At 43.7% G+C, this 123240-nt stretch overlaps 1 protein-coding gene across 1 annotated transcript; it reads left to right on the forward strand.

Moving 5' to 3' along the window:
* Window positions 1-16854: 16854 nt before the first annotated feature.
* Window positions 16855-121538, forward strand: MOB3B (MOB kinase activator 3B; the record flags this gene model as incomplete). Its single annotated transcript, XM_079706702.1, has 3 exons — window positions 16855-17272; window positions 116710-116912; window positions 121509-121538. The coding sequence occupies 3 exons, from the start codon at window positions 16855-16857 to the stop codon at window positions 121536-121538; spliced, it is 651 nt and encodes a 216-aa protein (XP_079562828.1).
* Window positions 121539-123240: the final 1702 nt, after the last annotated feature.

Here is a 123240-nt window from a genome sequence, read left to right on the forward strand (position 1 = left end):
TTGTTTTCAAGAAGAGTGGTGTCACCCTCACTTGTCATTAAAGAATAGTGTGGGAAAAATAAATAAACCTACCCAAAAAATAAAACAGGAAGAACAAAAACCACTCCCCTAAATGAATGAAAAAATTTATACCTGTCACCCTTTTGTGGGGTAACTGTTTCCATGCAAGTTGGTTTAGAAACTTCAAGACGATTTTTTTCTTTTAATTTTTTTTTTGGGTTGTCTTCTATTTTTATATTGTTGGCAAGTCTACACATCATGGTTACATAAGAAAGTCAGAATTAAGATACTTGGTATTGAAACAGCACCCCTGGACTCAGGATGAGTTTTTCTGGTACTGCCCTGAGAGAGTTCGAATTCCTATCATAATAGGCATAAATGTCCAATCAACACAGGCTTTCTGGCCGCTTTCTCCATGTGGTCCCTGGAGAAGCCTCCTGAACAGGGCTCCTGCCCTCCTGAAAGGCTCCTGTGCCTAGTGAGTGGAAGGAGATGTCAGAGCATCAGACCTGAGGAGGAAGTTCCTGCTGTTCCTCGCTTCCAGAACTGGTCAAGGTGGGTCAGCCTTTTCAATAGCCACTGCCATTACTGAGTGCCTACGGTGTGCTAGACCCACTTCAGACATCTTTTCACCTCCTGTCTTATTCCATTACCACCACGATCCTTCGAGGTGTAATCTAGTAAGAGTGTGTTTATAAGAGAAGGAAGGTGGAAAGCCTATGGAGTTTGCTGTCCAGAAGTGGGGACACATGTCTATATGAATAAGGTCAAGAAAGCGTTATGTTAATGATAAGAATTAAAAGCTAGTGCTTATTACAGACTTACCCTGTGCCTGGTGCTGGGTCAAATGCTTTCTTTGGATAATGTCATTTAGCTCTCATAACAACACTAGATAGAAAATAGATAATAGATATAATAGAATATATATATATATAATAAGAAATAGATAATTTTATGAAACTAAAGTTTAGCAATGTTATATAATAAGCTCAAGAGCCCAAAGCTCTGAAAATGATAGCCCTGGGAGTCAAACCCAGCAGTCTGATCTCAGAGTCACTGACTTCACCACCAGTCTGTACCATACGGGGGCCCATAGACACAGAACACAGGAGGTGGTGAATCTGAGCAGGCTCGCCATCAGTGGTATAGCTGGTGGACCAGTCAGGGGGAGAGCCGCGCTCTCCGTGCTCAGTGTGATTTCAGCTAGCCCTCCTTTCCCCTAAGGACGTTTTCTGTCGCTCTTATTGCTGGACCTTCAGTGCTTCAGGTGACCACATTTCTGTCCTACCCATTCTCCTCAATAAATGGCTGTTGACCCATGTGGACTCCATGGTAAGCCAGGCCTAGTGTGTGAAACTCCCCAGCTCAGGGAGTTCTCAAACACTGAAGTGCATCAGTCAGTATATGCAAAGTGAGGGGTGGGACCCGAGGGTCTGCATTTTAAACAAGCGCCCAGGGTTATCTTGGTCTTCCTGTTCATTTCTGAGGGTGCCCAGGAGGCCCAGAGAGAACTGAAGAGTCAGTGGACAGATGGTTCTGGGCAAGTAGGGGTCATATTTTCTTCTTCAGCAGTCACCCACCTCTACCAGAGTCCCCAGGGCTCAAGAGGGGAAAAATGAAAGAGAAAAAGAACAAATGGGAGGCAGTGCAGGGGAACAGTGGAGAACACAGAAAAGCCAGTCAAATCCATAAACGTTGGTTGAGAATCAAGTGTCCAAAATGAGCGCAATAGAGGGGGAGGGGCAATACAGGGGGAGGGGAGTAAGAGGTATAAACTATTAGGTATAAAATAAGCTATAAGGATATATTGTACCACATGGGGAATATAGCCAATATTTTATAATAACTATAAATGGAGTATAACCCTTAAAAATTGTGAATCACTATATTATACATCTGTAACTTATGTAATATTGTACAGCAACTGTACTTCAATAAAAATAAATACATAAACAAAGGGAAAAAAATTCCCACAGCCAAAAAAATAGGATGAGCAGAAACAAAAGTCAGATCTGGGAAGGGTCAGGAGAGGAGGCAAAGGGGTGGGCTGAGCCTTCCGTGGCGTGGCCGCTTGGGTTTGAAACTTGTCTTGATGAACCTGCAGGGGCTGCCAGATGGGTGGGTGGGCCCTCATGGTAGATGGGCGGGGAGGTGGGGGTGAGGTGTGAGAATAACGAATGGTCCAGACTGTTTGGCACAGAGCAACAGTTACACATTCAAAGCTTTGGGAGCAAAGGAGTAACAAGAGTCAGTTCTAACAGCGTAGTCAGGAGAGGCTGCTCGGAGGGGTGACAGATGTCCGGGCCTTGCAGGCTGAAGGCTGACTGCAGGTGGGCAAGCCTAGGAGAGGACTGGGGCAGAAATTTAGTCCCTGACAAGTGCGGTGGGCATTAGGGGTCAGGTGAGTCATCGGATTCATAGAGCCACACCTGAAGGTCCTTCAGGGCTTGTTGAGGGTGGGTAGACTAAGAGTGAGGGTTCTTTTCCCAGCTTCAACTGAAGAAGAGAGAATTTTTCTCTATTTTTATATAATTGTGTCCTGCATAAGACTTCATGTGGGGAAAAAAGTCTTTGTTGCTAAAAAAAAAAAAAAGACTTAATAACTACCAGGGGAGTTAAAAAAACTATATGTATAATATATACATACACATGTATATATTATATATACACACATGTATATATACTATCTATACATAAAAACATATACATGTGTATGGGTATATATGTATATATATATTATGTGTGTGAATATATATATATGTATATATATATATATATATGGTTTGTGTTGTAGTGTTGAAAGAGATAGTTATTGTGAACTTGGGGGCAGTTTGGAAGGGCAGCTAGGTGTCAGGTCTGCATAAACATTTAAGAGATTCCTGCCTTAGTGGAAAGAACACTGGCACCGAAGTTGAGGCTTTGTTTCAGTTCCAGTCTGTCCTAGGTGTGGGCCTCTCCTCACTTTTCTGGGCATTAGGTGTGTTTGTTTCTGTTTTTGTGTTTAATACATTAAGAGGTTGAATTGAATTAAGTGATTTTCGAGACTTCTTCCTGCTGTGAAACCACCCAGCAGTGATCTCGCTCGCAGGCCTCCCCAGCATATGCGTGGGGTGGGTGGCAGGGTCATGGCTTGAGGAGCATGAGTTTAAGGTATTGTGCAGGATGATCTAAGGAGACAGTTGAGGGGCCAGGATGCCTGCTGCCACGTCCCGTTGTGAAGGGCAGCAAAGGGTGGATGCAGCAGAGGCAGAAGCTTGGGGATGGTCACCAAAGTCACAGAAGTAGAGTTGGCACTAAAGGAGGTGGTGCGATACGTTTTCTTCTTATATTTAAAAAAAAAAAAAACTCCGCAAGCTGCTTGCCCTCCTGTCTTCCCCATTATTTTTCCTTTGAGGTATATTTTTTAAACTTTGTTTTTAAACAAAGCACACAGGTAAAGGCCTTTGCAGCACCACGTGAAGATGGTTACAGAGATCGACAACGAGTTTTGAAACATTCTTTTAAGGCTGGGCATCCTTCCAAAGGAGCTGACTTTTCGGTGGCTGCTGGAAAATGAAAACGTGGGCACAGTTTAGATTGGCCTGGGGAACTGCACATCTAGTAGCTGCTATTGATCTTTGAATGAAGTATCTGTTTTCTGAAAAGGTTTCTCTTGTCGATCATCCTCTCATCATGATTCTGGGAGCGTGGCCCTCTCACCTGGAGAAGGAACTGTTGTATCTGTGCACCATTTGATTAGCGATAATTTAGACACACAGTTCAACCACACAACTTACTGAGTTTCTGTTTGTGCCCCGTCCTGCGCTAGGTCCTCGTGCTGTGATGAAGTCTAGGGTGAGATCCTAGCCCTCCCAGACCGATGGAAGGGCCATATGTGTGAGCACAGGGATGCAGTGTAGTGTGAGGTTACCGTGTGAGTGTGAGAGAGAGGTGGGTACAAGATGCAGAAGTCACAGGACAGAGATGGTGAGCCACCCCTTTCTTCCTTCCTCTCTACCTCTTTCCCTTTACTATACCAGAGGTTGAGGCCCTGAGGCTGGGCAAGGGAGAAGCCTTATCTGGGTGGAGATGTTTAGATTCCCCATGGAGAAGGCTGGCCATATACTGTTCCTGGATGGTAGCCACCTTCAACCTGGGGCTGTCACGCCCGGTACTCACTGACTGTTGTGGAAAGTTTAGGAACACCTCACAGATGAGAGGTTCCTCTGTTAGCATTCTCACTGTCCATGGCTGTGGCTGCACAGTATGTGGGAGAGATGATCCCTGTGATGGGTGGTCTCTCTTGTCTGAGTCAACCCTTGAGGAGACTGATGGCTGGTGTGCAGACACAGACCGTCTGCAGATAAATAAGGTATGTCTTAAACAGGGCCGTCCTTGAATTGATGTCGTACTGCAGCTCTACTAAAAAACAGCTACGTTTGCATAGGCAAGCTTGTGGGCACAACATGACATTGGGATCTCCATAAGGGCCCTCGAAACAAATAATACCAGTTTTCTCTAAATGACTTCTGCAGAAATTGATTGAAGCAACAACAGATCGGCCTTACTGCTTATAGGGCGTAGCTGTAGGTCTGTTAGTGAAATGTGTTTGCTTACATCAAAACCCTAGATTTCCCCCCCTTTTCCCATGCAGCACTGGAGACAAGGGGCTTTGGGGAAGCAGCAAATAGCACACTGCCCGAGGGCAGGCATCTCTCAGGAGGGAAGGCTGAGCCAGCTGAGCATGTGGCCAGTTGATTCTTCTCAAATTCACCAGTTACATGAGTTAGTACCTCCACTTCCCCTGGGGTAACGTTGGTACAAGAACAGAGAAAGGCCAGTTGTATGCTTAGGGGAAATTCTTCCTGATAAAAACCAAGAATGGGGAAATGGATCTCTCCTTCAAACTTTCCAAGATTTTATACAGTTTTGAAGGTCATGTCTTATGGAGAAGATGTCAAAGAACAGTCCAGGTTATGCGTGGGACCCCTATTGATCATGAAGCCACTTGAACTCCAATACTATGAGAAATCTGGGTTAATAAATGTAACATTTGAAATTTGTCTATCTTTACTCACACTGTCTCACTTATCCCCCAAACACGCTGTGATATTGCCTTAGTACCCTCATTTAACCAAACAAGAAATTGAAGCACAAAGAGGGAGGGTTTATCCCAGGAGAGTAGCTCGTTAAGGGGCAGAGTCTGGACTCAAGCCCACGTCTTTGTGACTCTAAAGGTAGGGCTCTGTGCAGTCCTCCAGGTGGCCACATCGTTTACAATTACTTGTTTGATTCAGTTTTATTTCAAGCCTCTTTTTTAGTTGTGGATGTGTTCAAGAACTTCGAGAGGATAGCATCATTAATTATTTGTCTCAGTTTTATTGCAGCATTATCCTCCTGTCCATCTGTTTCCCCTCTCGAGTTGAAAAGCTCCCAGGTAGATGTTTGTCTTTTCTCTCTAGAGAGTTTCTGGGGATGCAGCCTAAATCCTCCAGCTGGAACACTGTTTGATAACAGGAGTAAGGTTCTAATCAGTTGAGAAAGTTATTCTGTTACCAACACACAGAGATCATAGCTGGGTTAAAACCAAACGTACTGTATTCAATGTAAAGCATTTAAAAATTTTTAATGAGAAACTTTTATATTCCATTCAAAACAAGTGTTTGAGAGATTAATGGGAGGGTATGCAGCATGTAATTTGCCCTGGTATATCAAAATTCATGAAATAATATTGCACTAGATTTTATTACATGCAGAAATACTAGAACTTCTTCACAATATTAAGCTAAGTGTGTTATAAGTATTAGGGAATCTTTTTTTTAAATGTTTTATTTGTTTTATTTTTGGCTGCGTTGGGTCTTCCTAGCTGTGCGCGGGCTTGCTTCTAGTTGCGGCGAGCGGGGACTGACCTTCGTTGCGGTGCGCAGGCTTCTCATTGCAGTAGCTTTTCTTGTTGCAGAGCACGGTCTCTAGGTGAGTGGGCTTCAGTAGTTGTGGCTCGGGGGCTCTAGAGCGCAGGCTCAGTAGTTGTGGTGCATGGGCTTAGTTGCTCCGTGGCACGCGGGATCTTCCCGGACCAGGGCTCGAACCTGAGACCCCTGCACTGGCGGATTCTTAACCACTGTGCCCTCAGGGAAGTGCAATATTGAGGAATCTTGACTCATTATCAAATCACTTAGATTAATATTATTTCCTTTTTTCCTGAGAATTAGAAGTCCATCCGTATGAAGCAAGAAGGAAGCATTTGATTTCTTTCCTCATATGCAGGGCTCCCATTGCCACCCCTTCCCCTGACTCATAAACACACACTTGCATCGAACTGAATCATTTTCCATTGCTCATATCATTTCCTGTTGTTACGTCAAAAGTCACCATGTCAGTAACGATATAATGGTTTTCTACTAATGAAGTGCTTCCACAGGAGATATCTCTTTTAATTCTCACAGTAACCTTGAGAGGTAAGCACCAGGTGCTTACCTTTATTTTTTTAAATTTATTTTATTTATTTACTTTTGGCTGCGTTGGGTCTTCGTTGCTGTGCGCCGGCTTTCTTTAGTTGCCATGAGCGGGGGCTACTCTTTGTTGCGGTGCGCGGGCTTCTCATTGTGGTGGCTTCTCTTGTTGCGGAGAACGGGCTGTAGGCATGCGGGCTTCAGTAGGTGCGGCGTGTGGGCTCAGTAGTTGTGGTTTGAGGGCTCTAGAGCGCAGGATCAGTAGTTGTGGTGCACGGGCTTAGTTGCTTTGTGGCATGTGGGATGTTCCCAGACCAGGGCTCGAACCCATGTCCGCTGTATTGGCAGGCGGATTCTTAACCACTGCGCCACCAGGGAAGCCCTTACCTTTATTTTTAAAGAAAACAAAACTGAGGCTTATAAAGGGTGTCTTGTCCAAAGATGTAGCCAGTCAGAGTCATTGCCAGGACCTGACTCCAGACCACAAAAGTTCAAGAAATATGTATCATTGGGGGGTGGCACATGACCGTGTACATAGGGCTAGGTCTGTGTTTCTCCCATCCTCTTCCCTAACCCCCTTAGATGTGCCCTAGAAGTTCCTCTGGTCTTTTTTGTGAGCTACCTGTCTAGAGAGGCAGCCTAAATTAGGGTTGAGAGTTTTGGAGTCAGCTTGGCTACTTACTGTTTCTATGACCTGGGACGAGTTTTACTCTCACTGTATCTCAAGTTTCCCTGAGTATAAAATGGGGACAATAATACCTAACTCATAATTTTCTGTTTAAATAAATTGCAAGATAAATAAATGTTAGTTATTGTTACTATTACGTAATTAGGTTGAGTAGACTTTTAACCATTCTAACATTCTAATTGGCTGTTTGCTATCTCAGGAATCTGAGTCTCTGTTAAAACTTGAGTCATAACAGGATTCAAAGGATGATGACGATGATAGCAGCAGCCACGTTACTTAGTGCCTGCTGTGTTCCAAACATTTAACCAATATGCCCTCTGGAATTCCCACAGCAACCCTGCAGATGCTGTGTTCTTAGCTACTGGGCTATATTGCCTCCAGATTTTGCCTGCAGTTGGTGTTAGTTTTACCCATCCCACCAAGCTTAAAATAGTATTCTTTTGAAAATTAGAAATGTATTTTCCAATTTCCAGTCTTCTAGTGCATTTTGTGTTCTCTAACCCCCTTCAAAGATCTCTTGCAGTGGTTCCAGATGTCATACATAAATTTCCATAGTGCCAGGGATAAAAATTTTCCAGACCCTGAGACTCAAATTCACTTAGAGTGTCTAAAAGTAAATAAGTCTGTTGATAGTTACAGGAACCAACTTCCTTGAATTTGAATGTTTTCCCTTTAAAGCAAGACTTTTCCAAGAAAGAATTGGCATATCCTGTCTCAAAGAGAAAGAAGGAAATGGTAATTGACAATGACCTTTATCCCAGTATCCGATGGAGGTTCTGAGTGACATCACACCAGCTGGTATACACCTTTGCTTTAAAAAGTAAAAATACATTTTTTATCTGCCTTAGTTTTTTAATTTCAGCAATTAAATTAGCTCTACCTGTAGTTACCTCCTCATCCTCCATTTCTCTACTGCCACCTGCCTAAGTATTATGGTCTCAAATCATAAGGATTTTTTTCTAACCACAAAAATATTCTCTAGGTAGGCGAAAGATTTGGAAATAATAGAGAGCAAGTGGTTACTAACTTGGAGAAGTTTTTTTCTTTTAAAAATTATTAAAATAATTAGGATGCCTTTCATGAATATTAAATGGGTCAACTGAGCATTTATCTTGCAATAATTTTGCTTTCACTATTTATTTTTAAAACTGTGGTAAGATTGAATCAACCCTATGCAAGGTAGAACCAAAGATTTGCCATCTCCCCCATTACTGGGAATCTAAGCCAGTCTCTACTGGGCTCAGGAAGGACTTTATTTAAGAAACCTTTATTCTCTTTAAGAAAATATATTTTTAAAAGTCTGTCTTTTCTTCAGCACAGTGTGAGTATATGGTAAATTTAACCACACCAAGTAAATCCCACCCTTTTCTTCTCTTCCTTTTTTTTTTCTTTTTTAGAAATTTATGTATTTATTTATTTTTGGCTGTGTTGGGTCTTCATTGCTGTGCACAGCCTTTCTCTAGTTGCAGCGAGTGGAGAATAATCTTTGTTGCAGTGCGCGGGCTTCTTATTGTGGTGGCTTCTCCTGTTGCAGAGCGCGGGCTCTAGGTACGCAAGCTTCAGTAGTTGTGGCGCGCAGGCTCAGTAGTTGTGGCACGCAGGCCCTAGAGAGCAGGCTCAGTAGTTGTGGCCACGGGCTTAGTTGCTCCTCAGCATGTGGGATGTTCCCGGACCAGGGCTCGATCCCATGTTCGCTGCTTTGGCAGGCAAATGCTTAACCACTGCGCCACCGGGGAAGTCCCTAAATCCCACCCTTTTCTATCCTTCCACTCTTTTTACTCTTTCTTACCACCAAGTGTCCTCTTCTGAATGGTGATGTTTCTTTCTTACCACCAAGTGTCCTCTTCTGAATGGTGATGTTTCTGAGTCTGTGAAATGAAGAATCATTGTGGGTCTCTGCTGTAAACACCTGTGCATTGATCAATCACTGCTATTGCTGCCACTGCAGTATACCAGCTTGCATGCAATATTTTCCTCTTTGGAATATTTACTCCTATTTTTAATGCTAGACTGTCCACACTGGTGACTAAAATATACAAATGAAACAATGAAAATGCAACTTGAATGGATATTGAAGAGTTAGAAATTGATGGGGAGTGATGGTTATGCAACAGACTTCTGTAAGGCTGCACCTGTTTGTACTGATTTCATCTGTGTTCAGAAATAACCTGGGCATTTTAAAGCTCTGAAATCATACATGCCTTTGAAGATTAAAATGAGGCAGCACTGTCTCTCCCAACTGGTCTAAAACGCAACGGTACAGCAGCTCAAAGTTGAGGAAGTAGATTAGTTGGGCCAAAAAAAAGAAAAAGGCAAGATGGCTTCTCAGGCAGGAATCTCTCCAATTTTTGGATTGTTTTGTGAGCAAAGACAGTACCTAATGACTAGGCAGGAGTAAAACACTACAGAAAGGTTGATAGAGTCACTTTTTAGGCACAATCCTTTTGTTGGAGCCTGAGAAGGTTAGATGATGTTGAATTTATTCTCACACACACACACACACACACACACACACACACACACACACTCTCCTCTAAAATAAAAACCTAATGTACTTTTATTCAATATTTGGAGTGTGAGAGGAGGGTTCCATGGACTATTCTAGCCATAAAGCGAAAAAAATAGTGGGAAGATAATAAATCAGGTGAGTTATTCTTTAATTCTGAAGAGCTGGAATTTTAGGTAACACATGGGAAAGAACAGCCCATTTGAGAGAGAAGTTGGACAGATGTCTTGACTTTTCAGGACAGCCCAGCAGTTGGAAATATCTGACCTCAGTGCGTAGGCAGTGAACTTAGAGTTTGAGGTGGAGTCCCCAAATAATGAAAGGTAGGAGGTCCAATTTGGTTTCACTTTTGTCGTTCCACTTTGATGCAAAGGGTTCTTCATTCACTGTCATTTATTCATTCATTCAGCCAACATTCAGTGAAGTCGGCTCTGTTCCAGGCACCATCCTAGCTCCTGGGACCCCAGCAATGAAAATGGCATGGACTCCCTCATGTGGGGTCCTTCTGGGGCCCCCATTTTCCTCATGGCCTTCCTGTAGTGGATTGCCCTGCCAGCTGGTCTTGCCAGGAGGAGTGCTTCATCCCACAGAGGAGACATTAAACCTCCTTTCCCCAACTAATATCTCTCTGGTCCCTCTACTTTCTGTCCTGCCTGCCCTTCTGTACCTCCAGCGTCTCTCGAGGTGGTCACAGCTAAAGAGGACGCATCTCAGGAGTGGATGGGAGAGCTGTTTCATTTCTTCCTTATCCTTGGTGAGGAGTCTTTGATTTTTCAACTAATAAGTCAGCAGACATCAGTAGGAAAAGAAAAATAAGAACTTTTCTTGCCAGTGTTGCTTAGTTACCTTGTCAACATTCCCTTGCAGCCCAGCTGAATGCTCTCTGCATATTTTTATGGTGCACATGTTTTATTGCTATAATTGATCTATTTAGCAGAAAATATGGAGAACACATGGAGCGCCTGTCAATTTTATGCTGTTTATTTGAATAAATGTATGCTGTTTACTTGAAATTGAAGAGAATTTTTCTCTTCACTGTCTTTTTCATTCCTAACCTGAGTAATACCGTGAAGGAACCCCATCATGATCCATGTTGGGGCATTTAATTGTGTAGCTAAAAAAGCAAAAGCCAACGAACTGACCTCAGAACTAGACAGCAAGCTGTGGACTTTTCAAAGGCAGGGCCCAAGTTTTAATTAACTTTGTGTCCTTGGTGCCTAGCCCTTTAGTGAAGGTTTATTGGTTGAATGAGCAGTTAGCTTCAAACATTTCTTAAGAACCAGGATTGTAGTGGGTGTTATTCATAACATAGAATTTGCCATAGTTTTTAGCCACAGAGCAAAGCTGGTGACTTGTTCTTTTCTTTCTGGAGACTGGACAAAGACAGAGAATAACGACAGTGTCGTTGCTAGTCCCACATTTTATTTAGTCAAAGCAGCTTTGTGCCTGAGGCTGCCATGGCAGTAGCAGCAGCCATAGTCCATCTGGCATTTATGACAAAGTCTTCGCTGGGAACGTCCTGAGTTCTGGGGCTGTGCTATCCAAATCAATGCAGATCAAGAGACCTGGTCATTGTCACTATCTGTCAAGGCAATTGTATTCAAAACACTGAGTCTCTCATTCTTTTTCTCACATACACACACTCAGCTGATAACTAGGTTTATGAAGCAAACTGTTGACAAAACAACGAAGGGAAGTTTATTTAGTCATCCCCTTTCCCAGCCAGTAGGGCAGCCCACTAACCCAGTACTCCTTAAAACATATACTTCTGAGATTTTGTTGAAATTCAGGCTCAGATTTACTAGGTCTGGGGAGAGGCCTGAGAGTCTGCATTTCTGGCAAGCTCTCTTAGTTAGATCAGGCCTTGATACTTAAAGTGTCATCCGTGGGCCAGTAGATTTGGCATCACTTGGGAACTTGTTAGGCCTGCAGACTCTTAGGCGCCACCCCAGACCTACTGGACCAGAACCTGCATTTTAACAAGATCCCATGTTCACATTTGAGAAGCACTGCTCTAACCATGTAATAAGCCTACAGTGTCAATTATGGGCAAGGGTCCTGCTGGGGCTCTGGGTTGAAAGTAAGGTTAGATGGATTTCTTTTTTTTTTTTTAAACATCTTTATTGGAATATAATTGCTTTACAATGTTGTGTTAGTTTCTGCTGTATGACAAAGTGAATCAGCTATATGTATACATATATCCCCATGTAGATGGATTTCTTGTTGCCTTTTTACTTCAAAACTCTTTTGGGTACCTGCCTCAGTAGAGCATCTGACGCTCAGATAAAGACACGGACAGATGCCTCTTTGTTCAGTCATTCAGTGGTGTGATGAATTTTATCCATCCTGGAGTGCCATTGTCTTTAAACACAGGGGCCCACTGACCAACCTATCCCTTCTCCAGAAAACTTTATTCTAGACAGAAAAGTTTGAACGGGAGAGACATGTCTGAGCATGTTAGAATGACGAACACATTTGCAACAGCATTAGGAGATGGAAGTTTCTGTTTTCTCATCTGTAAAATGCAGATAATAATACCACCTGTTCTAGCTTCCTTTATAGGCTTGTGAGGAGCTTTGACATCTACCTGTGAAGGGGCTTTGAAAACATAAGGATGTTCCTGAGATTTTAAAGCAACTTTAGTGAGAAAAAAATCATATATATTTCAGCACTGGAGAGGTCTGGATTCAAAACTTAGCCTTACCATCTACTAATTTTGTGATTTCTGCAAAATTATTTCATATGATTGAGCCTCAATTTCTTTTTATATAAAATGGTCATAAAATCCTCCATCATGCAAGGTTGTAGTGAGGATTAAAATGTTAATAATAGGGCTTCCCTGGTGGCGCAGTGGTTGAGAGTCCGCCTGCCGATGCAGGGGATACGGGTTTGTGCCCCTGTCTGGGAAGATCCCACATGCCGCGGAGAGGCTGGGCCCGTGAGCCATGGCCGCTGGACCTGTGCGTCCGGAGCCTGTGCTCCGCAATGGAGGAGGCCACAACAGAGAGAGGCCCGCGTACAGCAAAAAAAAAAAAAAAGAAATGTTAATAATATACATAAAAATCTGGTGCATAGTAGAGTTTAATAAATGGTAGCCAAGAGCAGCACATTAAGGGACTTGGTTGAGAAATAATCTTACAAAGATGACTGTTCCCTCACGTAAGCCTGTTACACTGGAGCAAAAAGGAAGAGTGACTTTAAAGCTGGTTAAACGTTGGAATAAACACCCATCCATTTCAAGAGATTGATGTCTTGAAGTTTGTTTTCTAAGTATGTCTGGAAGAAAAGTTCCCAAACCTCAGACAAGGTTTTTTTTTTATTTAAATATTAGTGAGTACCAGCCACTGGCGGGTTTTGTGATTAGGAGGATTTGCAATGATTATCAGTCTCATTCACACACTCTCAACCGAGGTGCCAGAGGGACTTGGTAGTGTCCATGAGAGCCTGGCACTGGTACGGAGGAAGGTTTCCACATTGGTGTCCGTGCACCCAGACATGCCAGGCCCTGGGGAAACAGCAGAATTAATGATAACGAGGGTCATGTAAGGTGATGAGATTGCTCTGAGGACCGTGGGAATTGATTGATGGTACCCTCATTATCAGAATAACAGAACAGCAAGGTACCCTCATTATCAGAATAACAGAACAGCAAGTCTTATTTACTGGAGACATGAGGGGGCAGCTGTTGGGCTATTGCTGCTTTACTGTCAGCAATTAAACATTTGCGATACAGAGGGACTTGTCTCTTTTTAAGAGAAAATAAATGTCCTTGTCCTCCTTTCCCTATCTTCCCAAGCTCTAGCTCATATTTTTATTTTGGAAATGCTCTTTGAAGGCCCTCGGCTTTCTAAAGTCTCTTTTCAGGCAGGCTAAGCCTTTGGGGTGGTATTCTTTTGAAGAAGAGATTGCTACAGTGTGCAGAATTTGTGTGGTGATAACCTTCCTGGTGATATATATATATATAAATATATATATTTTTTTGCGGTATGTGGGCCTCTCACTGTTGTGGCCTCTCCCGTTGCGGAGCACAGGCTCCGGACGCGCAGGCTCAGCGGCCATGGCTCACGTGCCCAGCCGCTCCGTGGCATGTGGGATCTTCCCGGACCGGGGCACGAACCTGTGTCCCCTGCATCGGCAGGCAGACTCTCAACCACTGCGCCACCAGGGAAGCCCCCTGGTGATCTTCTGAAGTACTGTGAATGTGATTTCACAGACAGCCAAAGGCAGGGTGTCACATGATCCGCTTTTCTGCATGGATCTCTTTGAGAGGGTGTGTACACTCGAGGCCAGGTGACGAGGGACAAGAACACCTCACTGACAATATGGCCTTGCAGTGAAAACCTAATAGGAAGAGGGTGGGCTTAAGAGGGAGGGAGTGAGCCGACCAAGGCTGCAGGGAGGCTGCAGGGAGTGGCCAGAAGAGGCATTCAGCTGAATAATCAGCAGTTCTGAGTGAAGCGCAGAGCCTGTGAGAGGCAGTCGGAATGTCTTAGATGGTTTTTGTTTTTGTTTTGTTGGAATACCTTAAGGTTGAATGCATCACTGAACCGTGTTTGAGTGTGGCATAGCAGAGGAGTGGATCAGTGGATCCTGCTTCAAGTCCATTTTAACTGATGCCATGATGGACTCTTCTGACTCTGGCCACAGCTGTTGGCTCATTTTGCTAGGGTTTGACCCATGAATGGATCAGTGATCTCCTCTCTGTTTCCAGGCCACAGGACATCTTCTTCACTTCCAGCCAGTCGATACTTGTGGTCTTTGGGGAATACATGGACGGAAGCTCTAGGTAAAGGGGCTTCATGAACCAGCAGGAAGGACAGGTTGAAGAGCATCACTTTTTAGAATGTAAGGCTACGTGGAAAGAGCATTTGCTAGCAATCAAAAACTGAATTTCGATCCTAGCCATGTCCCTACTCACTATGGGACCTTGTTCAGCAAGTAATTTTTTTTTTTTTTTTTTTTTTTTTTTGTGGTATGCGGGCCTCTCACTGTTGTGGCCTCTCCCGTTGTGGAGCACAACAGGCTCTGCGGCATGTGGGGTCTTCCCGGAACAGGGCACGAACCCGTGTCCCCTGCATCGGCAGGTGGGCTCTCAACCACTGCGCCACCAGGGAAGCCCTCAGCAAGTAATTTTATCTCTTGGAGACCCAGGGATATTGATACCTACTACAAATCTACTGCACCTATTCTAAATCTGCTATAAATCACACCAGAATTTTAAAAGGGTCAAATGAGGTGATGGAGAAGAGAGCACTGAAGACTTCAGAGCTGCCCTGTCCAGTATGGTAGCCACTAGCTGCATGTGGCTTTTTGGATTATTAATTAATTAATTAAGTCAATCAATTATTTAATTAATTAGAATGAAATAAAATGAAAAATTCAGTTTCTCAGTCACACTAGCCACCTTTTAAGTGCTCAGTAGCCACATGTGGCTAGTGGGTACCATTACTGGACAAAAAAGATACAGAACATTTGCGTTATCACAGAAAGTTTTATTAGGTAGTGCTTCAAAGCACTATTTAGGATGTAAAGGATGGCATGTTGTAAGGGTGATAAATTTTGTCCTAGTTAGGGGTTCTTAGAAAGAAACAACCCACTCAAGTTAGCTGGAGTAAAATGAGATATTTGACTAATTCAAGAAAAATGTATGTGTACCAAGGGTTGGAAACACAACTAGGCTTCAAGAGGAAATGGAACCAGTCCCTAGAAGACTATCAAGAACAAAAGAAGCTCCTCTCTCCCCACTGTCTCTCTTTCTCTTGTCTTCCTCTGCCTGTGGTCACTTGTGCCCTTGTCTCTGTTTCTCTGTCTGTGCATATGGCTTCTTTCTTTCTCTCCTCTTCCTCCTTCACTTCTTCCTCCTCTTCTTCTCAACCCCTCCCCCTTTCCTCCCTCCCCTCTCTGCAGACCAGCTTTCTCAACTGTACTACACATGGTCCAAATAGGGCTCAAGCAGACCCAATTTTGTAAAAAAATTGTTTAAGTATCATTGATTTACAATGTTGTATTAGTTTCTGGTGTACAGCAAAGTGATTCAGTTACACATATATAATAGTTTGCATTTGTTAATCCCAAACTCCCAATCCCATCCCTCCTCCCCCTTGGCAACCACAAGTCTGCTGTCTATGTCTGTGAGTCTGTTTCTGTTTTGTAAATAAGTTCATTTGTGTCATATTTTAGATTCCACATATAAGTGTTATCATATGGTATTTGTCTTTCTCTGTCTGACTGACTTCAGTTGGTACAATAAACTCCAGGTCCATCCATGTTGCTGCAAATGGCATTATTTCATTCTTTTTTATGGCTGAGTAGTATTCCATTGTATATATATGTGTGTGTGTGTGTGTGTGTGTGTGTGTGTGTGTGTGTGTGTGTGTGTGTGTGTGTGTGTGTGTGTGTGTGTGTATATATATATATATATATATCACATTTTCTTTATCCATTCATCTGTCGATAGACATTTAGGTTGTTTCCATGTCTCCATGTCTTGGCTATTGCAAATAGCATCAAGCAGACCCAGTTTTCATCACTTCTCAGGGATAATGCCTAACAAAGGCTGGATCCTGATTCCAAATTCCTAGGGAAGCCAGCTGGGTGTGACAGCCACCCTGCTCCAATCAGCTGTATCCAGGTGGATGGGGGTAGTGTCCTTATGCTTACTCAATAGGGGCAAGTTGGGGGGTGGGGCAGATGCTCTAAAAAGGAGCATATGGGGATGTGTCATTGACTAACATGCTCATCCATAACACCTTGGAGCAGTCCATTGAAACTATGATCACACAGGGAAAAGTTCCAGAGATTTGATCAAGGCCATGAAGAAAAAGGGTGTGATACTTTTCCTCCTTTGGCTATTTGGTCATATGATTTGATCACCAATCCAGATTCTCAGGGGTTTGGCTTATCTTCCATGTCCTTATACATGGATGAAAGTGGGCACAGCCAGAAGTGAGATGGAAGTCAGGTCTAAGCCTTTGTCATTTCTTAAATGCAAACAGGACACTAATGAGACCCTTTTCTCTCCTGCCTTTAGGAAGAAACATGAGGTTCCCCTGGAAATCATTCAAGAGGAAGATGGAAGGGGCTGTCTAAAAAGAGATTGAAAGCTGCAGACCGCAAGACTGGGGCCAGAGGGCTGGCAGTGGAAAACCCTGTTGGGTTGTGATCTCTCTTTGAAAAGTCCCAGTTGCCTTTTTGCTTCCTGCAGGAGGAAGCAAGAGAAGGAGAAGACTATGTCCATAGCCTTGAAGCAGGTGTTCAACAAGGACAAGACGTTCCGGCCGAAGAGGAAATTTGAACCTGGCACACAGAGGTTCGAACTCCACAAACGGGCTCAGGCATCCCTCAACTCAGGCGTGGACCTGAGGGCAGCTGTGCAGCTGCCCAGCGGGGAGGACCAGAACGACTGGGTGGCGGTGCACGTGGTGGACTTCTTCAATCGGATCAACCTCATCTACGGTACCATCTGTGAGTTCTGCACTGAGCGGACCTGCCCTGTGATGTCAGGGGGCCCCAAATACGAGTATCGGTGGCAGGATGACCTCAAGTACAAGAAGCCGACTGCACTGCCAGCCCCCCAGTACATGAACCTTCTCATGGATTGGATTGAAGTCCAGATCAACAATGAGGACATATTTCCAACGTGTGTGGGTAAGTCCATGACCAGCTTCCTGGTTATTTTGTCACCTTCCACCCAAGCTTGGAGGGTTTGCAGAGGCTTCTTCTGGGATGGCCTTTGAATGCTGGATAGCACGTATATCAGTGTTTCCCTAAATTCCATCACTCACATATTAGCAATTTCTTTTTCTGGATCTAAGGACCTTATTGAAAAAACAATCATTTGTAGACCACTTAGAATTATTTTGTAGACCTAAATAGTGGGAAACACTGGCTTGATGAAAAGTTGGATTTGATCTTATTGGCTTCCTTAGGATTAGACTCCAAACCCACCCAGAGCTCCTGGTAAAATTTTTAATTTGGAGCTAATTAACTAGTTAGTTACATTAACTCTGGTGCAATTATTGGTACTCGTCTCTCAGGGTAAGAAATCCCAGTGTGAGAATCCGTGGATTTGTTTGGGAATCAAGCAGACAGGCAGTTGGCATTTTGGAGAAATAAGATCCTGGCATTCTCTTCTTCCCTCTCCTGATCATAGGTATTAATTTCAGTCTGTACTATTAACTCTGGACCCTTGTGTAGCTGCTAGACCAACCCGGACACCTGAAATGCAAATGCTTTTGTTTGCTTTGTGCTCTGAGCCATAAAACTCTTCAAGGGGAGAGACCAGACCTTTCCTATCTCTTATATTTCTTTATGCTGCTGATTATTGAATCTGCATGCCTGGCAGGTTGAATTCAGAATTCAGTTTTTAGGGCCTTAGGTTCAGTAAAGATGAGCATTCTCTTCTTTCCACTGTTACACCTGTGATACCTAGCTTGGTGCCCTGGAACCTTTTAGGCACTCGGGAACTATTTGTGGAATGGTTGAAAAAACACTTATGCTGCTGGAAAATATTATTGAAAAGCTCTGAGACAGTTGGAGTATTAAAAAAAAAAAAAGCGTTTGAAACACATTGCTAAAATCACCTTTAGATGATTTAGATGGGGCATGTGTGTCCCCATGTGGCATATGGAAAGTTGAAGTGGGGTGTATGGAAGTAATTATGTTTATACCAGAAAAAAAATGTATATAAATTGATTAGGGCAGTATGTCCATCTTGAAATATTCAGCACACAAACCAATCTGCTCAGAATCCTCGTGTTGCCTTGACTTGTCCAGTTTTCTCACATACTTTCTCTCTGCTGTCCCTTGTTAGGGCAGGAAGTGGGGGGTATGGCAGCACAACCCCCCTTGGTTGGCTCACCAGCATAGGAGGAAGAAGGCAGGTTTCAGAAACTCCCCTGGCTGTATAATTGGCGCCTTGGAGGAGTAGCAGTTTCCTAGGTTCATGTCTTTTTTGCACTTTCATTGACTGTCAAAGGCTTCCTTTTGGAGCTGGGGGGAATTTGTCTTTCCAAAAGCATTACAAGCAACTGCCAATGACTGTGCAGAACATACAACAGCAGTAAAGGTAAATAAATGTGGGCAGGGATCCCTCCTTGCTGCCCTTCCCCTTCTGTTTCTTTGATGCTTTGAACTCTGGGCACTTCTGTTCTCTCTGGCAGTTGTGGTTACCACATAGAGCTGCTGACCAGAAATAACATCACAGAGCCTGGTGTGTTACTTAAGAGGGAGGAAGCTTCTGGCCATCTCCCTGGAAAATAGAACATCATAGGTGATTTTAGACTTTGCTTGGAGGAAATCACTGGATGCCGCCAGATCCCCCAGAGCAAATGACTTTGCTTTCTTTTTCTAGATGGTTTCCTTAGCCATTCAGTGTGCTTGGGGAACACTCACCTGATCAGAATCCTCTATTTCAGCTCTTCCCAATCTGTGCCGCACAGTACAAAAGTGTTTTGGGAGCTCTTAATAGGTGCACTGTGATTTTTTTTTTTTCTCCCATGGAAAAATAAGTTTGGGAAATGTGGAGTGAAATTGATTTCTTTACTGCAGGACTTTAAATATACTAATGTGCATTATACATCTCCAAGAAAAGAATACGTTAGTAAGTAGTGTATCCTAATTTGAACCTGGTACCTTCTTTTGTTTTTTGTTTTTTTTAATGGAACACTATTAGCATCTTTTGGGAAATGTTCATCTATATAGAGTTGTCAAACTTTCCTTTGTATCAGAATTACTTGGACCTTCTTCTCAAAATGCAGATTCCTTGGTCCTCCCCCTCAACAACTAAATCAGAATCTCTTAGGTGAGGCCTAAGAATCTGTACTTTTGGTAAGCTCCTCCCACCCCTCTTGTTCATTGTAACCACCCAGAATGCTTTTTATCCTCCCCAGGAACAGTTTGTTTCTTACCTCTCTGGTTTTAACCATGTCATTCTCTCCTTTGGAATCCCCTTCTAGTGAATTCTTTTGCATCCTTTATACCATCTCAGGCTTCCCTGGTGGTCCAGTGGTTAAGACTCCTCCATGCTTCAATGCAGGAGGCGTGAGTTTGATCCCTGGTTGGGGAACTAAGATCCCACATGCTGTGTGGCGTGACCAAAAATTTTTTTTAAAAAAATGAACTTTAGGGGCTTCCCTGGTGGCGCAGTGGTTGAGAGTCCGCCTGCTGATGCAGGGGACATGGGTTCGTGCCCCGGTCCGGGAGGATCCCACATGCCACGGAGCGGCTGGGCCCGTGAGCCATGGCCGCTGAGCCTGCGCGTCCGGAGCCTGTGCTCCGCAACGGGAGAGGCCACAACAGTGAGAGGCCCGCATACCGCAAAAAAAAAAAAGAAGAACTTTATACCATCTCCTCTGTGAAGACTCTCATCTTTTAGAATATAAGCCCCTTCAAGTTATAGAATATGTCTTATGCATTTGAATATCCCAGCACTAAGTCCAGTCCTGGTGCCTTATAAGTTGTTGGATGGATGGATGGATGGATGGATGGATGGATGGATGGAAAGATAATCTTTATAAAGTTCCAGCATGTGTATGGTGCTGGTGATCAAAGTGAAGTTAAACAAATGTCTCTGAATCTCTTTATCACCATTGCTGGGTATTTCCCGTACCTTGCCTTCCACAGGGTTTAATTATGTCTGTTTAACTTTTCCAAGGTTAAAATGTTAGGGGTCAGTAAAAACCACCACCATCCACCATCACCCTGAGGGTCTTCATTAGTATCCTTCTCACCTCTGCTGTTTGTCCTCAGACAATACTGTTGCTGTCTTTGCAAGAACTTGTCTTTTAGGAGCCGCTTTCTCTATGAGAATTCATTTCCTCCTCTTCTTCCTCCCCCTGATTCCAGCCTACTTTCCTTCTTTTTGATCTTGGTGCTGCCATGAGTCATTATCATGGAAATGATCAAGATGTCTGTCAGGATAAAGTAAAAGAGGAATTCCCAGCCAACAGCAGACCCTGGGTGGATGAGAAATTTGGGAGTTCTGCTTCACATTACGTCTTTGAATCCTGGGCATATTTCTGTCTTCTGGCCTGGGAATTGGGAGGGTTTGAAACTTCCCCTCCTCCCCACTGTGATCCGAGGAACTAGAACCGGAAAATACAGACAGATGTGAAGGCTTCACCCTTAGTTAGGTATTAAAGGATATAAACAGCTGTTGATCTCTACCATTGAGACATGGAGGAAAGAAAAGCTTTCATCTGTTTCTGGATTCTGGTTTAACTTGGATACCCGGGCTATTTCAGAAGTCGAGCCTTCTCAGTTGGGAGAATACCAAACAGATGTGGCTGCCTCGTGAACCAGAGTCTCCTCCAGTCTCCCTTGATCCTTCCCAGCTTCCTTTGTTGAAAAGCCAGCAGATGTTCCTGCAAAAGCTCCCAAGACAGCAGTAACTTCAGAAGCAAGGGCCACCTCCTCTTTGATTGTATCTCTTTAGCCACTTTTAGAGGTAACGTTTGAAAAGTAGAAAGCACAGCCACCCACTTTTTAAAATTCCATTGCCTGTCTAATTACAATAATTTTTATGTTCTAGCCCCCAGTTTCCCTGTTTTTCTGTTATATAATAGGACTTAAATCTCAGATCTGCCACTCAGAAAAAAAGGAGTGGAAAACTTAGCACTCCTCCAACTCATGTTTTTAAAAAGTCTTTGAGCAGGAGGAATTTAAAAAATAATGACATGATCTCACCTACCTCTATGGTTTGAGAATAAATGGGTGTCAGGGAAGGGGAGAGCAAGGAAAGGAAGCAAAGGAAGGGAGAGAAGCCAGGAGGGAGCTCACATGTATTGAGTTTGCTAAGTGCCAGGCACTATACTTGCTACTGTTAATCTTTCTTAATGCTTATAATAACTGAATGAATTAAATACGCCATTTTACCAGTTAGGAAGCTGACATTTAAACAAGCAAAGGGTTTCCCAAGGTTGTACAGCTAATCAGTCATTTAGAAGTCAGGGTTTGAACTCAAGAGTGGCCAAAAATCTGTGCCCTTGTCACCCACTACCATTTACAGCATGAATCGTTATTCTGCAAACTTCCTTCACATGGTGAAAGACTTCTCAATCATGGTTTTAAGAGGTTGTCTAGGGTGGGAAAAAATTCAGAAAGGCTGAATTTTGGTATAAATTTTAAAGAAATGATTATTTTCTTTGTTTCTGTTTGTCCCTATTTTATTATTTTTTTAAAAATAAGATTCTTTTTAAAAATAACTTTATTTATTTATTTATTTTTGGCTGTGTTGGGTCTTCATTGCTGTACGCGGGCTTTCTCTAGTTGCGGTGAGCGGGGGCTACTCTTCGTTGCGGTACGCACGCTTCTCATTGCAGTGGCTTCTCTTGTTGTGGAGCACAGGCTCTAGGGGCGTGGACTTCAGTAGTTGTGGCTCGTGGGCTCTAGAGTGCAGGCTCAGTAGTTGTGGAGCACGGGCTTAGTTGCTCTGTAGCATGTAGGATCTTCCCGGACCAGGGCTTGAACCCTTGTCCCCTGCATTGGCAGGCGGATTCTTAACCACTGTGCCACCAGGGAAGCCCTGCCCCCTATTTTAAAAAATCACCCCTGAAATGCCTGAGGAGTGTGTCCATGAGACTGCAGCTGAGTTTCATCCTCTCTCAAAATATTGTGGCAGGAAACATAAGGCTATAAAAATGTCCATAGGGATGAGCTTTTCAGACATGGCATGTTGGGGAACTGAGTTTATAATTAGCCTTTAAATTTTAACTTTTTATTTTCTGTTGTCTCCCTCCTGGTTTTTTATTTTTATGTAAATCTATGTAACACTGGTAAGACAGCATGTATGTCAACAAAATATATTTACAGTGTGGTAGGACTAGCACTGGGCTTGTAGACAGAGACTAGCTCTGCTATTACAAGATGCTGTGTGACATTGGTAAACACATAACCTCTGAGCTTGCGTTTCTCTGTGTAAAGATTCTGATCTTACAGGACTGTTGTAAAGATTAAATGAGTCAGTGTGAGTAAAAACACCCAGCCCAGAGCCATAAGCCCCTATAAGAGGTGCTAAAAAACAAATGTGTGTCAGCTGCCTCTCTCTCTGCATGCGTTTCTACTTAACTGTCAACCAAAACTCTTGGAGCCCACTAGATGATTTCTGAATGGTATCCCCAGAAAAAAGCAAGACACATTGTAAGAGAATCAGCATGATTTTTAAAAAATCGTTGCTGAATTGCTCTGTGATGGGCGTCATAAATACCTTCCAAGACTCTGGGAAATTTCAGTGTTTCTCTAGAAGCTAGACCAACTCCTGGTGTCAGGGATGAACACTTAACCCTTTAGACAGAAAGCTACTAGGAAGGATCGTTTTGCTTGGTTTTCAGAAGACTGAGTACTGAATGTGCCCACGTCCAGTGTCAGTCCGGCAAACCTCAGCAGAGACTGGGTGCAGGTTAGCTGGGGAAGAGGGGAGATAGCTTACTAGTCACATCTGGCACAAGCCATTCATTAAAATCAGTGCTGGGTGAGCTGCCCTGGATTTGACCTCTCAAGAGGATGGGGAAAGAGTTCTCAGTGCCCAGGAATGAAGCCTCCAAGATTGCCTTTTGAACTGGCAAGTTTTTCTAAGACTCTGGAAACATGTTTTGCCTTTGGGATCTGATAAACTGGTTCCCTAAGAATTTACTCGTTGGGAAGGCATCATAATAAAGCTACAATTTTCTGAATACATACTACCCTCCACGCTTTACCTGCATCATATCGTTTAATCTGTAAAATAACCCCATAAGGCAGGTATTATGAGGTCCATTTCGCAGATGAAAAAGATGAAGTAACTTGCCCAGGGTTACACAGGCAGAGCTAGGGTTCAGACCCAAAGTAGCCCAACTCTGCAGGCTGTGCTCTCAGCTACTCCGACATCTCGTGTCTGTGATGTTCTTAGCCCAGAATCAACATTACCCTTGATTTACCCCTACCTGTTGCATCACATGTTAAATCCTCTTTAGGAAATGTCCTACGATAAACCCAGCATTCACAGGGAAGGATGTGAAAACAGACAGGGCGGTGCATCCGATGCAAATTGTACTGGGTCCTTACTGATGGCAACTCTTAAAGTTCTGCTCGCTGTAGGAACTTGCCTTCTCTAGATTCTGATGCTACCCTAGTTTATTCAGTTGTCTATTCAGGGAAACCATGCAGAAACAGCTGACTCCACTCTTCCTCACCCCTGCTGGCTGCCGGCGAATTGATGGTCTTGTGGAGGGACACAGTTCCCTACTTCCACCTTGTTAACCCAATACTGCAGTGACTTGGTGGCTGAGTTAATAAGAACAGTGGTAAATAACGACCCCACTCAACAAATCCCAAGGCATACCTGTGGAAAATGGTGAGGGCCACCAGTGTGCTAAGAAGCAGCAGGGAAAAGGAGTGGAGAGGGGAGCCCAGAGGGCCTAGAGACTGCCCTGTAAGTTAAGGCTAGTTACCTGCTGTCCCCACCTGCACTGAGGTCTCCATTACTCGTGCTGTGTAATTTTAATGAGCCATATCTCAAATGACAAGTTGTTACATCTCAGCATCAGCTGGGAAGGGAACTGGGCTATATGATACTCAGTGGAAAACAGAGATGAAAAATAAAGGCTGTAATGGGGGTTGGGGGGTATATGCTGCTTTCTCTCGGTTGGTGCTTGTGGACATGGGTGCCCTACCTTAGTCAACGAAGGCTGCCTTGTGGAGGTCAGTGCTGCGTGGATAGGCAAGCCGGGTCAGCACCTAAGCCTTAGGGGTTGTGGAAATGCATCTGGAAATGCAGTGGGATGGAGAAAAATGAGTTAACCAGAGCTCTTGCCCGGAACAGACATGGAGTTGGAAGGAGCAGTTGCATAAGCCACTTGAAGTGAGGATGAGATCCCCAAGAGCATGCCGGATTATCACTGACGTGCCAGCTGACTTTTAAAAAGCACCGGTTTTTTGTTTATCTGAGTAGGGCGTATCAGCAGGGCCCTGACACCAGAGGTCTTCTCTCTCTGCCCTCCCCACCAGTCTCTGCCTCCCCTCTAGATAGAGAAGGTACCCTTAAACAGTGTCATTTGGAAGAGAGGTTGAGTTTTTGTCCTGCCCTAGATCTCCTTGTGTGGAGAGTGAGTCTCAAGCTTTTCTTTTCTTTTTTTTTGCGTTACGCGGGCCTCTCACTGTTGTGGCCTCTCCCGTTGTGGAGCACAGGCTCCGGACGCGCAGGCCCAGCGGCCATGGCTCACGGGACCAGCCGCTCCGTGGCATGTGGGATCTTCCCGGTCCAGGGCACGAACCCATGTCCCCTGCATCGGCAGGCAGACTCTCAACCACTGCGCCACCAGGGAAGGCCCTCAAGCTTTTCTTTTAAAAGACCTTTGTAGGTTTCAGGACATGTAGTATCTGTTAAGACCTCTGCATATAAGAACTTTTTGGTGTTTCATCTTAAAAAAACTCATGCAAAATTCATATTCTAAATGATAATTCTATCCATGTTTTCCTTCATGTAATCATGTCTTTCTCCTAAGTCTTCTGGTGAAATGGATGCTGTGGGAAGATGAGCCAGTTTGGGAAGGTGGGGTGTTGGTAAAAAGGAACAAAAGCATTAGTCTCTGTTAGAGCTGAGTTTGAATCCCAGTTATCAACTTTTAGTAGAAAATTTTCACTCTCTGGGCCTGTTTCCTCATCTGTAAAATGCATAGAAAAGGATCTACTTCATAGGACTGTTGATATAATTAAATAACATGCTCATGCTACATTTAAAATACTTAGCACAGTGTTAAGACATAGGCTAGGTATGCTTTCGATGTTATCCCCTCAATATCACATGGTATCAGTGTGATGAATTAGACTTGGCAGGTGAATTAAGGTCAGAAAGGAGAGAAGGTAGGATGAAAATCCATACTTCTTTCAAGTATTTGGCTGTGGAGTCGATCCACATTCCCTTCATCTTCTGCTATATCTTATGGAACCTTTAGAAGAAATAGTAAACATTCATGGGATGTTTAGCTTGGCCTTGACGGCTGGAACCAGGTGGGTCCCTGATGGAACTTGAGAAGATGTTCACATGAATAGCATATGAGGCCTGCACAAAGCCAATCCCACCTTCTTGTTTCTGCTACAGGGTGCAGCACCCAGCATAACGCTCTGCATCAAGTAGACACATGGTGAACTGATTACTACTATGTAAGTGTAAATTGATTGACTCATGCTGTATAGTTCATATAACAGAACAGAAAATTCCTGAAAATTGTGAGGCAGTTGAATTTCTGTCATTTGGCTGATATTTTCATTTTTCAGAGAGAATTTTAAAGAAAGCTTGGCAAAGAATCCTTTTAGTGTGTGTGAATACCTCCTTAGTGATATGTCTAATTGATCTTTAGAGCAGGCCTTTGGAAGTTAAAATGTTTGTCTTCATGGAGAGACAAACTGGAGTTGTTAGTTCTCTCTCAGGGAAAGGAAACATTCTTCAAATTAGGCAATAGGTTTTCAGTGTTTCTATATTGTCTGGCCCAGGATCCTAGGACTGGAGAGCAGTGATGAATTAAGGGAGAATCTTCAGCTGATAGTCAAGCGTTCATTCTGCTGTCACCCCCGGGACTCTGCCAGCAACAGCTGGCTCCTGCCTGGCTTCTGGGCCAGCTGAAGTGAGAGAGCCCTAATGCCTGGTGTGGCAGTACAATGGAACCTCAACATCTCAGGACCACCAAGAATTACTTGTGGGTGACTTCCTTCAACATTTCTTCTTGGTTGCCTGGCCCAGCCAGGGAATCCTACCATGGCCTCCAGGAACAGAGGGAAGAAAGTTGTTGAACATTGGGGATTTACCTGTTTCAGCCTTCAGATAAACCATTCATATTTCACCATCCCAAAGTGGGGAGTGGGGGGAAGCCTACAGCTGAGGGCATCTGTCTTTCTGTGTCTTTGAAGAGAAATGTGAGCAAATATGTTAATGATATGTACCAAAGTCCCTGTGAGCAGTAACTGTCATAACACATGGATTGTGTTATGATGGCTTTATTTTGTTTTCTAAAAATAGTATACAGGGCTTCCCTGGTGGCGCAGTGGTTGAGAGTCCGCCTGCTGATACAGGGGACACGGATTTGTGCCCCGGTCTGGGAAGATCCCACATGCCGCGGAGCGGCTGGGCCCGTGAGCCATGGCCGCTGAGCCTGCGGATCCGGAGCCTGTGCTTCGCAACGGGAGAGGCCACAACAGTGAGAGGCCTGCGTACTGCAAAAAAAAAAAAATAATAATAATAATAACAATAATAAAAATAAAAATAGTATACAGGTAAGATTTCATCATCAGCCTGGGTTCAAATCTGTTCCTCTCATGGCTTTGGGGCTTTGGGAAGCCCTGACCCTCTCTGAGCCTGTCTCCTCATGTGGAAAGTAGGGGTATTAATAATTACACCCACTTTGTAAGGTTATGAGAATTAAGTGTCATAATGCACACAGGGCTCTTAGTGAGTTCCTGGTAGAGAATTAAGTGCTGAATACATTTGGGCTTTATTACTTTTCATGGTGATATAAAAAGGGAAGACCACTGATTTATTGCAGTTTGTAATGCTTAATGACATAGGAGAATTTTTCCTGCAGTATTCGCTGTAAATTTCTTTTCCAACTGGAATAAAAATTGCGAAAAGCTATTGATCATGTCATAATTACAGTAGTTATCTTGGAAAAAGAATAATCTTTCACATCCATTAGAATGCCAGTTAATAATCAAGACTTGAATACCTCACTGAAATCAATAGATTCCATATTTTATGTCAGGCAGTAATTCCAAAGTTTAAAGTACAGTAATAATAATAACATTAGCTAACATTTATTGCCTATTCTGGGCCCAACAGCATGTGAGGTCCTTTATGAGTTTTTTTTTGGCCGCACTGTGCAGCTTGTGGGATCTTAGTTCCCCGACCAGGGACTGAATCTGGGCCCTGGAAGTGAAAGTACCGATTCCTAACCACTGGACTCTGAGGGAATTCCCTGTGTGTATTTTATTTCTAATCCTCAAAGCAGCCCCAGTCGACATTATCATTTTCCCTATTTTCAAATGAAGAAACTGAGGTAAGTTCCTTTCCCCAAAGTGTGGGGAGAGCTGAAATGTCAAAATGGGATGGTGAGGTACCAGTGTAATCACAAGAGCTGCAAGTTCCTACTCCCTAGGATTGGACAGACCAAGTGAGGGGAGGGGATGACTAGCATCTGGGGCTGGGGCTGTGCCGCAGGAGCTGGGAGCACGGCCTGTTCAGCAGAATTGGAACCAAGGAGAAGATGCAGCACCGCTGGAGGCCAAGGAGGACCATGGGAGAAATACCTGGGTGTCTGCTTCCCTCCTCCAGTCTCCTGCTGGGGTAAAGGGGCCTGGGAAACCTATGTAGGGAATGGATCTGAGAGCAAATAAGTGAATGACTGGCATATGGAGAAAGCAGATAAATAACAAATAAACGTATGAAATAATTTTAGGTAGTGATGAGTTCTGTAAAGACAACGTTGGGAAAGGGAATTGGGATGCTGTAAGATTTAAGTAAGATAGATGTAGAATAGTGGCCTCACATTTTTTTGGTCTTTGAACTCCTTCATACTCTTAAAAATTATTGAAAATCCTAAAGATCTTTTGTTTTATGTGGGTTATAGCTATCAATTGTTATCATATTAGAAATTAAAACTAGGGAAGTTTTAAAATATTTATTTATTAATTCATTAAAAAATGATAAATGCACCACATATTAACATAAATAACATTTTAATGAGAAATAGCTGTTTCCCAAAACAAACCAAAAATGAGTAAGAAGAGTGACATTGTTTTACTTTTTGCAAATCTCTTTATTTATTTATTTTTAAAATTAATTTGTTGTTTTGGCTGTGTTGGGCCTTCGTTGCTGCGTGCGGGCTTTCTCTAGTTGTGGTGAGCGGGGACTGCTCTTCGTTGCGGTGCGAGAGCTTCTCATCACGGTGGCTTCTGTTGTTGCAGAGCACAGGCTCTAGGCACGTGGGCTTCAGTAGTTGTGGCACGTGGGCTCAGTGGTTGTGGCATATGGGCTTAGTTGCTCCGCGGCACGTGGGGTCTTCCCAGACCAGGGCTCGAACCCGTGTCCCCTGCACTGGCAGGTGGATTCTTAACCACTGTGCCGCCAGGGAAGTCCCTGCAAATCTCTTTAAAGTCTGAGTTCATAGAAAACAATTGGGCTCTCATATCTGCTTCTGCATTTCAATCTATGGTTCAAGTCCAGCTTTGCACAGATATGTAGTTGGGAAGGGGAGGACTTTGTGTACCTGTGAAAGGACCCCCCAGGGATGCATACAATCCTTTGAGAACCCGGGTTACTACCATTTACTGAGTATCTATAATATGTTAGGTGCATTACAACCACTTTAGAAAGGTGTTTTTTACCTCTTTTCCAAATGAGGAAACTGAGTCTCAGAGAGGCCCAGGTCATATAGCTTATAAAGACTTGTAGCAAGTCTTTCTGACTCCACTGTGTTTTTTCCCTACACCAGGGACCTCTGAGATATCACATTCTAGGCATGTGCATGCATGTCTTTGCATAAACACAAAGACAGAAATATATTCAAAGACTGTTGTAGATAAAGCAATGAGGAGGCCAGTCCTTTGCACCTAGTAGGCATTTGATGATTTTCGTTGAATGAACACAAATTAAGATTGCATTGAGGGTTTCACAGTGTCCCTTGTAATAAATGGTAGTAGTGAGGACTGATTGTGTGTGTGTGTGTGTGTGTGTGCGCGCACGCGCCCAAGGTGAAAATCTCACTGGTTAGGAAGAAAAGAAGGAAAAAATAAAAGAATATGAGGGTATGCCTGCTAGCTACCTATAATGCTGTATGGTTCCACATTGAGGAAATGAGCAGAGCAATGTAATTGTCTTCAACTTTTACCTTTCAGTCCAGTGTGCAGTCCCTCTGACCCCTTTCACTGCCTTCCCTTTCTACTCCTTGGTCTGTTAACCCTATTTCTCTCCTGTAACACCACGAGACCTAGGTCATAAGGTTGCTGTGAGGACTTAATAATACATGGGGCTCGGCATGTCAAAAACGTTTGATAAATATCAGCTAACATGATTACTAACAATATTGTCAATACTGTATTTCTGCATAGTAGTTACTCTGTTTTTTCTCCCATATGAGAAGGCGCACATACCAGTAAGTGGTTGAGGCTCTCAGAAATTAGGACCCTGGAGGCCCTGAGCCCTCGACAGGCAGGGTCAGAGGCAGGTTTCTGTACTTGCTGCAGGGGTGGACTTTTCAGCCATGGTTTCTCTGCCGTCCCTCACACAGTTGACACTTTGGGGCCCATGAAATTTTTTGAGCTGTAAAACATGTTGACTCTTAAAATAGTCATGGAATCCGGCTGCCCTTATCAGTCTGTGATGACTCACAGGGTCGACTGGGCTCAGTGTTGTTTTCAGGTGCCACAGGTGTACATTTCACCTCTTCCTTGCCGTGCTCCCCAGCAGCTGGCCTTTGAGGAAGGCCCATGGGGCACTGTCGGCTCACGAGAAATACGGCCAAATGTGGGGCTCAAGTTTTTCAGATAAAACAGTGTCACCTTTTCCAGGACAGTTTGAAAAGGGGGTGTTATCAAAGTGAACCTTTTTAATGACCCAGTAAATAGATCCATAAGGATGAGTTTCTTGAAAAAGCTACGTTTCAGAACTAAGTTCGGGGTTTTAATTCACTAACTATTTATTAAGCATCTGCCTATTCCAAGTACTGTATTAAGGGGTGGGATACAAAGACTGGTCTGCCTGCCCCTTGGGGGCCCCTCCACACCCCTCAGGGTGCTGTGTTCCCACAGCTGGAGCATTTAACCCCATCCACAGGCTCGGACCCACCAGAGGCTCTGACCTTCTTCACAGGTTTTAGTGGCAAGATGGACTCTCCCAGTATTATTTATTGGGCCAACCCCATACCCCAAATTCCAAGACTGGGAAGTGGACTCTTGCCTAGGGCTCTACCTGGTATCCCAAGCTTTGTAAACTGGTGTCCCACCCTGTCACCCAGTTGTGCCATATTAGAGTCTTACTTCTGGTGTTCAGACCAGGAACAGGGTCCCCACTGTTTGATCCTGGCCCCTTCCGTGCAGACCATTTGCCAGCCCCCAATTCCTCTTCCAGTCCCCCCTCTTGCCCCAGCACCCTGCCATCTGCCAGGGCTCCCTGGGTTACCTCCTCCTGAGTTTGCCTCAAGCACCTGCCTCGTCTCCGTGGCTCTGTCAGTGGTCCTCAACCTCCTGCCACTGAAGAGGGCCTCCTCCCACCAACTTGGCAGCAGAAGTTCTGCAGCTGCAGCCTCCGGCTGGGAGGCTTTTAGCAGGGAGCAAGCGAGGGCTCCCAGACTCCAGCAGGAACAGGGCTTTGAATCCCATTCCCTTCTAGCCGCTAATGCCCTGCTTACTGCTTAGGTGTTTTCTTAAGTTTAATGGTCTGCTCCTTTGCCCAAGCTGAAGCGGCGTCAAAAGGCGGAGGGGCTAAGAGTTGGTGCAGCGCCTTCCTTAAAAGAATTTTCAGTGCTCTTGGCTATGTATAGGGTTACTGCTAACTGCTGTCTATGGATGTGGCTTCTAAAAGGTAAACTGACTTGCATTACAATGTCTTAATGGTGTTGCAACTAAATAAGAAAAGGAGAATTCATCTGGCATATCTTTCATCTTATCAGGAGGCCCCTATTCATCTGGTCCAGCAGGCCATCTCCTTAATTTAAGAAACAGCCTTGTGACTTCTGTTCTTCCATAGCTTCTAGATGTGTTTTTATTTCCAGTAGGATTTAGCAAAATCATTATCCCACGCTTTAAGAAGGCTCCAGACTAAAAATACCTCAATACATTTTTTTTAATGACATAAGAAAACAGAAATCTTCTTTTTTCCTTGGAGAGAAGCGGTTTCAAATATAAGACTGGCGGATGTGTCCCTAAGGATGACTCTCACTTCTGTTGCATAGATCACTGCTCATAAATAATGAGTGTGACAAATGTCAGATGCATCGGTGAATTTCAGAAGGAAGGCTCTGGTGACAATGTTACGTACTTTGTAGCTGTTGAAGGGAGATGTTTATCAGAAATGAGCCTACTGGTATTTTTTCTTTTTAAGTGTCCACCAAACAGATCGTATTCATCAATGATTAGTAAATAAATCTCATGTTAATAAATAAACAGACTTGATAAGAGTTATGGCCCCTTAACTGGCTAATGTCCAGTAAAATGAGAGACTTGTCCCCTTGCTGGAGGTGAGGACTTGAAACTCACCAAAAAGGACTAAAGTCAACATATACCTTTTTAATTATGTAATAACCCCAAATGAAGTCAGATTTTTGAACAGCAAAACAATTTTATTTTTTCCTATAGTGGTCTTTGGTCTTCTAAGAGGTCTTAATGCCAAGAGGGCCAAAACTATTTGGCCTATTTTTCACATAGCAGAGGGTCATTTTCTTAAAAACCATAAATCAGATCATGTTTATTGTCTGCTTTAGAAACCCCGATATCTCCCCACTGAAACCACAAAAAAGTCCTAACTCATTGCCTTGCCCTGCTGCCCGCTTTGTGAGCAGGCTTCTGGCCACCTCCTCTTGCACCATTTACCCTGCCCACTGGACTCCAGCCATCATCCTAGCTTTTCTTAACTTTATTTTCATTCTGAAATAATTTGTCTTATTCATTTATTCATTTATGTTGGTTAACAGGAATAAGAGAACCAATAATTTCTTACTAAAAATCAAATGATACAATGAAAACCATCATGATAAATCTGAAATATTGCCTTTTTCTGTGGACATGATTGCTTGAATGAACTTGTCTAATTCAACATGTATTTGTTTACTATGTGCCCAGTAGTATCTTCAGTAAGCCAATCAGACAGTTGGCTAATGTCTACTGAATATTCACATGAAAATGTGCTAGTGTGCTAAAACACTGGAATGTAGCGGCCAGCAAAGCAAGCATGACCTCCTCCTCGAGGAACTAAAAATCACATAGTGGAGGGAAATATTACAAAGGATGGAAGCTCCCTGAGTGCAGGAATCTCTCCCATTCTATGCTGCAACCCCAGTGCCTACAACAGTGCACAAGCAGGGACTCTGTGTAAGTTGATGAATGAATGAGTGAAATTAATCATTACAAGTGTGAAAGTTTGGCAGAGGGAAATGCAGTGTGCCAAATGTACAAAATACAAAGGCATACAAATACTCTCGAACACGCATACAACATCTCTAACGGGGAGCTGTTAGAGGGAGGGGGCATTTAAGATGGGACTGGAAGGGTGAGTGGGACTCAGCAAGGCGGAAAGGGCAGGGTAGGGAGGCGGTGTGGGCAGAAGGAGAGAGCAACACGTGCAAAGGCTCTGAGGTGAGAAAAGCCTGGTATCTCTGAAGAACTGAAAGAAGGGAGATGTGAGGGCTGCCCAGTGAGTGAGGCAGGAGTGACACGTGATGAGTTCACATAGGTAGTGGGGCCTTGGAGACCATGCAAGAAATCCTGGAGGTCCTTAGAAGAACTCTGGACTTCATTTTACTGATGTAGGAAGCCTCTGAAGTCAGCTGAGTGACGTGGTAAGACTCCAAAGTTCAAAGTAGTGAACGAGGGAGGGGCAGAATGGATGTAGAGAAACCGGCCCGGAGCTCATTGCAGTGGTCCAGATAAGAGATGGTGAGAGCTTAAACGCAAGTGTGAGGTTATATGGATTTGAGAGGTTTAGGAGGGAGAATAGGTGATGGAAGATATGGAGGCAAATCAGGGAACAGGAGCAATAGAGGGTAACTCCTAGGTTTCTGGCTTGAACAGCTAAGTAGAGCCGTTTTCTGAGTTGAGAATGTTGGACGAGGAGTTTTGAGGGGCTGGGAAGTTTGGCTGAGTTGATTCTGAGGTGCCTCTGAGACATCCAAGTGGGAATATGGACCGGACAAGTTGGATGTACAGGTCTGGAACTTAGGAAAGAGGTGAAGCAGGTAAAGGGCACTGAAGCTGTAGGTGTGGCTGAGATCACTTAGGGCGGGGAGTCTAAAGTCTAAAGAGCAAAGGTCTAGGACAATGCCCTGAGGGACATCACACTCAGTGGCGGGGCATGTTGATAAAGGAGTTTGGGGAGAAGTCAGCGTTAGGAGGGAAATATGGAGAGAGTGGTGTCACAGGATCAAAGGGAAGAGAATGCTGCAGAGAGTAGGGTGTTGAAAGGCTGAGTTGAGCACAGAAAAGACAAGCACTTGGTAGATCAACGTAGTGAGAGGCGCAGGCCACAGTCCAGGGAAGTCAGAAACACTTGTAAGGCAGCATTGTCCTCCCACAGACATTCTGATCTGCATCCGGGCACACGGAGCCCAGCCAGCTCCCATGATTCCTAGTTCCTAAAGCAGAAAAGGTCGGTGTCGACAAAAATTTAATCAGTCGATCTAAGAAAGAAATAGAAAATTGTATTGGAGCCCAATTGGGGATTATAACCCAGGAACAGCTTCTCAGAAAGCCCCGAGAACTGTTCTGCCTGTTAGAAGTCAAAGCACAGTTAGCTATATAGGTTTTTGAGAGAGAGAGTGCTGCGCATTAAATGACACAGATAGTTTGCACAATCCAGATCTATGTATACAAAGCAAGTAGTGAGTCTTGGGTCATCGTGGCTTCTTACTAGATTACGAAAGGTTACCTCCTAAGGAGTTATCTTGGTGGTGCTAGGAGAATGTTGTTCTTTATGGCCGAGCAGGTATTTCTGCCAGTGGGGAGGTCTGGTCGATGCATAATGCAGATACACATGGCACAGTAGAGGGGAGAGAGGAGGCCAAAGGGCAGAGAAATTTTTTTATGTTTTACATTTTCCTTGACTTGCCATAGAATAGGAATTTTTATTTCATCATCCGTCTACAGAAGGAGAAGGAGCGAACAGACGGGAAGCTACCATGCGTCTTCAGAGAGGGTGGATCAATCCTATGGGTCTTGGGCTTCCCTGGTGGCGCGGTGGTTAAGAATCCGCCTGCCAATGCAGGGGACATGGGTTTGAGCCCTGGTCTGGGAAGATCCCTCATGCCGCGGAGCAACTAAGCCCGTGCGCCACAACTACTGCGCCTGCTCTCCTAGAGCCCGTGAGCCACAACTACTGAGCCCACATGCCGCAACTACTGAAGCCCGTGCGCCAAGAGCCGGTGCTCTGCAACAAGAGAAGCCACCGCAATGAGAAGCCGGCGCACCTCAACGAAGAGTAGCCCCCACTCGCTGCAACTAGAGGAAGCCCGCGCGCAGCAACGAAGACCCAACGCAGCCAAAAGTAAATAAATAAATTTATTTAAAAAAGAAAGAATACTATGGGCCTTGACTTGCCAGTTCCATTGAGGTTCCCTCGTGATGCTGGATGACATTTCCTGCCCTTGTTTCCTTCCATCAAATGGCCTGCATTAGTTTATGCGCATTCAAGTGGTTTTCTTTTGTGTTCAAGAAAAGAGCCTTGGGAAGCCAAGAACTCTTTGACTGCCAGAGAAAAGACTGCTTGACCTCTGGAGGCTCCATTAAAGGTCACCTTTGGCAGTGATTCAGTAGCGTAGTAGGTTTACTGCTGTAGTACAGCCTGCAACTCCTAAACCATAAATTAAGAATCCCATGCACCTTCAACATGCACAGAACGGCTTCATTCTCCCCTGTAAATCACAGGAATTCTAAAGCCCTTGACAATTCATAGTGCAACCTCCCTTAGTTGTTCTGCTTCCAGGAATTTTTTCAGACTTGATTAACTGGAAGGGTGGAGATGGGGCTTTGCAGGCTTTTTTTGGTATCCTTGGCTGTATGATGAAGTGAGAGGAATGATTCTCCTTTTTTAAGGCAGAAGGCATAAGGTTGGTGTTTCTGAGAGACTTTTCGCATCTCTGATTTCTGTGACAGTCAGTGGGCTTTGCACCCCCATTCCCACTGAACAGCTGACAGAGATTTCACCGCTATGTGTCCAGGTGTGTGGCTGCCTCTCAGTTTAAAATCATCTTGCCGCTCAAGACAGGTGAGGGGCACAGCGATGGCATAGATGTGGGTGGAAAATGCATTTAGAGCTAGAAAAGAGGGGAGAGAGGGACTGGAACCATTTCTGATTTAAAATTTTGGAGAAGCCTGGTTGAAAAATCAGCAAATCTGATTTTTTAAAAAAATTTATTTATTTATTTTATTGAAGTGTAGTTGATTTACAGTGCTGTGTTAGTTTCAGGTGTACAGCAAAGTGATTCAGTTATACATATATATATCTCTTTTTCAGATTCTTTTCCCTTATAGGTTATTACAAAATATTCAGTGTAGTTCCCTGTGCTATACAGTAGGTCCTTATTGTTTATCTATTTTGTATATAGTAGTGTATATATGTTAATCCCAAACCCTTTGGTAACCGTCACTTTGTTTTCTATGTCTGTAGAGCAAATGTGACTTAGAAAAAAAATTCCGAAAGGAAAGGAAAATGTTGATTTTTCTTAAAGGAAAGATAATATTCTCAGAGAAGAGAAAAGGATGTCCCTGGTCCTGTTCCCTAGCATCATTCTCTGTCTCCCAGATGAATTGAGCATTCGGTATGATCGGGAATTTTTTTTTGCGTTTTGGACACAGGTTGGAAACTAGCTTCCTTTGTCCTTTTCCTCCCTCATCTCCTTGAAGCCTTAATTGGAGATACCCCTGTTTCCTGCACAAAAGAGTATAAAGTCGAGAGGGCGGAGGAAGGTTATCCTCCAGGGACAACAGTTAATGCATAGCTTAGAATTGAATCCCACCCTTACTTAAAAGTTGGGAACCCTGCATTTTTCTCAATATTGTTAGGTAGAAAGGGATGAAACTAGACGACTTCCAGGGTCCTCTCAAGTGCTGACATTCGATTATGGAAAAGGATTGCCAATGACAGTGCCTGCTCTGAGGGCGTGACAAGGGTCAGGGGTGTGCAACCCTGGCTGGGATTCAGTTCATTTCAAAAGAGGCGTTGAATGCCTACGATGGGCCAGGCCCGGGTGAGGCATTGCAGGGCACAGACGGAACTGCCCCAAGTGCTCCCTGCCCTTGAACTTAACCACCTCAAAGTGAAAATTAAAAATAAAAGCTTTACCAATATGACAATACTAAATAGAACTCTTCGGTGTACAGGTAATTCTAGTACATCATGAGGCAACAATCCTGTTATGCAATTATGACTCCCTCTGCCTTATAGGGGAAGAAATTCAGTTCACAGAAAGAAAGAAATCTTATAGAATTGCAAAAGAAGGAGAGCTCCTATCTGGCTGGTTGATCAAAATAAGTTTTACAGAAATGACTGGGAGTAAAAGCTTGGTTCCACTGCTTTCTTCTGGGACCAGTTTTTATGAATAGACTGCCTTCCTCCCTTAATTAATTTCTCTCTTAGCTGTGCAAGTCCCAGCATTATTTTTCTGAAAATGGCAGCTGATTGCCTGATGTCTTTTGCTTTTGTGAAGCACATTACCCAAAGGATGTTGGACTGTTCCTAATGTTACCTTTCCTTTCCAGTCTAGGGCTCATTTATTCCAGTCCTAAAAAATTGATTTAGCTCGCTTTTAAACTGCCCTGCACTGTGATGCCCAAAGACTCAACTCATCTCTTCTGTGTGTGTGTGACACATAAGCCTGGTACCCTAGAGAGTTTGGGAGAATTTTGTGCATGTTTTGGGTCTCTTGGCACATGGAACTGTGTTTATCTCTCATGTTGATCGGTTGTGTACAGTTTTTAATGGGAAAAGCCTGACTTTACTGACGTTTTCCAAGCAAATAAATTGACTTCAGGCTGCTTGGTGTCATTTGGAAAAGAATGTTCTTTCTCTTCCTCTGGGGCTGCCTCAAAAAGAGTTTTGCATTTCAAAATCACTACATTCCCAGCTTCACACCTCCCCCAGTCACCGCCACCAATGTCACCACTTTAAAAGCAGACTAGAAGGGGGCCTGAGAGAAGATGAGAGTGGGGAGGAGAGGCCCAGGGGCTGTGTGGGTCAGTCATTGGTGTTGCACTTTGGTGTGCAAGGCAGATTTACATCACTAGCCCTCATGTTCTCTCAGCTCCTGTTGCCTCTTGAGGTCAAGTTTTCCTTCCCAAGGGAAGTCTTGTCTTTCTAGAAAGTACTGTCCTCTTTACAGGGTTGGACTCCCTCTGAATTCTCTGAAGCCTGGGGAAGGAGCAGCCAGGAGGATTAATCTGTCCCCTTCCCTGTCTCCATGTTCTTTCTGGGATCTCTTCAAATATGGTGATTAAATCACTTAGATCTCTAAGGAGATCAGGCGTTCGATTTCACAACTGAAATAAACCCACAAATCTCTAGTAAAGTGAGGAAAATCATGTTGTTTGTTTAACTTTTGATTCTTTGGATGTGATTCCTGGCACTTGTTTGTTTATTTTCTCATTGTTGGGTGATCCAGCATCTCCTCCTTTGGGAATATAGAGAATATCCTTTCCGGGGTGGAAAAATCATCTTAAAAAATGAAAATTTCTCCCTTTAAAAAAAAAAAAGTTGAATTTTGCCCTTATCCCAGAAGTCAGTTTTGCTAGCCATGTACAAAATCCCAGCCATTTTCAAGTGGAGGAACCTATTGAAGAAATGGCTGCTGAATTAGCAGTGGCCAAATTCTTGGGGCCTAAGAGTCTCAGGTGAAATCTGATCTTTGACTGGGAAATTTTTTTTTCTGGCAGGTAGGACGGCAGCTTGACAAGCTGTGGGACAGAACCCATGTGGTTACTGTTCTGAAGTGGGGAGGGGTTCAGAAAGTTAACATTATCGTGGCAGGAACCAGGAGTCATCGTGCCTACTTTCACACAAAATACTTAAGAACAGCTACCACAAAACCCCTCATTTCATAGGCAAAAATCATTGGCCCAATGAGCTTTTGTATTTAGTGATGACCTCTTGTAGACATTTTCCATCTCCTTTGAATTCCACCTTGGACCCACTTTGCTTTTGTCTTGACTTCAACCCTTTAGTTGTTGTAACTACAAAAAATATGGTGTGATGTTATTGATACAGACACACCATTTTCTTGGTTTCAAGCCTTTTTATATTTTTCAAACCAACCAACCAATCAACCAACCAACCAACAAAAGGCCTTGAACCTTAAATAAGATGAGTAAAATTGGATCTGCGTTGGCTGCCGTGGTGGGTGAAAGGCTCAGAGTCTCACCCCCACTTCTCCAAGATGAAGTAGCTTCTTTCACTCATGAAGTGGAACCTTAAAGCTTCAAGAAACACAGTTTGAAATGCTCCGTCAACACTTGCCGCCTATAATTTCCCCTAGGGCCTGCTTTCCTTCTTGTTGTTTGGGAGGCAGGAAGGAGTCACAGACCAAGAGAGGCTGCTTGAGAAGGAAGGAAGAGGCCGGGGGGCTGTGATCCAGCCCTTCATGGTCTGTGGTCTCAGCACGTTCTCCAAGCCTCGCCATCTACCCTGAGAAGGTGTGCCTGGCTGAAGATGAGGATGGTGAGAGTACCTAGTCAGGGAGTAAGTAGGGATGTCTCGCTACATCCAGAAAGGTTGATCAGGTGGGGTAGTTTAAGGAACAGCTCTGCAGAGCTCCTACAAGGCAAGTGGCACTCTTGGGGCCCTGCAGGGAATTCTGTTGCAGCAAAGGGGCAACACTGGTGAGCTGGCTTAAGCTTGAATCCATGAAACAGACACCACATCCATCTGAGTGCTCCTTTTCCCAGAGTCCTAACTCTCCAGAGCCAGCCTTCTCCTGCCCTTAACAAACTGCCACGGCAAACAGAGAAAATGAATCATGTTCTGGCTCCCAAGAGTATTTTTTTCTGTTTATTTTCATTGTTTTAAGATATATTGTTCTCTTAACTGTTTCCCATTCTGAATTGCTCTGAGTGGGCTTAGAATATTACAGAAGAGTTTTCCCCCCTTATTTGCCTCTCCGATGACTTCAGAGGCCAGGTTTCAGCTGATGTCTGCAGTGACCAGAATGACTGCTGGTCATTCTGCGTATACCACCTCCTCCCTTGAGGGTATTTTCAAAGATCTCACATCTCATTGAGGGCCTCTGCAGTTCATTGGTGTGTTGACCTCTGTGTCGAACTGGGCTTTCCAAGTGGTTCATTTTAGAACATTGTTCTGAAGTTGTAAACTCAACCAAGACCTGTTAATTGAAGGGAGTGTAGCAGAGGTGTTCCTAGGGCTGGTGAGAAGCACTCAGAGTGTTACTCTGGGCCTTTCCCTTTGTGCCCTGGCATCCGTAGTGTGAACCTAAAGCCAGAGTGTCTCCTAACGGCTTATGGTGTCACCTACAGATTAAACCATTTTGAATTCCTTAAACTTCTGAAGTGTGTGTGAATCACAAACTTCGGTGTGAATGGAGTATCCATGGAATGTCATGTTTATTTTCCTTAATTTAATTATATCTGAGTACAGTCCCTGTTCTACCAGGTGATGGGAAACCTAGCCACAGACATTCTTGAGACTTTCTATCCTTCCTCAGAGCTTGGCAAAGCTTCCAGGATTTGACTCAGTGCCAAAGTCAGCCCAGCCAGTCCTTTATCTACCCTTCTATGCCCATTGTCCCAGCACACATGGTGCCCTTGAGTATGCTACATATGTGGCAATATTGGGGCACAGGAATCTTTGGCAGGGCCGGGAGCCCTGGAGCCTGCGACCCAGTCATTTTAGACATGCCCCGAAACCATCACCTCTGATAGGTTGCATCTCCCCTGACAGTAAGTCATGTCAATAAATCATCTTGAAACACTTCCTTCTGTTCAGCCTTCGGGACTGCAGTGAATGGAAACTGGAATTTTTACTTTATCTTTTGCCTCTGCCACCCCTCATTTCCCCAAACAGACCAAACCCATCTATTTTGGGCCAACTCCTGTTCATCCTCTGAGTCTCAGCTGCAATATCACTGACCAAGTTAGAGGTATCCATGTGGGCACCCCCTCTGCCTGCCCATTCACTTTCCTGTTACCTTGTATTCCAAGTATGATTTGCTTTGGGATCACGTGGGAAATCGTTAAAAATGCAGAATCTCAGACCCCATCCCATATCAAATTGCTAGAACAGAATCTTCATTTTCACAATATCCCCAGGTGGCTCCTGTGCACATCAAAGAGTGAGAGGCACAGACCTACTGGATCATGAGCTCCTTGATCACAAGGTCACTGTTTTTCCATCACGATGTCTCCTTTCACAGTGCCTACTCTTTGGCCCCCTCAATAAATAGCTGCTGAATGCATAGATAGCCGTTAAGAAGGATAGAGACCAAACATTCAGTTTGCAGTGGCTGCTATTAAGGGATGGATTTTACCTAAAGTGTGACATGGAGCTACTAAACTGGAGGTGGGTTGGGGTACAACTCTGTGGAGCCAGAAACGGTGGGCTGGGCTAAGGCTAGGTAGCCACGCCCACAGATTAATAACCACCTTATTAGGCCACATGGGGCCAGGTGGGCTAGGTTGGAAAGCCCGCTGGAGAGCCTGACCCCAGGAGGGAGGGCAAAGACTGAACCAATGAAGCAGAAGAGTGGGTAGGGCAACCTCTGAGTGTTCCTGAAAGGCATGACGGGAAATAAGTTTGGACAGGTAGGTTGAAATGCCAGTGGCATTCATTTCCCACCTAGTGTTGGAACACAGATTCCCAACTAGATCAAAGACAAGGCAAAAAATATGAACAGAATCTTTATTGTTCTCTGCATTCCTTTTGTGCATTTGAACTTGAGGGTAGAGGGATAAGAGCCAACAAATGGATTAAATTCATCTCTCAAGTTAGTTAGAAAACCTGAGATTTTATTAGCGACTTTTTTTTGGCTGCGTTGGGTCTTCGTTGCTGCACACGGCCTTTCTCTAGTTGTGGCTAGTGGGGGCTACTCTTTGTTGTGTTGCGCAGGCTTCTCATTACGGTGACTTCTCGTGGCAGAGCATGGGCTCCTGCCCTGTGAAGCGCAGGTTTCAGTAGTTGCAGCACGTGGGCTCAGTAGTTGTGGCCTACGGGCTCTAGAGCGCAGGCTCAGTAGTTGCGGCACATGGGCTTAGTTGCTCTGCAGCATGTGGGATCTTCCCGGACCAGGGCTCAAACCCATGTCCCCTGCATTGGCAGGCGGATTCTTAACCACTGTGCAGCCAGGGAGGTCCCTATTAGTGACTTTTACACACCTAATTATGGAAGACATGACTCCTAGATTGACATTAAGGCACCATTTGAGGAGCTGGGGCAGAAAGGCAGCTGCCTGTGAAAAGGTCATGCTTGTCTGTGTAGACATCTCTCTTCAAATCAGTCACTCTGAGGGAATGTCTGACGTTGGCCACCTAGGAATTGTCTGGCAGGTGAGGTGTTCACTCTTACTGGCGTTTTCTTTTACCTAGGAGATAACCAGGCGCTCTTTTGGGATGCTGGCACGTTGGTGCCTTATCAGTTACTGAAGTTTCTTCTTTTGTGGAACATGAAGTCTGTGGATTGTACCAAAGAGGCTTAGCTTTGGATCTAGGGAAAAAAAAAAAAAGAAGCAGCAGTGTCTCAGGGCTGCATCAAGTGACCTTGAACTCCACCACTCCTTGCCCTACCCACTCTTCCAGATGGGCAAGGAGTCAAACCTTGAAGGTTTTCTGCTCTCCTTGCCCTGGAATGCCCAGATGTGCTTGTAGGGAAGCATGTAGCACTCACTCTGCCCTTGCTTGTGGCAAACTTGGATGCTCCTCTGCTGAAATTGGCACCTAGGATAATCCAGTGTGTGCTTGCAAATTCTGTCTTGCCTACACAGGCATGGGATTCTGCAAGAAAAATCCAAGTGTCCCTGCCCATTCCCCTCCACCTCTCTGAGCTTGTAATGAACTTGGAGAGCTTGTTTCCAAAGCACTCTTGGGGGAGGGGAGACTATTCTGATTGAAGCCAGGCCTCCCTTCTAGGTGTAGGAGGCTGCAGAAAAGGAAATAGTGCACCCTGGGAAATGAATCCTAGGGATCCTGGAGCAGCTCATTTTCCCCTTGAATTCTGAGTTGGGAGTGGAAAGTGTCATGTATTATTCTGGGATCGGAATTCAGCTGAGCCTGGATTTCTTTTGAAGAAGCAGCAGCTGTTGCCTAAACATGAACTAGAGGTCCGTGATGGGAAATGGCACTGATGTTCTCAAGTCAGCTTCACACATCCCGCAGGAGTGGAATTATGTGCCCAAATGAGAGATTCACTTCACAGCATCCTGGTCACCTGCCTGGATCTCTGTGCACAAGTGCTGCCTGTATATGTGGTATCTCAACCAATGAGGGTTTGAAAAACTACTTCTCCATGAGATTCCTCCCCACCTATGAACACACACACACACACACACACACACACACAGACACGCACGTACACACACACACACCTTCCTGTCCTGTTCATACCAAGCAACAATGAAAACAAAACAAAACAACAACAACAAAGCATATGACCCTTCTTTCCTCCCTAAGTGATGCTTGTAACTGAGGAAACTGGATTTGAGTACCACTCAGTGTAGATGACTTTATTTACACAACATTAAACAGATGATGAGTGTGGGATCTGGTGTCCACACAGTCTAGGTTGGAATCCCAGTTCTGCCACTTACACGCAAGTTATTTAACCTTACTAAGTCACTGTGTCCTCACAGATCACATGGGGTAATAATAACACCTACCCCCTAAAATTTACTGAACGGATGAAATGAAACTTTATATTTAAGGGCTTAACATGGTCCTTTGCTACGGTAAGCACTGAGTAAATATCAGACTTTTAAAAAAATGTTGATAAAGAAACAGATCCACCTCTTCCTCCTGCTGGGTGCATCAGTGCTCTGCTGTCTAATGGACAAGTCAGTTTCCCATCAGTCTTCCTTACTTATTCTGTGCCTTTTCTAGTCCCACATTTTGAGCTGCAGTTTGATTGATGAACAGATGGTAAGATGTATGCTTGAAATCCATCAAGTTTGGGAATACCTTGGGGGGAGGATGCTGAGGAAAGAGAAATGAAGTGAGGAGAGGGCTGATGAAAAAGCCCATAGGCTTTCTGATAGACACACTGAGCCCTGTCTTCCACTCCACCCTGACCACTTCCAGGTTTGTAAAGCCCACTGTATTGGACTTTGGGTTATAAATATGGGTCTACAACCCATCATTGGCCATTCTGGAATCCAGAAAAGGTCTGAAAACCACAAGTGTTTTCATCTGGCATGAGGCTACTTATATTCTTTATTTATTTAACTTAGTATGAACATTCTTATGTTTCACTGTGAAGATATTAACGTGTTTGATTCCAAGATGCTGTCCCTGGGCCTGCTGGGGGTGTTATGTAACAGGCAGTATATGTACCATGTTGCCATTCTAAATTCTGAAAAATTTTGACTTCTAGAACCAAATCTGTCCCCAGTGACTTTGAATAGGGATTTTTATTTTTTTTTTGTAACAAGAAACACTATCCTGAGCAGTTTAAGCCAACAGACAATAAATTGGAGGTGGTGGGGGAGAAATTTATTTCAAGGCTGGTGAGCAGAACCTCAGCAGAAATGCAGCTGTAGTGAGAAGCACGTCAGGAAGCAGGCCTGGGAAGCTCTAGAATTCTGGTTCTTATGGGCATGAACATGGATGGCTGCCATGGATATACCAGTTATAACCCTGGAGGCCCAATCTGTGGCAAGTGGTAGGAACTTAACACATACGTATCAATTCACAGATTGGCTTTCCAGTCTGATATACGCCTTGCTTGGTGGCCAACCCAGGTTGTACATTCTTACTAAGCCCATAATCAGAATTTTACTTTTGTAGGTTTCTATATGATGATCTTCCAAGACTCTGCTGTGTTCCCAGTCTTCTGAGCTGCAGTCCTGGGTCCCAAAGCAGTTTGTGACCAATCCCTGGTGGTTCCTTCTACGGGTTTGGCAATGGCAGAAATCACTTGGAGTTCATCTTCCTAGAGTTGTGGGGTTTGATTCCCATAAGAATCTATGAGAAATGAAGCAGAATGGGAGAAAGATGGCAAAAAGCAATTTGAAAGAAGGACTCACTCAGGACTTAACATGTTCCTCAGTATTTTTTTCGGACCTTCAGTTTAAGCTCACCCCACATTAACTGTCTTGTCCTGGCCATCATGCCCTGGACCTGGCTTTACATGGTCATGACTGTTTGGGATGAAGCTCTAAATCAGCCTAATTATTTTCCTTTAGTCTTAGCATCTTTGATAAGCCACAAAAACGTTTCTAAATGTTCTTTTCCCATTTTCCTTCTCTTACCTAAGAGGACATTTATACATAGACACAGGGAATGTCAAGAGGCTAAATCAATGTGGGTGATGGTCAGCTGTCAGGAAGCTGGAGCTTTGAGACACATACACAGACAGTGTCCACAGACATTCACCCTGTATCAGTGCAGTGATTAAAGCGTACAGATTCTGGAACCAGCCTTCTAGCTTTGTGTTCTAGTTCTACCACTTACTAGGACATTAGGAAAGTTACTTAACCTCTCTGGGTCCTCACTTCTTCACCTGTAAAGTGGCCATCTTGGCACCTACTTCATATATTTGTTGTAAGGATTAAATGAGTTAACATATACAAAAACACTTAGAAAGTAGGTGGCATGTAGTAAGTTCTAGATTAATGTTTGATACTTCCCTTTTGTAAGCACAGAGTCTGAGTTAAATTCTTATTCATTCGTCAAACAAATATTTATTGTGTGTATTTTGTGTCTACCCTGTGAAGGCCCTGTGTGTGAGCTGGTGAACAATTCACGTATCTTCTAGTCTCAGTGGTGAAGACAAACATTAAACAAGATATTACACATGTGATGAGTATTATGACCCAAGCATTATGCTTTCTAAAAAGAAGAACAGAGCTTCCCTGGTGGTGCAGTGGTTGAGAGCCCACCTGCCGATGCAGGGTACACGGGTTCTTGCCCTGGTCCAGGAAGATCCCACATGCTGCGGAGCGGCTGGGCCCGTGAGCCATGGCCGCTGAGCCTGCGCGTCCGGAGCCTGTGCTCCGCAACGGGAGAGGCCACAACAGTGAGAGGCCCGTGTACCGCAAAAAAAAAAATAATAAAAAGAAGAACAGAAATCAGTAATAATAAATCCAACTTTATTGTCTTTTCTCTTTAGATATTGCATACTAAGTACTTCATATATTCTCCAAAGATCAGGGCATAAGTAGAGGTGAGAGTGTCTTCAAGCAATAGTCAGATCAATTGTTGCTTGCTTGGAACACGAAGTGATTTAAATCTATGATAAACTAAAAAAAAAAAAGAAAAGAAAAAAAATTATTGTCCTTAACTATCTTTTGTGTGAGAACCAAAGATATCTACAGAACAGGTGAAATTGTTGTATTTACTTGCAATCATAATGATAACAACAACAACAGCCAGAAGATTTGTCATGCTTAGCAGTTCATTCTTCACCCTTGATTGTCATCACTGAGATGTAAAGTCAGTAGAGCAGGATTTACGCCCAATTTACAGATGAGGAAACTGCCCAAAGCAGTAAAATGACCGACCCCAAGTCACAGGCAGGGTCGGTGCCTGACCCGTGATTAGCTCCGGTAATATTTGTTGGACTGAATGGCATCCAGGCATTCTGACTCCCTATGTCGTCTCTCTGGTTCTATGCAGAACACAAGCAAGACCTGAACTCTGTAGTATTTTCAGATTTCATGCTTATTTAGTAGTATTAGGATCATTTATACTACTTCTTTGCAAATGGTAATTGAACAGCACTGTTTTCTTGACCCTGTCAACACCCAGCAGCAGTTTACCTCCATCTTTTTTCTATCTAGAGATTCAAGACATAGAAAACTAATTTTCAGGGTACATCTTTTAAAATTTTATAAGTACATTTAATAATTTAAAAAAATCATGTACAGTGTTTCTTGACAAATTGTTTCTGTAACTGCAATTTACAGGCAAAGTAGAATTAGTGGTATACAAAGTAGAATTAGTGAAGTCCTCGGTTGAAACCTAGGACTTCAACCAGTCCTAGGATTATCTCTTCTAGATCCAGTCTTTTCAAAGCTATTAATATTCATTAGAGGCTGATCTCACAAGGATTGTCATACAAAAAGCTTAGGAAGTGCATCACTCCCCCTGAATTTTTTGGCAAAATATAAAACTACATATTGCAAAAGCGTGAAAACAAAAAGATAAAATCTGTCTTCAGCTGTCTTGATTAAATATGATGCCTTGGTTCTATTCCACCAATATCTTTAACTTCTCAGGGTGCCCAATTTTAACCTAGGTCAGACTATATCAGCAGAATTAGAGAAATGACATCAAGATAAGTGTGCAGCATATTTCACATTCACCAAATACCGCTGTTGTAAAAGTCTCTATAAGTAAGTAGTAGAGTTGGACTGAATTTAATTTATGCTTGAAATGGCGGGCACTTGATTTATGTTAATGCAGAAAAGATTAAATGAATGAACTCAGGAAATGTTGGGAAATGAAAGCTAAGTGTAAATCGCTCAGCCAGCCGTCTATTTGGAGAGCAGGCTCAGGCTTAAGTTTTTTAAGCTGAATTGAATATTCAGTCCCACCATTTTCCATTTGTAACTTACTGCCCTGAGGAGAGGTAGCTTTTATTCACTGATTTATGCATTTATTCATTCAATCACTCAGCAGATATTGATGATTGAGCCCCTGTCAGGTTCCAGGCACTTTTTTGACTTTTACTGGGGATGTTACCGACGTGGGTTCTTGGACTCTTTAATCAATAGAAATTGATAAAAGGCCAAATGAGGAATTCAGGCAAGGCTTTATTGGGACTCATGCTGTAGCAGGAGGGAGTGAAAACAAATAACAGGTTCCCTTGCTCACTCCCTGAGCTGGGGCAAGCCGGTGCCTTAAATGCGGTCGGGGGTGGGGAGGGGGCGAATCAGTGGGTAAGACTGGAGGGGTGGCTTAGTGGTCTGCTCACCCCGCTGGTGGTGCTGTGTGCAGGGATCGTGCGTGGTACCCGGCTTTTGCTCCTGGCACCTCAGAAGTGGCAGTTGGGTTTTGGCCTTTTTGTATCTTGTTCATAATTTGGCCCAACTGTGCATGCGTGCAGTTATTTCTACGCCCTTACAGTTTCTTTGTATTCTGTTGCTCGAGGGGACATTTGTCCAGGTGCCAGCACTGCAGTAAAGGGTCCCATGAGACTTCCCTGGTGGTCCGGTGGTTAAGACTCCACGCTTCCCAATGCAAGAAGCCTGGGTTCGATCCCCGGTCAGAAAACTAGATCTCGCATGTGACAACGAAGATCCCTCGTGCCTTAACTAAGACCTGGCGCAGCCAAATAAATAAATAAGTAAATATTCAGAGAAGAATGAAGACTAAGTTCTCACTCTCCTGGAGCTTATAGCTGAGTGGAAGACAGAGGCACACTGTAATCACATTTATGATATGTCAGCTGGTGATCAGTGCTGTGAAGAAAATTAACGAGAGAGTGACAGAATGCTGCTTTATAATGGCAGAAGGGCCACTCCGAGAAAGTGATATTGGAACAACATCTGAATGGCATGAGAGACAGAGTCCTTGGACATTGGGGAAAGCACGCTCCAAGCAGGGGGGAGAGCAAGTGCCCAGGCCCTGAGGTGGGACCATGCTTGGAAAGTTTGAGAAACAGCAAGAAGGTGTGGCTAGAGTGAGGAGATGAGGGAGAGTTGAAGAAAGTCAGATTATCTAAGAGTGAGGAGATGGGGAGAGTTGAAGAAAGTCAGATTATCTAAGGCCTCAGTCAGGTTTTCAAATTTTATTCTAAGGGCGATGGGGAGTCCGTGAAGGGTTTTAAGCAGAGATGTGAAGTAATCTCCCTTGATTTTTAAAAGACCCACTCCAGCTGCTGCGTGGGGAACAAGCATGTGTTGAGAGGAGCAGTGGGTGTGAGCAAAAAGATTGGCGTGATTCCTGCTGCTCTCAACTAGCTCTTTGACTGCAATCTCAACTCCTCACCTGTACAATGGAGCTGAGAATACCTCTAGTTCCTGTGAGGGGAAGATGGGTGCAAGGTTACCCCTCAAGTATGGTAAAGGCCTCCCAGAATAGATGAGATTATTATTGTCGTCAAGCTCTGGGTCAGTGATGTATGTTGTTGACCTTCCTATTTTCTCTCCCCAAAGGGTCTGTGTAAGGATCACAGGAGATCATATATGCGAAGTGCCTGGCTGGAGCTCAGTACACATGGCTCCCTTCACCATCTCTTTAACAGTAAAGAGAGTCCAAAGTACTGGCTTCTTCCTTCTCACTGGGGACTCTGAGAGGGAGTCTAGAGGCTTAGAGGGTGTTTTGTAAATTCCCAGGGAAAAGAGCTATTGGGTCCTGGAGCCTGGGGTACAAGGCTTTCAGCAGAGGAGCTGCAATCAGATCACTCAAACCTAACTTTATCATTTCATTCCAAAGAGGGTCTCTCTCTCTCTCCCTCCCTCCCTGCAACCTCCACCCACCCCTCCTTCCCTGCTTCACTCCTTCATTTCCTGCTTTTGTGTTTCAAAAGTAGTATGTCCTGGTACTAATAATTTAACCAATACCAGTGTCTAAAGTTCCAATAAAATTAAGTTTCTTTCTTTCTCTCCAACCCACTCCAATCCCAAACTCCAGATGTAACTGAAGATAACAATTTAGTATATATCTTTCTTTAGTTTTCCCTTGCCTATTCAGTCATAAACACATTTACAAATTTATGGTGGTGCTTGTCTTTTGTTTTGTTTTGCAAAAATAAAGAAAAAAAATACTCCATGGGTTCTACAAACCCCTCCAAATTATATTCAAAGTGTTTAAGAATGCATTTTCTGGGTAGAATATCTATAGCTTTATCAGACTGTCCAAGAAATCTAGTAACCTACCCCAGCCCCAAATTTTCAGCATCAGTCATTTAAATTTCCTAAAATCCCCAAACATGGAGATTAGACCAAATGTTCTCTGAGGTCCCTCTGTTATTGCCATTTCACCAAATTTGCTTGTATTCAAGTCCAAGAAAAGCTTTTTTTTCTGATATGCCACTTACTGTATTTCTCTTATTAACTGATTCTTAAGCATACTTAGAATAAGTCTTGAGGTCCTTCAGGATCATGAAGGGAAATCTTAATGCTTGATAGAAATCCTTGATTTTTTTTCTGTGAGTACAGTTTATTAAATTTATTCAGAATCCAATAATATTTGTATATGCTACATAATAGTTTTATCTATCAGAATAGTGTATTAATACAAAATACATTTTTGTCATATAATTAGAGGATAAAAACATATTGCAAGTCCAAATATCAACCAAGTTTAAATATAGATAACTCAGTGGTGACAGCATATGAAAAGTAAATCTGATCATATATTTGCATCATGAGTTAGCTAAATAAATAAGTGCAAATAAATAAATAAATAAATAAATAAGTGCATAGAACGGAAGATTAAAATCTATATGAGTGATAGAATCCACTCACCTTGCGATTTAGAACCAGATGTGATGAAATTGTATTTTTCTCAACAAGGCAGCACTTCAGCAAAGCAGACACACATCTGTTTGGTTTTCCCCAGAGGATGCAGTGGTTTTCAGATCTAAAGCCAAATCCATTTGAATCAGCCAGGACCTTTTCCATCTGAAGGTGAAAAATGAGGCTCTTTCTTACACAGTTAGCCGATGGTGCTCTGCTGGCATGTTGGGTCAATTATTGCAAACTTTAGACTGACATAAAATGTATGTGCCCACCTCATTTATTTTTTCATGATCCCGTCCAAAGATGGTCATATATAAATATATATTTACCGATGGGTTAGAACACTTTTCGAGTAAGAAGTCATAGTTGGGAAAATTCAGAGACTACAGAACCAAGTTCTAATTTTTAAAATTTTATTTTCTAATTTGAAATTACTTTAGACTTACAGATAAGTTGCAAAAATAGTACATAGAGTTTCCATATACCATTCACCCAGCTTCTCCTAATGTTGACATATTCATAACCTTAGAGCAATTTTCAAACCAAGGAAATTGACATTAATGAAGTCATAATTTTTAATAATTTTTCTGAAAGCAAATGGTAACATTTCACTTTTTGCCTAGGTTTGAGAAAAAAACTGGTTTGTTTTTTTTTTTGCGGTATGTGGGCCTCTCACTGTTGTGGCCTCTCCCGTTGCGGAGCACAGGCTCCGGACGCACAGGCCCAGCGGCCATGGCTCACGGGCCCAGCCGCTCCGCAGCATGTGGGATCCTCCCAGACCGGGGCACGAACCCGCTTCCCCTGCATCGGCAGGCGGACTCTCAACCACTGTGCCACCAGGGAAGCCCAAAACTGGTATTTTGTCTTTACAGATTGTACGTACACATAAAGCAGTCTCATAAAAATTCTTTCATTCTAAAGGACTTAAAAACCATACTTAGAGGACTGTTCAGCCAAGCTCTCTCGCACATTTTTTGTTGTTGTTTTTCCTCATTTTGGTTAAGAATTTTGGAGATCTGAACAGCAATTCCTACAAACAGCTGCTTGGAAGGCCTACATGCATTTGACTTATTGAGGAGGAAAAAAACTTGTGACTAGGTCATCTCATGTTTATGTTGCTGATTTAAGTAGTGAGGCAGCACTTTGAAAAATCACACCATGTGTAACTGGTTCTTTATCCCCAAATCCAAGGCCATAGAGAGTATAACCTCAGTAGCAGGAGCCAAGAAAAACTGCCCTTTGTTCAAGACTGATGTTTTAAACCTAATCCCCATGTTAGCTTTGCTGAGGCTGGAGGTGGGTCTTGCCTCATGTGGGGAATCTTCAGGGTCATCCCACTGCCCAGTCCTAGATGAATGGAGGCCATGAGTGTCGGACTGGGCTCTCAGCAGCTGCAAACATCTGTAACAATGTGGTGTTAAGATGAATGAGCCCCACGGGTTCCCAGCTGCTTTCATCCACCGAGACCTTGTAGCTTTAGACAGATGTTTCTACCCTGAACACTGGGAAATAAATGTACAGTTTCTCTGCCTGTTGCCAGGGAAGATGGTTATTCCCAGTCATGCTCTGAGGTCCTCTGAAGCCATTAAATGGTACCTGTAGATGTTGGCCTCTGTTGACAAGTGTAAGCCCACATTTGATGCTTTGAAAAGCAAGGCCTTCCCTTGGGAAGCAGCAGTGAGAGAGATCATATGTATTTCTCCATCAGAACCCAGCCCAGATTTATAGAGCAGGGCAGGGTGCAGAGATGTCACAGCATACTTTGTGGCTCCCAAGCTAAATGAAAGCTTGACTCTAGCCAACCCATATGTCAGTTTTAAAAATACATCTCAGGTTCCAGCATTGGCCTTCTGTTCATTGAGACACCTCAAAGAAACCAAAGCTCTTCGGAAGACTGTTCTAAAATAGCCTCAGCAACTTGCTAAAGTTTGGATTTATTAGGGGGCCCCCCTCTCCTTCCTTTGCCAAACCTGCTTCTCCTGCAGGGTTCTCCAGCTCACAGTTTGGCCAAGATCTTCTCCCCAGTTGCTCAGAAACCTAGACAAATCCTTGATGCCTCCCTCTCCCTTGCCCCCACTTTGAATCTATCCTCCATTCCTACTGCTTGTACCTTCCGATGTGTGTTGGGTTTCTGTCTCTCTCCTTATTGCCATTTCTGTAATCATCTCTCAACCAGAATACTACAGTGCCCTCCAATTTTAAGTCTCCCAACTTCACTCTTGCCCCTCTCCAATCCATTCTCTTCAAAATAGCCAAGAGTAAGTTTTTTAAAACAAACCAAAGCCATGTACATAACTGGTTCTCTAGTGAGTATAACTCATACGGTAACCCAAATGTGACCTTATTCTTTTTCACCCTTGAAAAAAATATATTCAGTATGGTGGTCCTCCCATTGCTCCTGGATAAAATTCTTACAGGCCGTGGCTTTTCTAGTCTCTCTCAGGTGATAAGAATCTTACATCAGTGTAGATCACACGCAAAAAAGTCCCAGTTCAGTAATGAGAATGAGTCCAATCCAAGGTAACCATAACATTCAAAGATAAGACTCCTGCCCCTAGCTTTGCCCCCACCTCTCTGCTGTGCTAAGATAGTTACAATTGAGCTGTTGGCCTCAGGGGAGTGGATCAATAGAAATAAGGCAGGATTCCACTCCTGTTCCAGCATTTCCTTCTTCTCCCACTACTGACTGCTATTTGGGACCCTGCCAAAAAACTAGCAAGACAGGAACACAACGCCACCCATTAGCAGAGAGGCTGCCTAAAATCATAAAAAGGTCACAGACACCCCAAAACACACCACCAGCTGTGGACCTTCCCACCAGAAAGGCAAGATCCCGCCTCATCCACCAGAACACAGGCACTAGTCCCCTCCACCAGGAATCCTACACAATCCACTGAATCAACCTTAGCCACTGAGGGCAGCCACCAAAAACAACAGGAACTACAAACCTGCAGCCTACGAAAAGGAGACCCCCAAACACAGTAAGTTAAGCAAACTGAGAAGACAGAGAAACACACAGCAGATGAAAGAGCAAGGTAAAAACCCACCAGACCTAACAAATGAAGAGTAAATAGGCAGTCTACCTGAAAAAGAATTCAGAGTAATGATAGTAAAGATGATCCAAAATCTTGGAAATAGAAAGAAGAAAATACAAGAAACATTTAACAAGGACCTACAAGAACTAAAGAGCAAACAAACAATGATGAACAACACAATAAATGAAATTTAAGATTCTCTAGAAGGGATCAATAGCAGAATAACTGAGGCAGAAGAATGGATAAGTGACCTGGAACATAAAATAGTGGAAATAACTATTGCAGAGCAGAAAAAAGGAAAAAGAATGAAAAGAATTGAGGACAGTGTCAGAGACCTCTAGGACAACATTAAATGCACCAATACTCGAATTATAGGGGTCCCAGAAGAAGAAGAGAAAAAGAAAGGAACTGAGAAAATACTTGAAGAGATTATAGTTGAAAACTTCCCTAATATGGGAAAGGAAATAGATAATCAAGTCCAGGAAGCACAGAGTCCCATACAGGATAAATCCAAGGAGAAACACTCCAAGACACGTATTAATCAAACTATCAAAAATTAAATACAAAGAAAAAATATTAAAAGCAGCAAGGGAAAAACAACAAATAACATACAAGGGAATCCCCATAAGGTTAACAGCTGATCTTTCATCAGAAACTCTGCAAGCCAGAAGGGAGTGGCAAGACATATTTAAAGTGATGAAAGGTAAAAACCTACAACCGAGATTTCTCTATGCAGCAAGGATCTCATTCATCCTTGATGGAGAAATTAAAACCTTTACAGACAAGCAAAAGCTAAGAGAATTCAGCACCACCAAACCAACTTTACAATAAATGCTAAAGGAACTTCTCTAGGCAGGAAACACAAGAGAAGGAAAAGACCTACAATAACAAACCCAAAACAATTAAGAAAATGGTAATAGGAACATACATATGGATAATTACCTTAAGTGTAAATAGATTAAATGCTCCCACCAAAAGACATAGACTGGCTGAATGGATACAAAAACAAGATCTGTATATATGCTGTCTACAAGAGACCCACTTCCGACCTAGGGACACATACAGACTGAAAGTGAGGGGATGGAAAAAGATATTCCATGCAAATGGAAATCAGAAGAAAGCTGGAGTAGCAATTCTTATATCAGACAAAATAGACTTTAAAATAAAGACTATTAGGGCCTCCCTGGTGGCGCAGTGGTTGAGAGTCCGCCTGCTGATGCAGGGGATACGGGTTCGTGCCCCGGTCTGGGAGGATCCCATATGCCGCGGAGCGGCTGGGCCCGTGAGCCATGGCCGCTGAGCCTGCGCATCCAGAGCCTGTGCTCCGCAACGGGAGAGGCCACAACAGTGAGAGGCCCGCGTACCGCAAAAAAAAAAAAAAAAAAAAAAAATAATAATAATAAATAAATAAAGACTATTAGAAGAGACAAAGAAGGACACTACATAACGATAAAAGGATCGATCCAAGAAGAAGATGTAACAATTGTAAATATTTATGCACCCAACATAGGAGCACCTCAATACATAAGGCAAATACCAACAGCCATAAAAGGGGAATTCGACAGTGATACAACCATAGTAGGGGACTTTAACATCCCACTTTCACCAATGGATAGATCATCCAAAATGAAAATACATAAGGAAACACAAGCTTTAAAGGACACATTAGACAAGATGGACTTAATTGATATTTATAGGACATTCCATCCAAAAATAACAGAATACACTTTCTTCTCAAGTGCTCATGGAACATTCTCCAGGATAGATCATATCTTGGATCACAAATCAAGCCTTGGTAAATTTAAGAAAATTGAAATCGTATTAAGTATCTTTTCTGACCACAATGCTATGAGACCTTAGATATCAATTACAAGAAAAAGTCTGTAAAAAATACAAACACATGGAGGCTAAACAATACACTAATAATAACCAAGAGATCATTGAAGAAATCAAAGAGGAAATCAAAAAATACCTAGAAACAAATGACAATGAAAACACGACAACCCAAAACCTATGGGATGCAGCAAAAACAGTTCTAGGAGGGAAGTTTATAGCGATACAATCCTACCTTAAGAAAGAAGAAACATCTCAAACAACCTAACCGTACACCTAAAGCAATTAGAGAAAGAAGAACAAAGAAACCCCAAAGTTAGCAGAAGGAAAGAAATCATAAATATCAGATCAGAAATAAATGAAAAAGAAATGAAGGAAATGAGAGCAAAGATCAGTAAAACTAAAAGCTTGTTCTTTGAGAAGATAAATAAAATTGATAAACCATTCGCCAGACTCATCAAGAAAAAAAGGGAGAAGACTCAAATCAATAAACTTAGAAATGAAAAAGGAGAAGTAACCACTGACACTGCAGAAATACAAAGGATCATGAGAGATTACTACAAGCAACTCTATGCCAATAAAATGGACAACCTGGAAGAAATGGACAAATTTTTAGAAATGCACAACCTTCCAAGACTGAACCAGGAAGAAACAGAAAATATAAACAGAACAGTCATAACCACTGAAATTGAAACTGTGATTAAAACTCTTCTAAGAAACAAAAGCACAGGACCAGATGGCTTCACAGGCGAATTCTGTCAAAGACTTAGAGAAGAGCTAACACCTATCCTTCTCAAACTCTTCCAAAATATAGCAGAGGGAGGAACACTCCCAAACTCATTCTACTAGGCCACCATCACCTTGATACCAAAACCAGGCAAGGATGTCACAAAGAAAGAAAACTACAGGCCAATATCACTGATGAACATAGATGCAAAAATCCTCAACAAAATACTAGCAAACAGAATCCAACAGCACATTAAAAGGATCATACACTATGATCAAGTGGGTTTTCTCCCAGGAATGCAAGGATTCTTCAATATATGCAAATCAATCAACGTGATACACCATATTAACAAATTGAAGGAGAAAAACCATATGATCATCTCAATAGATGCAGAGAAAGCTTTTGACAAAAGTCAACACCCATTTATGATAAAAACCCTCCAGAAAGTAGGCATAGAGTGAACTTTTCTCAACATAATAAAGGCCATATATGACAAACCCACAGCCAACATCGCCCTCAATGGTGAAAAACTGAAACCATTTCCACTAAGATCAGGAACAAGACAAGGTTGCCCACTCTCACCACTATTATTCAACATAGTTTTGGAAGTTTTAGCCACAGCAATCAGGGAGGAAAAAGAATTAAAAGGAATCCAAACAGGAAAAGAAGAAGGAAAGCTGTCACTGTTTGCAGTTGACATGATACTATACATAGAGAATCCTAAAGATGCTACCAGAAAACTACTAGAGCTAATCAATGAATTTGGTAAAGTAGCAGGATACAAAATTAATGGACAGAAATCTCTTTCATTCCTATACAGTAATGATGAAAAATCTGAAAGGGAAATTAAGGGAGCGCTTCCATTTACCATTGCAACAAAAAGAATAAAATACCTAAGAATAAACCTACCTAAGGAGACAAAAGACCTGTATGCAGAAAATTATAAGACACTGATGAAAGAAATTAAAGATGATACGAATAGATGGAGAGATATACCACGTTCTTGGATTGGAAGAATCAACATTGTGAAAATGACTATACTACCCAAAGCAATCTACAGATTCAATGCAATCCCTATCAAACTACTACTGGCATTTTTCACAGAACTAGAACAAAATATTGCACAATTTGTATGGAAACACGAAAGACCCCGAATATCCAAAGCAATCTTGAGAAAGAAAAACGGAGCTGGAGGAATCAGGCTCCCTGACTTCAGAGTATACTACAAAGCTACAGTAATCAAGACAGTATGGTACTGGCACAAAATCAGAAGTATAGATCAGTGGAACAGGATAGAAAGCCGAGAGATAAACCCACGCACTTATGGCCACCTAATCTATGACAAAGGAGGAAAGAATATACAATGGAGAAAAGACAGCCTCTTCAATAAGTGGTGCTGGGAAAACTAGACAGCTACATGTAAAAGAATGAAATTAGAACACTCCCTAACACCATACACAAAAATAAACTCAAAATGGATTAAAGACCTGAATGTAAGGCCAGACACTATCAAACTCTTAGAGGAAAACATAAGCAGAACCCTGTATGACATAAATCACATCAAGATCCTTTTTGACCCACCTCCTAGAGAAATGGAAATAAAAACAAAAATAAACAAATGGAAGCTAATGAAACCTAAAAGCTTTTGCACAGCAAAGGAAACCATAAACAAGACGAAAAGACAACCCTCAGAATGGGAGAAAATATTTGCAAATGAAGCAACTGACAAAGGATTAATCTCCAAAATTTACATGCAGCTCATGCAGCTCAGTAAGAAAAAAACAAACAACCCAATCCAAAACTGGGCAGAAGACCTAAATAGACATTTCTCCAAAGAACATATACAGATTGCTAACAAACACATGAAAGTATGCTCAACATCATTAATCATTAGAGAAATGCAAATCAAAACTACAATGAGATATCATCTCACACCAGTCAGAATGGCCATCATCAAAAAATCTACAAACAATAAATGCTGGAGAGGGTGTGGAGAAAAGGGAACTGTCTTGCACTGTTGGTGGGAATGTAAATTGACAGAGCCCCTATGGGGAACAGTATGGAGGTTTCCTCATAAAACTAAAAATAGAACTACCATACGACCCAGCAATCCCACTACTGGGCATATGCCCTGTGAAGACCATAATTCAAATAGAGTCATGTACCACAATGTTCATTGCAGCTCTATTTACAGTAGCCAGGACATGGAAGCAACCTGAGCATCCATGGACAGATGAATGGATAAAGAAGATGTGGCACATATATACAATGGAATATTACTCAGCCATAAAAAGAAACGAAATTGAGTTATTTGTAGTGAGGTGGATGGACCTAGAGTCTGTCATACAGAGCAAAGTAAGTCAGAAAGAGAAAAACAAATACCGTTTGCTAACACATATATATGGAATCTAAAAAAAAAGAAAAGGTCATAAAGAACCTAGGGGCAAGATCGGAATAAAGACACAGACCTACTAGAGAACGGACTTGACGACACAGGGAGGGGGAAGGGTAAGCTGGGACGAAGTGAGAGAGTGGCATGGACATATATACACTACCAAATGTAAAATAGATAGCTAGTGGGAAGCAGCCGTATAGCACAGGGAGATCAGCTCCGTGCTTTGTGCCCACCTAGAGGGGTGGGATAGGGAGGGAGGGAGGGAGGGAGATGCAAGAGGGAAGAGAGATGGGAACATATGTATATGTATAACTGATTCACTTTGTTATAAAGCAGAAACTAACACACCGTTGTAAAGCAATTATACTCCAATAAAAATGTGAAATAAAAATAAAAAATAAAAATAAAAATAAATAATAAAAAAGAATCTGCCTGCCCCTGCGGGGCACATGGGTTCGAGCCCTGGACTGGGAAGATCCCACATGCCGTGGAACATCTAAGCTGGTGCACCACAACTACTAGCCTGCGCTCTAGAGCCCTCGAGCTACAACTACTGAAGCCCGTGCCCCGCAACAAGAGAAGCCACCGCAGTGAGAAGCCTGCGTACCACAATGAAGAGTAGCCCCCGCTTGCCACAACTAGAGCAACACAGCAACAAAGACCCAACATAGTCAACAGTAAATAAATAAAATAAATTTATTAAAAAAAATTTCTTCCTGAGATATACATATACCTATCTAAGGGGTCTATTTTTCCAAAGCACAGAGTACCTCATCCTGTTTTTCATCCTGAATTCCTTTTAGGGTGCACTGTAGGTTAGTGACTGCAGTCAGTGGCTAATGACTTACTGAGCTGGGTTGTGAGCAACATTCTTTGTTGTACGTGGTTCAATCAACTGTAGCCATAGAGGGGTGATTTCCCAAAAAGTAGGGCTGCCATAGAGGATATATATACCAATGGGCTGTATGTGGGTCCTCAGAATCTAACTAAGGAATAGACAGCTGCAGGCTAATGACTTAGTGTATGGCTGTAATAAGCTAAGGTAACCTGCCAGGGTTACTGTTTCTGTTTAAAGCAGGATGGCTGTAACCCTCACTTTTATCCTGAGGTGATCCTGCATTAGCCCTCAGGACTGATCGTCCTCATTCTCCTCTTATGACAGAAGTAAAAACTTTGCCTTCCTTTTTGATTAATGGCTGTAAGTCCATAAGACTTGCTCTGGGGAAAGTGGAAGTTGGTACTTTAACTTAGAGGAAAGGAAAGAAGGAAAGGAAAGGCAAGAAGCCCTAAAAGCTGTAGAAACAAAAAGAAAATTGACTCGTGGTGCTGAATGTTTCTGAAGTATAGAAAAAGAACACATGTCAAGAAGGGGTTGTTGTGTGGTCATAATGCTTTTGATTCTGGGAAGATGGGGGATTCATCAGGAAGCCATCCCCTCACTTATTAGACATTAACTAGGAGTTTTTAAAATGTTGCTTTGGAAAACGTGAGGAAAGGAACCTGGCCAAGCAGCCTGTGTCTGCTCCCTGGGATCTGAGTTACTAGACATGGATAAGGGTTCTGCTCCTCCTTGGTTTTATTTGTTTTTACTTATTTTTAATCAAAAGGGAAGATTTCAAGGCAAAGTTGACTTTTTAACATAACCTTTACTCCATAGTATCCTGCCACATACTATCTGAATTGTTTCATTTTACTTTGTTAGATTGCATAAAACACCATGAATAATAAATTACTTGGGGCTAATAGGCAGCCTTTCCCCCCCCTTAATTAATAACACTTTATTTTTTAGAGCAGTTTTAGGCTCACAGAAAATTAAGCAGATAATACAGGGCGTTCTAGTCTGACACTTTACCCGCCTCACAATTTCTCCCATTGTTAATATCCGGATTAGTGTGCACATTGGTTACAATTGATGAACCAAAATTGATTTGTTATTGTTAATTAAAGTCCATAGTTTACATTGGGGTTCACTATGTTATAGTTCTATGATTTTTGATAAATGCATAGTGCCGTGTATCTACCATTACAGTAGCAAACAAAATAGTTTCACTGCCCTGAAACTCCCCTGTACTCTGCCTTTTCATCCTTCTCCTTTACTTACTTACTGACTTATATTTGTCACACCTCAAGTGTGAGCTAGGCCCCTCCTGTGGGTTCATTTAATACAACTGGCATGGTTTCAAACTTTCAAAAGACTCTGCCAAATCCTGAGGTCGATCAGCGAGGAAGTATACACAGACATTTTAAAAGTCTAAAAATAAGGACTTCCTTGGTGGCACCGTGGTTAAGAATCTGCCTGCCAATGCAGGGGAAATGGGTTCAATCCCTGGTCTGGGAAGATCCCACATGCCACGGAGCAACAAAGCCCGTGTGCCACAACTACTGAGCCTGCGCTCTATAGCCTTCAAGCCACAACTGCTGAGCCCACGTGCCACAACTACTGAAGCCCATGCGCCTAGAGCCCGTGCTCCGCAACAAGAGAAGCCACCGTGATGAGAAGCCTGTGCACCACAATGAAGAGTAGCCCCCGCTCACCGCAACTAGAGAAAGCACGCACGCAGCAACGAAGACCCAACACAGCCAAAAATAATAAATAAATAATTTTTTTTTAAAAAGTCTAAAAATAGGTACGGTGTGTACTCTGATGATGACCGTCCTGCTCCTCCAGGCTCCCTTGCCCATTCAAGGCCTCACACGGGCTTCTGATCTCCACAGTTTAATCCCAAAAGGTTAGTTCAAATCTACAAGCACTTTGCTAGAAAAATTAGAGGGCACTGATTTCACCACTTAAATGCTCCTTTCTAGAAATTTTGAACCTTCTTTGGGACCAAGATAGAGCTGGATTTCTCCACTGCAGTAGTATCCCTCCCTCCAAGCCAGTAGGCTTTCTTTTAAAATGAAGCTATTATGTTTCTTTCCTGGTTACAAATTAGTGATGTTCACCTTAGAAAATTTGGAAAATTTGGAAACATCTGTGTGTTATTTCTAGATGTGCCTGGCCCAGAGACCAACCAGGCAACAATGGAGGTGCAAAGCTGGGGTCAGAGTGTTAACCCCTGAGTAGTCAGCTTGCCTGTACTTATTTCCAGAAAGATGCAAAATATGCATTTATCACAAGAGCAAAAGTGCTCTTAAAAAAGAAAGAATTTCCAGAAATTCAAAAATCCTCTTTTCTAAGCAGTTGCCTAGCCAGGTGCCTCTAAAAACTCTTTTGGACTGGATGACTCGAATTTGCCAGTTTCCAGTATTCCCTTGCTATCATCTTCATCAAACTGTATTTATTACATTTGCCCTATACTGCCTGTATGTTTAGGGAGAAATGGCCCCCACTGGATAAAGGATGAGGTGAGTGAGGCCTTGCGGGAAGCTGGCATCTTTTCTTTCCTACGTGTCTTGGGGTAGAAATGTTTGTTGACTTTGAAATCAAATGTCAAAATGAATAGGTATGTGCTCCAGACCCTGAGAACCCCCAATAATTGGCTGATGTCTTTTTGTTTTTAGGCTGATTTCTTTTATGATCAAAATTTTTAAAAAAATATTGATATTCCTTTTACTGTGGTAAAATATACATAACATAAAAATTACCATTTTCACTATTTTTAAGTGTACAAATCAGTGCATTCACTGTGTCGTGCATTCACAGTGTGGTTCAACCATCACCACTATCCACTTCCAGAACTTTTTATCACCCCAAACATAAACTCTGTACCCATTAACCATTAACTCCCCATTCCTCCCTCCCCCCAACCCCTGGTAACTTCTATTCTACTTTCTGTCTCTATGAATTGGCCAATTGTAGGTACCTCATATAAGTGGAATTATCTAATATTTGTTCCTTTGCATCTGGTATATTTCACTTAGGCTCATGTTTTCAAGCTTCCTCCATGTTGTTGTAGCATGTATCAGAATTTCATTCCTTTTTTAGGCTGAATAATATTCCATTGAATGTAAATACCACGTTTTGTTTATACATTCATCTGTTGCTGGACATTTGGGTTATTTCCACCTTTGGGTTACTGCAAATAATGCTACTGTGAACATTTGTGTACAGGTATCTGGTGTGCAGGCATCTGTCCAAGTACCTGCTTTCAATTCTTTGAGGTATATACCTAGAAGTGGAATTGCTGGACCATGTGATAATTCTGTCTAGCTTTTTGAGGGACTGCTAAACTCTTTTCCACAATGGCTGCGCCATTTTACATTTCCACCAACAGTGCACAAGGATTCCAATTTCCCTATATCCTTGCCAACACTCGTTATTTTCCATTTTTTTGGTAATAGCCATCCTAATGGGTGTGAAGTGGTATCTCATTGTGGTTATGATCAAACCTTTTTAAAGCAACTCTTTCTGTGTCGTGACCACCTCTGAACTAGTGTCATGTAATTTAACCCTAGCTTGACCCCAGCTCTGGGATCAAACAGCTTTGAGCTTAAACCCCAGCAGGAAATCAGCTCCATGAGGACTGGAATTTTAGGCTGTTTTGTTCAATAATATATCCCCGGTCCCTACAACAGTGACTGGCACATAATAAGAGCTTAATGTTATCTGATGAATGGATGAATTCTACCTCCATCACTTACTAGCTATGTGACCTGACTGAAGTTAATAACCTAAATCTCTGTTTCCTCAACCATAATATGGGAAGAAAAATAGTGCCCTCTGCCAGGGTTATGTGAGGATTAAATGCAGCAATGCCTAGAGAGCACTTGCACACTGCCTGGCACATAGTAGGCACTCTGTAAATGGTAGTAAGATGCTTGTTATGACTAAGCAGGGGGCTTCATAAATACGCCAGTGCTGAGCACTGTCTGCAGCATGGTGATGAGTTTCAAGAGGCAGGTAGGGTGTCATGTCTTCAGGGATCTGGGCAGCTTTGGTGCTAAGCCAAAGCTTTGTAGCAGGAAGGAAGGGGAAGTGCTGCAAAAATCCATTAAGCCCAGAGCTCCCCAGAGCAAATGCGCACCCCGGCAATGATGCTGGGGGGCCAGACAGAGGGAGAAGAACCGGGAGGCATCCTCTCAATGGGCCCATCCAGCAGGATCTTAAGCCAGAACAGGCACAGAGAGTTTACAGCAGGAGGAACACTCAGTGGAGATTAATGACCCGTGATTGACGGTGGGTCTTGTAGCTATAGCTACCACGCTCTTTCGCGATGCATAATAACACATTGGGAAAATGCAGCTTCATGTAACCAAATGCTAATGGAACCCTAACATCCCAGGTCCAGGAGTAAGTAGACTGAAGGAGGGGAAAGCTAGGCATTTCCCCTTTTGCTCGGGTGTTGATAGAAAATGCATCTCCATCTGGGGGCAGAAATGTAGATTCCTGGGAATTCAGGCAGGCTGAAGTCTACATCCTGTTTGTTCTGTTACATGTCTAGTGAATGGATGCTGGCTAGTGTCAAGCAGATTTCTCTTAGGAGGAGGAGAACTTTTGCTTTCCCCGCCGGCGTGGTTTGTCTGTCTTATCAACTTAGAGCCTGCTGGGATGTTTCCGAAGTGATGCATGCATTATTCCAGCGGCTGAGTCATCTCTGTATTGATCTGTACAGCTGTCATGGGGTAGAAGGTTAACAAGTCCTACTCTGTGCTTACCACATTCTTTCAGGGGCTCAGACTCAAGCCTGCTGTGTAAACCCTGACCAGAGATCACCTGGACGCCCTGGGGCACTGGTCAGCTGTTGGCATTCCAGGCACCATGCTCAATGCCCAGAAACAGCCTCTAGAGATGGGGAGGCCTGTGAGCACTCAGCGAGGGTACCAGCTAGGGCTGGCAGCAGCAGGGCTTGGGGCCCTGGAGCCAGAAGTAGGTATGACAGGTTGTCAAAGAATATAGAGCTCACGTTTCAGGATCAGAGCCAAGAATGGGGGAAAAGACGAGGAAAGAAGTTGAGAGGAAGCAATATTGGAAGCAGATAAGCATCCCCAGGATCCCAGTGTCTTGCCAGAGATAGTCCCTGAGGCCCTTCCCCACATTCCCCTTGCCAAGTCAGTCCCCATTCTATGCATCTGAGCACTTCCGGTTTCAGGCTCTGCAGGAGAGGGGAAAGTGACCAGTGCTTCTGGAGCTGAAGGAAGTCTGCCAGGGTGGGAGAGCAGCCGGGGGAGCACAAGACTTCCTTGCCTTCCCCACCCCCAGCGCTTCTCCAAGAAGAGGGAAAGGCAGGGTTGAACACTGGCCCTCCTGCCCTCCAGGAGCTCAAAGCTCTCCAGGCCTCCAGGGCCCCGCTTTGACCTGCATCCATGGACCACTGGAATTCCAGTGAGACGGGAGCGTGAGTCACTCCACACCTCTCAGGGAGTTGTGTCCTATTCCTTTGATGGACGACTCAGACCCTCTTTATAACCAAACAAAACCCATCATTATAATCCTGTGGTAACGCTTCTGTTAACAGTAGCTTGAGCTGAAAAGACCAGCTCCTGAATCCTGAGAAACGGCAACAGTCCTTAACCTCATCTGGGCAGGGTTCCCTGATGTTCTGCTCTAGGCTTTCTTCTAATCTCAGATGTGAAATGCCGGGCACTTCTGTCTTCCCTAGACCTGCCAGATGACACAAAAGTGCGGGCCAGGCAGTAAGCGTGTCGGAGAACCTTCGAGATAACGTTGGTGTGTTTGTCTTTGTGGACCTTGGCTATTCTTTTCTTCTTGCCTTCTCCCCACGCTTGTGTATTTGTGGTTTCCTGAAGTTTAAGTAATTGAAAGTGACCGATTTTCTTCCAAATGTAACTGCATTCTACCTTTCATATGTTGTTCCTCCTTTATTTGTTGTCAAAACCAGGAAGACCATTCCTCTCTTCTAAAAGTGACTTCATTCTAAAATCCAGAGATATAACTTGACATTTTAAAGGTGGATGTATGGCTGGGTGAAGTCTTCTATTTTCACTGTAACTAGTTTTCTTTTTTCTTTTCTTCTCTCTTCTTTTCCTTTTCCTTTCCTTCCCTTTTTTCCCTTTCCTTTCTTTTCTTTTCCTTTTCCTCCTTCCCTTCCTTCCTTCCTTTCTTCTCAATCCATCCAGGCTCCTTCTTGCTCTCCTGGTTGTCACTAGGGCCACATACCAGTTCTTTTCTTTTGTTTTTCTTCCCGGACTATTCTCCCTTCTAATCTGTTTTCCTCTAGAGAAGATTAAATGTTTGATGAGAGGTACAGGGAATCAGCTAAGCATGTTCTTCGGACAAAAAACTGCCTTAAGTAGCATGAGCCACACAGAGTGCCTGGGCGGAGGGGCTGGGGGTCTTTCCTCTGTCTACAAAGGCTTATCGCACAACTGCGAGCCGTTGGCTGTCTCTGGGCAGACTAAAGCCAGCAGGCTTCTGGAAGCTGCACACCACAGTCCTAAACTTTCCTGGCTTGTCAGGCTGCAGCTCAGCACTTTGCCTCTCTCACTGCCTGGAGGCCCAGGGGACTAAGTGAATGCTGATGGTGTCTCCACAGCACCAAAGAGCCTGCTGGAACGGTGGAAAGGAAGGCAAGGCACTTGGTATTTTGTGACGGCCACGACCAGCACCCTGCTTCATAGCAGTTTTACTTGATTGATAGTCTCTTTGGACTTTCTATATTTAGGCTTGAAATTCATTTGCTTGTTCGCCCATTCATTCCTTTAATAAACATTTATTGTGTCCCTCCTGTTTGCCAGGCAATGGAATAAAGAACTATATTGTCCCAGATAGAGGCAGTCTAGAAGAGGTATCTTGAGCATTGTCATCCTTACAATCGTCACCAATATTCATTCATTAGAAAAATAGAGATGAAATACCTACTGTCTGGCAAGTGCTTATGTGGGAAGTGAGATGGGCAGAGTCCATGCTCTCAAAGAGCTCGTAGTTTAACGTTGGAAACATACCATTACACAATAATTATGAAAAATCACAAGTCCTCTGAGAGAGGAAGCATATAATATCAGTTTGATCTACCAAAATGTCAACTTCATATGATTCACCATAATACTGTTTATTGATTGTTCCCTATACACTAAGCGTAGGAAGATGCACTTTTAAGTATCAACATTAATATTCAAAAGAACCCTGCAAAGTAGGTTTTATTATCTCCATTTTATAGATTGGGATACTGACATAAAGAGGTTAGGTGATTTTCTCTTGCTCACAGAGAAGTGGCAGAATTCAGTCTGTCTGACTCTAGTTTTTGTGCTGTATTCTCTATGGTATAGAAATACTGTACATTGTGTGCCAGGCCATTGGAGGGGGGCGGTAGAGCATAATGCCCACCTGTTACGTGGAGGACAGATGGATTAAAGTTTAGCCCCCAGAATCATTGTGGTTGCCATGTTTCAAAATCTGCTATCAGATAAGAGGTAGATTGCTAAATTCAACATGCGTTTTTAACTTTTGGCTTACCAGTATGTTTTTCTTTTGCTTTCCTTGCTTTGATGTTCCTTTAATGGTTTTAATTCCTCATTATTGTACTAAGAGGATTTAACTTTTGGCACCTAACTGTGCTCTGTTTGGCACTGTGGGTGCTAGTAGACAGCAGGCTGGCAGAGGTATTGAGGATGAGGGATGAGACAGAAAGGTGTAGGGCAAGAGGGGGCCTGCAGATATATACCTTTGGAGACGGCTATAATGCCTGCGACCCTTCTCAGATCATCCATCCCTGCTCACAGCCCCAGATGAGAGGGCATCTGCCCATGTGACTCCCATCCCTCCTTGACACAGATGATTGGACCAGGATGGACACCTGACCTGAGCCAGGCTCACCAATAGGTTGGCCTGTGCTGTGTGACTTGTGTGCCACCCAAAAGGAGAGCCGGGCCAACTAGAACCCCACTCTCACGGCTTCATGCTGTTAAAAGATAAACTGAGGTATACTAAAAAATCCTAAGAGTTTATTTGACCAAAAATCGATTCCAATCAGGGAGGGCAAAACTGAAAGTGGCTAAAAGCACTCCATCAACAGGGGCCGGGGGAAAGAAGAGACAGAAGCAAAGCAAGGTAGTTATTTGATTGGCTGTAGCTTAAGTGATTGCCTTATTTGGGAAACCTCGTTGGCTGTTTGTGACTGGTTGTCCTTAGGTTTTGATTCCTTAACACTGAGGCATTTCACGATTAGGTTTTGGTTTGCTTATGTAGGCTATTGAGGCATTAACGCCACCTCAGTCTAATGGCCTCTTGTTTAATTAATTTAATAGCACTGAAGCTCAGAGGAAAGGTGTTAGAGCCCTTGAGTTGAAAACTCATGCGGGGCCAGCCTAAAACTGCCGTTTGGGGCTCACGTGCATGTCAAATGAAGAAGGAGTCAAGTCTCACAGGGGACTAGAAAGAAAATGACTCCAGGGACTAGAGTGAGGCAGAGAAGTGAGATCACATGGCCTGTGAGGTAAGAAGAGCACCCAGTCCCCACCCTTCAGTTCCCTGGCCCAGTTCCATCCCTGTGCTTCATCACCTGTTCTTGGGCGCCATGTTATAACACAGTAAGTCCCTCATTTACTTAAGTAGCTTGAATAGGTTTCTGTTCCTTGTAATGGACAGATCAAAACACAAGTTCTTGGGGCTTCCCTGGTTGCACAGTGGTTGAGAGTCCGCCTGCCGATGCAGGGGACGCGGGTTTGTGCCCCGGTCCGGGAAGATCCCACATGCCGCGGAGCGGCTGGGCCCGTGAGCCATGGCCGCTGAGCCTGCGTGTGCGGAGCCTGTGCTCCGCAACGGGAGAGGCCACAGCAGTGAGAGGCCCGCGTACCGCAAAAAAACCAACAACAACACACACACACACAAGTTCTCAAAGCAGGTAATTTGTATCACAGCTAAAGGGAACAGAGGAACCCCATGAAGTCCTCCTTCTAGGCCTCAGATACATCCGCCCTCTCCACAGAAGGCTAAGCTAGATAATTTCATGTTATTCTATCCTTAAAGAAACACTGAAAGAGGGAATAGAAAGCATACAAGAAGAGCTGCCCCCTTTAAGTAATTGTCTTTCTACAGTTAATGTACCACTAGAAGAACCATCATTATGCTCAGGCCACTGGCCATCTCTTTCACCCACCATCCCATGGACCTTCTCAAACTCAGGCTCCGAAGAAGGTCCTGGGTAGATGAAGATGAGCAGCACGGCACCTGTTCCTGGGGTGTTCACTGTACCATGGAGAGAACAGCAAACCAATACATCACTGTAAAATATGGGGGTTACTATAGCAGAGACATGAAAGTGTTCCTCTGAAAAGGGAATGACTAATTTCACTTGAGGATTTTGGAGAAGGTTTCACCTTGGAGGTGATTTTTGAGCTGAGTCTTGAAAGGTGAGTAACTATTTGCCTGGCATTTCAGGAAGAAAGGGGGGAGGGAGGCAGGCACTCCAGGCTGAAGGAACAGAATGTGCAAAGTCACGGCGTTGAAAACTGGTCTGTTGAGTTCATGGAACTAGAAGTCAGTACAGTTGGGGAAGTGAATGTTTTGGGTGAGCAGCAGTAATAAGGTTAGGTTTGGGCCAGATTTTGAATATCTGTGTCTACAGTTAACAATGTAATTGATAATAATAATAATAATTATTATTATTATTTCTTTTTTTGCGGTACACGGGCCTCTCACTGTTGTGGCCTCTCCCGTTGCAGAGCACAGGCTCCGGACGCACAGGCTCAGCGGCCATGGCTCTCGGGCCCAGCCGCTCCGCGGCATGTGGGATCCTCCTGGACCAGGGCACGAACCCGTGTCCCCTGCATCGGCAGGCGGACTGTCAACCACTGCGCCACCAGGGAAGCCCTGTAATTGATAATTATCATAAGTATTATTCATTATTCTCTACCAGAGACAAAGTCATCATCTATATGTATTAGTCTCATTTAATTAAAAGCCAAGGAAACAGGAATTCCCTGGAGGTCCAGTGGTTAGGACTCTGCGTTTCCACTGCAGGGGGCATGGGTTCGACCCCTGGAACTAAGATCCCACATGCCGTGTGGAGCGACCAAAAAAAAAGGAAAAAAAAGCCAAGGAAACGTGTTGTGGACAACGTGCAACCAATGTGAATTTTTTTTTTTTAAAGGGCTTCAAATGTTTGGCTTTTTAATTAATTAATTAATTTTTGGCTGTGTTCGGTCTTCATTTCTTTGCGAGGGCTTTCTCTAGTTGTGGCAAGCGGGGGCCACTCTTCATCGTGGTGCGCGGGCCTCTCACTATCGCGGCCTCTCTTGTTGAGGAGCACAGGCTCCAGACGCGCAGGCTCAGTAATTGTGGCTCACGGGCCTAGTTGCTCCACGACATGTGGGATCTTCCCAGACCAGGGCTTGAATCCGTGTCCCCTGCATTAGCAGGCAGACTGTCAATCACTGCGCCACCAGGGAAGCCCCCAATGTGAATTTTTTAAGGCTCATTTTTGGGGACGAGGACTCGAGGCAGTTTGGAGCAGAGGCTGGTGTGAGGGAAGATGAAGAGGGCGGGCAGGAGGTAGCCGCAGTTGTCCAGGTGAGCCATAAGTACGTGATGCAGGGTGGTGGCTCTGGGAGCCGGAGACGAGGCTGAGCCTAAGCCATGCTTGGGAGCAAAATTATTTAAATGTGTGCATTTTTAAATGAAGAAGAACCTGGAGCTCGATTTGAAAATTTTCCTCTTTAGAGGTGGAGTCAGTAGTGTAGCACTGATCAAGATAGATGATACAGGAGCAGGAATGGGCAGGAGGGCATGATTTCACCTAGGGACATATTCAGTTTCAGATCCTGATAGGAGATCAAGGTGAAGATCTGAGGGCAGTCAGGTAAGGGAGTGAGGCTTAGAAAAGGGATTAGGATGGAATGTGCAGGCTTGAATTTCTGTCACTCTGTCCTTCTGACTGGTGGAAGAGTTCAGAGAGGTGTACAAGACAGTTCTCAAGGTTTGTATTACTGGAAGGGTCTCCAGACCACATCAGTCATGGTACCGTCGGCATATGCAGTACTCTCAAACAACCATCCGGTGACTTGCCTCCTTCAGCCAACTCCCTGGAGCTCTAATCCTACTTTCCAGCACTTTCTGCTCCTTAGTGGGCAGCCAGGTAGGGGTGAGCTGGAGGATGGGATGCTCACTAACCCCAAACCCATAATGGTCTGAACTGCGTTTCTGCCTGCCGTTTTGTGCCGTGTGACCCCTTCCCTGTCCTGCCCTAGGATGGCATACATATGCCATCTCTTTTATGTCATAGCCTAGTATTAGTTTCAGGTGAGTTCTCCCTTCTTCCTCTGATTAATTCAGAGCCCTGCTGGGATTTGGGATCAAGCACCTGCCTCTTTTATTGGAGGGTCTTTTGAAAGCTCTGTAAATTAGCCTCTTGTGTTGATGAAATAAAGATGAAGAATAGAATGTTCACCCGTAATAATAGTACACCTCACGTGGGCTTGGCTTCTTCGGAATTTTCCAAACATAACCAAGAATGAGTTCTTTGACCTCCACTTGAGAACCTTACATTTTAGGTATTGGAAATAGTGTGTTCCCCTGCTCCACACATTTAGACTGTTCCCTAAGAAAGTGCCATTTGGCAGATAAAAAATAGTCGAATATCAGCAATTTCCATGCAGTTCAACCTACTGGCATCAGGGATGGGGATGGGGATGGCGAGGTGAAAATAAGAGAAATTTTATGTGAGATATCTCTTTTCCTTAATTCAGATTGTACATGACTTTAAAAAGTCCCCGGAGCATTTAGTGACACGCAATTATTTATTTGTAGAAAGACTTGGCAGTGTTACACAGTGAGTATTTCTGCTTCAGAGATGTCTTCTGCCTCTCAGGCATGTTGAGCCTCCCCAATTCATCCAAATCCGTGGAGGGGGGCACATGTGCCCTTGCACCCAGCTCTTCTGGTCTCCATCGTGGCTTCCAGATGGGACCATGTGGTGGCCTTGGTTTGAGATTCCTCATGAATAGGGAATGAAAGACCTAGCTTTTGTTATGCACACCTATATACTAGATTCTGTGCTAAATGCTTTATGTACACTATTTTCTTCAATTCTGAGCAACAGCTTTGAGAACTCGGAATTACTATCTTTGTTTTTATGAACAGGAAAACTGAGGCTCTCAGAGCTGAGATAACTTGCCCCAAATTGCCTAGGACTTGATTGCTGTTGTTAGTTCTTGCTCTGAACTATTAAATCCTCCAGTGCAAATTTTGCCTCCCCCAGGAAAGAAGGCAATAGATGAGGTGATGATCCCTCTGCCCATACTGGGAGGGAGGATGGGAAGGGAATACATTTCAGGAGACACCTCATGTCCCTGTCTCACTGTATGACTTTGGACTCTGTTTCTCAACAATGAATTGAAGATAACACATGAACTCCTCCCAGGGATGCTGTGTGATTGAATGTCAAATTGCTTTGCTTTGTACTCAGCTAATCCAGGAGGGTAATCTTTTGAATAGGGAGGAGGTATGCCATAAAATTTATCTTTGGATCATCTATCAAAAAACGGGAGAGGTTAGTAAGCAATAGATGGATACCCTAAAGCAGGAGTTCTCAACTGGGAGTGATTCTGCACCCCAGGGGACAGTTAGCAATGTCTAGAGACATTTTCGGTTGTCACATCTGGGAGGCTTCTCTGGCATTTAGTGAGTAGATTCTGCCAAATGGTCCACACAATGCACAGGACAGCCTCTCGCTACAGTTATCCTGCCCCAAATGTGAATGGTGCTGAGTTTGAGAAACTCTGGTATAAAGTACACTTGCTGGGAAAACATTTAAACTGCTCTAAAAGAACAAGTTAATTTCATGAAATATCAAGTATTTTGGAGGCCCTTACCTGCACATAAAGAATTACTGTAAATTATAAATTACAAAATATCTGGTCATAAAAGCAATTCTCAGCAGGAGGCTTCTATTATTATTATTATTTTCTTCTGAGGGTTCTATAAACTTTTTAAATAGTGTATTTTAACAAAAGGGATGCAGTCAAATTTTACACACTTATACTCATCAGAGCAAGGAGAGGAGGTAATCACTCAGAATTAGTGAAAATTCAAAATATTGAAGCATTATTGGTTTATTCCCTTGTAATGTATTGCTTTACATAATAATCAGTGGAGACCCTATTGATTTTCATTTATTTGGTTATTGCTTTCTAATGCATATATTAGCTCTAAACGTGCTGTGGTTCAATGCAAGAAAAGCCTTGAATTAAATGAGATTGTTAAGATATCAATCTTTACCTTTTGGGGTGGAGGAGGCTGAGTAATCCTATAAGACTCATAATCATAGTGTCTCATCCTAGACCAGCCATGCGGGTTTTATTTCGGGGGAGGATATGAAATTGGAGAGGTCAGGGACTATGTCTTGAACAGAGGAAAAGAAATCCATTTCTGAGCTGGAAAATGTAAGAAAAGATTACTCTGTCTTACTTGACGTTATTTTTACTTCAGTTGTAGAGGTGGGGTTGGGTGAGATGTTATGCAAAGTGCTAGGGTAGATAATTGAAGTGTTTGGGGAGCCTCAGAGCCCAGCTGTATATTCTTGAGAATCAGAGGAAATGAATGTCCCAGGCATTCTGCACATTTTTAGAGCCATTTGTAACTGATGCATGTGGTTCTTCATTATAAATTTAGTAAGTTCATAATTAATGAACTTACTAAATAACAGAACTATGGAAATTCCAGCTACTGAATAAGCAAGCATGAGTACCAGGGTAGTTTAATAGAGAAATGGTAAGTGGGATTCTTTGTGTTTCCCTGTTGGCTATGGCTGTTTGTTCTACTGTGTTGAGAAAATTCTGGGACTCTGGCTTAAGTGGAAATGAGCACTGCGGTCAGTTGGTGATGTCTGCTTTGGAAGTGTGGTGGGAGCCTGGTGACATGTAAGCCGTGTCTTTGACAGCCAGCCTGGTTTATGTGTTTAACAGTTAACCACAGTCTCTCAAAGCCCTGAATTTAAAAGTTCTCTGAGTTAGATCCTATAACAAAAAAATTCAGAAAGCTGTATCTGCCCTACCTTTTGTCAATTACAACTGTCTTGTACAGACATTTAATTTTGTGGTTGAAGTCAAGTGTACAGATCTAATTTCATTCATTTTTAGGCTCATTAATACACTAGATGCTATGATGACCAACACTTCTGTCTAGAAAATATTTGCAACAGAACAGATTTTTAGATCATAGAAATTTAAAGACACATATCTTTTCCATGTGCCTTCAGTGATCACACTTGGGGATAATGACATTTCTATAGTGTTATCCAACAAAAAATTTGGAGAACTATGCATGCGTTATGCACAGCATTTCTAAAGCCTGTGTATATCCCTTCCCATTTCCTTCACTTGATCATTCAGGGAGTTTTAAGAGACTATGATTTTTTGTTCCTTGGGGGTAAAAGAAAATTAAATATTTTTCAGATATGAATTTAAAATAAAGAACTCTTTTATTGGTTCATTGCTTTGGGTCAATTATCCAATGCTTACTTTTGTGTGTGCAGAGAACCCTCAAATTTAAAACAGCTCAGTGCACATAAAAGTTCACTGTGTGTTGGCTGGCAGACAACTTGGAGTGATTCCGTTTTGGAGGATCCTGCATCTCCGTGTAGAAGAAATAATATCAGGCATTTTTCCTTAACACCCCTCTCCCTTCCTCCTGCATTCCTTTCTTCCCTAACTGCCGTTTCTTTTGAACCATTCTTAGATGTCTTTATTATGAGACTGGTTTTTAGATGTTATTGTCCTGTGACAAAGGCCTTTTCTACTTCACAAAGAAAATTTATTTGAATTGGGTCCAAAATAGTATTTCCTTATAAGTTGCCCAGTAAGATGACGACAGCACCTTACCAAGTATCGGGAGACTGCATTCTAATCTGTCCTCTCTCTGGCAGTTTGGCCTTGGACAAAAGGCTCTCCTCCTTTTTCTGCCACTATAAAATGAATAGAGCAGATGGCAGCTCCTTCTCCTTGTGCATTACCATTTTAAGATGATAATAGTTAAGTCTTAGGGTGCTTAGGATGCCAACATTAACATCTTGTGCAGCAAAAAATCAGGTTTGCTTGAGGGTAACTGAATTTCATGGAGCCACTGTGCTAGTTAAGAGGAAGGCTGAACTTATTAGAAGAGGGGTGATGTCATCCTTATCACAGAATGGATTAAATGCTGCCATGTTCAGCACGGAAGGAGATTAAGTTTGTTGGTAGATGGTCAGGCAGACATATGGGAAACCATCCATGAAGTAGAAAGGAAACCTGAGTAGAAAGGAAGGAACAACAAGATAGCTATCAGTTAGGGCCCTTTAGTTACAAGCCACAGAAACTGGCTCTGATGAACCAGAGCAGGAAAAAGGATCTATTAGGAAACAGGTAACCTTAGTGCCAAATGATGATTCTGCGTATATGTCAGTTGGGGTGGGTAGGCATGGGGTTGGGGGATCACAGATTGACAGACTCACCAGAACCCCAGTAACTGAGGGGAGAGCAGTTCTCCCCGGGAGGAAAGCTATGAAAAGAGGAAGAGAGAAAGGAATGCTGCTTCTCAAAAATAATATAAGAAAGATAAATACTTCTAGAACAAGTAAAAAAAATAAAAGAATTGGACAGCCTCAACCAGCTGTCAACAATACAGCTGCTTGAATCAAGGGGAAAACCTGATTTACTATTTTGGAAAAGAAAAAAAAAAATAAGGAGACTATACCAGGAAATGAAAGTGAACTAAATCAAACCAAATTAACTCCTGCTTGAGCCTAAGTCCCCCATTTCCCATGACTGCCTTTGGTGCCCAGGCACCTGGTGCTCAGGAACTGAAATAAGAGACATGACCCCTGTCCTCAAAGAGCTCCCATTTCAGCCATGCAGTGTGGTGAATCCCTCATTTACTGAATGCTCACTGGGTGCCAAGCTCTTGCTGAGAGCTTTAAAAGCGTATCTCCTTGAATTGTCCAAGTGCACTTTGAGGCCAGTCCTATTATGACCTCCACTGTGTAGGTGCCACTAAGAGAAGCAGGGGAACCAGCCTAAAGTTAGGAAGCAGGTAGGGCAGAGCAGGAGTCGGCTCTGCTCAATTTGGCTGCAGGGCCTGGAGTCCTGTTACTGGTCTGTGTTACCTGTCTTAGCAAATAAAAGAGAAGAAAGAAAACTGAGACAAATGGGAAGGACCAGCTCAGCCCTTTGGTATCACCGGTTATTGACTAGTTCACTGAGCTGTTGTAATGTTTAGGAAATTGACTCCCGTTCACTCCCTATTGAAACCTGTCATAAAATATTAAGGACAGCCACGTACAGTGTGTGCACGAGAGCAGGCTGGCCGCCACTCCAAAGCAGGACAGAGCCTGCCCCTCACTCTGGGGCGACTAGCAGATCAACGGTCTTTTTGTGCTGAGCTTCTACAAGATGACACCCTGACTTACTGACTCCATGGATGACCTTTTTCCCCAAAACCAAGTTCAGATTTCAAGTCTAAAATTTCCTAAGCCAGGATAAAAATATTATTGTCTCTTCTGGGCCTGACCTTGTTCATCAGCAGTAAATGGAATGCTTGATGATGGTTAATATTTCTAGACTAGGAGAACCACTGACTCTTGGTCGTCCCAAATGTCAAAGCATGGCTCCCAAAACATAAAATGTGAAACTTCTAACATGACATGATTATTTCTCCTTTTAAATTTTTTTTAGTGTTTTCATTTAAAAGTATGTTTACTTTTATAATAGAAAAAAGCATTTATTAAGAAAACTGCCTGATACGCTAGGGTTAACCTAAAATTCATCACTTTTCTGCCCCTTACACCATTACTTATAAAGGAGTCTATTGTAGGTGCCGGAAATGTAAGTAAATGTGACTGTTCGATGCCCCACGCACTGAATCTAAATAACCAAGAAAAGGAAAGTCCCCTCTTGAGAGATCAAGCCTGGGATGTCGTGCTTTCCTTCCTTGTCGTTATCCCCACCACCCTTTGCTGGCTTTGGAACCTTTTCATCGAGACACCTTCTGGGCAGAGTTTATTCAATGGCCAGTGTAGCGTGGAGTTGTCGGCCTTTACAGTCCATTTGGGGCCACTTCTTTTGATAGTTCTGTCTTTTGGAACTCTATGCCTCTGCCTCTGTTTTCTTTTCCTTTCAAAAGTCATTGAAGTCCAGAGTGTCGGCAGTGACCTCTGGAAATGTTTTTACAGCTTACAGAGACTTCCTGACATGTTTTATTAGCTCTTGGTGGTAGCTCATAAAGTGAGGCTTAGCAAAGCTGCCTACCGTGACAGATTAGAGCCACTTCCACAAGGACCACGCACCAGTGTTGCCCGGGAGGACGCTTGACGACAGGATATTTGGCTACTGCCCTCTGTCCAGTTCAGCAGGGCAGGAGTGATTACTTCTTGAAGAAAGAGAGGTCATCCCTTTAGGAAATACAATGACTAACTTATTCTGAGAGAGCTTCAAGTACGAAAGACCCCTGCGCGGCAAACAGAGACATCATTGCTCTGGGGATTGAGGAACGAGCTCTTCCAAAAAGCTTTTGTTAGAATGATAATACCAGATGTAGACAAGAAAAATGGGTGCACTGTTGTCGGAAATATAAATTGGTACACTCTGCTATAATTAGAGCTGACATGTGTTAAATGCTCACTAATTACCTTAAAAAAAACAACCAAAAAGCTTTTGTTTTCTGTGTTCATGGAGGTAAACCATAAGCCAAAGCTGGCCAACTGCTTTTTATTTATTTATATATTTATTTATTTATTTTTGGCTGCGTTGGGTCTTCGTTGCTGTGCACGGGCTTTCTCTAGATGTAGCGAGCAGGGGCTACTCTTCATTGCGGTGTGTGGGCTTCTCATTGCGGTGGCTTCCCTTGTTGTGGAGCACGGGCTCTAGGCACGTGGGCTTCATTAGTTGTGGCATGCGGGCTCAGTAGTTGTGGCTCGTGGGCTCTAGAGCGCAGTCTCAGTAGTTGTGGCGCACGGGCTTAGTTGCTCTGCGGCATGTGGGATCTTTCCAGCCCAGGGCTCGAACCCGTGTCTCCTGCATTGGCAGGCAGATTCTTAACCACTGCGCCACCAGGGAAGCCCTGGCCAACTGCTTTTTAGCAGGAAGAAAAGAAGAGAAAACAACCTTCCTTTCAGATTTACAAGTTTTAAACAAGATCTCCGTTCTCTGTTTCCTCCTGCTTGGAGGGGTGGTTTAGCAAACTGGTATGGAGTTTAAGCTCTGGATGTCCAGACATGGACTCCATTTCTTCCTCTGCCGTTGACCAGCTAACTGGGTGATCGTAGGCAGGAGACCACTTAAGACTTGGTCTCCTCACAGAGAAAGTGGGGATCATAATCATAGGGTTACCGTGAGGGATAAAATGTGATAGTGCAGGTCAAGTGTTTAGCACATTGCTTGATACGAAAGCACTCAAAAAGTGTTAGCTATGAAACTATTTTACTAAATTCTTTGGAAAGCTGTGTTTGAGCTGTTGGTGGAATAATATTTATCTGTGTGTGTCCCCCTGCCTGGGTCCATCATTTTGTACAACCTCTTGGGACATGATTGACAATGGGACATCATTTATATAGGATACAGTGTGACTGGGGTCCTGGAGTCATGCAGCACATCAGCCCTCCTTCTCACCCTCCCTTCTCTCTCTCTTTCTCTCTCTCTCACTCTCTCTCAGACACACACACACACACCTCTGCACCCTTTACAGATAGACACATAGACTGTATTTGCTTTGGAGCAATAATTTACTCATAAATAGGCATAACAAAAAAAAAAAGCAAAAAGACATTTCAAAGATGTTTGGCAGGGATTTACTTGCACCCCTTGCATTTTGTGACAAACCAAGCAGAGAACTGCAGTTTCAGATTGTTGGTAACAGTCAAATAACAGAGCATCTGTCTAATGTGAAATTCCATCATAATCGAAAGCAAGAGAAGCTAAAAAAGAAAAAAGGGACATAAAAGCTGGGAACAATTAATGAAGCAGCCCTTTTTCCTCCTTTTTATCTCAAGCAAGTCTTTATCTCAAGTCTTTTTATCTCACATCCAACAAGATTCTTGGTAGATTGCAAAGCTGTAGGAAGAGAAAACCAAGGAAGGAGGGCAGCTTTGAGTCCCTTCCATCCCTTCCATGGGACAGCTGATTAGTCCATGTTAGGTCAGTAATGGTCACAATGATGTTTATCCTTGTTTTATAGATTAACAAACAAAGACAAAAGACAAATTGGTCATGCACGTGATGCCCAAATCACACAGTTAGCAAGGGGCAGAGCTTAGAACTGATATTTGTCTTTACGAAACCCTGGTCTCTCCACTACCTGAGAGCTTCCCAAATGTCAGTGCCAGAGTCAGTGTTCTCTGTGACAAAATGAGAATGAAGAAAATAAGGACATCGTATCAAATGCCTCATACTTACTCCTAAATTTATTCTAGGTCAAGGACTGTCCTTTATTCTGAGATTACGTCTTTCCTCCTTATTTCTTTTTTGGTGTTAAAAACGCCTTTTCTTTTATGAAATTATAGAGTTGGTGGGGCTTTTCAAATTGCTCTTGTTGATAAAATAAAGGAGACAATTTATGCGATTTCCCCTTGCCCAGTTTTTAAAATTTTGCTGGATTTTGACACCCAGAAGTTTAGCTACATCGTTTTGCTTCCCTTAAAGTAAAACATGCAAATATTTTAAATGCCCCTGTTTGCACCCTGTTATACTCCTCATAGGCTGTGGGCCATTAGGCCGTATGTGATTATGGCCTCTATTTCTCATCAAGCTGTAATGATGCTCCCATTACGTGCTCCCAGATATGATAAAGGAATATTTCCTGTTTCTTTGTTCAGATTCCACCAGAAATGGTTTCTATTAAGAATTCTTTGGGAAACATTAAAATTGCAGATTCCAGAGCCCTGCCCCGAAAGATTGACTCAGTAGTGCTGGATAGGACCCAAATTTGAGTTTTTAGCAGCCTTTGAGGGGATGCTGATTCTGCTCATCTGGGAATACTACTTTCAGGAACTCTCATATAAAGGCACTGGATCATATGAAGTTATCTCTTCTCTGCACTGAGAATTCTTTGTTCTTTCCTTAGAGACATGGCATCATGTCAAGCTCAATTTTGTGAATTATATGAGATTTCTACAGCCATTTCTGATTACAGTGTTGGAAAAGAACCATCTGATTTGCTTCAAGCACTTCCTTCCAAAATCAATTGAAGTAAAATTAATCTTAAAAAAAAAAGACTCATTTCCTAAATTTGAAATCACTTTTATGCTTAACTAAACCTACGATACATCCAAGCTGAATCCTGGGCCCATCGGGGAAGTCTCCATCCTGTATGTGACATCAGTCAGTTACCATAACTAAAAGGCTGTGCTATAAATTCTACTTCTATGCAGGTTTTCCTTCAGTGCAAATCAGCTGAGAAACTCTGTCTCTCTCTCTCTTTTTTTTTTTTTGGATCACACTCAGAGAGGATATTTAGTATAAACTTACTTTTCTTAAAATACTTTAATAATTTATGGCTTCCAAACGTTTTCTTGCCATCCCATTTTTCATATGAACAGCATACTTAACAATAACCTAGCTCATTACATGAAGGGATTACTGACCCAGGAGAGATGAATCAGATTAGCTGGGGCTCCAGTGTAGCTAAAAAAGCCCTGCGTCCTCCCCCAGGAGAATTTATAAGCACTGCCCACCGCACTCCAGTATGCATGTGTACAAATAAACTTTCCAGAGAGCACATATCCTGTCAATAGTCAAAACAGATTATTGTTGAAGAATTGGCCGAGATGAGAGAGGACAGCAGCAGCAGCTCTGAATAGAACATGCTCAGCCAAACGTCTTCCTGGGATCTGAGCACATTGCACCAGAGCCCTTCTCTTCCCAGCTCAGACTTCTAGGAAAGGAATAAGTGAGTACAGGGTGAGTCTTTGCTTCCCTGCTTCTTTGTTTTCCACACCTTTGACTCACTCATGCCTCAGAAGTCCCCCTGGACTCCCTTTGACACCTTTACCTTAACCTGGGTGCAGTGATTGCCCTCAGTCCTGTATGGTATATCATGCCCTGTACCATCTGTTATGCTCACTGTAGGGAAAGGATTCAGCAATGAGTTCAGGTGTCACAATCAGACCGTCCTGTGAAAGCCTCTCTTTACCACTTACTGTGGGAACTTGGGCACATGACATGATCTTACAACTCAGTTTTCTCATCAGTAAGTGGGAATAATAATTATTCTATATAGTGTTCATGTGACTTAAGATAGTGCTTGTGAAATGTTAGTGCAGTATCTGGTACATAAATAATACTAGTAATTAAATTATTCGAAATATTGTTCAGAGATTTGATATACTTGTCTCTTCCACTTCTATTGAAAGTAACAACTTTGACTTTTTTTTTTTTTCCCTTAGTGGATGCTTAGAGTAAGGTGTCATAAAAAATTCTGAGGCCATATCCAGGTGTAAGAGGGAAAGACTCTGGAGACCAAATAGTCATGTCTGCCTCATTTAGATGGTGGAGTGAGGACAGATGCCACATATTTTCTTTTCCTGTACTCTACTGGAAGGACCTTAAGGGTGGTAATGCGTGAATTCAAGCCCTTAATGTATCGATCATCTACTATGTACCAAGTGCTGTAGTGTCCATTGTGTATACATTAACAAACAAAACAGACATGCCCTGTCCTCGTGGAGGTTACAGCTAGTGGAGGAGCCAAATAAAAACAAGTAAACCAGGGCACTTTCCCGGCAATCCAGTGGTTAGGACTCCACGCTTCCACTGCAGGGGACACAGGTTCGATCCCTGGTCGGGGAACTAAGATCCCACAGGCCATGGGGTGCAGCCAAAAACAAAAAACAACCAAAAACCAAAAACAAGTAAACCAGAAAATAAAAATAGGAAACTAGTGATAGGGAGTACTGGGAAGAAAACCATTAGATCCAAGCCACAGAGAATTAAAGGTGGAAACAGAAATCTGCATTAGAAAGAGTGGGCAGAGGAAGTACCTGAGAAGGAGATATGAAAAGAGGGATGGGAAATGTGTTCCAGGCAGCAAGAGCAGGCTATGTAAGGACCTAAAGGAGAAAAGACCTTGGCACGGTCAGGAAATTAACAAGATGCCCATTTGACAGAGTGTAATCAGGAAGGAGGAAAGTGAACGAGATGAGGTGGAAGACATAGGCAGGAGCCGGATCACTTAGAGCAGTGATTCTCAAACTCCAGCATGCATCCCAGTCCCCCAGAGAGCTTGTTAAAACCCTGATTGCTGGGCCTCACCCCCAGAGTTTCTGATCCAGTAGGTCTGGGGCGGCACCTGGGAATGTGCATTTCCGAACAAGTTCCAGGTGCCGATACTACTGGTCTGGGGACCACTCTTTGAGAACGCCTCCTATAAGGCTTTTTCAGGCCATGGTCAGGGGGTTGAATTTTATTTGAAGCATCAGTGGTAAGCTATCAAAGGATGTCAAGAGTCATAGCCCTTAATTATTATTTTTTAAGTGATTACTCAGGCCATTGTATGGAGGATTAATTAGAAATTGTCAAGGATGAAAAAGGGGAGGCCATGTAGGGAGTTATTCACAGTGGTCAGGCAAGGACAGTGGCAGTCAAGAGGTGAGGAAGCGTTCAAGATCTGTATCGAGGTGGCAGCAGTGGGGTCTGAAGATTGAATGGATGGGTGAGGGAAAGAGAAGTGAAGGATGTTGTTTTTTTGTTGCTGTTGTTGTTGTTTTTTGCGGTACGCGGGCCTCTCACTGTTGTGGCCTCTCCCGTTGTGGAGCACAGGCTCCGGACGCGCATGCTCAGCGGCCATGGCTCACGGGCTCAGCCGCTCCGCGGCACGTGGGATCTTCCCGGACCGGGGCACTAACCCGCGTCCCCTGCATCGGCAGGCGGACTCTCAACCACTGCGCCACCAGGGAAGCCCCAGATCTATATATTTTAAAAATATTAACTCACTTAATCCTCACAGCAACACTGTGACTTTGGCAGTATTATTATCATCCCCATTTTATAGATGAGGAAACTGAGGTGTAAAGATTTAACCAAGATCACACAGATAGTTAAGTAACAGCTGGGTTCAGACCCAGGAACTCTAACTCCCCACCAAAGTCCATCCTCATAACTTTACTGTTTTTCCAAAGGAATGGGGAGGAGGGATCTGATGGGAGAGAACACAGGGTCAGGTGGGTGTAAAATGATCTGCCTGCTAAGATGCATCACCTTTAATCTTTATTATTAATTATACTTCTAAATTTACAAAGTCTCTTTGGTAGAAAATTCCCATAGTTTAAAGTTTTTGAGAAATTATAGTTTCCACCAATGATAAATATCGCAAGTAAACAATAATTCATTTATTCATGCATTTACCCCCTTTCATTCTGTTTAAAGGAGGCATCTAACTTCAGTTTTCTTAGCAAACACACTTTTAAGCCACAGATTTCCTTAAGTCACAGGGATTCATTTTCACAGGCTTGTAACTATTTTTGGTACCCAGAAGTAACTCCTCCACTTTTTGCTGCTATTTCCAAACTGCATGGAGAGGCCAACACAAACATTTCCGTCACTGTAGCAACTGCAGGCAGCTGTGAAATTACAGGTGTGCTGAGTTTTCGTGATGTAGTAGGGATGAATGCTCACACTCTTTCCCAAAACTCCTCCAGGAGCACGTCAATAGCAGAGGGAAATGCACTTAGATGAAGGATGTAACACGAGTCATGAGCTGATTCTTCCACTGCTGCCTTGGTCCCTGGAAAGATAAGCTCATGACATTTTCCTTCAAAACATGTTCTGAAATGCAATTCCTGTAGCTAATAAAACATCAGTGAAACTCGGGCTGACTGGGCCTTCAGGGCCATCAAGAATGTGATGACTGTTGATACAGGGTTAACACCTGACCCCGTTTGTGCTACATTGATAGATTCTGAAATTCCTTGGGAAAGAACTTCCATCTGGTGAACTTCTCTAAGGAGGGAAGTTTCTTGCGTTTATGCATCTTATGATCAGAAAAAAAAAAAATCTTCATGCTGTTCTTGAGAAGACAGAGAATTGCCATCAACACAGCAGTTGCTTCAATCTGCTTTCATTTTCTTTTTGACAAGCCTTGCTTCCAGATCCTGTCCATCAAATGGGCTATGGCTGTAAAGGGACATTTCCTTGGGCTTTGTTGAGCTGTTGCTCTCAGATGTGTCAACAATAATGATGATAATACTAAAAATGTCCAAGATGTATCGGGTACTTAGCTACTATGTTATCACTTTCCATGGATAATCTAACACCTAGATCCCATGAGATGGGAACTATCACTGCCCCCTGATTTACGGTTGAGAAAATACAGGCTTAAAGAGAGAAGTCACCTGCCCCAGGTCACAAGTGAGGCACTAGCGGGGCCAGGACTTGAACTTCGCACACTTTGTTGGGCACCTAACGCCTGCTATGTGCTGTCTTCCACCTGTGACCATCACGTGCCTAAGGAAACACAGCAGCAGGATGGACTGTCCATGTACTTACTTCTTGTGCTTGTCTGTACAGCAGTTAGGTGTCTGGAGCTTGCAAGGTTGAAAACCTTACTAGGCCCGAGGCACCCTTCATCAAATGGTTGACACCAGAAGCACCCAAACCTCAAGGTGCCCTGGGGCTTATCCCAACAGCTGCCACAGCAGACTGTCTAGGGGAGCAAGTAGGTGCTTAAGGCCGTGCCAGGCCTGACCAGCCAGCGCTTGAACTTGCTCCTAGCTCCCAGCAAACCATGAACCATAAGTATGTTTCCTCTGCCAGAAACCCCTTAGGGCAATCAACATTGGCATCTGTCTTTGCATGCTTAATTAAGAGTCGGGTCCCGGACTGGTCCTGCAGGAAGGACCTTCACATATTCCCAAGGGCTTGTAAACACCAGGAAATGAAGTCTCCCAACAGCTCTCCCTGCAAAGAAACATAGAGAACAGATCAAAGTAGAGCTACCTAATTGGGTGGGGAGAGGATGAATAAGGCAGAGGGCTGGTGAGCCCGAGAGGACCCTGCTTCTCAGCATCTTACCAGCCCACACCCCATTGCGGCCCCTCAGGCGCCTTTGTAACACTTGCAGAATACAGTTTCAGAACCACGTCAGTCCTGTCCTACCTTCTTTATCTTATTGTCACTGTCTCACGGTCCCTTAACTCAGAGCCTGACACTGTGGAAGTGGTGAGTACATTTTTTATTGAGTTAACATGAACTGGGAAAAAAATAGTCACTGTCCTTTTGTATGTCCTACTTTGCTTTAAAAAAATGTTATGTGAGGGACTTCCCTGGCGGTCTAGTGGTTAAGACTCCACGCCTCCAATGCAGGGGCATGGGTTCGTTCCCTGGTCAGGGAACTAAGATCCCACGTGCCAAGTGGCATGGCCAAAAATTTTTTTTTAAAAAGTAAAAAATGTAATGTGAATGTAAGAATTCAGAGGAGTGTGGTAAACCCCATGGAGGAAACTCAGCTAGAAAACACCTTCAGGGAAACATATTCTACAGGCTCTCCCTCTTCTCCCTTCTCCTCCCCTTCATATCCTGCTTCCTGCCCTGTGGCAGGTCTGTGCAGCAGAAATTAAACGGTCTTGGCTTGGTGCTAATTTCTAGGGCAAGATGCCTATCTTCATCCCTTAGCGGTCCACAGATGCTCATCCTGCTTGCTCTTGACAGGGGTTGCCTGATCAACCTTCGTATCTTGTGAGACATCATCTGGCAGAGGGGCTGGAGGCTGGGGGCTGCTGTCTGAGGACCAGGCTCAGCTTCCCTCCTTCACCAGAGCTCCCCTTCCCGGGCACAGGCTGTTCAGTGTGGCCAGAAGGACTCACCTCTGTTTCAGATGCTACTTCTGGGCAGAACTCTGGGGGGCCTCTGCTAGGAGGAACTTGGCAGGCCTGGCGGAGGCTTCTGTCCCATGCTCAGCTGTGCCAGGGAAATGCTGGAGGGAGGTGTTGATGGAGAGAGCGTGGCTGTGGGTGAGTTCCAGTGCTAAAGCACGTTGGCTTCCACTGTTTTTTCCTATGGAAGAAGGCAGAACAATCGTGTTAATGAGGATGATTTTATTACCCAATGACCAGATTTTTTTTCATCAGTCCGGTGTGAGCAGCTGATTGCCAAGAAGAATGGACTGAGATCATCTGTGCTGTTGAACTCTGAAAGGACAGGATCTCCCAGTTCCATTCCTGGAACTAACCCTGAATGCCAGCATGTCAGCTGCTGGTCCATGTCTTAGCTCAGGCAGGGGTGCACTCAAACCATTCATGGCAATTGATGGCAGCCTGTTTCTATATTTATAGATTTTTAAAAAGTTAGCAAACGTAGGCGTAGTCCCTTTTCCACTCCTAACCAGCTCTGTGGTTTTGGCCAAGTCACTTATTTCTAACATTTAGTTTTACCTATAGACTTAAACAATGAAAAGCAAAAGACATAATGTCTGGGATGGTGACTTTTCCAGTGTGGTGTTTTGGAAATGTGAGTGTTCTTATTTTGGAGGCAGAGACCTGGGCTTCTGTCAGTGGCTCTGCCAGCCACTGGATGAGTTTCTGTTTTCTTACCTGGAAAGTGGGAATAATTATCCCCTGCTTGCAGGGAAGTCAAAATTCAGTTGAGCAATTTCACTATTCCCCAGAGCTTCTGTTATCTAGGAAAGGGTTCTGTCGCCAAGTAGGTTTTGGAAACCCTGCATTAAAAAGAGCAGGTTTCTTTAGTGTTGAATTTCTCAGAGACTTTATGGTGCTTATGTACACTGGAAAATTTCCTGGAAAGGGATAGAATACACAGGATTTCCTTTAACTTTCGTGTCCTTTAAATCGGCGGTCCCCAACCTTTTTGGCACCAGGGACCACTTTCGTGGAAGGCAGTTTTTCCATGGAGCCGCAGGGGCGACGGTGGGGGGAATGGTTCACGCAGTAATGTGAGTGATGGGCAGGGATGGGGAGCGGCTGTAAATACGGATGAAGCTTTGCTCGCTCACCTGCCAGTCACCTCCTGCTGTGCGGCCCGGGTCCTAACAGGCCGCGGACAGGTACCGGTCCTCGGCCCGGGGGTTGGGGACCCCTGCTTTACATTATTTTTTTAAGGAGCATCTAACCCCATGAGGACAAACTTTAAGGAATGCTGGGCAGTACATGTAAATTTAAGCTCAGGCCAGCATAAGGTAACAAATATGGGTAATCATAACCATTTACTAGATGCCCACTATGTTTTGGGTAGAGTACAGTATAAATATTGGCTTGGCTGAAAAGTTCCATTACGGAAAAACCTGAACGAACTTTTTGGCCAACCCAATAACAAATCAAGAATGTAGTCCTCCAGCACCTGAGCAAGAGAGGTATATAGGTACCTATTTCCCAGATACTCTTTAAAGGTACCAGCTTACTAGGTTTACAGAGGTGCTGTCCTGATTAAAAAGGAAAATAATCTGCTTCCACGGTTAGGTGTCCTTCTACACCCACACCCACATATAAACGACCTGCTTGCCTTTCTGGACTTGACTCTGGAGGCTCCACGGCCCGTTGTGTCCACCCCTTTGACAGGCTGTCTCGCTTCTCTCACAAAACCCTCATCAATCACTGTTGTTTGTCTAAGTGACTTGGAATCATTGGAGCCCGAGTTTGAATTCGCAAACCTCCACTTACTGCCCCTGTGACCCTAGATACATTATTTGTGTTCCAGTTTCTCCAACTGTAAAATTTGGACCCCGCCCACCTCATGAAGATCAAAATGAGATGGAGAGATGAAACAAGAAAGCTTACCCGCCAGGCTCTGTAGTGAGAGCGCCAGCATATATGAATTTGTTTCATCCTCATGAGGTCCTGTGGGAGAGGTTCTCTTATTACCTCCGAAGCACCGAGAGGTCACATCACTCGTCCAAGTGACTGTGTACTGGGATGTGAATGTGGGCAGGCTGGGTCCCAGATCCACACTCTTACTGCTTCACCTTCCCACCTTTCCTGTAAAGCAGGGGTCCCCAACCCCCAGGCCACGGACCGATACCAGTCCCGTGGCCTGTTAGGAACCAGCCTCACAGCAAGAGGTGAGTGGCAGGCAAGTGAGCGAAGCTTCATCTGTATTTACAGCCGCTCCCCATGGCTCGCATTACCGCCTGAGCTCCGCCTCCTGTCAGATCAGTGGCGGCTTTAGATTCTCATAGGAGCTCGAACCCTACTGTGAACCGTGCATGCGAGGGATCTAGTTTACGTTCTCCTTGTGAGAATCTAATGCCTGATGGTCTGAGGTGGAGCTGAGGGGTGATGCTAGCACTGGGGAGCGGCTGCAAATACAGATGATCATCAGCAGAGAGGTTTGACTGCACAGACACCATAATCAATTGCTAGCAGACTCATATCAAAACCCTATCAGTGAGTGGCAAGTGAAAACAAGCTCAGGGCTCCCACTGATTCTGCATCATGGTGAGCTGTATAATTATTTTATTATATATTAGAATGTAATAATAATAATAGACATAAAGTGCACCATAAATGTGATGCCTGTGAATCATCCCGAAACCATCCCCCCCGCCCTGTTCCGTGGAAAAATTGTCTTCCACGAAACCGGTCCCTGGTGCCAAAAAGGTTGAGGATCGCTGCTGTAAAGGACCCGAGTGGTTCCTGCCACATGGTAGGTGAAATTGATGGACGTTTTCTTCTCCCTCCACATCTGTTCCATCTGCTCAACTGTTCTCTTATTATCTTATTCATCAATGTATTCTCCCCTCCCCCAGTACCTTCCTTAATAAAGTTTTACTCATTTAATTGTATGTTCAACACATAAAGACCACACAGCACCAAGTCCTAGAAGTCTATGATATTGTTTGGGGACTTTGAATAGGATTGGGGGGCGATAGGGTCACTGGTCACGTCACATCCCTGGGGAACTGCAGGAAGCACCCTTCTTTCTGCCAGTTCTGCTCTGTAGTGAGTAACATTATAAGTGGTCCCTTCATCTCTCATGGCACACCGGAGAACCACAGATCACTACAAGTTCTCACATGTCAGGTTTTTATCACGTCCTGGGAGGGCAAGGTCCAGGGAATTCTCGGTCTTGTCTTTTCTCTGCCCAGGTAGGAGCCAAGGAGCTATGTGTGTGAATCAGCTTGAAGGAACTCATAGTGGGCCTTGATTTATTAGGCGGTTGTCTCGCCCTAAGCCACAGGACTGAGGGTGGGGGACTTGGGGGATGGTTAGCCTTGATCTTCTGAACAATACACATGCTTTCCAGCTTCTGGGTGCAAAGAGTGAATCAGGCCCCTGGGAATAGCTAGAAACATTTGAATCTGTGCCACGTGTTATGGGGAGCCTGGGACTTTAGGCAGAGAAGCCCACGTAGAAAGAGAATTGATTTGATACTTTAAGCAATGGGTATCCATCCACACAGCTGGGTAACTTTGAGCCCCTTAATTTTTTGGCTTATTTTATTATTCATCACATTTTAAGGCAGCCCAGGCATTGATGTGGTAAGAACATTTACAGTGCCAGACACTATGCCAGACCGTCTCATTGTCCATTTGCCCTATGAAAAAGCTGAGGTCCAGAAAGATGAAATCATGTGCTGAAGGCCACAGAGCTGGGATGAGGGGCATCAGAATTACGAACTCAGAGCTTTCTGACTCCAAGGCTTTAGACTAGAGAACATCCACTCTTATCAGGTTATACCCAACCCTCAACCCATTTCACATGATCTTCTCATGGGCTTGGAACATTCTGGGGCCATAGGTGAAATTTCGGAAAATGTCTTTGATTCCATCACAGATCAGCCAGTGCCCCGAGGGGCCCGGCCTGGGGTATGCTGCCTGAAGTGGCCGTTCCACCCAGACCCCAGCTGTCTGCATCTGGCTTGGTTTTCCTAGGCGCTTGGCAGAATTCCAGGGACTTTGAGGGTCCCGTGTGATGCCAGGATGTGCAGAAAATGAGGCATCTTCCTAGTCAGTTGGCAGGGACAGACTTATACCCCCAGGACTCCAGGGAAGAGGTGTCCACCCTTTAGCAGTCCTCAGATCAGCATGGGCTGGGGAGACAGCTGTCTACTTCAGTGGGAAATAGAGTCTCAGAACGATAGAATGTTAGATCTGGAAGGGACCTTAAAAGTCACCCAATTTTATCAAGTGAAATCCTACATAGAACCTGAACATGGACGTGGATGGATAGGTGGGAGAAGAGATCCCTTATTCCTCCCGCCAGCTCGGCAGCACCTCAGCGCCTGCAGTGAAGACTTTGAGACACACTGATCTCAGCCACACCTCGTGGATGTCAGCTGAGGAGCCTCTCCAGAGGTCACCCCGATTGATCAGGAGCCTGGTGAGAGGTTGTGACCCGGTTTCCCAGGTGATTTCTGGGTCTACAAAGGTGACCTTGGCTCTGCCTCTTCCCAGCCCCAGGTTAAGTTGAGCTTCCTTAGGCAGAGGGGAAAGTCCCAGGCGTCTCTGACTGGTTGACTCCGTTCACGCTGTTGCAACTCTTTCCAGTGAGTTTTAACCTTTCTCACAAACCGCTAGGAACTTTGAGAGAGAGGATCATTAAAAAGCAAGAATAGCTTAAGGACCTTAGGCTGGAAGCGAGCACAAGGGTTAATTAGCCGTGCTGCGGGGAGGGGAGCTTGGCAGTAAGGAGACCACCTCTGTTCTTCCCAAAGTTTTGCCCAGAGTCAACTTTAATGAGAGGGTTAGTTTAATAGGGCACATAACCTGGAAAGTCCCCTGTGAGTTTAGCGCTCAGAGTATAGACATCACGTCTCCTTTTTTTGCCCTTGACTCTCCTAAGACTGAGATGACCCTGAGGGAGGAAATAGAGCATATTTGGTTGAGAAAGTCCCTGCACTAAAGTTGCACTCCTGGTGCTAAAGCTGGCCTCCAGGCCACGTGGTGGGTGAGGATTTGGCCAAGGTACAGCAGGTGACCCAGCTTTTCCCAGAAAGGCTTGGGCGGGCTCTGTTGAATTAGCACATCAGGAGTTTCACTAGGGTTAATGTTTTAACTGTGTCAATATACTTAACGTCATTTTGTTTGAACATTCCAGGACCCAATAAAACCATTTTTAAGGAGCACAGTTTGTTTTTGAGTGAAGGAACAGCGGTAGGAATTACTGGGGTGCACTCGTGCTGTGTTGAAAAGTTTAAATGTTAAAAGTCAAATACAACACCAAAGACCAAAGAAATGCCTATAGTTTATACCTTGAGAGTTTTGCAACACTTTCAGTTGTTATAGTCATTTCATAGTCTGAGAGTCTATTTCACTCTCTTGGTCATTTCTGTGCTGTGGAATTTTTGTGATTTGGGAGATTTGCTGCTGGTGGGTTTTATTCAGAACCTGCCTTGGACTGGATGGCTTTGGATCAGGTCACATTTGGTGCCTTCTCCTCCTCTGATTACGAGGAGAAGATCTAGAGCCAGCCTGCCTGAACTCACAGCCGAGCTCCTCCACCCACTTGTGGTGTGACCTTGGGCAGGAAACTTAATCTTCCTGATCTGTGAAATGGGCATGACGGTAGTACCTGCTTCGTGGGGTAGTTATGAGTACTTAATGAAGTAATGCACCAGCCCTGGACCAGAGTAAACACTCAACACTTAGCTAGTATAGTTGTCGCTGTTAACACCAGCACTGACACCCCACAGCTGGCCCTCTCTTAGACCACGGTCACTATGGTCACAGCATCTCAGAGCTGAAGGAGACCCCAACGATTCCCAAAAGCTGCATTGGAATCCCCAAAGGTGCTTTGAAAAATTAGCTATAACTGAGCTGCACCTGAGACCCAGGGGACTAGAAGGGGGACTGGGAATCTGGCCTATTAACAAACACAGGTGATTGTCACATGCAACCAGTAGTGGAAACCACCTTCTCTTACCTGGATCCCCTCTCTAACAGCACTAGCAAGTGGCCTCTACTTGAACATCTCCCTGAATGGGGAACTCACCACCACCCCAGACAATGAATCCCCCTTTTGGACACCTCTGGCAGTACAACAGTGTGTCTTCCCATTGATCTTTATTTATTTATTTATTTATTTATTTATTTATTTATTTTTTATTAGTTTCTGCTTTATAACAAAGTGAATCAGTCATACATATACATCTGTTCCCACATCCCCTCCCTCATGCATCTCCCTCCCTCCCACCCTCCCCATCCCACCCCTCCAGGCGGTCACAAAGCACCGAGCTGATCTCCCTGTGCTCTGCGGCTGCTTCCCACTATCTATCTACCTTACGTTTGGTAGTGTATATATGTCCATGCCTCTCTTTCCCTTTGTCACAGCTTACCCTTCCCCTTCCCCATATCCTCAAGTCCATTCTCAAGTAGGTCTGTGTCTTTATTCCCGTTTTACCCCTAGGTTCTTCATGACATTTTTTTTTTTTTAAATTCCATATATATGTGTTAGCATACGGTATTTGTCTTTCTCTTTCTGACTTACTTCACTCTGTATGACAGACTCTAGGTCTATCCACCTCATTACAAATAGCTCAGTTTCGTTTCTTTTTATGGCTGAGTAATATTCCATTGTATATATGTGCCACATCTTCTTTATCCATTCATCCGATGATGGACACTTAGGTTGTTTCCAGCTCCGGGCTATTGTGAATAGAGCTGCAATGAACATTTTGGTACATGTCTCTTTTTGAATTATGGTTTTCTCAGGGTATATGCCTAGTAGTGGGATTGCTGGGTCATATGGTAGTTCTATTTTTAGTTTTTTAAGGAACCTCCATACTGTTCTCCATAGTGGCTGTACCAATTCACATTCCCACCAGCAGTGCAAGAGTGTTCCCTTTTCTCCACACCCTCTCCAGCATTTATTGTTTCTAGATTTCTTGATGATGGCCATTCTGACTGGTGTGAGATGATATCTCATTGTAGTTTTGATTTGCATTTCTCTAATGATTAATGATGTTGAGCATTCTTTCATGTGTTTGTTGGCAGTCTGTATATCTTCTTTGGAGAAATGCCTATTTAAGTCTTCTGCCCATTTTTGGATTGGGTTGTTTGTTTTTTTGCTATTGAGCTGCATGAGCTGTTTATAAATTTTGGATATTAATCCTTTGTCAGTTGCTTCATTTGCAAATATTTTCTCCCATTCTGAGGGTTGTCTTTTGGTCTTCTTTATGGTTTCCTTTGCTGTGCAAAAGCTTTGAAGTTTCATTAGGTCCCATTTGTTTATCATTGTTTTTATTTCCATTTCTCTAGGAGGTGGGTCCAAAAGGATCTTGCTGTGATTTATGTCATAGAGTGTTCTACCTATGTTTTCCTCTAAGAGTTTGATAGTTTCTGGCCTTACATTTAGGTCTTTAATCCATTTTGAGCTTATTTTTGTGTATGGTGTTAGGGAATGATCTAATCTCATACTTTTACATGTCCCTGTCCAGTTTTCCCAGCACCACTTATTGAAGAGGCTGTCCTTTCTCCACTGTACATTCCTGCCTCCTTTATCAAAGATAAGTTGGCCATATGTGCATGGGTTTATCTCTGGGCTTTCTATCCTGATCCACTGATCTATCTTTCTGTTTTTATGCCAGTACCACACTGTCTTAATTACTGTAGCTTTGTAGTATAGTCTGAAGTCAGGGAGCCTGATTCCTCCAGCTCCGTTTTTCGTTCTCAAGATTGCTTTGGCTATTCGGGGTCTTTTGTTTTTCCAAACAAATTTTGAAATTTTTTGTTCTACTTCTGTGAAAAATGCCAGTGGTAGTTTGATAGGGATTGCATTGAATCTGTAGATTGCTTTGGGTAGTAGAGTCATTTTCACAATATTGATTCTTCCAATCCAGGAGCATGGTATATCTCTCCATCTATTTATATCATCTTTAATTTCTTTCATCAGTGTCTTATAATTTTCTGCATACAGGTCTTTTGTCTCCTTAGGTAGGTTTATTCCTAGATATTTTATTCTTTTTGTTGCAATGGTAAATGGGAGTGTTTTCTTGATTTCATTTTCAGATTTTTCATCATTAGTGTACAGGAATGCCAGAGATTTCTGTGCATTAATTTTGTATCCTGCTACTTTACCAAATTCATTGATTAGCTCTAGTAGTTTTTCGGTAGCATCTTTAGGATTCTCTGTGTATAGTATCATGTCATCTGCAAACAGTGACAGTTTTACTTCTTCTTTTCCAATTTGGATTCCTTTTATTTCCTTTTCTTCTCTGATTGCTGTGGCTAAAACTTCCAAAACTATGTTGAATAAGAGTGGTGAGAGTGGGCAGCCTTGTCTTGTTCCTGATCTTAGTGGAAATGGTTTCAGTTTTTCACCATTGAGGACAATGTTGGCTGTGGGTTTGTCATATATGGCCTTTATTATGTTGAGGAAAGTTCCCTCTATGCCTACTTTCTGCAGGGTTTTTATCATAAATGGGTGTTGAATTTTGTCGAAAGCTTTCTCTGCATCTATTGAGATGATCATATGGTTTTTCTCCTTCAACTTGTTAATATGGTGTATCACATTGATTGATTTGCGTATATTGAAGAATCCTTGCATTCCTGGAATAAACCCCACTTGATCATGGTGTATGATCCTTTTAATGTGCTGTTGGATTCTGTTTGCTAGTATTTTGTTGAGGATTTTTGCATCTATGTTCATCAGTGATATTGGCCTGTAGTTTTCTTTCTTTGTGACATCCTTGCCTGGTTTTGGTATCAAGGTGATGGTGGCCTCGTAGAATGAGTTTGGGAGTGTTCCTTCCTCTGATATTGTTTGGAAGAGTTTTAGAAGGATGGGTGTTAGCTCTTCTCTAAATGTTTGATAGAATTCGCCTGTGAAGCCATCTGGTCCTGGGCTTTTGTTTGATGGAAGATTTTTAATCACAGTTTCAATTTCAGTGCTTGTGATTGGTCTATTCATATTTTCTATTTCTTCCTGAGTCAGTCTTGGTAGGTTGTGCATTTCTAAGAATTTGTCCATTTCTTCCAGGTTGTCCATTTTATTGGCATAGAGTTGCTTATAGTAATATCTCATGATCTTTTGTATTTCTGCAGTGTCAGTTGTTACTTCTCCTTTTTCATTTCTAATTCTACTGATTTGAGTCTTCTCCCTTCTTTTCTTGATGAGTCTGGCTAATGGTTTATCAATTTTGTTTATCTTCTCAAAGAACCAGCTTTTAGTTTGGTTGATCTTTGCTATCGTTTCCTTCATTTCTTTTTCATTTATTTCTGATCTGATCTTTATGATTTCTTTCCTTCTGCTAACTTTGGGGGTTTTTTGTTCTTCTTTCTCTAATTGCTTTAGGTGCAGGGTCAGGTTGTTTACTCGAAATGTTTCCTGTTTCTTAAGGTGGGATTGTATTGCTATAAACTTCCCCCTTAGAACTGCTTTTGCTGCGTCCCATAGGTTTTGGGTCGTCGTGTCTCCATTGTCATTTGTTTCTAAGTATTTCTTAATTTCCTCTTTGATTTCTTCCGTGATCACTTCATTATTGAGTAGTGTATTGTTTAGCCTCCATGTGTTTGTATTTTTTACAGATCTTTTCCTGTAATTGATGTCTAGTCTCATAGCATTGTGGTCGGAAAAGATACTTGATACAATTTCAATTTTCTTAAATTTACCAAGGCTTGATTTGTGACCCAAGATATGATCTATCCTGGAGAATGTTCCATGAGCACTTGAGAAAAATGTGTATTCTGTTGTTTTTGGGTGGAATGTCCTATAAATATCAATTAAGTCCATCTTGTTTAATGTATCATTTAAAGCTTGTGTTTCCTTATTTATTTTCATTTTGGATGATCTGTCCATTGGTGAAAGTGGGGTGTTAAAGTCCCCTACTATGATTGTGTTACTGTCGATTTCCCCTTTTATGGCTGTTAGTATTTGCCTTATGTATTGAGGTGCTCCTATGTTGGGTGCATAAATATTTACAATTGTTATATCTTCTTCTTGGATCGATCCCTTTATCGTTATGTAGTGTCCTTCTTTGTCTCTTCTAATAGTCTTTATTTTAAAGTCTATTTTGTCTGATATAAGAATTGCTACTCCAGCTTTCTTTTGATTTCCATTTGCATGGAATATCTTTTTCCATCCCCTTACTTTCAATCTGTATGTGTCTCTAGGTCTGAAGTGGGTCTCTTGTAGACAGCATATATATGGGTCTTGTTTTTGTATCCATTCAGCCACTCTGTGTCTTTTGGTGGGAGCATTTAGTCCATTTACATTTAAGGTAATTATTGATATGTATGTTCCTATTCCCATTTCCTTAATGGCTTTGGGTTCGTTATTGTAGGTATAGTCCTTCTGTTGTGTTTCTTGCCTAGAGAAGTTCCTTTAGCATTTGTTGTAAAGCTGGTTTGGTGGTGCTGAACTCTCTCAGCTTTTGCTTGTCTGTAAACGTTTTAATTTCTCCATCAAATCTGAATGAGATCCTTGCTGGGTAGAGTAATCTTGGTTGCAGGTTTCTCTCCTTCATCACTTTAATTATGTCCTGCCACTCCCTTCTGGCTTGTAGAGTTTCTGCTGAGAGATCAGCTGTTAACCTGATGGGGATTCCCTTGTGTGTTATTTGTTGTTTTTCCCTTGCTGCTTTTAATATGATTTCTTTGTGTTTAATTTTTGACAGTTTGATTAATATGTGTCTTGGCGTATTTCTTCTTGGATTTATTCTGTATGGGACTCTCTGTGCCTCCTGGACTTGATTAACTATTTCCTTTCCCATATTAGGGAAGTTTTCAACTATAATCTCTTCAAATATTTTCTCAGTCCCTTTCTTTTTCTCTTCTTCTTCTGGAACCCCTATAATTCGAATGTTGGTGCGTTTAATGTTGTCCCAGAGGTCTCTGAGACTGTCCTCTGTTCTTTTCATTCTTTTTTCTTTATTTTTCTCTGCATCAGTTATTTCCACTATTTTATCTTCCACCTCACTTATCCGTTCTTCTGCCTCAGTTATTCTGCTATTGATCCCATCTAGAGTATTTTTCATTTCATTTATTGTGTTTTTAATCGATGCTTGATTCATCTTTAGTTCTTCTAGGTCCTTGTTAACTGTTTCTTGCATATTGTCTATTCTATTTCCAAGATTTTGGATCTGGGAAATAGAATCTTGGCTCAGCTTTACTATCATTATTCTGAATTCTTTTTCAGGTAGACTGCCTATTACGTCTTCATTTGTTAGGTCTGGTAGGTTTTTATCTTGCTCCTTCACCTGCTGTGTGTTTTTCTGCTTTCTCATTTTGCTTATGTTACTGTGTTTGGGGTCTCCTTTTTGCAGGCTGCAGATTCGTAGTTCCCGTTGTTTTTGGTGTCTGTCCCCCGTGGCTAAGGTTGTTTCAGTAGGTTGTGTAGGCTTCCTGATGGGGGGGACTAATGCCTGTGTTCTGGTGGTTGAAGCTCGATCTTGTCTTTCTGGTGGACAGGTCCACGTCTGGTGGTGTGTTTTGGGGTGCCTGTGGCCTTATTATGTTTTTAGGTATCCTCTCTGCTAATGGGTGGGGTTGTGTTCCTGCCTTGCTAGTTGCTTGGGATAGGGTGACCAGCACTGTAGCTTGCTGGTCGTTGACTGAAGCTGGGTGCTGGTGTTGAGATGGAGATCCCTGGGAGATTTTCGCTGCTTGATATTATGTGGAGCTGGGAGGTCTCTTGTGGACCCGTGTCCTGAAGTTGGCTCTCCCACTTCAGAGGCACAGCACTAACTCCTGGCTGCAGCACCAAGAGCCTTTCATCCACCCGGCTCAGAATAACAGTGAGAAAAAGTAGAAAGAAATAATTAGTAGAAGAAAGAAAGAGAGATTGAAAGAAAGGAAGAAGGGAAGTAAGGAAGGAAGGAAGTAAGAAAGAAAGAAAGGAGGGAGGTAGGAAGAATGGAAAGAAAGGAAAGAAAGGAGGGAGGGAGGGAGGAATGAAAGCAAAAGGAAGAGTGAATGGAAGAAGAGAGGGAGGGAGGGAGGCAGGAAAGAAAGAAAGAAAGACAGGAGGGAGGGAGGGAGGAAGGAAAGAAAAAGAAAGTGGAAAGAAGAAGGGTGGGAGGGAGGGAGGGATGGAGGAAAGAAAAAGAAAGAAGGAAAGGAGGAGCGGAGGGAGGGAGGGAGGAAGGGAAGGGAGGAAAAAAAGAAAGAGCAGGTAAAGTAAAATAGAATAAAGTATGAAATATAGTAGCGTTATTAAAATTAAAAAGTAATTATTGAAAAAAAACACGGACCGAAAGAACCCTGGGACATATGGTGGAAGCAAAGCTATACAGAGAGAATCTTACACAGAAGATTACACATACACATTCACAAAAAGAGAGCAGGGGGAAAAATCAAAAATCTTGCTCTCCAAGTCCACCTCCTCGATTTGTGATAATTCGTTGTAAAAAGAGGAAAAGGGCGAAAAGTCTGAAATCTTGCTAAGTCCACCTCCTTAATTTGAGATAATTCGTTGTAAAAAGAGGAAAAAAAAAAAAAAAAGAAAAAAAGAGGGGGAAAGTCTTAAATCTTGTCCTCAAGGTCCACTTCCTCAATTTGGGATGATTCGCTGTCCATTCATGCACTCCACAGACGCAGGGCACATCAAATGGACCGTGGAGCTTTAATCCGCTGCCTCGGAGGCTGCACAGAGAGATTTCCCTGTCTCTGCTCTCACAGCTCCCGGGTCTCAGCCTTGGACCTGGCCCCGCCTCTGCGCGTAGGTCGCCGGAGGGCGTCCGTTCTTCGCTCAGACAGGACGGGTTTAAAGGAGCCGCTGATTCGGGGGCTCTGGCTCACTCAGGCAGAGGGGAGGGAGGGGAATGCCCTCTCCTCGCGCACCAGGCAACAAAAGGGAAAAAAGTCTCTTGCCTCTCCGGTAGCTCCAGACCCTTTCCCCGGACTCCCTCCGGGCTAGCACTAACCCCTTCAGGCTCTCTTCCTGCCGCCAGCCCCAGACCTCTCCCTGCGCTCCGACTGAAAGCCGATACCCGCGCCTCAGCTCCCAGCCCCGCCCGCCCTGGCGGCCGAGCAGACAATCTCTCGGGCTGGTGTGTGCCTGAGGGCACCGATCCTCTGTGCCAAAATCTCTCTGCTTTGCCCTCCACACCCCTGTTGCTGTGCTCTCCTCCGCTACTCCGAAGCTTTCCCCCTCCGCCACCTGCAGTCTCCGCCCTCGAAGGGGCTTGTAGTGTGTAGAAACCTTCCCTCCTTCACGGCTCCCTCCCACTGGTGCAGGTCCCGTCCATATCCTATTGTCTCTGTTTATTCTTTTTTTCTTTTGACCTACCCAGGTATGTGGGGAGTTTCTTGCCTTTTGGGGGGTCTGAGGTCTTCTGTCAGCGTTCAGTAGGTGTTCTGTTGGAGTTGTTCCACGTGTAGATGAATTTCTGATGTATCTGTGGGGAGGAAGGTGATCTCCGCGTCTTACTCTTCCGCCATCTTCCTCCGGCTCCCCCCCATTGATCTTAAGAAGGAAGGGAAGAAGAAAGGGACTGCCTTCAGCCATAAAAAGAGACAGAATAGAGTAGTGGAAAGAGAACAGACTTTGAAGTCAGAAAGAAATGGGCTTGAATTCCTCTCCCACCCTTGTTAGCTTTGTGGCCCTGGGTGAGTGGCTTGCTGTTTTCTTCTCCCATTCATTTTCCAAATGACAGCCTTTCAGTGTTTGAACCTGATCTTTCCAGTTTTCTCCTGGACTCCCGACATGATAAGACCTCAGTTTCCCTTATCACTTTATGACCAGGCTCCGTCCCTACCCAATCATATAATCCCCAAAGATGCACATGGTTCCCCAGCTGTGGTTCTGGGTCAGAGAGTGAATCAGGACTGGCAGGGGCTGGAAGAATAGACCAGAAGACCAGGGAGTGAGCCAGCAGGGTGAGAGGGGAAGAGACTCTGGCTCACCAAATCCCCAGCCCTCATCCCCCTAATCATTCACCTAAGCTGACCCGTGGTTCTGATGCTCCTGGAACTAAACCCTGGCAGTGTCCCTTTGGAGGTGGGACTGGGGATGGATGTTGTCATCCTAGCCACATCCTTGAGGGTAGTGTGTGAGGAACTGGATGGAGTCAAGGCCGCCTCTCCCTCCTGTTCAGTTTTCCAGAGGCTGCGACCAGAGCTTGCTGGAGGGCAGGTGAGCAGGAATCTAGGCTGTGCACCCTTTACCCGCATCCTGATGCTGAGTCCATTCCCGTGACCTCAGCCCCACCCCAGCTCAGATCCAACAATGCCTGGTTCATTCCCAACCGTGCACGTAGTTTTCAGCCTACAAGCAAGGACTCTTCTACCCACTGTGTGGGTCAGAAAGAGAAAAGCAAAGGTTTTTAGATTTGAGTTCTGAAAATCCTTAGTACTGTGTGTGTTCAGAACATTTAACCTCTCTCTCTCTTTTTTTAAAAATTTATTTATTTTTGGCTGCATTGGGTCTTCGTTGCTGTGCGCGGGCTTTCTCTAGTTGCAGCGAGCGGGGGCTACTCTTCGTTGCAGTGCTCAAGCTTCTCATTGTGTTGGCTTCTCTTGTTGTGGAGCACGGGCTCTAGGTGCTCAGGCTTCAGTAGTTGCAGCATGCGGGCTCAGTAGTTGTGGCTCGTGGGCTCTAGAGCACAGGTTCAGTAGTTGTGGCGCGCGGGTTTAGTTGCTCCGCGGCATGTGGGATCTTCCTGGATCAGGGCTCGAATCTGTGTCCCCTGCGTTGGCAGGTGGATTCTTAACCACTGTGCCACTGGAGAAGTCCAACATTTAACTTCTCTTGAGCTTCAGTTCCTCATCTGTAAAATTGAGATACAAGTAATACCTACCTCACAGGATTGGAGAAAGGACTAGATGACATGTGCATACAAACACTTAAGTATATACTAAGTGACTAATATGTGTCGGCTTCTTGGGAGGAGGAGGTACAATTGAGTGATTGATTTTTTACCCTACCACTGCCTATGAGAGCGGACCAAAGGCTGTGGCTGCCCATTCATCCACCTCTCCAATCCCCTGCGAAGGACCTAGGGTTCAAATGAAAACGTGACCATCAGCATGTCTGTAAAGTTGGCGAAGGCAAATCTAAATAGTACATCAGGGGAGTTTAAATTTTACAGAGGAAATGTGAAAGTCTTGGAGAATTTCTTCCTTTCTTAAACTTTTATAGGGTAGAGTTCAGTGTTGCCTTTCACTTCCGTTAGGTTTCAATTTAGCTGTGAAGGTGTGGTCCGACCAGCTGCATGACCATCACCTGGAAACTTATTAGAAGCACGAAACCTCGGACTCCACTCTGAAACTCTAGGGTGCAGCCCAGCAATCTGTGTTTTAACAAGCCCTTCAGATGCTTTTATGGCTCCCATTTGAAAACATTGCTTAGGTGTTGGCGGGGTCGCCTTCCTATGCCCCTCCTCCCACCCCTGGCAGTTTTCAGGTCCACAAGCCCATGTCTCTAGCCATATATTTTGAGCACTTCCACAGTTTGAAGACATCTCCTGGGAGAATGATTTATTGTCTCATCTTGGGAGACTTATCTGTTCACACCAACAGCTGGTGTAATCTAAATCCAAGTCTGTACTAGGGAAAAGTCAGGGAATAAACATCTGTTTTGGATGGTCAACCTCCAGATCATTTGGCTTCCTCTACCTCCAAAGCTGCCTTCCTGACCTCCTGAAAACTATCATGGTATTTCTGATGGGTAATGATCATAGCAAATATTTATCAAGCTCTACCTATGTTGGAAAACACCTTCCTTCCTTCCTTCCTTCCTCCCTCCCTTCCTTCCTTCCTTCCTCCCTTCCTTCCTCCCTTCCTTCCTTCCTTCCTCCCTCCCTTCCTTCCTTCCTTCCTCCCTTCCTTCCTCCCTTCCTTCCTTCCTTCCTTTCTTTTCCCTGATTTAATCCTCACAACAACCTAATGAGGTAAGTACTGTTAATATTACCCTCCTGGCCTGCATGGTGAAACTGAGCCTCAGAGAGGCTAATTCACTTGCCCAAAATCACGTAGCTAGCAAGTGGCAGGCAAGAGACTCAGACTCCAGTCTGAAACCAGATTCTGTGAATCTTCAGTGAGCCTCCCTGTTTGGTTAAGCAGGCTGTGTATCCTTGAGCCAGGAATATGCACAAAGGAATATTCTAGGCTAGTGTTCTTTAAACATCGGCATGGATCAGGATTATCTGGATGGCATCTTAAAGCACAGATGGCTGGGCCCTAGTCCCAAAGATTCAGATTTAGTGTCTCTAACTTGGGGTCTGGGAATGTGCATTTCTAACAAGTTCCCAGTTACTACTGGTGCTGCTGGTCCAGGGACCACAATTTAAGAATCATAATCTAAGCCACTGTTTCTCAAGTAGGGCTGAACATGAGAATCATCTGGAAATTTTCCGATTGAATTGCTGTAGTGGGAAATAACAGCCATTCTTTTTTTTTTTTAAAATATGCTCCCCAGATAATTCTAATGTGCAGGAAGGGTTGAGAACCACTGCTGTACTCAAAGGAAGACTGCTAATTGCTGTTTACAGCTTTAGTTCTTAAGTCCTGTGTCAGTGCTTCTCCAACGAAGGCATTCACACTGCCAAGGAAGTCAGTGGAGTGCCAGGGAATACCAACACTGCAGGATAAATAGAGCCCATTAATTTTATTTCAAGCTTTGGGAACATGTTCATATTCTGGAAGCAAACAAATTTCGTGTGGACTAAAGTACAAAATGTGCATGAATGATTAATATAAACTATGGGGTTAAACCCACTTTTAAGAATCTATCCAAGGAAAATTGTCAGAGACCAACCGCCAAAGATATGTTCAAGGAAAGTCATTCAAGCATTATTTTGTCTTGATAATTGTTAAATCTGTATCATGGGTATATGACAATTCATTGTTCAAAAAATAATACTCATGATATTATGTTAAGTGCAAAGAGGAGGATACAAACTAAATGTATAATTTGATTCTAATCTTACTTTTTAAAAGCTATATATTATATATATGCAAAGAGACAAGAATGGGAGGTTACATACCAAATATTACCAGTGGTTATTTCTTGGTGGGATTATGGGTGATAATGGTATCTTGACAGCATTTTCTAAATTTTCTTAAACATTACTCATATGATTAGAGCAGAAGAAATGAGGCAGTCACCTACTTTTATAAATTTATGTTTCCAAATACCTGTCTGAAACACAAACCAGAGGTTTATAAGTTAGGAGTTTTTTTTCAGAGAACTCAAAAACATATAAGAATTGCTAATTACAGTCCCAAAGAGTGCTAATGCCTTTGGGGCCAGGACATGTGAGAACCTTTCTAGGAATCGGGGAGAGGTGCCGTTGGACAAGGGGACACTTGCTCTGCAAGGTTGTCATGGGGATGGGCAGCGGTGGTCGGGCGGGGGGTGGGCTACTAGGATCCTCCCAGCATGCATGGGGTGGGGCTTTTGTTCTCTCCCCCAATGACAGCTGTCTGACAGTGTTTCTGTGTGACATCACCAAGGTACCACAGTAGGTAGTAAATGTAGAATAGACCAAATGCGCCATGCCAAGGGGGATTAGCGGTGTCCATGTATTGTGTAAATATGCAGGCAGTAAGAAAGTCAAGCCTACATAATTTGAGGACCACCTAGGAAGGTTACCAAAGAAAAGATGTAGGGTTGCAAAACACCAAACCCATTTGCTTCCATCACCCCCAGGAGTCTATCAATGTGCCCAGTGGGGTTGCCTTCAGAAAAAAAGCAAATGATACCTTCTGCACATTTGTGTCAAACGGAGCACTTTGGAAAGAGGACAGTCCCACTGCAGGGCTCAGAGGGGCCTGGAAGGAAGATGGAATCTGAAAGTATTATGTACTCAGGAATGTATTACGTACCCTAGGACGGTGTTCCTAGGGTAATGGTTTTCTAGTATAGCCAATAGATATTTTCTATGCAACCAAGCCTCACCTGGCCTCACAAAACAAAACAAAACAAAAAAGTGTATTAACTACCTGCTTCCACACAGAGAAACACAATGTTTTCTTTAAAGGGTCTAGGCTGGCAAAGTAAATGAATGAAATGAATGGGGCTGCCCTGGTAGGTACAGCATCTCCAGTTTACAGGGAGCAAACATCACTTAGTTATTGCCATGTGGGAATTTCAGTCCACTAGTGCCAGGTCTTTCGAGTTTTTCCAAGAGAAGCCAGACTTCTTAATATTTGTATCATAGTTCCCAATTTCTAAATGTTGGCAGCATTTCAAAAATACTATGTAGTCCAAAGAAAACATGCCTTCTGGCTAAGGTTGGCCTGCAGCTGACAGTTTCTCACCTCTGCTTCAGCATCTCAGGTCCAAGAGAGGCAATTGCTTTAGTCACCTGCATCCTCTTCCCGTCCACCTCCACCACATTCCAAAAGACAAGTGTCCTGAACTCTCAGACTTTTCTTCTCAAAAGTCATGTTTTATTAAGGACCTTAAAATTGGCTAATGGCCTTACAGTAATTTATTTCAGTTGAGGATTGGTAAAACTAACTATTCAGAGGTACGTTCTTGAAGGTGAGGTTAATTTTTAAAATAATTTTAAAGGAATTATGAAGGTAGAGGGTGTATTAGTTGTATTATTTGAGGGTGTGTTATGTGCTTTGCAGTGGGATGGACCTGGGTTGAGATTCCAGCTCCATCACCTAGTACCTGTGTCACTTGGGCACAGGTGATTTCCATTTTCTCATCTGCAGAGTGGGGGAAACAACTCCTGAGTTTGTTGGCTTGTTTGATTGGTAATGAATGATATTAACATATGTTAATATCCGGTGCCATTAGGTGCTCAGGAAATTAAGTTTCTCTCAGGAGCCAACGTAATTGAAACTTTTAATTGCAAATGTTATAAAATAACCTCATGAAACTTTTCCACATTTTAATAATTTAAAAAATTCACTTTCTTCAGAAGTCCCATTATAGTAAATAGTGTTGCAGTTGAAACAGGAGAAAAGGAGAAATTAGAGAGAGTGAGGGGAAGAACCTCAAGGGTGTCCGATCAGTGCCAGGGTTCACTTACATTATAAGGGGACCTTATAATTTATGAGTCTAATTTAGCTCTTCTGCTTATTGCTGAATTTCTAATATCTAGCGCATCCCCAAATATATGTGTTTGTTAATTTTTAAAATTAGTTAATGGACAAATAAAGAGTATGTGCTGGGAGTTTTATCTGGCAAGGATAACTGCTAGCTGGATAGCTCTGTTTGGACTATGCTGTGTATCAGAAATGGTTGGCTTCCCAGACATGGAACCTGTATGGTCACACAGGACCTGCCCTCAGAAGAGCCCCATGCTTGGTTTAATATTTGCCGTTGCCATCTTTAAATTCTTTATAATTTTTGAAAAAGGGCCTCCGCAAATTATGTAGCCAGTTCTGATCAGAGAGTGTCATCAGGAAACATAGAATTGTCAGTGCATAAGCCAAAGGGTACAAACTCATGGCCCCTGGACCCTATTGAATATTTTTGGCCCACAGAGTGGTTTTTTTTTTAAATATAAATAAACTTTTTATTTAGAAGAGTTTTATATTTGCAGAAAAATTGCAAAGATAAGACAGAGAGTTCCACATATAACTCATCCAGTTTCCCGTGTTAGGAACATCTTATGTTACATTTATAAGACATTTGTCACAAATGAGGAACTAACATCAGTACATTTTCATTAACTAAACTCCACACACAGTATTCAGATTTTAGAAGTTTTTCCCTAATTCCCTTTTCCTGTTCCTGGATTCCATCCAGAATACCACATTACATTTAGTTGTCACGTCTCCTTACACCCTTCTGAGCTGACGTTTTCTCAAACTTTACTTGTTTTTGATGACTTCGACAATTTAAAGGAGTGCTGGTAAATGTTTTGTAGAATGTCCCTGAATTTGGGTTTGTCTAATATTTTTCTCATGGTTCCATTGGGGTTATGGGTTTTGGGTCAGAAGTCCACAGAGCTGAAGTGACATTTTCCTCACATCATATCAAAGGTATATGCCAAGAACATGCCAAGAAACTAATCAGTGATGGCATTGACCTTAGTTACCTGGCCAACGTTGTGTCTGCCAGGTTTCTCCATTTTAAAGTTACTCTTCCCACCTCCCTTTCCAAACTGCACTCTTTGGAAGCGAGTCACCTGGCATACCCCACAGTCAAGGCTACGGAAAGGAGTTCCACCTTCTTCAGGAGAAAGTCACTACGTAAATTATTTGGAATTCTGCTGCAATTTGTCTGTTCCCCACTTATTTATTCAATCATTTATTTCTATCAGTCTGGACTCATGGGTATTTATTTTATACTTTTGGTTATAATCTAATACTACTCCATTTATTTTCTTGCTCAAATTCCAGCTTCGGCCTTGCAGGAGCTCTTTCAGGTTGCCTCCAGGGTCCCTTGGACACACCTCCATTGTTGTGTGTTTATCGAGGACTCCCTTTCTTTCTGGCGCTACAAAGTGTTCTGTTATATTTCCTGCCCCAGCCCTAGAATCAGCTGTTTCTCCAAGGAGCCCTGATTCCCCTTTTTGTAGAATGGTCTTAGACAATAAGATCTGGATGTTGCAGGTGCTCATTGCTACAAGGTATTTTTTAATTTTTGAAATTCTAAAATTAAAAAATGTTTTAATGTAAATTAAAAATGTAATGTAATATAAAAATTTTTAACGTAAAATTTAAAACTTAAGCTGTCATAGAGAGTCAACTTTTCCAGGCTGAGTTAACTATGTAAAAATAAATTACATTAAAAATAAAATGTTTTTAAAAATTTTTTAATGTTTTTAAACTACCAACGTTTAACTATGAAGAGATTTCACATTAAAATCTAGACTTCCGATTCTCTTGAAAGACCAGAAGTTCTGGCAATCCTGGACCCATATTCCTGCTCAACACAGTTAGCTAAGGCTGAGACAATTTTTCTTTCCTGCATAAAGCACTGTCCAGGTTGTCACAGTCTGTGCCATTCCCTATTGTATTACAGCCAGCCTACTTGACGCTTTTATGTCCCTTTCTGACCCTTGAAGGCATTTGAATAAGTGATTTCTGGTTAAGACCATATTCAAGTAAGTACTTTACAGATATACAGTTTAGTCCATGAATTTAGCTCTACTTTGACCCAGTGATCAGATTTAAAAGCTACATTTCTGGTTTCATCCCTAACCCACTAACGTACCTTCATTGGGTCTTACGTGCAAATGCAATGACTCACCAATTTTTCTCAGTCCCTGCCAGAACCCTTCCAGCTCAGATGCAAAGAGTCATCTGCATCCACTTGCATCCCCTTCAGCCTCATGCAGGGTGGGTCTTTGCATTCAGAGTCTGCTCTGAACTTCTTTGGCAAGTTTTCCTTTCTTAGACCCTTTCTGTCTGGAGAAGATCCCCCAACAGTTACACCCCTGCCTCAGATCAATTTCTTCCTGTTCCCTTTTGGCTCTGCAAAGCACCCCTCAAGTTGGGATCCAATCATTGTTCTTTCTGGATCTGCGTTTCTCAAAAGGATGGATTACTTTTGCTATCTTTTCCCTCTCCCCTGCCTTCCCCAATCATGTATCCCAGAATTATTTGTTTCTCAATCAACCCTGGCTTATTTCAAACTTTAGTAACTCTGGAAAATGACCTATCTGATAGTTTTCTATTTATATGAAAATAGGTGCTTCGATATAAATATAAAATACAATTTGAGGAGGTGTTCTTTTCCAGTATGGGTGAAAAGTTAATAGAAAGATGCATCTGAGATCTGCTAGGTGTGAAAAGTTAAATGGGTATTAATTTTCATTGCAGCCTTATGGCCTTGGACTTGACAAGGTTAAACATGGGCCAATAGCAGTTCCCTGGGGGATCTTTCCATAGCACAGTGGTTTTCAGACTGTGACTCAAAGGCCACTGCCTGGGGACAGGAGAAGAAATCCAAGAGTAAAGGAAGGAAGCTCCACTAAGGGGGAGCCACAGCCAACCAGGCAGGAGGTGATGGTGGCTTGACCTAGTGAAGTGGCAGTGGGGCTGGAGAGAAGTTTATAGATTAGAAACTATTCGGACAAGACTTGGTATTTTGTGTGTGTGATTGTGTGTGTGTGTGTGTGTGTATTGTGTGTGTATTTTTCTGTATTTAAAAAAATTTAACTATAGTTGATTTACAATATTGTGTTAGTTTCAGGTGTACAACTTCAGGTTCTTTTCCATTATAGGTTATTAGAAGATATTGAATATAGTTCCCTGTGCTATATTCAATATAAATAAATAAATCCTTGTTGTAAATCCTTGTTGTCTATTATATATATAGTGGTGTGTATCTGTTAATCCCATACTCCTAATTTATCCCTCCCCCACTTTCCCCTTTAGTAACCATAAGTTTATTTCCTATGTCTGAGTCTATTTCTGTTTTGTAAGTAAGTTGATTTGTATTATTTTTTAGATTCCACATATAAGTGATGTCATATGATATTTGTCTGTCTGACTTACTTCACTTAGGATGATAATCTCTAGGTCCATCCATGTTGCTGCAAATGGCATTATTTCATTCTTTTTTATGGCTGAGTAATATTCCATTGTGTATATGTATGTGTATATACACATACATATATACATATACACCACACCTCGACAAGACTGGGTTTTCAGTGCCCTGCACATAATGGAAGGAAGATTCTGCTGGTGAATAAAGAAAAGTTTTATTTGTGAAAATACTCACAACAGATCATCCACGACCGGGAGGCTGAGTCATTTTCAAATTCTGACTGGGGCTGATGATCAAAGTGCTGGTGCTTCTGTCTGACTTTCCAGTTCTAATGAGGTTCATTAGCACCATGTTCTCAGCTCACTCTGTCTCATTTGGGCCATTTGATTTTCAGCAAACGCGGCAGGTCTGAACTAGCTAGAATTCATCTTTAATGGCTTTTATTGCCAATGCATAGTGAATGAATGCCTTTCTCAGGTCTTCTTGGGTCTCTCTTGATGTACTTCCACCTCCACGCCAGGACAGAGCGAGGGAAGGCAGCCAGCCAACCTGGAGATGGGGACGCGAATAAGAAGGAGCTTCCAGGGCTTCCCTGGTGGCGCAGTGGTTGAGAGTCCACCTGCTGATGCAGGGGACACGGGTTCGTGCCCCGGTCCGGGAAGATCCCACATGCCATGGAGCGGCTGGGCCCGTGAGCCACGGCCGCTGAGCCTGCACTTCCGGAGCCTGTGCAAAGAAGGAGCTTCCAGCAGCAGAGAAGTGGTGCTGGGGACAGGAAGGGGCAGGTGACAGGCAGGCTCCTTTGGCTGGCTGAAACAGCACTTCCTCTGCCTCGCAAATGGCACGTCTGAGGGAATTAACAGTCTGTTTAGAGTGTATCATCACTTGCTATTCTGTTTTCCCTTCTTTTGGTCTGGCCAGTGTGGTAATGGGTCCGAGGGTAACTCGGGGTTGGGGCGAGGGGCAGCTGGGGAAGAGAGTAGTAGCCAGTTTATTTCTAACCATTTGCAGCTGTCAGCTTGTTTGGGGCCTTTTTTTTTCAGGCAGAGGAACAAAGTCTTGCTCCCCAGGATTGTTTTCCTTGGCATGGTGTACAGACACTTTCTTGAGGAATGCACTGAGATAACACAAAACATCTGCTTAGAAGAATCGGCCCTCCAAAGCTGAATTTTCATCAGCAAGAGTATGAGGCTTCTTTAGATAAATATATATGTATATGTTTTGCAGGAGGCAGGAGAATGTGGATGGAATGGGCAAGAGAATAAACTATTAGGAGAGGATTTTTAAGAAGTAGGTTTATGTTGTTAAGGTTTCTTTTCTTTCTTTCTTTTTCTTTCTTCATTGTGATCGAATTGTGTTTTGTTTTGCAAGTATCTTGGAAATGGTATGTTCTCAGCCACGCTGCCGGAGGAGGCCTGTTTTCTTTTCCCACGTGTGTGGGATGTTGCTTTTATTCACGAGCTATTGAGAATGAGTGGTTCTTATGACTTGTAGAGGGATTTTCACATGCACACTCCTGGTACTGGCCCCCAAAGACCCAAAGGACAGCACAGATGCTCTCAGACAGGAGTGACAGTGTGAAGGAGCTCAAGATAGGCATTTCTGGTTGTTGTTACTGACGTGCCATTGGGGTCCCCAAGGGATTAGATTAACCAAGGCACTAGGCTTCATCTCGTGTCACGTGGAAGCTCCTCGGACAGTTCACACGGTGTTTCCGTATATCACCTTGGGTCCAAATCTGCTTTCCAGGAAGAGTTTGTCCTTTAGAGAAAAGGCAGCTCCGTCTGTGCCGTTTCATTTGCCCTCCCCCACCCTAGACTCTGATGAGGAAGAGTCTCACCTTTTAGAGCAGCAATAACATGAGCGGCCTTTTGCCAAATGCCTCTGAAAGCCTGCTGGCCCTAGGCTCTGTGTTTAATCCTCCCAATCTCACCAACTACCAGGTATAATTATCCTCATTCCTCAGATAAGGAAACCGAGCCTTTTAGAAGTTAGCAAACTCACTCCCGGGCAAGTATCAGGGGAGTTCCACAGCTGCAGCCTGAAACCAGTGATTGACACCAGAGCCAGACGCTTAACCAGTGTCCACGAATGACACATGCCTTTGGGGAAGTAAGAGCCAATATGCCCTTTTCCACCTTCATCTTTTAACAGATTTGGCTTCTCCAATTCTGCCAGTTGGATTGGCAAGAGATGAAACGAGCCGTAAGAATCCCATCCAGTTTCCTGGCAGAGTGGAAAGAGCATAGGCTCTGGAATCAGACAGACTTGAATTCAGACCCCTTTGCATCACAAACTAGCTCTAAACCCCGGGCCAGTCAGTCCCTGCACCTTTCTGAGCTTTGATTTTGGTGTACCTCCGCTCTGGGCACTAAGCATCCTTCTGGGAGGAGCATGGATGCACTCCCTGCCCTCAGGGAGCGTACAGTCTGGAGGGGGTGGCAGACCTGAGCCAGTACCCACACAGGTCAGTGTGCAATTGCCATCTGGGATCTGTGCTCAGGAGAGTTACAGGAGCAGATGGCACATGCCAGGCAACCTGAGTCTGGGGATGATGGGAGGCCTTCAGCTGAGCTCTACAGAAGGAAGAGGCATTAGCTAGGTGAACGACGGGCTGGAATGTCTGCCAGCTGCTTGTGGAACCTGGGATGTTCTGGGGCCAGTTCTCTGGTGTCCCTGTAGACAGGCTTTGAGGCCCTCCTCTCCAGAGCTCCACAGCCCAGGTTCAATCCAGTGCCGTCAGAGACCAGGTTCTCAGCCCTAAGCATCTGGCTTTCTCTCCAGAAGAAAAAAGAGAAAAACCATGAAAACAAGAATGGGTAGCAGCTAGCTTGGAAACTGCCGCCTGGGTCTTGTTTGACTTTGGGACCTCCATCTCCCATCTGTGGCCCTGTCATAGCATCTCTGCATTCTCTGAGGGACTCTCTCCTTTTGCAGCTTCCATAACAGGATAAAAGATAAAAACACAAGCCATTTAGACAACTTCTTGTTTTTTTTTTTCCAGAGGTGCCTGAAAAGGAAGGATTGAATGGGGCATTTGGGGGCTAAGTGAAAGGGAGGGGAGGGGAGGGGATGAGGAAGAAAGAAAATGGATTGAAGCTCAGAAATTACTGGAATTTTTATTCAATTCTGTGTGGGAGAAAGAATAGTTACTGAGTCAGAGATGAAAGGCAAATCCCCATGGGGCCCCAGAGAAATTATTATATTCCATGCTCAATTTAGCTCTCACACTCAATGTGGCTTGGAGATCAGAAAGTTTGTGGTTAGACACATTCATAAACTCAGCAGGGCTCTGTCAGATGCTGGTTCCCGGCTGAGTACCAGGTCCTCACCAGCAGCAGAAACAGAGCTGTGAAGCTGCCTGGTCGGGCCTTCAAGAGGGCCTCCAAGCCCCACAGGCTCATTGCACCCTCCTCCTTCACCCCAACTCTCTGGCTGGCCTTCTCCTTGGCCTGATCACTTAGCAAACTCTAGTCTTGCTTTGAGTCTAATTGTTGAGCAAATTCCTGTGGAACATGTGAGAGATTGGTCTGGGATTCTGACCTCAGCCCAGGCATCTTGCCTGGGCTCATTCTGGAATCTGAGTTCAGCCTGGTCCCGTTTTAGGCTCACTGATCCCATTTGCAGAGACCAAGCCACACGGCCTGCCCCGAGCCATCCAGATCTATCCTTGAACACCTAGATGTCTATCACCTCTTTCTGAAGCTCATCTGAACACATCTTCTCATTTCGAGCCAGCTTCTTGGAGTCTGAAATTTCCCAGCTTGAATCTGAGAGTCAGGGGCTATGGCTCAGGGTAGGGTAGAGGAAGGGGAGGCTCTGAGATCAATCGTGCTTGCAAATCATGTAGAGACCTTCTGTTCAAAGGTTGTTTTCTATAGGGATTTCCCTGGCGGTCCAGTGGTTAAGACTCCGCGCTTCCATGGAGGGGGCACGGGTTCGATCCCTAGTCTGGCAAGTTCCTCATGCTGCATGGCATGGCCAAAAAAAAAAAAAAAACAAAGCCTCTCTAACCTATTCCAAAAGTTGTTTTCTATATGATCAATACATATCTGTCTGAGATTATTGTCGGAAGGTTTGCCTGGGTTATTATAAGACTAGTCAAAGTTTAACTCCAAATCCTTCAGATATGCAGTCTATTTCAGTTATGACTTCTGGTTAATATTGTCTGGCATTAACTTTCTAATTGAGTACAGTGACTGAAAATTAACTATCACCTCCCTGAAAAACTATATTGAAAGGTAAAAAAGGGAGGTTTTAATGATAAAAAAAAGGAGTTTCAGATTCTTTCTTCCCACCCACTAGGCTAGATGAAAACGTTCTCCATCTCAGAGCTCTCCTCCATAGAAGAGCATTGTGTAGCCTTGCATGCCAGGACCATATCAAGACTCTGGCAAAAAGCTATCATTTCTGCTGTAGGCTTTTTTCCTCCCCCAAATAGGCGATGATGGATTCACATCTTGACTAAATAAGATCACTGCTGTCTTATGATTCAACTTTGAATGATGAGTGTTCCTTACCTAGCCCTGTGCCAGGTGCTTTTAAAGATAGAATCAAAGTATAAAGCAGTCCCTTTGTTCAGGGAACTTACAGTAATACAAGACATAAATATGAGAAATTTGTAGAAAATAATGCAAAGTCAAATATCATCCAGGGCTTAATTGAGTACCTACCACTCAAAATTCTTTGCAAGTTCTGGATTGATGGATTAATACCAAGACTGCCCTCCTGAAAATAAATATGCAGGAGGAATTTAATCCCAAAGTATGTTACAAAGAACATTTGGTCCATGAGATACTGAAACTAACAGTGCACCAGAGTGCTTCGTATCTGCAAAGTATTAGCAAAGCCTTTTACGTGTGTGTAGTTAATCCTCACAACAACCCCCTGAGCTACAGATAACATAAATATCCCTGTTTCTTTCCAGTTGAGGAAACTGCAGCTTAGAGATACGAAGCCGTTTGCATATGGTTACCTTGTTAATAGGTAGTAGAGCCAGAAATGAAACCTGGGAAGTCTGATTACAGACTCTTAAACCAATAGCTATTACAGGAAAAAGGGGGTTCCAGAGTTAAATAGGACTTTTGGCTACAGGAATTCTCAGATCCTTTACTATTTTTAGGTATATTGCAAACATTTATAAAAGCAGCATTTTGACTAGTATACTTGACCTCGTGATCCTCTTTTTTAGCCAAGGATCTCCCAGAATTAGTCACTTTTAACACAGACCTTGGGAAGTACGAAAGTGGAGGGTCCCCAGTGCCTTATGTATAGGAGAAGGGACAAAAGGACGGGGTTGGATATAGTCCTGAGCTGGGTCATTGGTGCCCCTTGGAACACATAGGCTGCCCTCTGCCCAGAGCCTTCCTTGCACGTTCTCCTCAGGTTCAGGCTGCCATGCTAACAAGTCCAGTGTCCATTTGAGATGGTTCATTAGCCTTTCGTTCTTCCTACTGTTAGCCTGTATTTATCGAAAACAAACAAACATTTTTTTGAGCTTCCTCTGCAAGCCAGGTACTGAGCCAGTGGAGGTCAGAAAATGGTCATCTTAACAGTGAGTTTCGCTGTGCCATGGAGTGTAACTGCAGGACGCCAAAGAAAGGGCCCGAGTTTCGGAGTCAAATCTCTACATCCTTTTATCTGTGGGGACAGGCAAACACTTTAGCTGAACTAAGCCACAGTTACGTTAAAAAAAAAATTGCTGAAATAATAGTATCACAGCTCAGGATTTCACTGGGAATAAATGACATCACACATACACATAGCAGGCCTCTCTCAGGGTTCATTTTTCTGTGGCTATTTAATGGAGATTAGATACTTCTTACCGGCACCATGAAGACAAGAAACCCTCAGATAAATTAATTTTCGTGAACTGGTCCCTCTGGAGCCTGTCAGGGAAAGGAGTAGACCAGCACTGAGTCTTACCCTGTCTTGCTGCCGTGAGGCCAGTTACACAGGATGAGAGTTCCAGGGTCCACCAGAGTGGTGGACATCCAGAGGGGTGATATCTTCCACTTCCCACCTTCTGACGGTTTATTTAAAGTCTTCACACACACACACAAATCTGAAGACTTGGAAGGCAGAAGAGAAAGGGAGAAAAGGGCTAAGATAGTATACAAACTGTAGAATTGGACCCTGAACCATCAATAATATTGAGTGAATTTCCCAAATGCCACAGAGCTTTCTTATTCTTAACCCCACACTCTGTGAGCTGGGATTTTATCTCTGGCTTAGCAGGGAACCCACCAGGGTTCTTAGGCTCCCTACGAATCCAGCCTAGGACTTCTCAGCTTCCCATGTTGGCCTGGGGGTGACTATGGTGCATGCTGAGCATGTCCTTACTTGAACCATTTGCAATGTTCGCTTTTGAAGAATGAATTACATGTAAGGAAGGGGATGGTGGAAGAGTCAGGGCCAACTTAGCAGCCAGAGCCAAGAGATTTGAGGCTGGGGTCCTACCTACCCAAGGAGTTCAAGTGGGAAATAACAAAAGTAGGACTTCATCTCAAAGTTCCCACCATGTGCCAGACACATTACAGATACTATTATAAGAACCCTAGAAAGTAAATGTTTTTCTCCATTTTGTAATGAAGTAGAGTGATAAGTCACTTGCCTATACAGCTAGTAAGTGACAGGGCTAGGATTTTAATCTAGGTCTTCCAGACTCTAAATCAGCTCTTCTCTATACTGTGAAGATCATTCCCAGCCATAGCCCAAATGCGAGAGGCAAGAGCAAACCAAGTTCAAGGCCAAAGGCAAGGCCAGAGACCAGGTGTGGAATGGAGGGCAGAGCCAAGAGCTCAAAGCTGATCAGATGTAGGGACTTGAGGGGTGTGGGGGGATGCAGATTGGGGACACTCTAGAGGGACCCAACAAGTGCCATGAACATCCTTGGTGTGTCCAAGATTTTGCCTTACCTTCAGTCAGTGTGTGGGGTGTGGGCACCAGCTTTAAAGGCCAAGCAGACGAACTGGCTCAGCTGAAACCCCCCATCCCTGTGTCCCCTAGCAGCTGGTGACGTGAAAGGTGAACGCCCCTGGGGGGATTCAGGCCACCCAGGAAGGAAGGGCTTGGGAGCTGGAAGTGTGCGCAGAGTCCCAGAGCAACATCTCCAGATTTCAGAGTAGTGGGTACTCATGGGCTTTGGAGTTAGACAATCCTGGGTCCAAACCCCTCCGCTATTTGCCAGCTGCATGACCTGGGTAAGCTACTTAATTTTCTGAGTCTGTTTCCTCATTTATGAGATGGAAACAATAATAGTACCTAGACTTGTTACGTGCTCAGTAAATGTTGGCTTTTACTCTTAGTCCCAGGTCCATCGTCTAAGGCACCGGCAGAGAAAACACATCTCTCCTTGGGGCCTCAGAGTATTAGCTGACCTCTTAGTAACTCGGATCTGTGGCTCCCAAGGGTTTGGACTTTTTTCACCCTTCTCTCCTCACCCCTCTCCTTTTTAAAAATTATATTTCTGTGCCACCAAAGACTAATCTTTAGATGCCTCGTTGCATTTAGCAATTAAGCTGTGCTTTTATCCTTGGCAAAGAGAATCACACTCCAAACATAACCAGATCTGTTAAATTTTAGAATCAGGCTGACTTGGTCCAAATCCCAGCCCTGCCACTGTTTACCTAAGTGGCCTGGAGCAAGTTAATCTGTGCTTGGTGTTAATTCATCTGTGATACAGGACTAGTAAAACCTACATCACGGACAGGTTGCGAAAGTAACACATGTCAACCTCTGCTGTTGTGTCCGTGTGGTTCCAGGACTCCCGTTCTGATGGGAACATAATCAACACTTGAATATGGATAATGGGGGATTCCATCACCTCTGGACCTCAGGCTTCTTTGAAGCCTCTAGACCTTCTCCCAGCCTGGCAGCAGAGGTTTTCACTGGACCCCCCTTCAGCAGAGATAACCACCTAGCCGCTCTGGCGGGGAGCTGCCCTCCACCTTCGGCCAGCTTTACATCACCCCACCCTCAAACCCCAGCATCTGTTGCCCAGACAATCAGCTGCCAAGCTGTGCCCAAGTCTCTCCCTGGGTTCATTTGATATGTTGCCACTTTGTTTCGGAAGAAAAGCCAATATCAGTGCCGGACCCTGGGGAGGCAGATTCCTGCCTCTGCCAGCTGCCAGCTGTGTTCCGTCGCTCATCCTGCCCTCGGTGTCCCAGGTGATCCCGTTACAGTGTCTCTCACCAGACAGCTGCCACTGGGACCCTGTGGAGGCACGGACAGCAAAACTCCAGGCTTGCTGGGGACCAGGGACATGCCCTGAGCGCAGCTCTGCAATTCTGCCAAACGGCTGGTGGTCATGTCTGCCTTTTCCTGATAAGGGTAATTACTTGCCTTATAACAACAGCTAGATGTTCCAGCTCTACAAAGCAGAGAGCCGGCCGGAGAGGCGTCATTCCCTTTAGCAAGCGCTTACTCTGTCCTGGGCGCTGTAGGAGGGTTTTAGTCATGCTGACACTCCTGGCCATGCAAAAAAGGCCTTGTTTTGACTCCTCCTTAACTGACAGAAAAACAAAAGTCACAGGGTTGTCACTTCTAATCCTCAGGACAATTGGCAATTTTACCTGCACCCTACATATGGAGAAAGTGAAGCTCAGAGAGGTTAAATAACTTGTCTGTGGTCCTACGGCTGGAAGAGGAGCGCAATAGGAATTCAAAGGCTGTTTAACTTTGGAATCCATGACGTCACTGCTTAAGAACAGTGTAAATACCAAGAGTTTAAGCAGTGTCTGAGAAGCAGAAAGGAAGTGGGCTTGGGATTCTGCTATTTGTTGCTCTGACCAAGCTGGGAGTAGTGGTCATCAGACAGGAAATCTGGGTGATGCCTCTGCCCCCTCATCCAGTCTGTGTTAGGAAAAACAACCCCCAACTCTTACCTTCCCTCAAGGAGATGTGGTGACAATAAGTATAATGCGAAGTTTCCATGAAGTTTTGTTGCATTTGCCCACCTCAGAAACAGTGTATCTCAGAAAAAGTTTGGATCAGAATTTGCAAACTGGTAGTCTGCAGGCCGAGTTATCCTAGGAAGATGTTTTGTTTTGACCTGCGGTATTTTTTTCTTTTTTAAATGTCAGGTTAATTTCTATCCTTTTAAAAATAGAACTCCAGATAGTTCATATAGAACCCCAGATTTCTGAATCATCTTGCAAAACCAGATCTCGCAGCCCCGGGCTTCTGTGGCCATCTGGCCACCACTGACTGAGTTGTGCAGCGGCTGCTTCCTTTGACGAGAAAGGGCTTTCTAATTTGCTGCAGCCCTCACCGCTCCCTATTACTCTGTGTCAAGGAGTGCCAGTCTCCCTGGATCATCGCCCTCCTTCTACCAGTTTTCTTATATTAGAGATAAGAGGAAAAGGAACTTTCTTGGGCTCTAAAAAGTGGGAAAAGTAAAAAAGCAAGAAGGGAGAGTGCCTGTTTCTATCTAAAAATAAATATTTCTGTGTGTTTATCTGCACCAAAAAAGATATAACCAAAGAAACAAACCTGGCCCTCTTGTTCATTTTTTTGGTCTTTTCGTGGTTGTTGGTGTTTGAATTTAACACCATTTTAGCCACTTTTTCAGACAATGTCCAATGCAGCTGCCCACACAGAGCCAGGCATCTGCAGGCTGGCCCAGAAGGCCGGGTCCAGGACTGTTCTCCAGCCTCACACGTGTGCTCGGGGCCTGCCAGAGCTTCCCCATCATGGTTTTGTTTCCTTTTTCCCTTTCTCTAGGTGTTCCCTTCCCAAAGAACTTCCTGCAGATCTGCAAGAAGATCCTGTGTCGCCTCTTCCGGGTCTTCGTCCACGTCTACATCCACCACTTCGACCGGGTCATTGTGATGGGCGCGGAGGCCCACGTCAATACCTGCTACAAACACTTCTATTACTTCGTCACTGAGATGAACCTCATAGACCGCAAGGAGCTGGAGCCCTTGGTAAGTGTCACTGTGCGGCACCCTGGTCACCCCAGGGGCTCAGCCACTTGTCACAGAACACTGCCTCGCCCATGCAAACTGATGGCCAGCTCCTAACCAGAGGATTGCAGAATTGGACAGGAGTTAGAGGTCAGCTAAAGGGCAGGAGATGCCAAGATGTGCGCGGCCATCAAACAGAGGTCTTACATTTCTCCCTGGGATTGTCATGGTTTGGGTCAGAGGAAGTAGCTTTAATTCTCAGCTCCAAAACCAGTCACCTATTCACTTAACCCCTTAAATGGGCATCTTTGAGTTCTATGTCATCTCTTACACTGTTTTCCAAAGAAGGTAAGAAACGTTTCTTCAGTCAGTGACTAAATATTCAGCACCTACTGGGTGGCACCTGCTAGATACACAAAGTCAAGTTAAACTAGTTTTGAGTAGCTTTTACTCCAGAGATATAGAGAGAGGTGAGCCCAAGATGAGAATACAGTATCATGGGGACTTTGCTTTTCATACTGAATCTCCTGCAGTGCAGTTTTAATGGAATATATGAGAATCCAGAGCACTTGGTTAAAAAAAACTTTACTATTATTGTTTAAGTGAGTGGGGAGTCCTTTCATTTTCTTTTCTTTTTTTTTTTTTTTTTTCTATTTGCGGTATGCGGGCCTCTCACTGTTGTGGCCTCTCCCGTTGCGGAGCACAGGCTCCGGACGCGCAGGCTCAGCGGCCATGGCTCACGGGCCCAGCCACTCCGCGGCATGTGGGATCCTCCCAGACCGGGGCACGAATCCGCGTCCCCTGCATCGGCAGGCGGACTCTCAACCACTGCGCCACCAGGGAAGCCCCTTTCATTTTCTTTATAGACTATCTTTACAGTAGGACTCAAACTGTGCTTTGGAAGTCAAGGGCCCCTAAAAACCCTACATCTTTTGTGACATATAACATACTATGGTACCCTCATCACAGCTGTCTCTAGCAACTCTATCTAGTACCGTCTTATCCAGTATAATCAGTGCTTTATCGTAAAATCATGCTTTTTTCCTGAAACAGTTAAACGTGACAGTTTTGCTAAATATAACTGACAGAGCAACTAAATTTCATCCAACTCCATTTGAACAATGGCCTGAGCACAGGAGCCAGACTGGTCTTTTGCTAGCCTGTCTTCCTTTCTCTTGATGTACATGTTTTTAAAATACAGGTTTTTTAAATTATTTATGTATGGTGAGGCCAACAGATCAAGAGATGACTGCCAAAGCAGCTCTACTCAATCAAAACTAATTAAAACCAAAAAGAAAAAGACATGACTGCCATTGAAAAGATAGTTTGTTTTACTCACAGATCCCAAGAGAAGGGGGTATACCACGGTGTGAGGACAACATGGGGAAGGACGCAGACTGGTCAGGGACAACACGGGCAGGAGCCTTTCTTGTGGTTTCCGTGGGAAGGAATGGGCGAGGCAGGGTAAGAAGGCTAAACATGGACTAATTTAAGTAGTTTCAGCAGGTTCTGGGGCAGGGGAGCTGCCCCTAGCTGGTCACCTGGTGCTATGGTGATTAGGCCAAAGGGATTTTAACCCTAAGAGGTCACAGTGGAGGTGGTTGGGAAAGTGGGCTCTGGATTGGTTGGTTTGTGTTGATTGGTGAGTAAACAGCTCAAGGAGGAGTTGTCTACAATCTCTAGAAATTGGTTAGCCCTAGAAGGGGCAATCCCTCCCTTTTCAGCAAGGCCCCAGATATTCAAGAATCAAAACACAAAAACCAAAAGACATGTTTAATACAGTAGAGTACCTGTATCTGGCAGAGAAGATGTTGGGGAATTTTATATATCACCTTTAGAGTTTCTCAACTTGAAATCTATAATGACGCTTTGAGAATACATGGCAAAAAACCCATTTTTTCTGTGTGTCACTCGAGAGTTGTGGAACAAAGCAAGACTCGCTGGGTACAAGTGAGCTATATCATTGGCTAAAGCATTTATTTTCTTCATTTTCTTTCACAACCACTTCCTAGAAAGCTCTTGGCAAGAACTAAGTTGTCTCTGGATTCAGTTGGACGAGTAGTGTGGAAAGGAACTAAAACATAATCATGGTGAGGTTTTGCTCATTTGTCTTGTATAAAGGCTGTTGTGGGTAAACAGAAAAGGTTGTGCAAACAGCAAAAGGGAGTTAAAGGCCTGAAAGGAGCTGATAAAGCTAATTTCAGAAAATGTTAAGGACAGAGTGGATAGGGGCAGGTGAATGAAGAGGGTGGAGCAAGCACTCTGATCTCCAGGAGGAGTCTCCTTCTGGGGAGTTTGGTTCAGTTGTTTTCAGTTGACATGTTCAGGTGGAGGGGAAACACCTTCCCTAAAGGTCCACTGGAAGGAAGAGGCTCTCCTCAGCACTCAAGTTTGGGTTTCTCTGAGTTAAAGGAGCAGAAACATCTGATGGAGAGAGCTGAATGTTAATTTCTTCTCTGCGTACGGAAGCATGAAGGCCATTGTAGGACAAAGCCGAGTGTAAGTTAACAAGTAGATAAAGCCTTCCTTTGCCATCAGAGCACTCTCAGTTACAGCAGACCCTTGAACAACATGGGTTTGAACTGCACAGGTCCACTTATACGCTATATACTGCATTACTGCACCATCCAAGTTTGGTTGAATCTGTTTATGCAGACCCATAGATACGGAGGAAACTCAGTCATGGAGGGCCCAACTATAAATTATACTCAGATTGTCAATGGCATGGAGGGTCAGGGCCCCTTACCCCCACGTTGTTCAAGGGTCAACTGTATTTTCTACAACTGAAGAAGGGCCCCAGGGATTCTAACACCTGGCAGTGCCGGGAACTGACTTGAAGTCTGAGTCACAGAAAGGGCTGGAACAACCCAGTTATTCTATCAATAGATAAGAGCCTATTTCGGGGGATGGGGAACAAACTATGATTGGATTAACCAGGAATTATTAACAGTAGGTGTGAGCAAGAAGGGATATCATTTTTTTTTCCCAGAAGCTTATAGTTCTTTAAATTTTGCTTGAAACAGCCTACCTTTATGTTTTGTTCATTTTAATTACAGGGAGATTAATTTCAATGCTTGTACATATTAATAACAAGTGCTTTTAATGCTTAACTGTCTGAAATTATGTATTCATTTTACACAAATCAAAACCTAGAAAGTAACAGAAAAAGATATTGAGAATGTTTCTGAAGACAGTCATTAGCACAGTTCAATGGCCACTAAGAATATTGCACTTGTGGATTGTTATTACTGAAACGAGCACTTTCAATATTGAAAGTGCTGGAATACCTAACTTCCAAGTCGACTATTGCAATGCTGTAGTATTAAAATCAGTCATATTATATGAAATCAATACGTATGTATTTGATTTGCATATATCAAGTACCCTATATACGCAAGGCAAGTTGCTCAGATGTTCTAATTGTATAAGAAAGATAAGCTTTTGAGAATTGACAAATGCAGTCTAAAAAAATATAAAATAATGACTGTCGCTCATCTTTGGTCCTTGAAGGATGATGAAGAAGTCAGGCATTTGGCTTCCTGTTCTAGTACCTTCTTTAGAATCTAATGCAGCTAGGGACCAGAAGGGCAGCACTTGTCAGGCCAGTTTCCTTTTGAACATCAGCAGCTCCAGAGTCGCCACACCTCCAGTGGGACATTCTCGATGTCATGCCTCGGGATTCCACAATGTAGGATGCAGAAGCCCCACCTCATGTTTCTCTCTGCCATGTTCCCGCCACGCACAGCCATGCTCCTCAGCTGGCCCTGTTAGTTTTGTCTGATGTTGGCTGAGTGCCCAACACACTGGTTGTGTTGAGGGTACAGCAGCCCACAAGGGTAGGAGATTCAGTCTCAAGACAGTGCTTACCACAAGGCTCAGACTCTCTGGGTTCAAACCCTGGACCTTTCATTCACTAACTCGCAATTTCGAGCACGGTTTTTCAAAGCCTCATTTTACTCATTTGTAGAATAGGTATAATAATAGAATTGTAAAAAACTAAATGGGTTAGTCACACGATAGGTGCTTAAGAAATGTTGGCTGTTAAATGAGATAACGAATGTACAGTGGCTGTCATATAGTAAGCAGAGGTACCCTAATTCTCCCTTCCCCAGCTCCCATGGCCTTTTGCCATCTTGGAGATCCCCTAGGTAGCCTTGTAGCAGATATAGTTCATTGTATTTGTATCAGTGTCTCCCACAGGATTGTCAACTCCTTGAGGGCTGGTAGTAAACGGGACATATGCTTGTATTGCCTGTGTTGCCAAGCACCTAATAAATGCTTAGTGTGTTTTTGAATCCGGAAGAGTACTTTGAGGATGATCCCCATTCAATGGGATTACACACTAGTCATTCCTTCTTTGGTGCCACCCTCATCTCAGAACATGCCTGCAGACCTCCACTTATCCACAGTTGGAAATAAAGCTTCATGCTCTCAGATTAGCAGTGGAGATTAAAAGCAAAATAAGGTGCAGAGCAGTAAAGGGGTGCATCCTCAGCCTCAGGCCTGACAGAGAAAGCTGGGACCCCAGCTCCATCAGTTCCCTGATCCAGATTCCAACTATATCACCTAGGAGGATGTTGAATGCTCTCACACTGTCTGTATGTCCTGGTGGACCAGGTGTACAGTGACCAAGCCTCCCAGATTTAGCACAGAAGAATCCCATGTCTTGGGAAAACACTGTCCCTGGCAAACGGGGACAGTTGGTCACCCTATCAGGCCTCTGAGGGGGAATACAGCTTGGAATTCAGAAGCTGGGAAGAGGTCACCTCGGCAGCCCAGTGAGGAAGGCCAGCACGTCCATCTGTCCACAGGGTTTGCCTCATGGCTCCCGTTGGGACCTGCTGGTCTGCAGCAGCCTGGGAACCCAGAGAAATACGTGATTTCATTTGGTCTCCAACAGCGAGGGGGAGGCTGGAGCATTGACAGACATAGATGTGACAAATGATCTATTTTTCATGTAAATGCAACAGCTGAAGATGACTTGAACTCGAGCAAGTTCACAGTTGGAGAAAAGGAGCCCAAATGATAATTAGCAAATGGGCCAGGCCCTGATTGAATAAGCAGGCTGCTGTTGGCCCTGGGCAGCCTGGGAGTCAGCTGACAGAATGGAGCTAATCAGGATTATCATTAGCCAGCACAGAGAGCAGCAGTATTTTGTTAGCCTTTCACTAAAAACAAAAGCAGATTCAGAGGGCTGTTAGCGACACAGAAGCTGGCGAATAAAGAGCTGATGAGGGAGGAGGAGGAGGACGAGAGAGGTTGGCGAGGCAGGGGAGGAAAGACAGGAGAGTCCTTGTTCACCCTAAGGCACCTGCTGGCCCCTGGGTGACCTTGGTCCAGCAGTTTCACCTTCTCTCTCCAGGGATCCATTTCCTTATTTCTAACAATGAAAGTGATTATACCATCACCTAGCTTGTAGAGGTGCTGCCATGAAACCACAAGGCTGATCGGTTACCTTGTAGCAGGGCATGTGGGCCATAGGAGCTTTTTAATTAAGTCAGTGTTTCTCATTAGGGGTCCACACACCAGCTGCATCAGAATGTCCTGGAAGTGGTATTTTAAAATGTGCATACCCGGGCCTCACCCTGGATACACCAAGTCAGAATTATTGAGGTTAGTGCCTAGTCCCAAGCACCCTCGGTCTGCATCTCAAACTTCAGTGTGCATATGAATCACTCTGGCATCTCGCCAGACTGCAGATTCTGGTTCGGTACCCCTGATTGCAGCGCAATTCATTTTGCTCCCAGGTGACGTCAATGTTGCTGGTTCCCAGACCACTCTCTCAGGGGCACGACTCTAGATGACAATGACTCTCAAATTTGAAAATTACTATTGTTAGCACATCATCCCTTCTTCTTCTCTAGGATGGGTGTGTGTGTGGGTCAGCTCAGTGAAGTGGGAAAGTAAAGCAAAGAAGAAAAATCTAAGGATCAGCACCCACCAAGAGTATTCCTCAAAATATCAGTCCCGAGTAATCATCAGTGAAAACAGTTTTTCTTTTCCTGATCAAATGGGTTTTTGAAACGCTACATCATCTCCACCCCTGAAGACTCACGATGGACAATCATAGATCAAAGGCCTTGCGAAGTCATCCAGTGAAGAAACAGGTTGGGTTTTGTGTAGCGCCCCCTGCCCCCCATTTAGCTGCATTTGGCTGCTGAAATCTTTTTTCTTTTGTCATCACTCATCGACATCTTGTGGAGATTGTGATCCGTGGAACAAAGCAAGGGCAACACTGTTCAGCTCTGTGATGTGTTTCTGGATTTTCAGTTGTCCCTCCGTGCCTCCACCCTGGCCCCAGCCGTACACTCACCACTGCTGCATGGGATGAGGAAGAAAGAAGCCTTGG

The sequence above is a fragment of the Hyperoodon ampullatus genome, assembly GCF_949752795.1.
Source record: "Hyperoodon ampullatus genome assembly, chromosome: 6".
NCBI classification, from domain to species: domain Eukaryota; kingdom Metazoa; phylum Chordata; class Mammalia; order Artiodactyla; family Ziphiidae; genus Hyperoodon; species Hyperoodon ampullatus.